The sequence below is a fragment of the Rhipicephalus microplus genome, chromosome 8 (assembly GCF_043290135.1).
Source record: "Rhipicephalus microplus isolate Deutch F79 chromosome 8, USDA_Rmic, whole genome shotgun sequence".
Taxonomy (NCBI): domain Eukaryota; kingdom Metazoa; phylum Arthropoda; class Arachnida; order Ixodida; family Ixodidae; genus Rhipicephalus; species Rhipicephalus microplus.
In genome coordinates, this window is record NC_134707.1 from 67,432,159 (window position 1) to 67,576,337 (window position 144,179).

At 45.7% G+C, this 144,179-nt stretch overlaps 2 protein-coding genes across 2 annotated transcripts; both read right to left on the reverse strand.

Moving 5' to 3' along the window:
- Positions 1-36,790: 36,790 nt before the first annotated feature.
- Positions 36,791-84,653, reverse strand: LOC119165463 (female-specific histamine-binding protein 1-like). Its single transcript, XM_075870569.1, has 5 exons — positions 84,486-84,653; positions 76,069-76,241; positions 39,893-39,972; positions 38,456-38,542; positions 36,791-37,106 (listed from the first exon to the last, which is right to left on the reverse strand). Exons 1-5 carry the CDS (start codon positions 84,597-84,599, stop codon positions 36,979-36,981), a joined length of 582 nt encoding a protein of 193 aa, XP_075726684.1. The 5' UTR covers positions 84,600-84,653; the 3' UTR covers positions 36,791-36,978.
- A 27,567-nt stretch (positions 84,654-112,220) lies between these two features.
- Positions 112,221-125,732, reverse strand: LOC119164540 (female-specific histamine-binding protein 1). Its single transcript, XM_037416754.2, has 5 exons — positions 125,574-125,732; positions 123,493-123,665; positions 115,224-115,303; positions 113,804-113,890; positions 112,221-112,449 (listed from the first exon to the last, which is right to left on the reverse strand). Exons 1-5 carry the CDS (start codon positions 125,685-125,687, stop codon positions 112,322-112,324), a joined length of 582 nt encoding a protein of 193 aa, XP_037272651.1. The 5' UTR covers positions 125,688-125,732; the 3' UTR covers positions 112,221-112,321.
- Positions 125,733-144,179: the final 18,447 nt, after the last annotated feature.

Here is a 144,179-nt window from a genome sequence, read left to right on the forward strand (position 1 = left end):
AAACGGGAATACATCAAGCACCACCACACACAAGCTTACTGGCCTACAGTACACTTATACGACACATCCTTGAGTACGCAAACACTGCCCGGTTCTCGTACACAAAAAAACTAGCCCAGCAAGCACAAAGGTGTTCAACAAAAAGCGCTTAGGGTCATCTTTAACAAATTTAACCGAACAGATTCACCTACGGAGTTGCTTAACAAGGCTGGACTACTAACCATAAAAAACTGGGCGATATTGGCACGCTTAAAGCTGATGTACCTTACTGGTATATGGTCACCTAAACATAGACAAGTCTCGCTACATAAAGCTATCCGCAGCTAGAACTACCCACCACAAATACTCTCCTACCCTTGCCCCTTCCAGATATCACACAGATGCCTTCGCATTCTCGTTCTTCCCGCTGGCGATCAGAGAATGGTATAACCTGTCCCCCTCCGTTACCAGTAGCATATCCTTAGCAACTTTCTCAAAACTGGTAGAAAGTGACATGATAGCCTCGCAAACATTATGTGGTGTTATGTGATCTTTCTTGTTATTTAAGTGAAGTGCCAATATGATTGTACTTTGACAAATATTCTTATATGTTTTCTTTTTTGTTGTTGTATTGGTAATTTTTTCATAATACTTTTTCCCTTTCTATTCACTCCACTTAACCACTGCCTTAGATTGTCCACCTGTTATAATTCCTCTGGGATTCACAGTATGTATAAATAAATAAATATTAGGCTTTGTCATGAATCTCCAAAAGGAGAGCGCCCCTTCCCATCTTTTTGACTTTAGAGCCTGTACCTACTGCTTCAGTGAGAGTTCAAAGAAACGGTGAAATAGTACGTACTGTCATCATTTTGTTCTGGCTATGAATAACATGGTTCTTCTGTAAGGTTGTTTTTGGTGTGTTGAGCATGAAAGTGTCTTTGTTGCACCACTTTTTCAGAGAGTGATCAGGAATGGGGGGAAAAGCATCTGCCATAAATTGAATATAAAGTTCGGCAGTGGTGCAAGCCGCCCACCACCAGGCCCAACCAGGGGACGTGGCAGGAGATGCTGGGCAAGTCCATTCGACGCCAGCTGTACAGCGCTGCTTTAACCTAATATGGAATAGCCAAAATTGAGTATCTACACCAGGCTAACCCTTGCCGCTAGAAACTTTTGAAGTAGATGGTAAAGAGAAGATGACAGGACAGATAAAAATGGCCAAGGGGGTGTGTTGCCTCTGCCAGGGGGCATTAAAGATCCAATCACCAGGCGTCGGCTGACCAACAGGATTCCCTCTCCCCGGACACGGCAAAGCCACGCACGGCTTGGCGTGGGAAGGAGTTGAACCCTCCGTTAGGTCGGGTCCGTGGTGTCGCTGCACACCGCAATAGTATGGTTCATTACAGCTTTATTCATTTCTCATGGCATGAGCGGGATGATAGACGAGAAGGCGGATTACACTGGTCAGTACGGCTAATACGATTCCAACAGACCAGTACCAGTAGGCCGTTACTGGCAGACCAGCACCTCTCTGCGGCTGCCAGTAGGCCGCCACCAGTACACTGTTACCAACAGAACAACACTAGCATGTATTATGTATTCCGTCAGACGAACAGACTGTTGGTATTTTAAATGAGGGTAGAACTTCAGTGCTTTCTTCTTCCTACTTCTATTATTCAGCCCGCCCAGAAACCTACGTTGCTGACAAATTAATTTCCTGGCACCCCTTAGCCAGCAGAGCAAAAGTGCTTGACACAACAAAACTCAAGCGAGAATGTATGTCTGACGAATAAATACGTCTTATTTGGATCATTTAAGTAAACATAATCAATAGATAGACATGAACCCTGTGTTTCAGTCGATATTGCCCACCATAATGGATGTATGAAGTTGTATTTCACCCAAATTCAGGTGCGGCAGCGTTGATTGCCTGTTAACCTGGCGCCTCTTTATCGAGCAAAACTAATGTACCTTTAATGCCACAACTATGGTTATTAAAAACAGATGAACCACTTGTCGTACAGCACGAGCAATTGCAGCAATGCAAAGCTGAGCATTTCGCACAAGTCTGATTTGTTTAAATGGAAACTTAAGTAACAAGAAAACCGCAAGGAAAGCATAATTCATGAAAATGTCCAACATATTGAATGCCGGCCCTGCTGTTTTTTTTAGAGTAAGAGGGTTAAAGATACGCGGCGCTTATACATTGCTGTTTGCCGTGCATGAGAAGATCGCCATGACCTGTCTCAGCTCTGGCAGTGGGGGGACGGCGATATCCTCATGGAGCAGTTTGATGTTTCTGATGTCTGCTAAATGCGCCAGGATTTGAGGTTGATTTACCGGCGGGGGTTGATTCTCCCTCACTAGAATCACCGGGTCGTGGGGCCGGAGGTGGTAGTAAAACTACTTGATGTGTTCGGATACCGCACTAGCTTCGAACTCAATTGACAGAAGTTGATCTTGTGATGCCGTAATTGTTCATGACAATATTTTTTACCCTAATATAAGAAGAGGGGCAGTCGGCGCACGGTATCCGGTTCACGGCTATAGTTTTTTTCAATGGTGCGGAATTTTCGGGAAGATTGAGGGTGCCGATGATAGCTGATTGCATATGGGTGAGGCAAAGCCCTGCATTTTTCGATATAGGGCCTATCGCTTCTCGGAGGCGGAGAAGAAAAAAAACTTCATTCATCCCAGGAGGAAAAGGTGCCTTGGTCGAGTGTCAGAGGAGCCTACCCAGCGTAGGTCTCCGCTGCCCTCTTGGCCCAATCTAAGATATGGTCCTGGACATCGGGTACCGAGATGAACATGGCAGTCTCCCACTGCTCCTTATTATAATGTGTAGAGAATTAGGTGGTGGGTTTCGAGTACACCCCCCCATATTATTACCACACTTATGTGGCGATCTTGGCCCGTAAGCACGGAGACAATGCTACTTGAAAATAAATAAACTTTATTTGAGCAAACTTGTGCCCATAAAAGAAATGCGGGAAAAAAACTGTCAGTGGCTTCGAAATGACCTGCCCGGTTCAGCCTCGGCGGAAGGAATTCCCGTGTTCTCTGCGCCGGTACGCATCAGATTATCACGTGGTCCCACTGCTTATCAAAGGCATGCCCAGCGTGCCAGCGACGGAAGCACGCGTTACCGTCGCCACACTGTAGTTAAGCTGAGGAGGGTGCTGCTCATCAAAGGCATGCCCAGCGCGCTAGTGACGGAACGAAGTGTTACAGACGCTACACAGTAGATAGGCTGAGGACGGTGCTGCGCGACGAAGTGGACACCAGCATAAATGCACGTGGCAGTGCTCCCCCACGAAAGAGCATCGTCCCGATGCTACAACGTAATTAATGCAAATGAAACTAGGGGCTTTCTTTACGATTGGTGTAGGAAAGAACATACACATCACAAAAGATTGTCCATGAGTCTGCTAGCACTGGAAAAACTTTTTTATGCGCACGACATGCACGACTTCAGGGCGTGCCCGGTGTCGTTTAGATTGCGTAACCCCATCAGGAACAACTTCATACGTGAGTAGCCCCAGATGTTGTGAGATCATGTAAGGTCCAAAGTAGCAACAAAGGAGCTCCTCGCTGAGACTGCGACGGCAAATCGGTGTCCATACCATTACACAATCACCAGGGGCGAAATTCCGCTCGCAGCATCGCAAGTTGTAGTGTCGAGCATCGGCGTGTTGCTGCTTTTTTATGAGTGTTCGGGCAAGCTGGCAGGCTTCATCTACACGTTGTAGAAATCCGACAACTTCTTCATCGATGTTCTCATCATTGACGTGTTTTAGCATGGCGTCCAGCGTAGTCGTAGCGTCTCGGCCATGAACAAGTTTGAAAGGCGTCACATGGGTTGTCTCCCGCTGCGTCGTATTAAACGCAAACGTAACGTAGGGTACAACTTCGTCCCACGTCTTGTGCTCGACGTCCACGTACATAGCGAGCATATTGGCAAGCGTCTTGTTGAAACGTTCCGTGAGGCCTTCTGTCTGGGGGTGGCAGGCTGTTGTAGGCGATGACAGGTGTGGCTGAAACACAATATCTGTTGTGTGAGCTCTGTCGTGAACGCCGTTTTTCTGTCGGTAATAAGGACCTTAGGTGCGCCATTACGGAGAACGATGTTCCTCACAAAGAATCTTGCGACCTCTAGTGCACTTCCTGACGGTAACGCTTTCGTTTTGACGTAGCGCGTCAGGTAGTGCGTAACCACCACTATCCATTTGTTCGCGTTGGATGACGTCGAAAACGGCCCAAGCAGGTCCATACCGATTTGCTGAAAGGGCTACATTGGGGGTTCAATTGGCTGCACGAGTCAAGACGGCCTAACAGTTGGGGTCTTGCGCCGTTGAAAGTCGCGGCTGGTTCTTACATAGCGAGCAACGTCGATGTTAAGACGTGGCCAGTAGTACTTTTCCCGGATTCTTGACTAAGTACGAGCGAATCCAAGATGCCCGGCGGTCGGCTCGTCATGAGACGCTGGCAAAATCTCTTGCCGCAGATTGTCTGGTATGGCTAAAAGATATGTCGACCTATTTGGTTCAAAGTTCTTCTTCCAGAGTACGCCATTGTGAAGGCACAGTGACGAGATGACACGCCTTTACATCGTGTGTGGTGAATCAATCTAGCCCTTCAAAAAATCAATGACGCTGCGTAGGTCGGGATCTGCGCGTTTTTTGGTCTGCGAAGTCACTAGCACTGATTAGCCCGAGAAAACTATCATAATCACTGTCGTTAGGTAGAGCTGGTTCAACGGGTGCTCTTGACAGGCAGTCTGCGTCTGAATATTTTTCCCGCCTTGTATACCACTGTTACGTCAAACTCCTGTAACCATAAGCTCCAACGAGCCAAGTAACCGGACGGGTTCTTCGGCTTAGCTAGCCAGCACAAGACATGGCGGTAGCTCACTACTTGGAATGGCCTGCCTTGGAAGTACGGTTGAAACTTTGAGACTGCCAAGATGACGGCCAGACACTCCTTTTTGGTTGTCGAGTAGTTGCATTCAGCCTTCGAAAGAGACCTGCTGGCAAAGGCGATGACCTGTTTCTGCCCGTCCTTTGTTTGGACAAATAAAGCTCCAAGCCCTAAGCCACTTGCGTCTGTGTGAACCTCGGTATCAGCCTCCTCATCGAAATGACCAAGTAGTGGCGGCGACTGTAGCCGTCGCTGAAGTTCCCGGAAGGAGTCTTCTTGTGGCTTCTGCCACTCATACTTCACGTTGGATTTCGTGAGGCGAGTAAGGGGCTCGGCAATTTGTGAGATGTTCCGGACGAAACGCCTGTAGTAGGCGCAAAGTCCCAGAAACCTCTGCCACCGCCTTCTTGTCAGCTGGTGGCAGAAAGTTTCCGATGGCGGCTGTTTTCTGGGGGTCAAGGCATACGCCATCACGATTAACTACATGGCCTAAAAACAGAAGTTCTTCGTAGGCGAAGCCGCACTTCTCTGGCTTTGACGTTAAACTCGACGATTTGATTGCTTTGAGTACTGCCTGTAGCTTTTTGAGGTGTTCTTCAAAGTTTGCTGCAAAAACAACGACGTTGTCGAGATAAACGAGGCAGGTTTGCCACTTCAGTCCTTCCAAAACTGTGTCCTTAACCCGTTGAAATGTGGTAGGTGCAGAACAAAGTCCTAATAAAATTACTTTAAATTTGAATAGGCCGTCCGGTATAATGAACGCGGTCTATTCCTGGTCTCTTTCATCGACTTGAATCTGCCATTATCCGCTCTTCAAGTCCATTGAAGAAACGTACTTGGCATTGCATAGTCGATCAAGAGCGTCATGGATTCTCGGTAGAGGGTACACATCTTTTCTCGTGATACTGTTGAGTCGGCGGTAACCAACGCAAAACCTCAGTGTACCATTTTTCTTCTTCACGAGTACAACGAGTGAAGACCACGAGCTATTCGATGGCTTAATGATGTTTTCGCAAAGCATTTCCTCGACTTGTGTTCTGATTGCGTCACGCTCTTGTGGTGAAGCGCTATATGGGCTCCGGTGGATGGGTCGGGCTGATTCGTCAGTGATTATACGGTGGTTCTCAATCGGTGTGTGTCCGATTTTCAATGTCTTTGAGAAGCATTCGGCATAATCTAGAAGAAGGCTGCGTAGATTTTTTCGCTTGTGCTCTGGAAGGGCAGGATTGACGTCAAAGGTCGGGTCATCTTTTATCAGCGATGATACGTCGGCGGATGATTGTGACAGCGTACATGCGCTTCCTACTTTGTCAATAGGTTCTACAATTGCGATCGTCGGGCCTTTATTCAAGTGCTTGTGCTCGGAACTGAAGTTCGTTACGAGAATGTCTGCTCGGCCTCGATGCAATTGCACGACGCCGCGTGCGACACATATTTGTCGATCGAGAAGCAACTGCGCAATCGTTTGGACGATCATGGCTCCGGCAGATTTTTCTTTCGTTTCAACGAAGGCGAAGACGCTTGTACGAGCTGGGATTGTGACTTCATCATCAAGGATTGCGAGGGGGGCACTTTGGTAGCCGGTGCGTTCCAGTGACAAGGATCGTTCACTACTAAGCGTAAAAGATCCTGTTTTGAGGTCGATCACTGCACCATTTTTGGTCAGGAAATCTATCCCAAGGATGACGCCACGGGAGCACTGTTGCAGAACGCCAAAGTTTACTGGGTACGTATTACCATGAAAAATCACTCGCGCGGTGCAACGTCCAGTTGGCGTTACGAGATGCCCTCCTTCCGTGCGAATCTGTGGTCCGTCCCAAGTAGTTCTGACTTTCCTCAGGTGTGCTGCAAACGGTCCGGTTATAACTGAGTAATCGGCGCCAGTGTCAACGAGCGCGGTTACATGACGTCCGTCGATCATGATCTGTAAGTCGGCACTTGGCGTATGGCTCCGAAGTCGAGTAGTAATCGACTGTGCGGTGTATTGCTTGAATTGGTCATGGCTGCGTGCAGGTTTCGAACTTGGGCGTTGTCGCGATGCTAAGTCGTAGTGACCAAGTGTCAGATCGCGGCGTCATGCCGTCTAGGTTTCGTGCCACGGCAACGGTTCGTTGAGTTGGAGGGTCTTGCTTGGTTCGCTGAGAAGTGGCGTCACCTCCGTACGTCGCTGTCGTTAGTTTCCCTGGAGAGGGCTTGCAGATCGGCCTCCTGTTCCGTAGAAACGGGCTGGTTGTGATGAATGGGTGCGGCGTGATCGCGGTGAAGGCGACCTGAGGGGAGACTGCGCTTGTCCTTCCATTTCCCTCAGATACGCCTCGATTTCACGCGGCCGCTGGCCTGGAAGGGTGTGGGAGGCATTTATGCTTAAACCCCGTTGGCCAATTTGGCGTAAGGGCATGTTCGGAGTACGTGATCATAATTGATGTTTTGTGGTGCAAGGGCCATTTCACGGCCAAAGAACGCCAGTTCATCTGACTAAAGATATAGACAATGATTGTGATAGGCGGCTGTATAAGGGCCATAAAATTCTTCGCGGTAGGGTGGGTAAAAACATACAAGTAATAAAATCATGACCATGACGTGAAAGGTGTATGTAGTGTGAATAGATGAAAGAAGTTGGTGAAAAAAACGATGGTGGACATGTAAGGCATTAGCACAAGTGCCTCTCTCGTTCATACCCTTGCGTCCAAGGGCCGTGAGGCAAATGCTTTGTTGAGTGTAGTCAACGCAGCGAAAAACCTCTCTGGAGAGGTCTTGCTACGGAATGCCCGGGTATATGATATGAAAACTACGAATTTCTTTTAAAAACGCTAACAATAATTTATGACTAAAAAGTGGTTTTCTACCGACGAACATTGCAGGATGTAAAGGTATATGTTGTCGGTAGGGTAATGGAAAGTGTTGTTTTCTTAAAGTTTCTAACTGTTTGCACTGAACTAAGATGTGAAAAACTGTTAGTGCTTCACCACATCTGTCACACAATGGTGGATCGCTACCCGACAAAAGATATGTGTGTATCGTGTATGTGTGTCCTATCCGGAGCCTCGTTAGTATTACCTCTGTAGGACGTGATTTCAATAATGGCGGCCAAAGGCTAAGGTGTGGCTTAATAATGTGTAGTTTGATTTGTGTGTTTCTATCCGACTTGCTCTGCCAGTAGTCCCTGAGCATTCGTTTGAGAGACGGCTTCAGATCAAGGGCCGGGATTGATATGGGTGTAGTGGCAGAGCTTTCGTGGACAGATGCACCAAGCTTATCCGCCATCACGTTGCCTTGGACTTCACAGTGCCCTGGCACCCAGCACACTAGAAATGTTGTTTGAGTGTGTAGAGTGTGCATAAAACGGAGAAAAGTGAGACGAGGACAAAGTTTTTTTTGTTTTTAAGGGTTTGCAGAGCCGTCACCACACTGAGGGAGTCCGTATAAATTACTTCTTTTTGTATTTGCAATTGTTTGATGTGTTTAGCCGCCACAAGCATTGCGTAAGCTTCCGCTGTGAAGATATCGCATAAGCTTCCGTTGTGCTTGGATGTAGAGGTCCATCATCCGAAAAGGGTGGGCCGACAGCAGCGTAGGACACAGAGAAGTTAGACTTTGAGGCATCTGTAAAGAACTCAGGTTGAGTGTACTTGTGTTGAAGTTCCAGGAAATTTGTTCGGATATGGGCAGTAGGCGCATGTTTTGTAACTTCTAGGAGAGACATATCGCAGTCTATAGTCTGCCACTGCCACAGTGATGGGTATGCTACAGGAGCCATTCAACTGTGTTCAAGTGACACTCCAGTTTTCTCACCTAGACCCCTCAGGCGAGGTGAGAAGGGCGGCCTCATCGAAGGCCTGTTTTGAAACAGAATGGAGCTCGACAAATCATTGATAGTAGAGTATGCGTGGTCCTTCTTGTCTGCTTTCACCTTAAGGAAATATACAAATGACATTAAGTTCTCTGTAGATGAAGCGACCACTCATTTGACTCAACGTAAAGGATTTCTACGGGGCTGGTGCGAAAAGCACCCGCAGGAAGGAGGATGCCCATATGGTGCACGGGGTCTAGCATCTTTAAAGCACTTTGAGTCGCAGACTGATAAACAACGGCCCCATATTCTAAGCGGGTGCGAATGAGGCTTCTCTACAGATTCATGAGACATTGCCTGTCACTGCCCTACGTAGTACGTGACGACACTTTTAAAACATTCATGTCATTTAAACATTTTGTTTTTAAATACTTGATGTGTGGTACGAAGGTCAACTTGCTGTCCAAGATTAAGCCTATAAATAAATGTTCCGCCTTAACAGACAGGCGTTGACCGTTCAGTTCACGTTCAGTTTCTGAGTGCATGCCTCTCTTTCGGGAGAAGAAGACACACGTGATTTTTTGTGGGTTCAGTCGGAATTAGTTTTTCTCTTCCCATTTGGAGACCTTGTCTAAACCTAACAGAGCCTGCCACTCACACATTGCCAGGTTGCATGACCTAAAGCCAAGCTGGACGTCATCGACATATGTACAATAGAGCATGTTGCGGGGGATGGTCAGGTGCAAGGAATTCATTTTGATCATAAAAAGTGCACAACTAAGTACACCACTTTGCGGTACTCCCGTTTCTTGGACAATTGTTTGGGAGAGAATACTGCCCACACGGACATGGAATGTCCGATTCGAGAATTAACTCTCGATTATGGAAAGCATTCTACCGCGCACACCCAAGTGAGACAGGTATCTTTATATGCCAAGACGCCATGTTGTGTCGTATTCCTTCTCAATATCGAGAAACACAGAAAGGAAATATTGTTTGTGGACGAAAGCGTCTTGGATCTCTCCCTCAGTGCGCATCAGATCGTCGGTGGTGGATCTACCCTCTCGAAATGCGCACTGAAATCGGTCGCACAGGTTGTGGGTTTCGAGGAAATGTAAAAGTCGGCGGTTTATCATCTTCTCAAAAAGTTTACAAAGGCAGCTTGTAAATGCAACGGGCTTACAACTGGAAACTGAGGAAGGGTCTTTGCCCTGTTTAAAAATACGGATAGTAATAGCCTTTTTCAAGAAGCAGGGTTGGTGCCAGAAAGCCAGATAGCATTGTATAGGGAGAGTAAATTTTTTCGCGTTTTGAGCGGCAGGTTTTTCAACATTTCATACGTGATACGGTCGTACCCTGGGACAGAATTACAGCAGGAGTTTATTGATGTTTGTAGCTCAGCTAAGTTGAAAGGTTGGGTGTATGCCTCGTAATTTGTACACTTGTATTCCAGTTTCTGCTTTTCTATTCTTGTTTTGTATCTTTGAAAAGCTTCAGTATAGTGTGACGAGCTAGACACCTGCTCGTAGTATGTACCGAGGAAGTTCGCCTGATCTTCCAGGCTGTCATCCTGTGTGTTTACGAGTGGGAGTGAGTGTACTTGCCTTCCTGCTACCTTACCAACCATGTTACAGACTTAGCCTCTTTTGTATATGAATTTATTCCTGATAAAACTTGTGCTAGCTTTCTCTTCTGGCCTACGGATGCGTTCTCCTGCCTTGAGGCTTTATTTTCTTAAAGCTGTCAAGATTTTTGGCTGTCGGTGAATTCCGAAGCAGCCTCTATTGTTCTGCTCCTTTCGCGCATTCCGACACTCAGTGTTCCACCTTGGGACGCGTCGCTTGCCCGGCATACCAGATGTTTGTGGTATGCACTTGGCTGCTGCATCAGTAAGAAAAGCAGCGAAGTACTGCACAGCTTAATTTATGTTTAGCCTTCATATATCGGTTCAACTTAGACGAGTAGTGCTGTGAAACTGTTCCCAGTCCGCCTCGTCTCTTTGCCATCTGAGAACATGTGGAGGACCTTTTTCTAGTGGCGTGCTTAGAATTGTCGGAAAGTGATCACTTTCAAAAGGATTGTTGATCACTTTCCATTGAAGTAGGAGTACAAGCGATGGGGATACAATGCTGAGATGTATGCATGAGCAGGTTTTGTTGGCGAGGCTAAAGTACGTTGGCTCTTTTCTATTCAACAGACACGCACCCGAAGAAAAGAGTAACTGTTTGATTAGACGACCTCGTGCGTCCAAAGGAGAGTCACCCCGTAGACAATTATGTGCATGAAATTCCCCAACGACCACTTAAGGTTCCGGTAGTTTATGTATCAGTGACTGGAATTCGTGTTTTTCGAGACGGTACTGTGGAGGTATGTAAAAAGAGCAGGTGGTGAAAAGTTGGTCAAAAGAACTGCTCGAACAGCCATTGCCTCAAGGGGTGTTTCTAGCAGTAGTTGTGAACACGCTACGCCTTGATCAACTATAATGGCCACACCACCAGATGACGCTACAGCGTCATTTCGGTCCTTCCTGAATAATACTTATTGACGTAGAAAATTGGTGTTTTCTGAATTTAAGTGTGTCTCTTGTACACACAGCACTTTTGGGGAATGTTTGTGTAAGAGTTCCTGGATATCGTCGTGGTTTCTAAGCTGCCCTCTGACGTTCCATTGAACTATTTGTGTATAAAATTTGATTGTAAATGAGTGCTGTGTGTACTAAAGAAGTATTGCGTCAAGTCAAGAAGCCTTGTTAAGCCATGTAATGATGGTTTTTGATTTTCTGGCGTGCTCCAGAGAGCCGCGCCTGTCCTTCGGTGCCAAAGACACCGTTGTACTTGCTGTTGTGTCCGTCACCTCGGACGAGGTGCTCGATGCCAGCTCGCGGTTCACGCGTGAAGGCACGGAGGTCCTAGGGCCATCTGTGGAGACAGAAGGCCCTGGGGCTTCAGGTCCAGTGGCTTGCCAACCTTTTGGTGGCGGAAGAGCCTGTGCGACTTCCGCTGAGGGGGTGAATTGCGCTGCCACTGGTCCACTTTGTGTGGTACGTGCGGGCGCCACGGATTTCGGTGGCACTGCCCCCTTTCATGCCACCTCCGCGAACGAAGGACCCAGCTTTAGTAGACGCTTTTACGCATCTCTAAGCGAGATGTTTTCATTTACTCTCAGTGTAAGTACTGCTTTTTCATGTTTTCATGTAGGGAGTGTGCCAGAGTAAGTGGGGTGTCCACCATCGCAGTTCGCGCAGTGGGTAGTGGCTCCTTCACATTTGTCTGTTGCGTGTTCGTGCGAAACACACTTTGCACAGGTTTGATGGCCGCGGCAGCTCTGAGAACCGTGGCCAAATTTCTGGCACCTAAAACGACGTCGAGGGTTGGGGATGTAGGGTCGGACCTCTAACTTCAAGTAGTCTGTTTCGATATATTACTGAAGTGTCCCTACTGAAAATTTCCGTATGTACGGCTCCGCACATAAGCCATTATTGGACTACGGATAGCCGTATGATACGGAAAGTTCCGGAGATAGGGAAAACCCAGGATGCGGAAAGGTCCACACATAAGGAAAGTTGCATAATGCGGAAAGGTCCGCAGATAAAGAAGGCCGCATGATGCGGAAAGCTTCGCAGATAAGGAAAGCTGTATTAATTATGCAGAAATGTAATGACCGTCCGAATATAGTGCAAAGAAAATAATGTGTAAATTAAATACACGCCCACATCTTGAGTACATGCAATACTGGGTACGAATCACAATATTTCTTAAATATGCATGATGAAGGATTGAATCATCGGCATCTTTCCAATTGTCGTGATGCGGAAGCAAAATTAGCTTTAAATAAAATACGTTACAAAGCTACTAAATTAACATGCTAGTGATCATAAATGGTGGTTACATTGCAACACATTAAAGCAGTGTTCTATGCAAGACTAAAAAAACTTATAAAGTTAATATTTGCAATAGAGAAGCATTAATATACACATCAGCCCTGCTACAATCAAAATATTTTTTATTTGTCTGTATGCTCCAGCTGTGAATACCGACATCGCAGTGTTGATGGTACGCAAATGAAGTGACTGCACCGTAATTTCACGAGCTCTACCTAGGCTACAGGATGGTGGCACAAAACACATTGTAACAGCAATTTTGGAATAAAATTTTAAACATAAATAATATTCATAGCACTATGAAAGTGTGGCGCTGTGTTTATCTCATGAACGCCTGGTGGAGATTGACAAAATGCTGCTTGAGGCTCTGGCACCACTGTAAATTTGGGAGGTCACTGCCATAGAACCCATGTGTCCTTCATAGGCACCTGAAAATGTAAATAATTGGCACAAATAATGTCAGAAACGCAAGTTAGCACCTTAGTTCACATGCACAAGAAATATAACACACAGAATGAAACTGAAAATGTAAGGCAGACAATCCTTCATGTTATGCATATGTGAATAATAGAAGAAAGAAATGTATAAATTAGTTCTGCCACATGAAAGAAAACAGCATGCTTATCACAGTGAAAATAACTAGGTTGTTGCCACGATTTTCAGTATTAGAGATAATCTATTGATATGTCCTTATAAAATTATGATTTAAATGCTTCCTGCACACTAAAATTTCAGGAACGGCCAGTGAAAGCTCTCAACGTACATTTAGTAGTGCATACATGTACAATTGCTGCCTTTAAACTGTACAGTTTGTGCACAAAATCGGCATCTTGAACAATTTTGAAGCGTAAAACTATGCAACTTTAAGGTTAAAATCACCATGAAAGCAAGCAGGATCAGGCAGGTGCCGTTAAAAATCTGTGCAAGCCAGACTACTATAACCGAACTGCACAGAAATAGGGGAGCAAGAGTAACAAAAATTCCGCTGCTGACCCGCATGTCACGGTATGAAATCCCGGCTGCAGCGGCTGCATTTCCGATGGAGGCAGAAATGCTGTAGGCACGGGTGCTCAGATTTGGGTGCACGTTAAAGAACCCTAAGTGGTCAAAATTTCTAGAGCCCTCCACTACGGGGTCTCTCATAATCATATAGTGGTTTTGGGACGTGAAACCTCACATATCAATCAAGAATAACAGAAATAAACTGCCAACAGACAAGTTGGGTGCATGTGCTATCTGTAAGTGCTTACACCTTACTACATAGAGCATGCTCATTCCATTTAAAATACCGATATTGAAAATAACTGCTCTATTAGGAATGTGAAAGGTGAGGTAGAATTGAACGACTTTATAAAAAGTGACCGTATTATGACATGACGTTTTCTTCTAACAAAACTGACTAAGACTCTGAAATATCATTATGCAAGAAAACATCTTCAAAAGAACAATCAAGTTTGAAGTCCTATATTTTTAATATGGCTACTATGACTATAACCAAGAAATCGACCTCAACATGGCTAATGTTAGTTTTTAAGGCCTATTATGTTCACTAGACAATGAACTATACTACAAAAAGCACAGCGTTCAGGCAAAGCACCACACAAAAAAAGAAAGCAGTCATTTTTGTTATTACCTACAATGCGTTTAAAATGGTATTTTTACCTCTACTTCCCGCTTTTTATCAAAGTAACTGGTGTGAAACAATTTAGCAGAAAATGCACTGTGCCTCCAAAACCTGTTGGCTGAATCTGAGTATATAAAAATGGTGAAGCTTGCACTAAATGAGGCTCCACAAGCCTTGGAACAGCGAGACTGCGTGACTCTTAGGACTACTTTGGTTACTTGCGTTTTGTTTCTGGGCCTAAGCATGAAGACAAGGGCCTAATTGAATTGGTGCTAACGAAAAAAATGCTTTCGAAATTGCCCGAGCGTCATAGGATGCTCAGAAATTTGTTGTTTTTTCCACTGGGCCAATCTACACCAAACATCCATACCATACTACCTGGCGACCATCACAGATATATAGTTTAAAAAATGGTGGTATTTTACTCTTTCGAAAACAGTTATTTGCTGAAATATTTTGAAGAAAAAAAAAGTAGTGGTCACGAGGCTACCTTCAGAATTTCGCAGAATGTCATGTGGGTGATGTTTGCGAGGAAAATTTGAAAGTACCGCTTTTTCTTGCCATATAAAGTTTGATCTACATATTAAGTAAAGGTGCTTCTTTAAAGTATTTGAAGCCGAGTAACTAATGTGCAATTTTTTCGCTACATAGGCTTTGAAGAACTCAGCCAAACTGTTTATTGTTTGCGTTTATTCTATGGCAATACTGCACTTTGTATGAATATTTGAGCCATAAGTACTCACTCCACAGAAGGTATACTTCACGAAAAAAAATAATGTTAGCTCCAGATTACAAATAACATCATATAATCGTTTTTTCCACATTGAGATGCGATTTTAACTAAGTGTATAATTGAAAACTACTTTTACGTGTAAGTTGAAAGCAAAAAAACAGTTCTTGTTATATGGCAAGTGTTATCATTAAAATTTTTGTTTCAATGAAGAAAATGATTTTTGAAGTCTCCTATTGAGGGCCATGGGGAAATTTGGAACGGCAGCTGTCGTATATCAATTGCGAAAACAGCCATCATTAGGAAACTTCAAAAATTATTTTCTTCTTTAAAACAAGAAGTGTAATCACATAACTTGCCATATAAAGAGAACTGATTTCTTGCTTCTGATGTGGCAAAAAAAATTGCACTAATGTTACTGAGCTTTATGCACTACACACAATCACTTTTACTTAATACCTAGACCAAGTTTGGTGTAGAAGAAGCAATATTTTTGAAACACTTTTCACTTTTTACAAACAACACCCAGACGACATCCTGGGAAGTCAAGAATGCACCAGGGTGGCCTAATATTTTGTTCTCTGCGATATATTTTAGATTTTTGTTGTTTTCAATACAGTAAACGAGTACAATCTTTTTTTTTGTTTCAAAGCACATTTAGGATGGTTGGAAATGGCTGGGATGTTTGATGTGGAATTGCCTCACTGCCAGTATTTATTCTTCAAAAGCTCAAGCTATCACCTCTCTGTTACTGCCTTACATAAAACGCCTGCATAGGAAAGAAAAAGAAAGGCAGGTCTGACTAAGTTCACAAGGCAAGATATTTTCATGTTGGATAAATTCATTACCATGAACAGCAGCAAAATAACATTCGTTTTGAGTAGTCCAAGACACAAGCTATATACCAGTATACTAAGAGCCAAGTGCAAACTTTTCATTTGATCATGTGTGGTGATAGAGAGAAAGCACTTATTACAAGACTGCTTTGCCTGTAATTGAACTGAATGAAGTACAATGCACTGTTCAATCCAACACCACATAGGCATGTTTGCTATAGCAATGCTATGTGTCATTGATTCATGCACTAAATGTGACAATGCAAATGTCAAAAAAGTGAAAAAAGAAAAGAAGGAAAAAGAGAAGAAAAGGGGGATGCAAAGTAGGAGCAGTGTAGCATACTACTTTTACTTTGCATCCTCCTTTTCTTTCTTCTTTTTTCTTTTCTTTCTTTTACCTTTTTTTTGCTTCCCTTATTCCCAACCTCCGACAGGAAAACGCTTTGTATCATCGCAATATAACTTGAAAGGAAGCGAGGGCTGAATTCTTTTTTGTTATAGATTTTTTTCAGACAAACATTTCCAACAGGCACACACACCTACACCAAAAGACGATGTCATTACTAACCACATTTAAACTAGCACGCCAAGAATGACAAGGTGACTCCTAGAAAATAGGTCCTCCTATCGCAACATCGGCCAGCCTGTCTGAGGCACTTTCACTGTTCACCCTGATTACCCCACTAGATGCTTACATCTGTGGACTCGCATCTTCATTTTGGATAACACTTAGACGAGCTTACATTGATGAATACGCATGAAAGCTTAGTGATGTATCATGCATCAGATTAAGCAACTGTGTTAATCAATTATTGATAGTTTGCTTCCAGGCTTTTTATACTACAATACGGTGCTTGAAGTAGCCTGAAACTGCGTAACATCTTCTATGCACATGAATCAGATTGACAACGTAATGCACAATATGCTTGAGAATATTCCGAGAAACATGATAACGACAAAATGCCTCCCACTCAAATTTTTCGCTGTACATGTTTAAAATGTTCATGTTCACCCAAACGAGGTGCTTATGATTACAAGCCGAAGAAACCTACAAGTAAGGCCTTGGGGCCTTATGTAAGTAGTGGTGTAGCATTTTTTCTGTGGAGGGCTTTACACCCATAAGTGAGGAATAAAACTTATGTACAATGAAGAATGTTAGCAGCTATCAGTCATAGGAAAAACTAATGCAGCTAATCTTCCCTGACACATCTGTACATTTACAGAGGTGACGAAGCTTCTGTCATTTGTGGCAGTTACTCCAACAGGACCAGTGCCAAAATTGGCACTACTTGGCTAGACAAATGTCCAAACATGCCTGCCCGACTCCCTCTAGCCATCCCGACTGAATATGGCACTATTTATTGACTGCTGGCTGGACAAAGCAAAAATCACTGAAGCACTCACAATACACAGCGTGATTTTCCTCTGGAGTGGTCCACTTCGTCTTCCGCGATGAAAGAGCAGCACAGTGTACTGATAAGGCACTCCTTGCAATGGTTTTCAATGCCACACAGTGACTTTGCTGTTCCTGTCGAAGAGAGCTTGGGGAGCTTAAAGGGTGCTTGCTCTTTTCTGGGGGCTGCGGCCGCTCCTCGTTTTCTGCTCAAGGTCAACCTGCACTAAGTTGTAGACGAGGCTTTAGGAGCTGTCTATAATGGTATACAAACTTTTGTAGAGCACACATTTTCTCGTGGCATACTGAGGAATTTCTTATAAAACTTAAGGCCTCGCATATGCAAACATTTACAATCGATCCAAAGATGCACTTGACTCTAGAGGGGCAAGTTTGTCATGTAGTGTATATAAAGAAAAGCCATTCAGCACAACCACAACTACAGTTGCACACGGAAACAACATTAGCTGGACGCTGTAGGCTGCTTTCATAGCATACCTTAAGCTGACACTGATTGTGCAACGATAAGAAAAATATGCAAAGATTGCCTGATCGATTTCAGGCAGTACTGAAGAGTAGGGCACGAATCTATCGTTCTACTCATGAGCAGTGCACAAAATTCAACATCAGTACCAACCCATTCAGCTAAAAGTTTTGATTGACATTTCTTCATTAAAGAGACTGACAAGTCGCCAGAATGTGTGATTGGAGGTAGAAATCAAAAAATGTGAATTTAACTGCAATATTTTTGCAACTTGAGTGGCATTTCCTTTTAAGATTGCGCTTAAAAAGCCTAAAAATCAGTATGTCATGCAGCCTGTTACTGCAAATTATTTGATGCTTTAACATGCAAAAAGATTAGTGGTCAAAGTTACAGCATATATCCATATTACCTGTGCCAACATTATTCTGGGCTGCCTACGCAGAGGAGTCCACCCTCAAAAAGCAGCACTGCCATCGTGGCAAACTGAGAAATATGTGCATTTCACACGCTAGTGAAATGCATGCTTTCGCTGCAAACTGCAATGCACAAGCATATAAAGCTGTTATGTTGACCTCCCACTGTTTGTAGCCTTTGTTGTGTGACACTTCATAGCAGTCAGAGATCCGGAAATTCTTAAAATGTTTCCAGCACTTTCTGTGTTACCATTAAATGTACTCATGAAAGCCATGTCAAACAAAAAGAAACAAGCCCCGAAAATTCTCTTCTTTCACTGCAAGATTATACGCTCAGACCAGTAAGCTTTCTATTGCAGAAAAAAACAGCTACTATAAAAATTGATATTCGGTCTAATTAACTGCTTCATGTTTTAAGCCATGTTATTATGTTAAACGGGTGTCCTGTTTTACACGATCTGGTCTGCATGAACTCTTGAACCGGGCACCATATAGTTTGAAAGACACACACAGATTTTGAGACAAACCTAGTTTTCCGTGGAGCATCCTTATGCACTATAACAACACATCTCAATCTAGTTAGTTGATCAGAACGAGGTGAAAACAGCTCACACTTGAAAAGGACGGGCAAAAGGAATGACGCCTGCACCCTGTGCTCCCTGTACATTCTCATTGAGGGTGCAGTTTTCATCCTATCCTTATGCAATTTCGCATTTATAACATTGCTCGCTGCGTATTCTTTGTGGCATTAAAGTGTGTGATAACGTCTTGTGTAGCCCATGTAATTTATAAAAATAGAATTCAAGATAGCTCGATTCAAAAATAGCAAAGTGCATCAAGCACCATGTCCTGTACGCAATCTCTAGGCAAGTGGCAGAATGATTTATTCTTCAAAACATATCTGACTTGTAATCTTTACAAGAGCTAACTCGTACACTGGCACATTCTGTTTGCCTCTTCAGATTATAAGGTACCTTTTTTAGCAAACACCAGAAAATCTGCAAGAAGACTAGAAGTGTTGTAATTGTGAAGAAAGAAAAGTAGAGGGAAAAAAGATAACCTGCCCTGAACAGGGACCGGGCCTGCGACCTTCGAATAACGTGTCCGATGCTCTATCAACTGAGCTACCATGGCGGCTATCCCCCTTTAACATTGTACGGTATATATGTGCATTTAATCATGGAAGAGTAAGTCAGCGCTGCCTGTTAACATTATGGCGAGTGTGGGACACTTTTTTTGCCTACTGGAAGCACGCAGTACGCGCTAATAATACATGAGCTAACAGCAGACCAATTATCCCACATATACAACCTAATGGCACCAAGCCTGCAATAACAAGTTCCTCACTACGAATGAAGGAAAAAAGGGCTCGTTTTTATTTGTTAGAAACGATATTATTGAGAACTGACAATGCTGCCAGAAAAAGTACTAGGAATATTAAAGGAAGTATTTGTAATGTAATTGACAAGAAAGTAACGTGGAAGAAAAGGTAACTAGTCCTGCGGAATAACCGAATCTGGGAACCTTTGAATAATGCATCTGATGCCCTACTACTAACTATGACAGTTATCTATTCGTCCACTTATGGGGTGTATATGTGCATTGAGCACAGGGGCTTTAGTCCGGCTGCCAGCTTGTAATAACATCACATGCTACGTGATGCCAATAGGAAAGAAAAAGTGTCATAATTTAGCCATGATGGCAACAAGTGGGGCTGACTGTCTCTCGGACGATCAGGTACACATATATACCTTGCCAAGCGGAAGGGGCAATAGCTGCTGTGGTACGTAACACAGTTGGTAGAGCACCATACGCTTTATTCGTAGGTGGCAGGTTGTCCCTCACCAGGGCAAGTTATCTTTTATTTCACTTTTCTTTCTTGACAATTACATTACGATTACTTCCAATATCCTTATACTTCTTTGGCAGCGTTATGCATCTGTTAGTTGTCAGAAAATCTGCTAGTCATAGGAGGTGGCAATGGTTTGCCCTCCCACCTAAATGCACGTACACGAACACACGCACAACTGATCAAAAAAGCAAGTTACACACCGCTAAGATTACTGAGATTCACTGTTTCAGATTCATAAGTAAAGGAAAGAACTATAAATTTAAGGGTTCGTTGTCTTTTCTGAACCCATTATAATGAGAACTAACAGACAATGATGCCAAACAAACTGTAGGGAATGTTATAAAAAATATCTTTATGAAAATTGTGAAAACAAAAGTGAACGGAAACGTAACTTGGCGACATGTTACTAATGGGTTCATGTTTTTTGACGATTGAATTGACATTACTTTTTATAACATCCCCATATATATTGCTGGCTAATGTTGTCCGGTAATTCTCGTTATTAGAGTAGTGAGTAGGCCGACAAAGGAAGGATAGTGCATTGATACTTCTCTTGAACACCAAATAGTTTGAGGACCTTAAAAGAGCGGAAGCTGCTTTGAGTAGACCAAAATATCTAGTTGGAGCAAAAAAGTACACACATTTTTACCAGGCTTTTTAACACATTTTGAGACATAAAATTGTATGCTGCCAGTAATGTTAAGTACCATTATTTTTGTCACACTATGCACTGTAGCCGGTGTAGTTACAGTGGTGATAGTGAAGCATTAATCAAGCACGCCACCAATTGCGTTCACATCTATGGTCGGGTATTTTAGAAATAAACCTGCTGTATAGTAAAAAAATGAGAGCATTTATGATTTTATCCAAATCAAGTTATACCGACTCGGTAAGCAAACCATTTGCATAAAATCAAAAGGCATAAAGTGATTCATGTATTATAACTATGTGAAGAATTTCAGCAACACAAGGCAAAGTGACAACAGTTCTATTAAAAATCCCTCTCAGAATAACATGCATGAAAAGCACCACACCAGAATATCCTATAGTGCATGTAATATTAGGACTACTACACTGTCTATTAACCTTTATAAAAAGGATATCTCCTTCACGTTCAAGGGGCAACCACTTAGCCTTTTCCTGAGCTTTTCCGTGAATATTTCTTGAATTTCAGATATCATGAGGATTGAATTATAGTGAACAGATTTTGCTTACACATTGAAACCTAGTTCTGTATGTAATTTCGATAAAGGGCGCCAAACCACCTCCAATTATTTTTTAACATTTAAAGCAAATGTGTGCAACGACTTCAGAATAGTGTTCTGATCAACAATGACAACTGCAGCAGCACAACTAGCTATGGGTGCCCAAAAAGTAGCTAGAAACAATACCTTTTCCTCTTTGAGCCTTTGGGAAGTGTTCGGTCCCTCAGTGCTCACCTTACAACAACATTTTTTTTTAAATACGTGTTTGTGTGTCCACTGCTCTTGCTCCTTGCACAGTGAGGAGGAGCACATGGCAAGAAGAGACAAGAAAGAAGCATAGCGAAAAAAAGTGAAATAAGTGAGGACCCTTTTTTATCATCCAATGTGATAACATTACTATTGCGACAACAGATAGAAAAATTAACACGGCTCTGCATCCATAGTAGAGTCATACACAGCTGCAACACCACGACTAAATTTCAACCTTCTGTTGGTTTAGGATCCCTTTATAGTTCGAAGCTAAAGATATCTGCATTTGTTCGACACATAATAAGATGCAGTGAAATGTAATATGATAATCTCATTTAAATGAACGTCATATGGCTTCCTTGTATATGTGGCCACAAGTAACTCTGGTTGCAAAGCAATATGGCACAGCCTAAACAGACATCACCGACCACTCCAATCTGAACTTGCCCTTGCTACTTTCCTATTATCATCACAGGAAAAAATGAACAATTGAATCTGATATAGATATGTGCAAGCTTATGCTAAGGACCCAGTATGAAGGGTGTTTTGTCATTATTGAGATCAGTTATTTGTTGAAGAACACTTGCTGCCAAACACAAATACATTGCTGTCGAAGCATCAAGGCTCAAATATAAAGCAAAAAGAAGTGTCTTTTTAAAAATTACAGGCAACAAGGTGCAAAATAAATATTTGATATACTTGGAATGTGAGGCATGCACAAGAGGTGCTGCCATATGATATTTTTCTCTTTGTTGAAACCTGCTTGCTTTACTCACCCCACACATCTGTAAAATGGCGTGAAAATACCAAGCAGCTGATGCAGCATGGTTGAACACATGGCCAGGGATTCCACCATTCATATTGGCTAAGCAGCCCTACAGCCTCCACAGTCATGCAACCATTTGTAAGACAAATATAGTTCTACCCAAAGTTCTTGGTTTACAGACACACATGCAAGACGCATAACCACTCTGTAGGAAGTTTGCATGATAATGTGCTTGGTAGCAAAACGAATGCCAATATCAAGTAAAAATCCCGGCCTGCCGCTTCTTTCTTTCCTTTTTTAAAAATTGATCAATCCATGGTTAATAAATGTTCCCCCAATGTGAAGTGTTACTGGCAGTCCGGTGAAGAATTGCAATGTATTTAAAACACAATCCAATTCATGGAAAGTAAGCATGCAGTAGCGTTTTGTCAGCTGTTCAAGAAAACCGCATGAAGTTTGGCTAAAACTCATGTTTTTTATAAACACTATTCAATTTGATATATAAAGTTGTGAGCATTATGTGAAAGAACACGAATTCATCTTTAATCAGTGATAACTTTTAGTGTACTGATATGAATGCAACTAACTGAATATTAAACGATAATTTTTGCTTGAGCATTTAGAGATATCAACACTATTGCACTTGCCAGCTGCATCTTGTCCAAAACAGCGGCAAGCTAGGCTAGTTTCTGTAGGTGAGCAGTAATGAACAGTGCAAAGTAACAACGAGAAACACCAGTAACAACAGTATGGGGCAAGCACAGACTGCCACCTGTATAATTTATTGCACAAAAGTTCGCCTGAACATCAGTCAGACAACTCGTGTAATTGAAGGTCCAGTTGGAAATGAACAAGTTATGAAATCAACAATGCCTGCTTTCTCTAACAAGACCCTTATTCACATAAAGTATGCAGCGATAGGCCCCTACTGAGGTACGTCACAGCATGATGTCACTGACACACGTAAAAGACGTGGCTGGAAAAACACTCCCGCTAGTGGCTCAGCCGGTACAGTCGGGCGATGTTTGGGGCAAGTTTTAATTTTTCAAAGCTTCCACTTCACGTTACAATGTCGACATTAGCTGTAGTACGTGTCAGCAAACATCTAGCTGTGCGTAAACTGTGTGGTGAACTATTGGCCACGCTCTCTATCTTGAAGAAGTGAACACACGTGGTCGACTGTGCGAGCAACAGCGGCATAGTCTTCAAAAATGTGCACTGTAATTGCGGAATGTAGTGTGCATTGAATTGTATTGAGAATATCGGTTCAACTGAGAATATTGTGTGTGGTGTGTGTGGTGTGTGCAGTGTGAATAGCAATGTATCAGTGTTTGCGAAGACGCTAGCACTTGTGGCAGCGACCGGTTGTTGAAAAAACTTGATTCGACATTTTAGTCAAGGTAAATATGCACTTGACGCGATTATCTGCGAGTGGGTACATCTCAGTGTTTGCATAGTGTGCATAAAAAGAATTGCATGTTCACCGGGCTGGAAGATACCATTTGCTGAAGCTGCATGTATGCATCGCCCCGACGAGTACGCAAGCCCAATAAAGGTATAACTTGTTTTATCGAAGGCCTCATATGTCTTCATGTAATAAGCAGAGATTCTTGTTTCACATATACTCAGTACCTTTACCGCTCTATATTCATGAAGTGACAATGCACACTACAAGTTTGTGTGTTAGGTTCTAAGGGAGCAATTCAAATATGCAAATAAGTTATAGGTATCAGATGCAGCGCTGTAACTGCACAAAAGATTACTTATAAATAGGCTACAGGTTTAGAATCGCATACATCTGAGTTGGCTATCAGGAATGTCCCCAACAACTTCCTTTCCAGCCAGTCCTTGCACCGAGAAAGGGAATGGCTGGCAGAGTGCTCGAAGTGACGTCACACGGTTTGCAAACATAGAGAGGTTTCTTACTTAGGCACAATTTTGCACAATACATTTTTTAGATTACAGGCTGTACTCGTCCCACATTGATCATACTGATGTCTTTTGTTCTGGCTTTGTGCTGTGAATTATTAGGCATTTAGTGATCATGATCTTTAAAAGCTAATTTCAGTGCTCTCTCATATTGCTGACAACTGTGTCGTTGCATAAATTGGGCAAAAAAGCAACACAGAAAGGCTGTCACAATAAATACACCAACATGGGTATTCTCCTGCAAACAAAAGTCGGCACTGGTCCTGTCATTACCCGCCTTCCTTCTCTGTTTGCCTGGTTTGTGCTGAAACAGCCAAACACCTGATTAGTTAGATGAGAAATATTAACGCATCAAAACTATAAGTGCTTGCATCAGCAACTACACAACAGCGGGATAACCGCACCCCTGCCACACAGCAGCAAAACATAATTTGAACACGCTGGCATTGTATTATTTTATAAAAAGCAACTCTGGCAGATTACAAAATCTCACATCGTGCATGCAAGTTTTCTTCAAAGTCAGGCGTACAATGTAGGTGCTGGCCGGTACATTATTAGTTACAAGCAAAGGCGTCTTGCAGGTACACACACAGATTGCACGAATACCTCTCTCTCTCTACACTAGGCACACACATATCTTTTAACAAGCATATGCCACTGTTTAGGGGCTTAATTATGGGGCACTGTCTAGGGGCGTTTTTATGTACTGCTATCTTTTCTAATGCGTTAGGTACTGAAACAAAATAAAAGCAATATTGCGTTCAAGTACGTATGTGGGACTGTGTTTTTTGCGCAACAGTTATTAGTATCTTTATTTTCATTATTACATTTTTATTTATTTCATAATATAACAAAATTAAGGGCTTAGGGGAACATTGGGTTTGCTTGATTGTGAAGGGACTCGAGAAGTGAGAAAACTCAAACGAAAAAATTTATTTGAGAAAAAACTGAGCACTTCACAGCCGGACGGAGCATTTCAAGGGTAGGCCCTAGGTAGTCGCGAGACTTGATATGACTCATCTCAAGCTGTGGCAGTTGAGGGAAGGCAATATCACCGAGAAGCAGTTCCAAAATATATTTTGGATGATGTTTTTTGATTCTTTCAAAATAAGGGCTGCACAATTGTGATCCAGCTAAACCAAAAATGGCGGCCACGAAGTCATGAGACAGAAAATGAATATAGTTGATTGTTTGAAAAATTGCCCTTAATAAAAGGAAGAGTTATGGAGTGCTACGTAGCTTAACTCGCAGTAGGAATTTTAGATATACATATAGATAGTTTAAAATGGACAATGTTGCAAACACAGATATTGGTTAAATTTTTTTGCAGCACAGTTGAAGCATCCATGTAGAACTGAAGCGTCAAGAGAAGCTCATGCGTCTTCACTTTATTGCACTTTACTTTGCTTGTATGCGTCCATACGGCCATGATATATTTTAAGCTTTTGTTTCACCTATAATCTTCTTATTCATTAAAGCTGGCCCATTATTGTGCCTTATGTAGCACTACAATTGAAGCGTAATATGCATGGTGGTCTGAAACATTGCTTTCGAAAATCTCAGAACGACGCAGCTTTATACACGACCATCCGAGCATCAATGATAAGCACCATTATGTGTCCGTGCATATCAGTTGTGCTCTCATACTTAATTATTTTTCTGACCACTCCCTTCACCTCTACCTATGCTGTAGGGCAGCAAATCATCAACCTGGTTGAGCTACCTGCCTTTCTTCTGTCTTCTTCCTCTCTTTTTTTCTGTTCGACTTCTTTTTCCCGTGTACTTCACAGAGACATTATTTATGTGCATGAAGATTCACTGCTTATCGTAAAATAAAGCAGAGAGGCAATTTTGCTTCATGCATCTGTATTTTAAATTTGCTCTCTTGATAACTTGCATGAAAGCTAATAACCATGTAGCTCGACATGTGTGTGGTCGCACCACCAGATACCAGGTGTTCATCTGTTAATTCGCGTTCTAGAAAACCTGACTCTAGACCCGAGACGTTCATTTTGCCGTTTAGTTTTTTCTTGTCACGCCGCGCACACCGTGTTGCTTGTGGTTATTTTATTGGCTGTGTGTATACTGGTTCAGTGGGCCGTCTTGGCTCTAGGTCACCATTTATTCTGTGATATAAAAATTCTTTGCGTATTTACTTAGCGAATTAGCATGTTTTAAGAGGAATAACTAAAGGAATAAACTTTGCAAGTGAGCGCTCGTCCTGTAGATGTTTTTTTTTGTTTACGTGCTCGTCATTTTAACACGGGACTAATTATTTCTGTATATATTCACTTTTTTATCACTCTACATTTTCCTTCTTCAAATTTTGTGGCAATTTATTTCTGAATTATCGACATTAGCACCACGTACAATCACAATGACATTACTTTTTCTGGACGCGGTGTAGCACCACCACGGATCGAATGGTGTTCTTATATCAGACTGCCATTTGAATCTAGTGACATGAACGTCTCTGGTCTTATTAGTCTGCTCGCACTCCTTATTTTTCCATATTTCCGTAAGAAAATTTCTGTATTCTCCGTAGAACTTCCTTAAGGAAGTTTCCGTATACGCCATAAAGCTTTCCAAATTTCCACATTTTTCTATATTTTCCGTAAGTAATTTCCCGTATATACCACATGACTTCTCTATCTTTCCATATCTCCCATAAGAAATTTGCCGTATGTTCCATATAATTTCCATATTCTTCCATTTGTTCCTTAAAAACTTTTTCCTATACGCCATACAACTTCCGTATGTTTCCATAAAAATCCGTATTTATTCCGTATAGCTCAAAAGGAAATCGTATGGTGTCCATATGTTTTCCGTGGGATTTCATACGGAATATTTCAGTAGGGGTGCTTGTGCAAAATTTAAGAATGGGGTGCTTTGTAGGGGTTTCTTTGTTATCACGCCTAATCTTAATTCTCTGTACGTGCGTTACATGCTGTTTGTTCCAGCGCTAGAGTAGCTCATTCTCTGTCAGGTTAATTAGGTCTTGATCAGACACTATGCCTCGGGAACTGTTCAGGGAGCGGTGTGGTGTGATAGGTACAGGTGATGTTCCAAAAGAGGTGAGTTTTGTCAGGTTTTTACACTGGGTCTTGATTTGGACTTCAAGAAGAAGGTCCCCGCTAGCCATACGTGTAGCGTGACATCCTAGGCCTAATGTATTGGTGAGGCATTTTGAAACGACAAACGGAGAAATGGTTCTTGCGTTCTTTTCTTGCGTTTCAAAGTGGATCACAAGGAAGCGCGGGAAATTTTCTTTCGGCTTTATGAATACATTTAGTGTTGCTTCGGTGCACCTCCTCTTACGAGGAGGGCGATAAGACAGTTTAGGAAATGAAAAAGAGGCCATAAAGTATATATAAGTTGGGCCGCCATGCTAGCCGCCCACCATCGAGCCCAAAGAGGGGACGCGGCAGCACAAGTATGAAGGCATGCCAGCGCCAGCTGTACACAGCCACTATAACCCTATAATATTTGACCAAGAAAGGGCACATACACAAGGTTAACCCTTGCCGCCTGGAAGATGGAAGTAAACAGAAGTGAGGAGATGACAGGAAAGATTGAAAGAGAGAAAAGACGAAGATCAGGAGGGATAGCGAAACAGGAAAAGGCGACTGCCGATTTGCCCTGGGTGGGTTAGCCCAGGGGTGCCGTCTACGTGAAGCTGGGGCCAAAGGGGTATGTTGCCTCTGCCAGGGGGCCGTAAAGGTCCACTCTGTTCGGAGTACGTGGGCGGGCTCGCCACAGTAGAAGCTGTTATGTCTGCGAGTCCACAGCGAACGTCCGTGCCTCTGAAAAAGGCAATCTGTGTCAAGGCCAGCCCGCCTGACGCGAACAACTCAATGGCGTAAACACGTGCGGCGCCTTTCTGGCGCGCACGTGCTGTGAGTCAGTGCAGCCAGCGAGCCCGTCAACAACCGGCGTCTTCCTGTCGGGGGGGGGGGTGACGCAAAGCGCGGCGACGTCACTCGTCCTTGGGTGCAGCCATCTGCAGCGCAGCCTCTCCAGATTCGATGAGAAAGAAGGAAGCGGCCCAGCGGCGACCCCATTGGAGGAGTCTGGCCTCACGACCAGCGGCGCTTCTGGTTGGACATTTGGGTTGGACCCGGGGCATATAAAAGAAGCCCTGTGGCACGTCGAGAGAGACCCATTTTAGAGCAGACCTATGTGTTAGCTTGGCTCTTCGAGTCTCTGTCGGCCCCGTGCCGAATTTGTAACGCCTCTGTATATATGCTGTACATAAACCTTGTTTAACTCACCGTCGTCTCATCCGCTCGTCTATCAGCTCTGCGCAGAAGCAGTCGCGAGCTGAAAAACCTACGCTACCAAACGGCTGGTGACCTTTCCGGCGGAGTTCGAAGCAGTGGCGCCTTCGGGACCGTATTGGCGTCGCCGTCTTTTGAAACAGTGGTTGCAGCGGTGAGATTCGTAGTGCCCTTCGTAACATCGTCGGAGGTGCGCTTCGCAACAGTGGTTGGCAGCTGCGGGATCGGCCGGCGTCAGCGACATCGATGCGGTGAGTGCCTGATGTTTTCCCCTCAGTTCACCAGACTACTCTAGCTCAGGTTGTAGTAGTTTAGAGAAGGGCTGTGTGAAGCATTGAAGTGAGCTTTGATCGTTTCAAGCAAAGTCGAAGTGCTTTGAAACCAAAGTTAATGCGGAGGGGGTAAACACGGGAGTGTGAAAAATTGCTTGCGCATCTTGCCAGTTGACTTATAGTGGGTACGGCAAGAAAATGTTCATTAGGGGCAAACAGCGAGAGGCTAGTGTGAACGATGGAGAACCTCAAAGTGAAGGAACTCATCGAAATTTGTGAGGAACTCGGCATTACTTTGGGCCGTGCGAAACGAAAGCAAGTGATCCTTGAGATCATGAGAGATGAAGGAGTTTCGGCTGAGGAAGTCGATGAGGCCTGGGTGGATATCAAAGCACGCCGCGAGGAGGCTGAAAGGCGAGAAGCTCGCGAACGTGGAGAAGCTGAAAGCCGAGGAGCTCGTGAAAATGCTGAAAGGCGAGAAGCTCGTGAAGAAGCTGAAAGGCGAGAAGCTCTTGAAGAAGCTAAAAGGCGAGAAGCTCGCGAAGAAGCTGAAAGACGAGAAGCTCGCGAACGGGAATAAGCTGAAAGGCGCGAGCGTCGCGAGCGCGAGGAGGCCGAGAGACAGGAGCGCCTCGACTTGAAACGAATAGAATTGGCAGTCCTACAGTGTTCGCAGGCACCTAGCGTAGCTTCTTCGACGATTCAGGTCAGTGGTTTTAGAATTCGTTACCAACTGCCCCCGTTCGTAGTAGGCGAAGACATGGCGAAGTATCTCGTAAAGTTTGAACACGTGTGTGAGTGAAACGCTTTGGAGCAGTCTCTTTGGGCGCAGAACCTGTTAGCTCTTCTCCCCGGCGAAGTGTCCGACGCGATAACTTGCTTGTCGAGGGAAGCGTTTGAGAGCTATGACGAGGTTAAGGAAGTGCTCTTGAGATGTTATAAGTTGTCACCCGAGGCTTTCAGGCAAAGGTTCCGGTATGCTAAAAAGGGAAAGAGTCACACATTGACTTCGCATTTCGTCTTAAAGCCGATTTAATTGAATGGCTCAAGGGCGAAGGTGTTTATGACGACCGCGATAAAGTGGTGGAATGCGTTGCATTGGAGCAATTCTACCGCTGCATCGAGGAGGATGTCCAACTTTTGCTGCAGGACAAACTTGGTCAAGTACAGCTAAACAAGGCAGCAGAGCTAGCTGAGGAGTATTATACTCGCCGAAAGTGGCATAGCAGGGCAGTGCGCGTTGAAAAGGATGAAAGCAAAGAGGGCTTTTCAAAGAAACCTGATCAACGGAAACCCGCTCCGCACCGTAATTTCAAGAAGGACCCGTCTCTTACGAAGGACATTGTGGAGGAAGGGCAAACAGATGCAGAGAAATCGAGTGAGGTTCCTAAGCAACGCACTGATACCACACGGGCGTTTGAATCACGGAAGCCACTAATCTGCTACAACTGCAAAAAGGAAGGGCACATCGCGTTAAACTGTAAGCAAAAGTTTGCTTTCGCAACAATTCGAGAATCGGAAAAGAAAATGTGGTTGTTAGAGCCGTATATCCAAGAAATTAGTTTGAATGGGAAAACGTGCCGAGCACTTCGTGACTCAGCGGCATCCATGGATGTTGTCCATCCTTCATTGGTGTCTCCGGATGAATTTACAGGAGAATGCGCGTGGATCAGGCAAGTCGCCGAGGAGCAGAGTGCTTGTTTACCAATCACCACGGTTACCATTGAAGGCCCGTCCGGTAAGCTTCGCACCGAAGCGGCTGTGTCTGCCGCGCTTCCCGATCGTTTTCCTTATCTTTTTTCTAACAACTCAGAGCAGCTTCTCAAAGAACAGGGTAAATCGTTCTTCCCCCACCTTAGCGTACATAGCCCTCACACGATCGCAAGCGCGGAAGCTTTCGCAGGTGCTTGATCTTTTTCAATGCGGTGAACTCTCAAGTGACCTTGTCGGCGGGTCGACGGAACCTCAGAGAAGAAATTTTCCGCGTGAGTCATGTGAGCAGTCACGCGAGCGGCCCGTCGCTGAAGCGACCGGCGCGGTTTCCGTAGCAAGGGGAGACGACATGGCGCCATTGAGGCACAGCGAGAGGGGTGCAACGCTCTCGCCTGTAGCGGAAAGTTGGAGTGAGCTGTCGAGGGTTGATCGAGAAACGCTCATTCGAGAGCAGCGTGAGGACCTCTCGATTAAAGCGCTAATGAAAAGCGTAAACTTGGGAAAAAAAAAGAATGTTTCTTCTTTTGAGAAAGCAGGGGTTTTGTATCGGAGCTACACAAATGCACAAGGTCGCAAGTATGAGCAGCTCTTGGTACCACGAAAGTATCGTCGCCAACTATTGGAACTGGCGCATGAAAACGCATGGGCAGGGCATCTCGGCAAAAAAAAAACCAAGGCTAGAGTTTCCCTTGAGTTTTATTGGCCGAAATGCTGGAAGGATATTGAAGACTGTGCGCTCATGCGACACTTGTCAGAGAGCGGGGAAATCCACGGACAAGTGGAAGGCACCCATGAAGCTTGTGCCAATTATCACAGAACCGTTTCGGCGCCTAGTAATTGATATAGTCGGGCCCTTGCCAGAGTCAAGGCAAGGTTGTCGGTACATCCTGACGGCTCTGTGTGTAGCCACAAAATTTCCGGAAGCGATACCCCTTAAGGAGCTCATTTCTCCTCATGTCATGGATGCACTGCTATCTATATTTGCACGCGTCGGATTTCCTTCTGAAATTCAATGCGACAATGGTAGTGTCTTCACCAGCTGCCTTACCTCTACCTTTATAGATAAATGTGGAATAAAAAGAGTGCACAGCTCGATCCATCACCCGCAATCTAATCCGGTAGAGCGTATGCATTCCGTTCTGAAACGGATACTGAGAGCTCTCTGCTACGAGCACAAATGCGACTGGGAAGCGTGTATTCCTCCCGCTATGTTCGCTTTGAGATCAGCTCCTCATGAGAGCACTGGTTTTAGCCCTGCAGAGCTTGTGTATGGCAGGAGTTTTAGAACACCATTGCGAATGCTACGCGAGTCCTGGGAGGGATTCGATGAGGACTCTAATGTAGTTGTGTATGTTTTAGACCTCCTTCAGAGGCTCGGAAAAACGAAAGATCTTGTGGAAAGCCACATGAAGGCTGCACAAGTATTGTCGAAGGAGTACTACGACAAATCGGCGAAGAAGCGCACATTTGAAGTTGGTAGTCAAGTAATGCTGCTGCGGCCGTCCAAAAAAAAACAAGCTTGATGTTCATTGGGAGGGGCCCGCCAAAGCAATATCGACGCTCTCTGATACCAAATATGAAGTGAAATTAGGAAGGCGGCTGAACAAAATTTACCACATTAACGTAATAAAACCATACGTTCAACGTCAAGTGAACGTAAATCTGCTGTTGAATGCTTCAGAGGAAGAGGGAGACGAAATTTTGAGTTCTATTGATGTAATCGAAAGGGGATCGGAGGTAATCTTGGAGCAGTTGAACCTAGAGCCTAGGTTAAGTGAACTCCAGAAGGAGGACCTGAGACGGATTGTTTCCGAGTTTCAAGACGTGTTTTCGGACCGTCCCGGAAACACGACGGTGATCGAGCACGATATCGAGCTAACTTGTGAGGAGCCAATCCGTAGCAAGCCGTATCGTTGTTCCCCCGTGCAAAAGCAGATCATGAAAGAGGAGATCGATAAAATGCTGGAGTTGGGAGTCATAGTACCGGGCGAGAGTGACTATACATCCCCTCTAATATTGGTTCAGGTGCCAGGAAAAGATCCGAGGCCATGCATCGATTACCGGCGTCTTAACGCAATAACTCGAGACCAAACTTACCCGATACCAAACCTAGAGGAGAGGGTGGAAACTGTGTCACAGTCCAGCTATATTTCCACGTTAGACCTCGTGCGAGGGTATTGGCAAGTCCCCCTTACAGAGCGTGCTGGCCGCTATGCCACATTTGTTTCTCCATTTGGAACGTATCGTCCACTTAAGCTGAGTTTTGGATTAAAAATGCACCCTTTTGTTTTTCAGGCTTAATGGACCGCGTTCTTAAAGGCCTCTCCGAGTTCGCTCTGCCGTATCTTGACGATGTCGCCATCTTCTCCAACAACAGGGAAGAACATTTCGAGCATTTACGCGTCGTACTGAACAGGTTGAGAGAGGCTGGCCTTACCATAAAACCTACTAAATGTTACCTAGGGTGTGGCGAGGTGTCTTACCTGGAGCACGTTGTGGGGCGTGGCCGGCGTAGACCTTCAGAAATTGAAGTAGCCGCTGTCGTGAACTATCCACGACCAACCACGAAATCTGAGATAAGGGCATTCTTGGGCCTAGGTGGGTACTATCAGCATTACGTGCAAAATTACTCTAGCATTGCCAGCCCTCTAACTGACGCCCTTCGAAAATCCAAGCCGGTTAAAGTAGTATGGGACTCAAAAAAGGAGAATGCGTTTTGCCAGCTAAAACAGGCCCTAAGCGAAAAGCCTGTTCTCATGGCACCCGATTTTTCTAAGGGATTTGTGATTCAATGCGACGCGAGTGATCGCGGCATGGGAGCTGTATTGTGCCAGGAAGACAGTGCTGGTAACGAAAGGCCTGTTTTATATTTAGGTCGAAAACTCAGCGGCAGGGAAGAGGCGTACAGTACCTCTGAAAAGGAATGCGCTTGCCTCGTATGGGCCGTTCAAATGCTAGCTTGTTACGTCTCCGGTTCGAGGTTTGTGGTTGAAACGGACCACTGTCCTCTAACCTGGTTAAATAACATGTCGCCTAAAAGTGGCCGGTTACTAAGGTGGAGCATGATACTCCAACAGCACAACTTTGACGTTCGCTACAAAAAAGGAAAGCTAAACGCTAATGCAGACACATTGAGTCGTGCGTTTTGTTAGTATCTTCTCCACCTTTCGGTTTCTCACTGGCGATTAGGGGCAAAGTTTTGACCTCATCACGACCTGAGCTGAGCATTGTAGTCCAGAGTGAGCTCAAGGAGCCAACTTTATGTTCTATTCTAATTCGTTACGTTGTTGTACATGTAAAAAAAATTGAGCTCTCATTTTGAGAGTCTTGTGTCTCACATGTGCCTCTTGATGTAGAGGGAATGAAATTCCGATAGACACGTAGCTAGGTATATGTTGTACTATACTTTGTCTGGTGTTCTGTAGGGTGACCGAGGGCACTTGCTTGTGTCGTGTGTTGTCTGTTGTCGAACCGTTCTTGACAAGTTGCAGAACCATCGACAAGTGCTGAAACCAAAGATCGTCAGAAGAGACGAGCGAAGCTGGTCAACAAGTTGTGGCGACAAGCCAGTGGAGCTGGGATCCGTCCTCAAGATTGGGATGTGTTCCCGGAACGCAGTCTGAGCTGCATTCTCCCCATGGCCCTGGAGGCGAACCTGGATGGACCTGGCGAACGAGCGCGCCTGTCATCTGAGCCCCGTGGAAGCAGCTCGTCTTTTCGGCGCATTGTCTGGCGGCGGGGGTGCTGTTATGCCTGCGAGTCCACAGCGAACGTCCGTGCCTCTGAAAAAGGCAATCTGTGTCATGGCCAGCCCGCCTGACGCGAACAACTCAACGGCGTAAACAGGCGCGGCGTCTTTCTGGCGCGAGAGTGCTGTGAGTCAGCTCAGCCAGCGAGCCCGTAAACAACCGGCGTCTTCCTGTCTGGGGGGGGGGTGACGCAAAGCGCGGCTACGTCACTCGTCCTTGGGTGCAGCCACCTGCAGCGCAGCCTCTCCAGATTCGATGAGAAAGAAGGACGCGGCCCAGCGGCGACCCCATTGGAGGAGTCTGGCCTCACGACCAGCGGCGCTTCTGGTTGGACATTTGGGTAGGACCCGGGGCATTTAAAAGAAGTCCTGCGGCGCGTCGAGAGAGACCCATTTTAGAGCAGACCTATGTGTTAGAGAGGAGAGCTCGGCTCTTCGAGTCTCTGTCGGCCCCAGTGCCGAATTTGTAACGCCTCTGTATATATGCTGTACATAAACGTTGTTTAACTCACCGTCGTCTCGTCCGCTCGTCTATCAGCTCTGCGCAGAAGCAGTCGCGAGCTGAAAAACCTACGCTACCAAACGGCTGGTGACCTTTCCGGCGGAGTTCGAAGCAGTGGCGCCTTCGGGACCGTGTTGGCGTCGCCGTCTTTCGAAACAGTGGTTGCAGCGGTGAGATTCGTAGCGCCCTTCGTAACGTCGTCGGAGGTGCGGTTTGCAACAAAGCATAACGGGCGTCGATTTGGCGTCCGCCAAAGGTCAGCCTTATTGGCAGTGGCGAATAAGGCTGACCTTTGGCATGTGGGAATGTAGATGCCTGTCGTCTTTTAAAAGTGTCCCAAGTCGTCAGGGAAGTCTCCTGGTTTTCATACCAAGTTTGGGTGGAGTCTTCGAGAAAGAAAAAGAGGTTGCGCAGCTTGTCTTCCTCCGACCACTTGTCACATGATGCGACGTAGGTGAATGATATCGTCGACCACACGGCGTCAAACATAGAGGCACGAGTTGGCAATACCACGGGTGGACGTTCAAGGAGCGATACTCCCAAGTTATTATTCTGGGTCTGGCTCTCTTGATAAACCATAGGTCGGCTTTGCAGCGGCGGTCTTGGTAACGGCGTGTAGGGCTGGGGCGGAGGTGACGGTGTGTAGGTATTCGTGCGCGTGACCAGAGGCATCTGGCTACGAATGGCATCGCATGTCATCACTGCGTGCTGCGGCACTGGTTGCAAGACCATCTGGGTCGGAAATGCTGTTCCGAGCGTCTGATGCAGCTCGTCGCGAAAGACGCTTGTCAGAGGTGCAACGTGTGGACTAACCGCAGAGAGCAACTTCTGAAGTTCTTCGCGGAATATGGTCCGTATGGTAGCACGAAGACTATGAGTGTCTAGTATATCGAAGTCCACGTTCCCGAAAAAACAGCACAAGCTGCGGCTGTATTGTCTGGCTCACAGGTCAAGTGTTTTTTCAACTGTTGCCGCCTCGATCTGTCACAAATTCTGCAACTGACTTCGGCGGGTTACGAATGAGGCCGACGAACAACTGTTCCTTCACGGCTCGCGTCAGGTACTGGAGTTTTTTTTCCTCAACCATACTCTCGTCAACTTGTGGGGAGATCTTCTGCATTTACTCGACGAACAGTTACAGGCTCATAAGGGTGCTGCTGACGGGTCTGGAATATGGCGTCAGCCTGTTCCTTTCGGCAAGCATGTGGGAATGTAGATGCCAGTCGTCTTTTAAAAATGTTCCAAGTCGTTAGGGAAGTCTCTTGGTTTTCATACCAAGTTAGGGCGGAGTCTTCGAGAGAGAAAAAGAGGTTGCGCAGATTGTCTTTCTCCGACCACTTGTTACATGATGCGACTCTCTCTAACCTGTCCAGCCATTCTTGCGAGTCCTGGCAAGCGGAGCCATGAAACTTCGGTGGTTTCTTTGGTTGTTCTAACGTAAAAGTAGCGGGAGCAGTGGCGTTTGCCATCGTTTAGGATGGGCTGCCACGTGTCGTTCGGGGTCTAAACAGTCCATATCCCGGAGGCAGTCCCAGGCGACTTCGACTGGTTCAGATTTCTCCCGAGTTCTCTGCCTTCACTGCTTCGGTGCGGTCGTCTTTGCGTAAGGGGCTAGCTTCACGGCTTGAAGGGGGTGTTCCAACCATAAGCACCTCCACTAAATGTCACACTTACGTGGCGGTCTTGGCCCGTAAGCACGGAGACGAGGTGACATGAAAAAAAAAACTTTATTTGAGTGAACTTGTGCCCATAAAAGAATTGCGTGAAAAAAAACTCTCGGTGGCCTCGAAACGGCCTGCTCGGTTCAGCGTCGGCGGAAGGAATACCCCTGCTCTCTTCGCCGGTACACATCAGATTATCACGTGGTCCCACTGCTTATTAAAGGCATGCCCAGCTCGCCAGCGGTGGGACGACGCGTTACCGACGCCACACTGTAGATAAGCTGCAGACGGTGCTGTGCGACGAAGTGGGCACCAACATAAATGCACGTGATAATATGGTCTAGGTTAGCTCTTTGTTAACAGAAAATGCACAAAGGGGAGAGTTATTCCGGTGACGTTGTGAATCGACACGTGGTTTCTTTCTTCAACCAGGACAAGCAAAACTTTTCCTGGTTGATGTTTTCTTGTTATTCCAAATTCAACGCACGATTCACATTTACAGCGTGTATTTAAGACATGTTGTGTCGGTATGGCTGCTGCTCAGACGTACAAACATCTCATGATTGAATATCAAACGCTGTTTTGCGCCTACAAAATGTTTTATTTCGGAGTACTGCTAGGTGGCGTCATTGACTAAAATGTACCAAACACAAGAAACGTAGGTGAATGATATCGTCGACCACACTGCGTCAAACATAGAGGCATGAGTTGGCAATACCACGGGTGGACGTTCAAGGAACGATACTCCCAAGTTATTATTCTGGTTCTGGAAAGCAATCTCTTGTGAATACGTCCCGTACCGAAAGACCAGCAGCGTACTCATTGAACTTTTCCAGGCAACTGGTTGGAACATTGTTAGAATCTTTGGCCCATAGTTCGTAACCTGAAATGATTGCAAGGTACAGATTAATGTCACGGTCTACGACAAACAGGTTTCTTAAGCCGAAAAACCAATGTCTTCATAACGGCGTACATTGATGCATGGTTATGAAACAATTGAAAAAAAATATGCTTCGCGGTTGCGTTTGTTGTAAAATACCAATTATGGAAAATTTTTAGATTACATAAATATGAACTCAAAATTATTTAGCGAGTCATCTTAAATATTGTCCGCAAGTGGTGAGGCACAACAATTATAGTTCAAAGTGTAAAAAGACCTGGTATGCTAAATGACGGTTCCAAGCTAACAAAACGCCTCACAATAACCATGTACGCACATGACGCAATTCGTCCAATGTGTTTTCGTTGCACTGTACAAATAATTCGATTGTTGTCCGTAGCTTTGGCTGTTAGCACTATATTCAAAGGCAATGTTTCCAGATGATGCTGCTTAGTATTACTGTGGCTCGGTTCATCACCCATCTTTGGCGTCACCCATATTTTCTTGAGTTTATTATGCCAGAGAGTTTGAGAAGCATGCACGATAAAGGTTTGGCGTTAAATATATAGCGAAAGGCGTGTTATGTATACGAACTCTAAGGTGTAACTGTTTAAGAAAAACAATATCAGTAACCACCTTCGTATGCACGTATAAAAGTTGCCACTTTTAACAATCAATAGCGGGTGGAATACATTCATTTTTGTCCACTTTATATGTTTTTCTCTAAGTTCGCAGGAAAAAAAATATTAGTAATTCGATGCCCCTGTGGTGATAACCGGACTGCAGATTGCAGTTTTTGTGGATTAAGCTAAGAGCTTTATTCAGCCAACGAAGCGTCTTCATATACATGGCTGGTGTTTTGTACAGCGATGTCTGAGATAGCGCCCAAAGTGAATGTGGAACAACATTAAAGAACAACATTTAGATCACACTTGCTCGCAGAGCTTATCTTACCTTTTCTAGTATATGCTAACAGTTTTAGGTGTTGAAACATTTGTGTCATTTTGATCAATGATACAAGTCTACGAATAAAGGTTAGACAAAGCTTCGCATGACAAAAAAAAGTTACATGAACTACTTTCAAGGGCACTTCTTTTAGATGCCTCTACAACACGTGCACGAAATTATAAATAAGAAAAACATTCATCTATACTTGTCGCAAAAAAGAAACTCGAGAACGGTGCTCTATGTTAAGGAAGAGAAGAAACAGATAACAGGCAGCTCATCCAGTTATCTAGTAACTCAATTTTTGAAACACTCTAAGTGAATACTTCAGGAAAAATGCACGATACTTTCGCGAGAACGCTGTGTTACAATTTCTGGTATGAATGGAAGTCACTGAAATTACGTACCTCCCTCAGTTCCGTCTGCACCAAGAGCGTAGACCACGTAGCAATCATTGTCAGAAAATGCGAGGACGTCTGTGAAAACTTGTCCATCTACAAGCGAACATAAAAAGTATGCTTAGTGCATAACTGAAAGAAGCGTGTGAAAGTGTTTGGAATAGATGCAAAAAACATTGTGAAAGTTTATTATCGAACTTATTTAATTATAAGATCACGGTGGCTGCAACCTTCAACCTTGGGGTATGCATCTAGTTTCGTTGCAGTTGAGCCACAAAACTAGGGTAATACTGCTTTATTTGACTATGGCTTTTTTTTGCGAAACCCTTGAAGTGCTGACAAACATCACTGTGAAACAATACAGTGATTGCGCAATGCTCTCATTGTTTGTTGCGGTGGTTAATTAGCACGAGTCAGAATATTGAGCAAGAAGCTAACCAATGGCGTATACAATTAGGTTTAAAGCTTCAAATTTGTGGAATTGTGACCCTCGCTGTTAATGTGTGAAAAATCTCATTGCTTGAAAACACACAGAAGCGATTTCTATACTCCGTAACAGAATGTGCAGGTCGTGTAATCTTGAGAGAACGTCAAACATAAAAAAGCGATTTAAAAAAGAAAAAAATATAATGCCATTCACCTTACCGCAGGGAGCTGGTTTAAAGCAGAATTTTTCTCTTGATTGTAGTATATACGCGTTCACAAGCGAATCACATGCTGGTTGCGCCAAGAATTTAGACACCGGAGAAAATGCGCTACACTGAGTGAGAGTCTACTTAACAAGATGAAAACTAATACAGACTGCTACGATGGTGAACAAGACGGATTTTAGATACCGTTTCTTTGTTGGGGAAATATTAATTTTTCACTTAATTCACTAGCAGCGCATTTCTGCTACCCCTAATGTTGCTCTTGAGGGCAAAAATAAGACAAATCTGAGTAATGTTGCAGGAATTAAGGAGAAAAATTTGTACCCTTATACCGTGATAAAACAGCACATAAATAAAATATTTTCACATAAACACTATAGCTTGCAATACTTGTACATGGGTGTATTTTATAGCTGTTTCTACTGCAAATACCAGCAGCAGTGCCTTCAGAACTATAGTGATTCCAACAACGCTGGTGATATCATTTCATGTTTGAGTGACGCACCTTAGTGAGTCTACCAAGCGCTTCATTAAACATTTATATCACTGGATAGACTTATTGGTCATATCCTCTTCACATATCAAGAGAACAGAACAAGTACACATTATTTCAGAGGAAGAAGCAGTGTCCTTACAGCTAGCGCTGGCTCAATATTTCCATTCGCTCAAAACGCACGCCTGAGATCTTCCAGCTTTATCCAGTCAACGATAAGTAGGTGTTTACCATTTCGGATTTACGCTTTGTGCATCCAAAAATACCGTGCACTGGTACAGGAGGCATAACAGCAAAACTTACCTTCCGTCACGTATGTGATGGCGTTTTCTTTATTATAGCCGTACATTTTAACAGCAGTGGCCTTTTCTTGAGAACCTTGGCTGAAAGGTTTGTAGAAAAAGGGTGCAGGTGTAATTACAGGCTCAGTTTCATGGAATAATAATTAGGAGACACAATATTATGAAGCAATTCTTTTACAAAAATATAGTTTTTTCAACCATAATAACAAAGACAACCAGGATATTATGGGAGGTTTGGCCCACGAAAACGAGGAATAAAATTAGCTCTGCGTTGTCCCAGAAACGTATATAGTGCCAGTATGGCCATCTTTTTTATAGTGCTGAACGCGCTGTGCATATAACGGAATAGTATGTTTGCCAGATATTTAACTGAGTAGTTTCCTTGTTTTTCTAAATATCACGGTCACGAGGTATCCCGATCTCTGAATACTATCATTATACAACACTGGTGCCGTTTTGCATAGGGCGGCTGTTCAATCACCATAATCCTAGAATAATACGCATAGTCCTCTCGTGGAAACAGATCAAGACAAGTTCTTGAGGAAGCAATATATGCATTCTAAAAATTTAGAAAAAGTTTAAAAATGCACCAACTAGTCATGTTGACTTTTGAAAGTGGTATCCAGATAATCCAATTTCGGTGGTATGACTGTAGATGGAGGGGTCTCTTTCATGTTAAAATTGTTTGCATTACTCAGTTGGACGCTTTCACTTTACGATATCACAGCTTTTGCTCGAATCTGAACTGAGAACGCCCGAGACGCAACATTCTCAACAAGGCTACTTTGTTCGAGGTTTCTACCATGGGGTCAGAAGTTTTCGTTCAGAACAAATACCCCATAGGTTTATGTGACGCACGCTCATTGAAGTGTAGAAATGCGAAATGCGAAACTGTGAGTTAGCGCCTAAGTTCTTTGTGCTGTAGCTTTCCACAAACGAACGCGATTCTGAGGGTAGTATCCTATTCCGCTGAGTAAATAACTTCTTATAGCATTCATTAGGCGCAAGAATTTCTAATTCAAGCCCCACAGAACAACAAGATATATATATATATATATATATATATATATATATATATATATATATATATATATATATATATATATATATATTGTAATGAATTAATGAATCTGAGTAACGGACGCTCTGCTGGCAACGAAGAAGACGATGATGATCGGTGGCTGCAGTAGTAGCTCGCGCACGCCGCTCGCCATTAGCCAGACCTGTCTGATAAAGGACATTTTGCCAAGCTACGTCTGAACCTTTCTCGACGTACAACACCTCTATTTTAAGTGCTGGAGGAGCCGGGGTTCCCATCAACCTGGAACTTCCCAATCGGACGCTACCCTCACCGTTCACCATGACTGCTCCTGGCCCTTCTCAAGCTGCCTCACCAACGACAGTCTACTGTACTGGCGCGCCTCGGCAACGCGACCCACCAATCTTTCGCGGCAACGATGAACAAGACGTCGAGGACTGGCTCGTCGAGTACGAAATCGTAAGCGCTTCCAACAAGTGGAACGCCTGCGACCAGCTCACAAACGTGCGCTTTTACCTCGCTGATGTGGCCAGCCTCTGGTTCAAGAACCACCAAGGCGAAATTACCAACTGGTCCGCCTTCAAGACCACCATCTCCGCGGTCTTCGGCCGTCCGGCCGTGCGCCGGCTTCGCGCGGAACGGCGTCTCCGTAGTCGAGTCCAGCGCAGGGACGAGACCTTTACGAGTTACATTGAAGATGTCTTGTCCCTTTGCAAGCGCGTCGATGAATCTCTAACCGAACGCGACAAAATCAAGCACATCATCAAAGGAGTTGACGACGACACCTTCCAGATGCTCGTCGCTAGGAATCCACAGACCGTCACCGATGTTGTCCACCTCTGTCAGGAGTACGACGAGTTGCGTAAGCAGCGTGTCTCGACGCGCAGGGCCGCAGAAGATACGGCTGAAGTTTCCGCCCTCGTACACGACGTCGCTGCTGATCACACCGTCTTACAGCCCCACCTGTCTCTGGCGCATACCGGGGCACCGGGTCATCCTACCCTACGACGCTGCCTACATACACGGCACCCCATCCCGTTTCGCCCCCTGCACCTTCTGTCGTTAACCCAAGGCGCACCTTGGATAATCGACCCATCTGTTTCGCATGCGGTTTCGTGGGACATATAGCACGCTACTGTCGCCGTCGCAACTTCCAGCCTCCAGACCATGGGAATTCCGCAAATTACCAGGCTGCCCAGAATCCCCAGCGACCATCTTCTCCTATCACCGACTCATTGTCCCCACGACGCCCCGCCGATTCTCGCCGGTCATTACCACCCCGTCGCCGATCTGTCTCCCCAATGCTTCGGCGGACGAGCCCCGCTCGAGAGGAAAACTGACAGCCGCAGTTCCGGAGGCAAGAACTGCGTCGTCGTCGAACTTTCTAAGACCTCCTCTTTGTCCGTCCAACGAAATTGATGTGCTAGTAGAAGGTGTTGCTGTACGTGCACTTGTCGAAACAGGCGCCGTCGTTTCTGTAATTAGTGAAAAACTGTGTCGCGATTTGAGAAAAGTTACAACGCCGCTTACGAATCTTGCTCTGCGTACAGCCACCTCCCATTTCATCGCGCCGACAGCTCAGTGCACAGCACGCGTTCTTATTCAAGATGTTTGGTACGCCGTCAACTTTGTTGTTCTCCCACGTTCATCTTACGACGTGATACTAGGATGGGATTTCCTTTCTACCCATCAGGCCCTCGTCGACTGCGCTCGTGCTGAACTCACGTTGACGAATCCGTGCCTTGATATCGACCACCACAGTCCCTCGAAAGTGTTTGCCGCAGCTGACGTCCGCATCGCGCCGTTGTCCGCCGTCCTAGTGCCTGTGTTTTCCCCTGCTGCCACTAACTCGACGCTCCTGTTCCAACCAACTATAGCTAGTGTGCAACACCGAACCATCGTCCTCCCGTTTGCCGTCATCAACTTTTCCAATGGTTCGGCGGTACTTTATGCGTGCAACGTTTCTGCTTGCCCGTACATCCTGCTACGCGGTGAGTGTCTGGGAAGCCTCGAGACCTTAAAGTGTATTTTCGAAGACCCGATCTATCCAGACAAGCCATTTCTACCGACTTGTGCCATCACACCCGCAACTGACGCTAATGAACCTATGGATGTATTCCGCAAGTCCATCGATTGTAACCTCACGCCTCGGCAGCAGAAACAGCTGATCAAGCTCCTACAGCGTTTTCGAGCCTCGTTTGACCACAATCAGCCTTCCTTAGGTCGAGCCTCATCTGTTGTACACCGTATAGATACCGGTCAAGAGACGCCATTACGGCAGCGTCCATATCGTGTGTCAACTACCGAACGCCGTGCCATCAATGAACAGGTTGACGACATGCTGACACGTGGCATAATCGAACCGTCAAGCAGTCCCTGGGCCTCTCCAGTTGTGTTGGTGAAGAAGAAGGACGGATCCATCAGGTTTTGCGTGGACTACCGGCGTCTCAACCGAATCACGCGCAAGGATGTCTATACGCTGCCACGCATTGACGATGCCTTGGACTGCCTACAGGGAGCCGAATTTTTCTCTTCTTTAGATCTCCGCTCTGGATACTGGCAGGTACCCATGGCAGAGGCCGATCGTGAAAAAACTGCTTTCATCACGCCCGACGGGCTTTACGAATTCACAGTGATGCCCTTCGGCCTCTGCAACGCGCCAGCTACTTTCGAGCGGATGATGGACTCTATCCTTCGAGGCCTCAAATGGAACGTTTGCCTTTGTTATTTAGATGATATTGTCGTCTTTTCAACTGATTTTGCAACCCATTTAACCCGCCTCGAGAAAGTCCTCGCGTGTATTTCTGCCGCGGGGCTGCAACTGAATCTGAAGAAGTGCAATTTCGCCGCTCGAAAGCTTACGATCCTTGGCCACGTGGTTTCAAAAGACGGCATTCTTCCTGACCCTGCCAAACTTACAGCCGTTTCAGCGTTTCACAAACCGACCACCATGAAAGAGCTCCGAAGCTTCATAGGCCTTTGCTCTTACTTCCGGCGCTTCGTCCGCAATTTCGCGACGATCATCGCTTCTTTGACCAAGCTCCTCGCCGGCTCCAGAGACCTTTCAGCCTGGTCTGCCACCTGTGACGACTCTTTCAATGAACTGCGCCGCCTCCTCACGTTGCCGCCTATTCTGCGACACTACGACCCATCGGCACCCACAGAGATCCACACCGACGCTAGTGGTGTCGGGCTAGGCGCTATTCTTGCACAGAAGAAAGACGGCTTCCAAGAGTACGTGGTTGCCTACGCAAGCCGAACTCTTAGCAAAGCCGAAAGCGACTATTCTGTCACTGAAAAGGAATGCCTCGCCATTATTTGGGCGATAGAAAAATTTCGACCTTACTTGTACGGGCGCCCTTTTGACGTCGTGACTGACCACCACGCCCTCTGCTGGTTGTCGTCATTGAAGGATGCAAGCGGTCACCTCGCCCGATGGGCATTACGCCTCCAAGAATATAATATTCGCGTGGTCTATCGCTCCGGCCGGAAACATTCGGACGCAGACGCCCTATCTCGTTCGCCTCTACCCCCTGACCCGGACTGCTGCGAAAGTATAACCTGTGATGCCACTGCCGTCACCATTGCCGACATGCCATCTGAGCAACGCAAGGACCCTTGGGTTGCTTCGATTCTAGACATCCTGGCTGGGCGGACGGCTTCCCCCCCTTCTCGCACGTTGCGTCGGCAAGTGGAGCACTTCGCCACTCGCGACGACGTGCTGTACCGACGCAACTACGCACCCGGTGGACGTCAGTGGCTACTCGTGATTCCACGTCATCTGCGATCCGAAATTTGTTCCACGTTTCATGACGACCCCCAATGTGGCCACGCAGGTTTCCTGAAGACTTATTCTCGCATACGTCTCCGATATTACTGGCGTGGCATGTACCGTTTTATACGACAATACGTTCGGGCCTGCTCGACGTGCCAGAGACAAAAAACTCCTCCTTGTCACGCCAGCGGTACCTTGCTACCCTTACCATGCCCATCCCGACCATTCGACCGCGTCGGCATTGATATCTATGGTCCCCTTCCCAACACTGCTGATGGTAACCGCTGGATCATAGTTGCCGTCGACCATCTCACGCGGTATGCCGAAACTTCATCCCTTCCCTCGTCTACAGCAAAAGACGTTGCGACTTTCGTTCTTCACAACATCGTATTACGTCATGGAGCACCTCGGGAGTTACTGAGCGATCGTGGTCGCGTATTCTCGTCAGACGTCATCACAGCATTGCTGCGTGAGTGCCACGTCGTTCACCGCACTACAAGCGCCTATCATCCCCAGACCAATGGAATGACAGAGCGCTTCAACCGCACCCTTGGTGACATGCTGTCTATGTATATCTCGTCAGACCACTCCAATTGGGACCGAGTGCTCCCGTTTATCACGTTCGCTTATAATACCGCCGTTCAAAGCATTACTGGGTTTTCTCCTTTTTTCCTCCTTTACGGGCGCGAACCTTCTTGCACTATGGACACCATTCTTTCGTACAAACCTGACTCCTCAGAGTCCACGACTTTGTCCCAAGCCGCTACATACGCTGAAGAATGCCGCCAACTGGCAAGATCATTCACAACCCAAGACCAAGGACGCCAAAAGCACCACCATGACGCATCAAATAACATTACTTCCTACGATCCAGGTTCACTCGTCTGGCTGCATGTCCCATCTGCTACACCTGGCCTTTCTACCAATTTGGTCCCCAAGTATCACGGCCCATATCGTGTGCTACAAAAACATCACCGGTGAAATACTTCATCGAGCCACTGAAACCATCTTCTGACCAAAGTCGTCGTGGCCAGGAAATTGTCCACGTCTCGAGACTTAAGCCCTGCTACGACCCTCCCGTGTTTACTTGTCCATAGGTCGCCAGGATGGCTCCTTATTTCGCGGGGAGTAATTGTAATGAATTAATGAATCTGAGTAACTGACGCTCTGCTGGCAACGAAGAAGACGATGATGATCGGTGGCTGCAGTAGTAGCTCGCGCACGCCGCTCGCCATTAGCACAGGGATGTATGCTCCACTGTGTTTGATTACATCAACGCAACTAAAAGATTACCATGCTAGACCTTTTCAGATCTTTATTTTATAATTCGTATATATGTCTTTAAAAAACAAAAGATGGTTTACCGCTTGCTCAGCACACATTTTTGTTTTTTGGTAGTATTATTTTGAGCTACTTTTTCAGATTGGCTTCATTTTCAGTTTAGTTTCATTTAAGTATCCTGCCGCCCGGTTCTTGGCCCATCCCCCTTTGTGGGTAAGCGCCACCATCAAAGGTCATCAGCATCAGCATCAGCCAGACCTGCCTGATAAAGGACATTTTGCCAAGCTACGTCTGAACCTTTCTCGACGTACAACACCTCTATTTTAATATATATATATATATATATGCCTCAAGATACGCAGAACAGCTCAAGCTTACACTCCGACACTTAAATTTAGAATCATAAGGAGATGATTTTCCACTGCACACCTTTATATTCGTCCAATTGCAATTCACAATAACTGACAGGAGATTTATCTTGTATTCGACTAAATACTAAGTATTACCCTCGGCGCCTTTAAATATTTCCCTCAGGCTATGTTTTTGCCTGCTAACCCCTTTGTGAAGAGATTTGGAAACGCTGCTGTACCGATTCCAACTGGCTCTTGCGAATACACGAGGATACTTTTACAGAATTGGATGAACAAAAATATCTTACCAGTAGTCCGTTGGACACATACTAGTGTATGTGTGCTGTCGTTGTGTCATTACTGCGGCACTAAAGCCAGTTACAATAATTCACTATTCACCTAGACAGCTGACTCTATTCTGGGAAGAAGCTTTTTACTGCTTGAGAAAGTGTAGACCAAGCCTAATGCATCATAAAATACCTTTGTATCTTCACACATTTGTAAAACCACTTTCAAACTGACAGCACCTTCTTTCATTGTACATTTCTTTTTTACTATAACAGTACTCTATAGAGCAACCAATGTAGGGAGTATAAAGCTCGCTCTCACAAAGTGTTCTCGGGAGTATGACACTAACTGCAAAATGTTTAGAGAATAAATACTACAGCAATACTACTTGAATACTATGTGGTATTTTGTGCTTAAATTTAGGAGGTATTGCTAAAACGTTTCGAAAAGAAGGACCATATCCTCAATGACAACGTACAAGACACAAAGCACGTACTATCGGTTGAATAAAAAATGTCAACACCGGTTTGGGTGACTTTCCACATAATAAGGGCCGCCAGCGCCAGTCGGCGATCCCGAAGGCTCGAATCTAACTTCAATATCCCTAGGGTTCTTTCTAGGATTATCTGTGCTTTCAGTCTCGGTCATCGAACAAGAATCTCGGTCTGATTGGCTCTTGGCATGACTGGCAAGTGGTAAGCGATGCTGCGTATATATGCGTGTTCCCAGTTACCAAATTAAACATTTTGGCAGTTATTTTCTGTGTTTGACCCACCTTTCTCTTTACGAAGTGTATTGGGCTTGATGATGATGTGTGGTGCTTTATGGCGCAAGGACCAATTGATGGCCAAAGAGCGCCATTTCAGTGACTAGAGATGTGGACAATGGTATGGTGCGTGGCTGTATAGGGGCCTTAAAATTCCTAGCACTAATGCGGGTAAAAGCGTAAGTAATAAAATTGTGACAGTGGCGTGATATTGCTACATACATATGGCATTTGGGAGACGATGCGTGTGTATGCATGATGAAGAGGACGAAGAGTGGTCTCTGCTCGGTGTCTGGTCTACCGGTCACGCCACTCCTGCTGCTGGTTTGAAATATATTTCATCCACAGCCTCGTCGATACGGCTTCTGTCTTTCGTAACATATTTGGTGGAGGTGGAACGTTCTCCGTCTTCACCACGAAGCTTCGCAGTGGCCGCACCATCCATCCTCCAGCCGTGGCTTCTAATGATGACAGCTTGTCACCGCCATCAGATGGAGCGCCAGCTACTCCGTACCTTGCGATGTCGCACCCCCGTGATCCCGGTATGTTCTCCGCCCAACCTGGCCTTGACGTCAACTACTGGCTCCGCATGTACGAGCGCGTTAGCCTGTCTCACCGATGGGATCCTACCATGATGCTCGCCAACGTAATCTTTTACGTAGATGGCGCCCCGCGTGTATGGTTCGCCACTCATGAGGCCGAGCTCACCAGCTGGGACACCTTCAAGGAGCGACTACGTGATGTCATTGGGGACCCGTCCGGTCGACTAACAACCGTACGACAAGAACTCGCTACACGAGTACAGTCATCAACCGAGTAGTATGTCTCGTTCATACAGGACGTGCTCGCGTTGTGCCGCAAAGTGGAAAGAGCAAATGACCGAGAGCGACAACGTGAGCCATATACTCAAGGGCATCGCGGACGACGCTTTCAATTTGCTCGTCTAGAACAACGTCACGACCGTCATCATCATAATTAAGGAATGCAGCCGCTTTTAAATGGCTAAAAACCACCGAGTTCGACCTCAATTTTCGCGGCTCCCTAAGACGGCTGTCACGTCAACCTGTACCGATGTCGGTGCCGCACCACTCTTGCACGAGAATGTCACATGCATCGTTCGGCGAGAGCTATAGGCGGCCCGTCCGGCGCCATTTCATGCACTTCCACTCGACCAAGGCACCGTGGAAACACCTCCAGCGGTGTCTGTTATTCAGGCAGTCGTGCGGCAAGAAATTGCAAACCTTGGTTTTGCGTCGCCTGCTTTGTCTCATGACCGAACTACAGACCGCTGCCAATAAATGCATTCCGCCACGACCCATACTCTCTGTCCAGATCATTCAATCCGACGAATTGAAGAACAGCAGACGACAAGCCAATCTGCTTCCACTGTCAGCAAATTGGCTATGTCTCCCACTACTGCCGCAGCACTTTGGACGCCCCCCATTGGAGCCAATTTTCTCCTTCTCCTCAGTCATAAGCGGACCCCCGTCGGTATTTGCCCAGCCGGGAGTATCCTGCTTTCGATGCACCTCACAGCCGCTCTACTGCTCGTTCACCGTAACCGCAACGCCGCTGTTCTCCGTCACCCCAACTCCACCGCTATCCATTGCCGACTAACTATTGATCTTCCCAGATGGAAAACTAGATTATGCAGCTCCTAGAGGTATTGCTGCATCAACTTCGACTGACCCAAATCCTCCGTTGACGCTACCTACTAATAAGAACTTGCTGGAAGTGCTTGTGGACGGTCTTTCTTTAACGGCTTTCATTGACACTTGAACTCAGGTGTCTATAATGAGTGCTCATCTCTGTCGCCGCCTCAAAAAAGTACTCACGCCTTCCACAACACAAGCAGTCTGTGTCGCCGATGGTGGAACTGTGGCCGTCATTGGAATGTGTACCGCTCGTATTAGCTTTGCCGGCCGCCATGTTTCTGTTTTATTTACCGTGCTCGACAATTGCTCTCATAGCCTCATCTTCGGGATTGAATTCTTATTGACGCATTGTGCTCTGATTGACTTTTCTATCGGCACTCTCTGTTTAGAACTTCCTCTTCTAGATTCTCGCCCCGAGCTGCTGAAAAGCCTCTGTACCACAGACTTCAGTCGAATACCGCCAAAAGCCCTCAAACTTATTGAACTGGCAACAAGTTCACCCGTTGTTGACAGTGATTTTGTCGTCACACCTATTCCAGATGTTCTGCTGGTGAGCGACATCACTGTGCCACACTCCGTCGTAACCATGGCCTCTAACCCAACATGTCTGCCCATTGTCAATTTTCGTTTCACGCAGCAAGTACAACCACACGGAATACAACCGCACGGACGTCCACCCTTAATAGACAGCCATTTCACCGCTTTTGCGGCTGAAGCATGCTCTGATCTTCTATATCGCCCGCAGGATGCTACATCCCTCGATGCGGCCTTACGCCCTGTGATCGACCAGAAACTCAAGCCTGAGAAATCCGACGCCCTATTCTGCCTTCTGGCTTCCTACCACGAGATATTTGACATCGACAGCAGTCCACTCTGTCAGACTTCCCTCTTGAAGCACCGCATTAATACTGTTGATTCTCCTCCCATTAACCGCCGACAATACCGGGTGTCTGCCACAGAGCGTAACGTAATTGAAGAAGTCAACAAGATGCTAGCCAAAGGAATTATTGAACCCTCCTCGAGCCCTTGGGCATTTCCTGTTGTGCTCGTTAGAAAAAAAGTTGACACGTGGCGCTTCTGCGTCGATTACCGCCATCCTAATCAAATCACGAAAAAGGACGTTTATCCTTTGCCCCGAATTGATGATGCCCTCGATTGTGTTCATGGCGCGCGATACTTTTCTTAAATCGACTTACGTTCTGGCTATTGGCAGATTGCGGTGGACGAGAAAGACCTAAAAAAGACGGCGTTTGTAACTCCCGACGGCCTATACAAATTCAAGGTGAGGCCGTTTGAGCTATGCAACGCCTTAGCCACGTTTGAGCGTATGATGGACTCGCTATTACAACGGTTCAAGTTGTCAACATGCCTGTGCTACCTGGATGATGTCCTTGTATAATCACCTACATTTCAGACACACTTCCATCATTTGTCAGTGGTACTCGACATCTTCCGCACTGCTGGTCTTCAACTAAACTCGTCGAAATGTCACTTCGGCCGCTAGCAGATTACGGTGTTGGGCCGCCTTGTCGACGCATAGGTGTGCAGCCTGACCCGGAGAAAATTCGTGCCATAATGAGCTTTCCTGTACTCCAGTTTTTCAAGGACGTCCAAAGCTTTGTGGACTTTGTTTCTACTTTAGAAGGCTTCTGAGAGATTTTGCAACGATCGCTCGACAACTCACCGACTTTCTGAATAAAGACGTGACTTTTACGTGGGGTTCCACCCAAGCTGCCGCTTTTTCTCACCACATCACCCTTCTCACGAATCCACCTATGTTGGCCCACTTTGACCCGTCCGCTCCAACAGAAGTCCGAACCGATGCGATTGATCACGGGATTGGAGCCGTCTTAGCCCAACGCCAGCGGGGACACGACCGAGTTATCGCCTACGCTATGCACCTACTCACAGCTGCCTAGCGCAACTATTCAATAACAGAGCGAGATTGCCTTCCTCTTGCTTGGGCAGTCACGAAGTTCCGCCCATATTTATATGGCGCGAATTTCTCTGTAATAACGGACCACCATGCACTATGTTGGCTTTCGTCACTGAAGCATCCTACTGGTCGGCTCAGGCACTGGGCTCCGCGACTGGAAGAGTATACCTACATGGTGACGCACAAGTCCGGACCCCTACATAAGGACGCAGACTGCCTGTCCGGCTATCCGGTTGCTGAGTCGAGCACTATACCTGACACCGACGCCGAGCCTCGCGTCTTTTCCGTTTCGCAAATAATATGCATCGATGACGAGCAGCGCCATTATGCGTCCTTGCGGCCTATGTTTGAACGCCTCGAATCACCATCTTCCAATCAGTCCCATCGCTCATTTATGCTCCACGATGGTGTATTACACCGCCAAAATTTTGAGCCGGATGGACCGGCCCTGATGCTTGTCATTCCGCAACACCTTCGCTCGGAAGTTCTACATAAACTTCATGACCTCCCGACTGCTGGTCACCTTGGTGTGTCGCGCACTTACGACCGAAAACGCCGACACTTCTTTTGGCCAGGGCTTGCGTGGTCAGTCTGAAGATACGGCGCAACTTGTGAGAAATGCCAGCGCCACAAAGCACCATCGACACGTCCCGCCGGATGCCTTCAACGACTTGACATTCCCTCGGAACTATTCTTTCGCGTTGGCTTAGACCTACTTGGCCCTGTTCCCTGTCTTCCTCGGGTAACAAATGGATAGCTGTGGCCACCGACTACGCCATGCGCTATGCCATCACACGAGCTCTTCCCACAAGCTGCGCCACAGATGTCGCCTACTTCCTCCTCAAGGACGTCATTTTGCAACACGGAACACCATGACAGCTGCTTACAGACTGTGGCCGCACTTTTTGTCGACGGTCATAGCCGACATCTTGAAGTCCTGTCAAACGAGAAACAAGCTGGCTACGTCGTACCACCCGCAAACTAATGAACTCACGGAACGTCTAAATTGAACTCTTATAGACATGCTCGCTAAGTATGTTTCTACCAACCACACCGACTGGGATCTCGATTTGCCGTGCGTTACATTTGCCTACAATTCTCGCCATGACACTGCCGCTTACTCTCAATTTTTTCTGTTGTTCGGCCGAGAACCTACATTATCCCTAGATAAAGTCATTCCGTCTACCGTGACAACGACCAGCGAATATGCCCTTGACGCTATCACTCGGGCTGCTCACGCACGCGAATTCGCCCGCACTCGCTTTCTGGCTTCTCAAGAAAACCACAGGTGTTTGTGGGATCAACAGCACCGTGAATTGCACTTCTTACCCGGTTCATTATTGCTGCTGTGGTCTCCGACCCGTCAAGTCGGCTTGTCGAAAAAACTTCTTTCCCGCTACACAGGTACATATCGAGTCATTCGTCAAGGTACTCCTGCGACATACGAAATATCCCCTGCTGCCTCATCGTCTTCAGCTGTCCCACAGAACACTGATATCGTACATTGTGGCACGCTTGAAGCCTTCCCACTCTTCTGCTGACGTTGACATCTAGATGCGCCGAGACGGCGCTTCTGCCGCCGGGAATTATGCTACATGCATATGACAATTTGTGGAACGATGCGCGTGTGTGCCTGATGAAGAAGACGAAAAGTGGTCTCCGCTCTGTGTCTGGTCTATCGGTCACGCCACTGCTGCTGCTGGTGAGAAATATATATCATCCACAGCCTCGTCGATATGGCTTCTCTCTTCCGTATAAATATGTATAGTAAAAATTGGTGACAAAGTGTTTTGATAATAAAAGCATGTGTAAAAACATTTGTAGCAAGCACAAGTGGTTCACCAGTGCCCTTATGTCGAAGGGCCGCGAGGCAAGTGCTTTTCAATGTAGCCATCGCAGCAACAACCTCTCTTGAGGGGTCGGGCTACGCAATGCCTTGGTATGTTACATTGTTGAAGCGTTCTTCTCATAAAAATCTAGCAACGATTCATGATTTAAAAGTGGTTCCCTAACGACGAACTTTGCAGGGTGTAATGTTATATGTTGTCGTTAGGGTAATGGAAAGTGTTGTCTTGTTAGGGGATCAAATTGTTCACACTGAAATAAAATGTCAAGAAATGTTATTGTCTCACCACATCCGTCACACAATGATGGAGCACTACCGGAAAAAAGTATATAGGTGTCGTGTATGTGTGAATTATGCTGAGCCTCGTTATGTTTACCTCTGAAATATGTGATTTCGATACTGGTGGCCAATAACCAAGGTGTTGCTTAGTAACGTGTAGCTTGCTTTTTGCGTGTCTATCCCATTTGCTATGCCAGTAGTTCCCGAGCTTTCGTTCGAGATACGGCTTAAGATCAAGGGCTGAGATTGATATGGGTGTAGTGGCACTGCTTTCCTGGATGGATGCAGCAAGCTGATTCGCCATCACGTTGCCTTGGATCTCACGGTGCCCTGGCACCAAGGACATTACAACATGTTGTTTGATTGTGTAGTGTGCATAAAATGGAGTAAAGTGAGATGAGGACAGGTTTTTTTGTTTTTAGGAGTGTGCAGAGCCGTTACCGCGCTGAGGAAGCCCGTATAAATTACTGCTTTTTTGTAGTTGTAGTTGTTTGATGTGTTTAGCAGCCACAAGTATCGGGTAGGCTTCCAATGTGAAGATACTTGTCTCTGGATGGGGAGGGCCAGTATCCGAAAAAAATGGGCTGACAGCAGCACAGGACACAGAGGAGTTAGACTTAGAGGCATCTGTAAAAAAACTCAGGACGTGTGCATTTGTGAAGTATCCGAAAGTATGTTCGGATATGGGTAGTAGGCGGGTGTTTTGTAATTTCTAGGAAAGACACATCGCATTTTATAGTCTGTTACTGCCACGGTGATGGGTATGCTACAGGAGTCAATAAACTGCGCTCCAGTGACACACCAGTTTCCTTCAAGGAAACTGAGTAGGGCTGCCTCATCGAAGGCCTATTTTGAAACAGAATAGAGCTCGACAAACCATTAACAGAGGAGTAATAAGGGTGCTTCTTGTCTGCTTTCACCTTAAGGAAATATACAAAGGACATGTAAGTTCTCTGCAGGTGAAACAACCACTCATTTGACTCAACGTAAAGGCTTTCTACGGGGCTGGTGTGAAAAGCACCCGTAGAAGGTGGATGCTCTAATCGTGCATGGGGCCCCGCATCTACTGAGCACTCTGAGTCGCAGACTGATGCACAACAGCCCCATAATCTAAGCGGGTGCGAATGAGGCTTCTATACAAACTCATGAGACACTGCCTGTCACTAACCCTTGTAGTAGGTGACAACACTTTTAGAGCATTCATGGCTTTTCAACATTTTGTTTTTGAATACTTGATGTTCGGTATGAAGGTTAGCTTGTGGCCTAAGATTAGGCCAAGAGTTATTGCTCTGCTATAACAAACAGACTTTGAATATTTATTTGAAAATCAGGTTCTCAGTGCATGCCTCTCTTTCGGGAGAACAAGAAAAATGTGCTTTTCGTGAGTTCAGACGAAATCCATTTTTCTCTGCCCATTTTGAGACCTTGTTGAAACCTAGCTGAGCCTGCTGCCTAAACATTGCCAGGTTGAATGACTTAAGCCAAGCTGGACGTCAGCCACCTATGTACAATGGAACATACTGCGAGGAATCGAGAAATGTAAGGAATTCATTTTGATAATAAAAAGTGTACAATTAGGTACACCACCTTGCGGTCCTCCCGTTTTTCTGACAAAAGTTCGGGAGAGAACAGTGCCCACACGGACACGGATTGTCCGATTGGACAAGTAACTCTCAATTATGGAAAGCATTCTACCGCGCACACGCAGGTGAGACAAGCCTCTCAATATGTCAAAACACCATGTTGTGTCGTAAGCCTTCTCAATATCGATGAACACCGGGAGGAAGTATTGTTTGTGGACGAAAGCGTCTCGGATCTCTGTCTCGATACGCACGACATGGCCCGTGGTGGATCTGCCTTCTCGAAAGCCACACTGTAATCGGTCGAGCAGATTGAGTGTTTGAAGGAAATGTAACTGTCGGCGGTTTATCACCTTTTCAAAAAGTTTGCAAAGGCAGCTTGTAAGGGCAACGGTCCTATAATTGAAAACTGAGGAAGGGTCTTTGCCCCGTTTCAAAACAGGGATCACAATTGCGTCTTTCCAGGAAGTAGGTATGCTGCCAGAAAGCCATATAGTATTGTATACGGATAGTAAAGTCTTTCACCTTTTACAGCGGCATGTTTTTCAACATTTCATACATGACACGTTCGTAGCCTTGGGCAGAATTACTGCAGGAGTTTAGTGATGTTTACAGCTCTGCTACGTTGAAAGGTTGTCTGTATGCCTCGTATTTTGTACACTTGTGCTCTAGTTTCTGCTTTTTTATTCTTGTTTTATATCTTTGGAAAGCTTCAGTATAGTGTGACGAGCTTTACACCTGCTCGTAGTCTGCACCGAGGAAGTTCGCCTGATCTTCCAGGCTGTCACCCTGAGTGTTTACAAGTGGAAGCGGGTGTACTTGTCTACCTGCTCCCCTACCAACCATGTTCCAGAATTTAGTTTTTTGTGTATACGAATTGATCCCTGATAAATACTTGTGTCAGCTTTCTCTTCTGGCCTGCTGACGCGTTCTCCTGCCTTGTGACTTTATTTTCCGAAAGCTGTCAAGATTTTCGGCTGTCAGTGAATTCCCAAGCAACCACCACGCCTTATTCTGTTCCTTTCGAGCACTACGACACTCACTGTTTCACCATGGGTCGCGTCGCTTGCCGGGCAGACCAGATATTTGCGGGATGCATTTGGGTGCGGCGTCAATATGGAAAGCTGTCAAGTACTGCACAGCTTCATCTATGCTTCACCCACATATGTCACTCCAACTTAAATTAGTAATGTTATGGAACTGTTGCCAGTCAGCTTTGTATATAGGTTATTTGGGAACTCGCAGAGGACATTCGTATGATGTTTGTGTACACAAAACGACGGGAAAATGGTCACTTCTCTAGGTATTATATAGAACTTTCTATTGGAGTAATGGTACAAGTGAAGGAGATGCGATGCTGAGGTCCATGGAAGAGTAAGTTCTGTTGGCAAAGTTATAACAAGTTGCTTCTTTCCTATTGAAATGACAGGAACCGGAGAAGAAAAGGATCTGTTCAATGAGACGACCTCATGCGTCGCAGCGAGAATAACCACTTAGACTACTGTGAGCATTCAGGTCACCAAGGACCAAATAAGGTTCAGGTAGTTGATCTATTAAGGAGTGGAATTCTCGTTTTTCAAGACGGTGGTGTGGGGGTACGTACAAAGAGCAGATGGTGACGAGATTGTTGCAAAGAACTGTTCGAACAGCTACTGCCTCTAGAGTTATTTGTAGTGGTAAATGTGTGCATGCTACTTTTTGATTAACAATAATTGCTACACCACCGGATGACACCGCAACATCATCTCTGTCCTTTCGGAAGAGAACATACCGACGCAACAAATTGGTGTTTTTAGATTTTAAATGTGTTTCTTGTACACACACCAGTTTCGGCAAATGTTTGCAAAAGAGCTTTTGGACATCATCGAAGATTTGGCACATTTATTTTACCAGGAGAAGCAGCTGAGAGAATTACCGTAAAGCTGTTGAAAGTCCAGTGATGCGTCCTTAGCGGAGAGCGCTTATCCTAACGAGAATAGTTAACTCGGCTAGTTTGTGGAAATTGATGTTAAGGCGTTGATGATTGAACCTCATATTGGGCATTATGTGACGTTGAGACAAACAGCTTCACCATATGCTAAAGTCCGAAGCGATCGCATGCAACTACAGAGGAAAATAACTATACGCTCTATGACACTGATAACGTTCAATGATTTTCAAGAAACAATTTTAGTTAAATCAACATTTTCGGTAAAATCGTCGTTTGGCTTAGAAAGACTGTGTGAAAAAAGTGTGAGCTTTGTAATATACCTACTTAGGGTTTGTGCAGTGAAACCAAAATGATATATATATATATATATATATATATATATATATATATATATATATATATATATATATATATATATATATATATATATATATATATATATATATATATATATTGTCGCGACAAAAACACCTGCAGCCCGGAGTCCACCCGAACCAGAGCAACGAAAACATTCTCTTCTTCTTCGTAGCCCGAAACGGGTATGAGCCACAGCGGCTCGTTCATCAATGGTGGCAACCCTCTCTCCCAAGGAGCATCGTCTTGATGCTGTACATGAAGGCAAAAAAAAGAAAATGAGAGGAAAATTACCATGCAAGCAAAATGAATGGCGTAAGGCGGAATAACATAGTTGGTTGTGGAGCCAAGAGTTAAATGAGAAATAAGAAAAATAGGAAAAAATGTAAGGGAGAGACGAATAAAGTCAGTCACTCACTGGCGATTTACAGCGCGAAAGGTATGATATCAGCCGTGAAACGTGAACGACTTCAGTTCGTGGGGTGAAACGGAAACGTCTCGAAGTGCCTTTTGGGAGAACCTCGTATGTGACGTCGCTGAGCCGTCGTACGACCTTGTAAGGGCCGAAGTAGCGGCGAAGAAGCTTTTCTGAACGGCCACGTTGTCGGATAGGGGTCCACACCCAGGCTTCATTACCGGAATTGAAAATAACTTCACGGGGACGATGATTGTAGCGGCGTGCGTCTGCGGTTTGGTGATGTTGAATACGGTGACGAGCAAGTTGACGGGCCTCTTCTGCACACTGCGCGAATTTGGCGGCGTCGGTGCGGTATATTCCTAAGTTGTCGGGCAGGAGCATGGCGGCGAGCATCGTCGTGACCTCGCGACCGTGGACTAAGCAAAAAGGTGTGAAACTGGTACTTTCTTGAACAGCAGTATTATACGCAAAAGTTACTAAGGGCAGTATGGCGTCCCAGTTCTTGTGATTGATGTCCACATACATTGACAGCATGTCTGCAATTGTCTTATTGAGTCGTTCAGTCAGCCTGTTTGCTTGCGGGTGGTAAGCCGTTGTTTTACGATGTTCCGTGCCACTTAATCGCAAGACTTCCTGCAGCATCTCTGCGGTGAAAGCTGTCCCACGATCAGTTATGACGACAGCTGTAGCACCGTGACGTAAGATGATGCTGTTCACGAAAAATTGGACGACATCTGCTGCGGTTGCTTTTGAAAGCGCCTTCGTTTCACAGTAGCGTGTTAAGTGGTCGGTAGCGACCACAATCCACCGGTTTCCAGACGAAGACGTGGGGAATGACCCCCGCAAGTCCACGCCAATCTGATGAAAGGGCGCGTTTGGTGGGCCTATTGCTTGCAGTAGTCCCACTGGTCGTAAAGGTGGAACCTTACGTCGCTGACAGTCGGGACATGTGCAAACGTAATGCTTCAAAGTCTTTGCGAGACGTGGCCAGTAGTAGGAGCGTTGAATCCGTTGCAGCGTGCGCGTATAGCCGAGGCGTCCGGACGATGGCTCATCGTGACACGCACGTAAAATGTCACCACGAAGCGTAGTTGGCGCAACAAGCAGATACATAGCTTGTGTAGGATGAAAGTTCTTTTTGTAAAGCACTCCATCGCGGAAACAAAAGGAGGATAGCGAGCGTGCAAAGCTTCAAGGAGGGTGGGAATTGCGTCCTTCCAGGTAGTCGATGAGCGGAATGAGCTCCGAGTCGTGACGCTGTTGCTCAGCCAAGCGGGTTGCTGATACGGCAGAAAGAAAAGTGTTGTCGTCTTCAAGGTCAGTGTTGGCATTTTGACCAGTGCACTTGAGAGACAGTACGTGTCGGTGTGTTTCCGCACAGATTTGTGGACGATGGTGACATTGAAATCTTGTAGCCGAAGGCTCCATCGTGCTAGACGACCTGAGGGATCTTTGAGATTTGCGAGCCAGCAAAGGGAATGGTGGTCGCTAACTACCCTGAATGGGCGGCTATACAAGTACGGGCGGAACTTTGTTATGGCCCAGACAACAGCGAGGCATTCCTTCTCGGTTGCAGAATAGTTTTTCTCCGCTGGGGATAACGTTCTGCTCGCATATGAAATATGGTGTTTTTGGCGCAAGGGCCATTCGGTGGCCAAAGAGCGCCAGTTCATGGGACAAGGAATGTGGACAATGATTCTGATTAGCGGCTGTATAAAGGCCATAAAATTCCTCGCGGTAAGGCGGGTAAAAACATACAAGTAATAAAATCATGACCATGCCGTGAAAGGTGTGTGTGGTGTGAATAGATGACAAAAGTTGGTGATAATAAAAACGATGGTGGATATGTATGGCATTAGCACAAGTGCCTAACTCGTTCATACCCTTGCGTCTAAGGGCCGTGAGGCAAGTGCTTTCTTGTGTAGTCACCGCAACGAAACCCTCTCTGGAGAGGTCGTGCTACGGAATAACCGGGTATATGATGTGAAAACTATGAATTTCTTTTAAAAACGCTAACAATGATTTATGACTAAAAAGCGGTTCCCTACCGACGAACATTGCAGGGTGTAAAGGTATATGTTGTCAGTAGGGTAATGGAAAGTGTTGTTTTCTTACAGTTTCTAACTGTTTGCACTCGATTAAAATGTGAAGAACCATTAGTGCTTCACCACATCTGTCACACAATGGTGGATCGCCACCGGACAAAAGATGTGTGTGTGTCGTGTATGTGTGTCCTATCCTGAGTCTCGTTAGTATTACCTCTGTATGACGCGATTTCGATACAGGCAGCCAATGACCAAGGTGTGGCTTAAGAACGTGTAGTTTGTTTTGTGTGTGTGTATCTCGCTTGCTCTGCCAGTATTGTCACGTTAAAGAGACAGGAGACGTTTTTAAGGCGTCCTCACAAAAGTCCGAAGAGCGGTCGGCTCAGCGCAGCCAAAAACAGAACAATGGCACGAGGGGGGACTGCCACTTCGTCTGCCTCTTTTGCGCTGGCAGCTCAAGCGCGCGGCACTGCCCCTCCTCCCTGAAGAGCATCGCCTCGATGCTAAACGAAGCGTGTATCGTAAAAAAAAAAAACATTGTCACAGTGTGTGGTACGGTTTTAACCGCACCACGTGCACAATCTCGGGTCGTAGCTGTCGGCGTCGGGGTGGTTGGCTTCCGTCCGGAAGGACTTCGTAATTGACGTCGCTCACTTGTCGTAGCACTTTGTACGGGCCAAAATACCGACTGAGAAGCTTCTCAGAGAGACCTTTGCAGCGCACAGGGGTCCAAACCAACACCTGGTCACCTGGTTTATAATCGACTTGTCTGTGGCAGCGGTTGTAGCGCTGTGCATCGACGCCTTGTTGTTTCTTGATGTTTACGCGGGCTAGTTGACGTGCTTCCTCGGCTCGTTGCACGAAACACTCAGCATCTTCGTCGAGATTCTCGATGTTGTCAATGTCGCATGGGAGCATTGCGTCCAACATCGTCTGAACGTCCCGACCGTATAGAAGACGAAACGGAGTGAATCGTGTGGTCTCTTGCGTAGCGGTATTATACGCGAATGTTACGTAAGGCAGTATTTCATCCCACGTCTTGTGCTGTACGTCTATGTACATAGACAGCATATCAGTCATCGTTTTGTTAAGCCGCTCGGTCAGTCCATTTGTCTGAGGGTGATACGCTGTTGTCTTGCGATGCGTGGAGTAACTTAACTGAAAAACTTGTTCAAGGAGCCTTGCTGTAAACGCTGTTCCTCGGTCTGTGATGACACAGGATGGAGCACCGTGGCGTAATACAATTCTCTCGATGAAAAACTGAGCAACTTCACAAGCCGTGCTTTTAGGAAGCGCCTTAGTTTCAGCATAGCGGGTTAGATAATCTGTAGCGACGATTATCCACTTGTTGCCGGAAGATGACAAGGGAAACGGACCCAGGAGGTCCATGCCGACTTGATCGAAGGGTGTTCTGGGTGGCTCGATAGGGTGAAGTAATCCCGCAGGCTTAACAGATGGGGATTTTCGGCGCTGGCATTCGCGGCAGGCTTGAACGTACTGTTTAACGCAAGCGGCAAGTTTCGGCCAGTAGTAAGACTTTCGTACCCTAGCGATGGTTCGGGTGATGCCCAGATGGCCCGATGGAGGCTCGTTGTGGCAGGCAAATAGAATTTCCTCACGCAGCTCTGCGGGGACGACCAACAGGTAAGTTTTGTTGCTGGCGGCTGCGTTCTTCTTGTACAACACGCCCTGTCGTAAGCAGAAGGATGACAATCCGCGAGTTATATGCTGGGGCAGTGATACGTTGCGGCCCTCTAGATGTTCAATGATAGGTCGCAATTGAGCATCTGCTCGCTGCCGTAAAGCCAAGTCTGTTACGCTTACGGAGCCAAGGAAAGGGCAGTCCTCTTCGAAGCTCTGAGCGGCAGGCTCAACTGGCGCGCGTGACAACGTGTCCGCATCTTCGTGTGCACGACCGGACTTGTACACGATAGTGACGTCGTACTCCTGCAGACGTAGGCTCCACCTTGCCAGTCGTCCGGAGGGGTCTCTGAGGTTCGCAAGCCAGCACAGCGAGTGATGATCCGTCACTACTCTGAATGGACGGCCGTAAAGGTAAGGTCGAAACTTAGCAATTGCCCACACGACAGCAAGGCACTCCTTCTCCGTGGTACTGTAGTTTGACTCCGGGCGTGTTAGGGTTCGGCTTGCGTAGGCGATGACCTTTTCAATTCCCTCCTGCCGTTGGACGAGTACCGCGCCCAGACCGACGTTACTGGCGTCGGTATGAATTTCTGTTTCGGCTTCCTCGTCGAAATGTCCAAGAACAGGTGGTGATGCCAGGCGAAGCCGAAGCTCTGTGAATGCTGATTCTTGTTCAGCACTCCAAACGAACGGCGTATCGTCTCTAGTGAGTCTAGTTAATGGTTCGGCAATTTTCGAAAAATTGCCTATAAAGCGCCGGTAGTACGCGCATAGACCAAGAAACCGCCGCACACTTTTCTTATCGGCAGGAGTCGGGAAGGCTGCGACAGCGGCGGTTTTCTCAGGGTCAGGACGGACGCCTTCTGCACTTACGACATGTCCAAGGAACTTTAGTTCTTCGTAACCGAAATGGCATTTTTGCGGCTTTAACGTAAGGTTAGCCGTCCGAATCGCCTCAAGTACTTGTCGTAGTCGCTTCAGATGTTCGGAGAAGCTGGTTGAAAACACGACCACATCATCCAAGTACACAAGGCAGCTTTGCCATTTTAAGTCAGTCAACACAGTGTCCATCATGCGTTGGAAGGTAGCTGGCGCAGAGCAGAGTCCGAACGGTAGCACCCGAAATTCGTAGAGGCCATCCGGCGTGACAAAGGCGGTTTTTTCGCGGTCGCGCTCATCAACCTCAATTTGCCAGTAGCCACTCTTTAAATCCAGGGAAGAAAAATACTTCGCTCGTCGTAGTCGGTCAAGCGAGTCATCAATACGCGGCAGCGGATAAACATCTTTTTTTGTGACGTTGTTGAGCTTTCTGTAATCTACACAGAAGCGAAGCGTACCGTCCTTCTTCTTAACCAGAACGACCGGTGAGGACCAGGGACTGTTCGAAGGCTGGATAACGCCGTCGTCGATCATTTCTTTCACTTGCTGCTTGATAGCTGCGCGTTCTGTCGGCGAGACGCGGTATGGCTGTTGGTGAATAGGTCTTGCGTCGTCGTAAGTGATTATCCTGTGCTGTGTAATTGGCGTCTGACTCACTTTAGACGACTGAGCAAAGCACGCCCTGAATTCAAACAATAGCTCTCGCAAGGCCCTCTGGTTCTCTTCTGGCAGTGCACTGTTCATGTCAACATCTATTACGGTTTGTCCATTGCGGCTACTGTCTTCACAGGCAAAACACTCAATGACGTCCTCCAAGGCTTCAGCGTAGGCGACCGCAGTGCCCCGGAAAAGGTGACGATGCTCATTGGTGAAATTTGTAATCATGACCTCGGCTGTACCGTTCCGAATGTCAATGATGCCTCGTGCCACAGAAATTCCAAGCGCCAGCAGCAGGGAGACGTTGCACTCTGCCACTGTTTCACCGTCACTGGTTCCTTCGGAAGTCACCTGAATTAGGATACTTGCACGAGGTGGTATTGTGACACTGTCGTCGGAAACACGGAGGGCGGTTGTACGGCGGTTGGAGTCCCTTGACGTAGCGTTGACTGTCGAAAAGGAAATGCAGCGTCGCCGTAGGTCGATTACGGCGCCATATTCCCGAAGAAAATCGAGGCCGAGAATTAATTCGCGGGAGCAGTCACGTAGCACGATGGAGCTGACCAAAAACGTGCAGCCTCGTATTTGTAGCCTGGACGTGCACAAACCAACCGGCGTTACAACATGTCCGCCAGCTGTACGTACATGCGATCCTGTCCAAGGCATTATCACTTTCTTCAAGGTACGTGCCAATTGTCCGCTAATAATCGAGTAGTCAGCACCAGTGTCTATTAAGGCAGTTAAATTGCGACCGTCGAGCAGCACAGGTATGTCCATTGAAAAGTCGCTCAGCTGGGATACAGGCGCCGGCGTAGTCGAATTTCCGTTGGTCCGATGTCGCGTCGATTGGAGGGCGAGGTCTTCATCACGTCGAGAATCAGCGGCCTCGCCTCGAAAGGTCGCTGGCGTTAGTTTTCCAGGCGAGGGCTCGGAGACCGTCCTTGCGGCCTTCGATTTCCGTTGCCTGAATAAGATGACGACCGCGGTGACGGTGAGCGCGACTGACGCCTGAGTGAGACGTTCTGCCGAGCGATAAAATCTTCAATTTCTGGTGGTCTCTGTCCAAACCGGGGGCGGGGTGAATTGGCAGGAAAACCCTGCAGCCCAAGTCGGCGGTACTGGCAGTCTCGGTAGAGGTGACCCGCTTCACCGCAGTGGTAGCAAAGCGGTCGTCGGTCGGGCATGCGCCATATGTCGGATTTACGCATGACGGGTCGAGTGTCTGCAAAATAAGGGACCACCTGTGCGGACTGCAGTGTGGCGTACGGGGTTGCGGCTGGTAGTGGGACTGGTGCAGGTGCGTTGTGTTCGAACGTGTCGGTATAAGTGGTGCGCTGGAAACCACTCACTGGGGATGGTGTCGTGGACGACGGAACGGTGCGTCTCAATACGTCTGCGTAGGTCACCCCTAGAGGTTCACTTGAAGTTGCGAACGCCTGAAGTGGTGCAGCAACCTGCGTTGGTGTCTCGCGGCGAGGTGTGCCGAGCGCATGCTGAACTTCATCACGTATGATGGTGGCGATGCAATTCGTGGAAGGCTGCTGCTGCGCCTGGTTCAGCTGTTGCAGCTGTTGTAGCTCGTCGCGAACAACCGAACGTATCAGCTCGCGAAGCGCTCCCACGTCGGTCGGGAACGAGCCTAGCCCGGTGGTATAGGTAGCATTCACTTGCCGATCGTACTGGTTCCGCTGCTGCAGCGCCTTTTCCATGGCGACGGCTTCAGTGAGGAACTCCGCGACCGTTCTAGGCGGACTACGAATGAGTCCAGCGAAGAGCTGCTCTTTCACACCTCGCATCAAGTGTCGCAGCTTCTTGTCTTCCGGCATGGTTGGATCGGCGCGAGTGAACAGATGAACCATATCCTCCACGTATGTAGCCACACCTTCATTAGGCATCTGCATGCGGGACTGGAGGGCCCTTTCAGCGCGCTCTCGACGATCGAGACTCGAGTACGTTTCGCGGAGCCTGTGACAGAACTCATGCCACGACGTTAGGAGGCCCTTGCGGTTCTGGAACCATGTGCGAGCACCATCCAGAAGACTAAAGTACACATTCTTGAGCTTCGCTACTTCGTCCCACCCGTTGAAATCCGCTACGTACTCGTACTCAGCCAGCCAATCTTCCACATCTTCATAGAGGCCACCACGAAAGGGACTCGGAACACGTGGTTTTTGTAGCGTGTAATGAGTGGGTGCAGCTGCGGGTGCAGCGGTTGGAGCAGCGGCGGCTCCAGCGGTAGGGGAAGCGGTGACAGCAACAGTATTCTCCATACCAGTCGACGTACTTGTACTGTGAGGCACAAACTCGGGGGACAGTCCTCGAATCCTCCGACTGAAACGGTGTACCGGCGTAAGCTCTGGGTTTTGGGTCACGTTCCGGCTGCTAGAAGGAGTCTGTTGCATAGGGGAGGTTACCCCGCACCTCCACCATTAAAATGTCACGTTAAAGAGACAGGAGACGTTTTTAAGGCGTCCTCACAAAAGTCCGAAGAGCGGTCGGCTCAGCGCAGCCAAAAACAGAACAATGGCACGAGGGGGGACTGCCACTTCGTCTGCCTCTTTTGCGCTGGCAGCTCAAGCGCGCGGCAGTATTTTCTAAGGTTTCGTTTGAGAGACGGCTAAAGATCAAGGGCCGGGATTGATATGGCTGTAGGGGCAGTGCTTTTGGGGACGGATGCAGCGAGCTGATCTGCCCTCACGTTGCCTTGAATCTCAGGTTGCCCTGGCACCCAGCACACTACAACATGTTGTTTGAGTGTGTAGAGTGTGCATAAAATGGAGTAAAGTGAGACAAGAACTGGGTTTTTGTGTTTTTTTTAAGAGTGTGCAGAGCCGTTACTACACTGAGGGAGTCTGTATAAATTACTGCTTTTTGTATATGAAATTGTTTGATGTGTTTAGCTGCCACAAGAATCGCGTAAGCTTCCGCTGTGAAGATACTTGTGCCTGGATGTAGAGGGCTAGCATCCGAAAAGGAAGGGCACAAGCAGCGTAGGACACAGAGGAGTTGAACTTAGAGGCATCTGTAAAAAACTCAGGACATGTGTATTTGTGTTGAAGTTCCAGGAAGTATGTTCGGATATGGGCAATAGGTGCATGTTTTGTAACTTCTAGGAAAGCCACATCGCAGTCTATAATCTGCCACTGCCATGGTGACGGGTATGCTACAGGAGCCATTAAACTGTGCTCAAGTGACACTCCAGTTTCTGCAGCTAGACCCTTCTGGCGTACTGAAAATTGCTGCCTCATCAAAGGCCTGTTTTGGAACAGAATGGAGCTCGACAGATCATTATTAGTAGAGTATGAGGGGTGCTTTTTGTCTGCTTTCACCTTCAGGAAATATACAAAGGACATGTAAGCTCTCTGCAGATGAAGCGACCACTCATTTGACTCAACATAAAGGCTTTCTACATGGCTGGTGCGAAAAGCACCCGTAGAAAGGCGGATGCCCAATTGGTGCACGGGGTCCAGCATCTTCAAAGCACTTTGAGTCGCAGACTGATAAACAACGGCCCCATAATCTAAGCGGGTGCGAATGAGGCTTCTATACAGGTTGATGAGACATTGCCGGTCACTTCCCCACGTAGTACGTGACAACACGTTTATAACATTCATGGCTTTTAAACATTTTGTTTTTAAATACTTGATGCGCGGTACGAAGTTCAACTTGTTGTCCAAGATTAAGCCTATGAATTTATGCTCCGCATTGACAGACAGACGTTGACCGTTCAGTTCAATGTCAGGTTCCGAATGCATGCCTCTCTTTCGAGCGAACAAGACACAGGTGATTTTTTGCGGGTTAAGTCGAAATCCGTTTTCATCTGCCCATTCGGAGACCTTGTTTAAACCCAGCTGAACCTGCCGCTCACACATATCCAAGTTGCATGACTTGAAGCCAAGCTGAACGTCATCGACATATGTACAATAAAACATGTTGCGGGGGACGGACAAGTGCAAGGAATTCATTTTGATAATAAAAAGTGTGCAACTAAGTACACCACCTTGTGGCACGCCTGTTTCCAGGACAAATGTTCGGGAGAGAACACTGCCCACACGGACACGAAATGTTCGGTTTGACAGGTAACTTTCAATTATGTGAAACATTCTTCCGCGCACACCAAGGTGGGACAGGTCTCTTAATATGCCAAAACGCCATGTTGTGTCGTAGGCCTTCTCGATATCGAGAAACACAGAGAGGAAGTATTGTTTGTGAGCGAAAGTGTCTCGGATCTGTGTCTCGATACGCACCAGATGGTCGGTGGTGGATCTACCCTCTCGAAACCCACAATGGTATGGGTGGAGCAATTTGTTTGTTTCTAAGTAGTGGAGTAAGCGGCAGTTAATCATGTTTTCAAATAGCTTTCAGAGGCAGCTTGTTAACGCTATAGGTCTGTAACTTGATACAATAGAGGGATCTTTTCCCTGCTTCAAAATTAGAATTATAACAGCCTCCTTCCAGGAGGAGGGGATCACACCCGAAATCCATATGCGATTATAAAGAGAGAGGAGGGTTTCTTTAGTTTCGGAGGGTAGTTCCTTCAGCATCGCGTACATTACGTTGTGAGAACCTGGGGTAGATGTATTACAGCAGTTGAGTGCTGTTCGCAGTTCTGCTAAGCGGAATGGTGCATTATATGCCTCATTTCTTGGGGATTTTCTTTCTAACTTTTGTTTTTCTATTCGTGCCTTGTAATTCTGGAAGGATTCGGAGTAGTGTGAGGAGCTCGATATGTGTTCGAAATGTGTGCCAAGAAAGTTGGCTTGATCCTGCAAGCTTTCCCCGAGGCTATTTACTAGTGGAAGAGAATACGTTTGTTGGCCCTTAATTTTCTTTACCTTATTCCACACTTTGCTCTCATCTGTGTACGAGTTGATATTCGATATAAACTTTGTCCAGCTCTCTCGTCTAGCTTGTTGATGCGTTCTCCGTGCCTGCGATTTGACCCGCTTGAAATTTTCTAGATTTTCTGCTGTAGGGGAATCACGAATCAGCGCCCATGCTTTGTTCTGAGTGATCCGTGCTTTCCTGCATGCGTCGTTCCACCATGGGACTCGCCGTTTAGAAGACATGCCACTCGTTTTGGCAATACATTTAGATGCGGCATCAAGTATAAAAGCTGTAAAATACGTGACAGCGTCCTCTATGGTCAGGGCAGACAGCTCAGTCCATGTCATGTGTGTAAGAGTTCTATACCCTTCCCAATCAGCTGAGTCAATCTTCCATCGAGAAACCTGCGGGGGTAGTTGATCCTTGTTCGACGCACTCAGGATGATTGGGAAGTGATCACTCCCATAAGAGTTTTTAAGAACATTCCACTTAAAAACAGGTAAAAGGAACGGTGATGAAATGCTAAGATCTATGGAGGAGTATGTGTTGTTTGCAAGGCTAAAATACGTAGGCTCCTTTATATTTAAAAGACATAAACTAGAATAGAAAAGGAGCTGCTCAATGAGATGTCCTCGCGCATCACAGAGAGCATCGCCCCACAGGATATTGTGTACATTAAAATCACCTAGAACCAGAAACGGCTCTGGGAGTTCATCTATTAATAATTCCAGATCACATCTGTGTAGCTGTTGATGCAGTGGTATGTACACAGAACATATGGTAATGAGTTTGTTAAAAAGTACAGCTCAAATGGCCACTGCCTCAAGGGCCGTTTGGAGCTTCAAATGCTGGCATGCTATACTACGATCGACTATAATGGCTACACCACCAGATAGTACGACAGGATCCTCCCGGTCTTTTCGGAAAATAATATATTGTCGTAGGAAGTCCTTGTGCTTAGGGGTTAAGTACGTTTCTTGCACACAACCACTTTCGCGTTAAACTTACACAGAAGTTCTTGGACGTCATCTAAATTTCTAAGTATTCCCCTTACGTTCCACTGTATGATTTTGTCCACAGTGGAAAAAAAGGAAAAAAGTGCTGTGCGCAAAAAAGACGGGGATTAAATCATTTTACAGGGCCTTTGTCAGGCCTGTAATCGGCGTTCTGTCCTTTGCGGGGTGGTCGAGCGAAGCTCGCCGCTCCTTCGGCGGTTCCTGCGCCGTTTGGCTTGAACTGGTGTCCATAGCCTCTTGCGAGGCACTGGACACCCGCTCTAAAGAGCGATCTGTGCGTCGCTTAGACTTCGCCTCGATCGACGAAGTCTTTGTCCCCACCGAGCTGGGGGTTGATGGAGCCCCCTTGGCCTCGTGATTGCCCTGGCTGCTGCCAGAGATTGTAGAGGTCACTGGTGTGGACAGGCTGAATGTTGGCAGGGCAGCGCTGGCTACTCCCGCCGCAGGGGCTTGTGGCATCGGCCTCGGCACGCTAGGCGTGGTCCGGGCAACTGCCAAGGGCCTTTGTGGGGCCGCCCCTCGTTGCACCACTTCGGCAAAAGGTGTTTTTAGTGCTAATGATAAGTAGACTCGTTGTCTTGCTTCCTTGAATGTGATATTTTCCTTAACTTTTATACTTATTATTTCTTTTTCTCTTTTCCAGGCTGGGCACGCTCTGGAGTATGCCGGGTGACTACCTGCGCAGTTTGCACAGAGGAACTCGTCATGACTACATTCATCAGCACTGTGGCCAGTTATGCCACACTTAGCACACATCAGCTGTCCTCTGCAGCTCTGTAATGCATGACCAAATCGCTGGCATTTGAAACAACGCCTCGGGTTTGGAATGAAGTGTCGGAAATGGAGTTTTACATAGCCAGTTTTGAGAGTCTCAGGTAAAGTGGTTGAGTTGAAGGTGAGTATTAAGTGCTTTGTTGCTATTTCGTTGTTGTTACGTCTGATTTTGATGCGCTGGACATGGATTACACCTTGGTCCTTCCATCCATTAAGAAGCTCTGCTTCACTCAGTGTCATCAAATCTTCGTCCGATACCACGCCCTTCACTGTATTCATGGTACAGTGTGCGCTCACAGAGACAGGGATGTTACCAAAGGCTACGAGGTGCGAGAGTTAATTGTACTGTTCCTTGTCTTTTAATTCGAGAAGCAGATCTCCACTTGCCATCTTTGTGGCCTTATAACCGGTTCCAATGGTCTCTCAAGCACTTGGCCACAAGGAAGGGTGAGATTGCTCTAGCTTTTGTAGATGATTGTTCGCAGTAGAGGACATGGTATATTGGGAAAGTTTCTCTGTTTTTGGGCCAAAGTAGGAAAGTTGCGTCGGTGCGTACCCTTTTCGAAGCACGATCAGTTAAAGAGGGGGCCTGGGATCCCATGAGAAAATGTGTATTTTTTGGTAACGGCGCCTACCTCCCACCACGGAGTCCAACGAGGGGACGTGACAGAGCATGTGGGCATGTCTGCGCAACGCCAGCAGTACGCAGTTACTATAACCCAATATGGTTTACCCTAGTTTGGATAGCCACACAAGGTTAACCCTTGCCGCCAGGAAAAATTGAAAGTAAAACGAAGTGAGGAGAAGACAGGAAAGATGTAAAGTGAGAACAAAAATTGAAGATATAGAAAGAGAGAGATAGGAAAAGGCGACTGCCGATTTCTCCTGGGTGGGTCAGACCAGAGGTGCCGTCTACGTGAAGCCGGGGCAAAAGGGGTGTGTTGCCTCTGCCGGGGGGCCTTGACGGTCCAATCACCCAGCGTCGGCTCAACCCCCAGAATCCCCTTTTTCCCGGACACGGCAAAGCCACGCACAGCTAGGCGTGGGAGGGAGTAGAAACTCCCCCGTTAGCTCGGGTCCGTGATTTCACTACACACCAAACGCCTGCTTTCACAGGCGCCCCTGCGGGGGTTCTGCTCGCATAAGCGATCATGCGCTCTACGCCATTATTCCACTGAACTAATACCGCTCCTAGTCCAACGTTGCTGGCGTCAGTGTGTAATTCCGTGTCAGCGCTTTCGTCAAAGTGACCCAGTACAGGCGGAGCCTGGAGGAGGTTTCGAAGGGTGTCGAACGCATGACACTGATCGGGACCCCAAACAAACGAAACACCGTTTTTGTAAGCTTGTTGAGGGGTTCAGCAATCTTCGAAAAGTTTTTGACAAAGCGCCTGTAATACGCACAGAGCCCCAGAAATCGGCGTAGGTCGCGCTTATTTTTGGCCACGGGAAGGCGGCAATAGCACGGGTTTTCTCCGGATATGGGCGGATGCCGGCATGGCTCACTACGTGACCAAGGAACTTCAGTTATTCATATCCAAAATGACTTTTCTCGGGTTTGAGAGAAAGCCCCGCTGTTCTGATTGCCTGAAGTACTGCATGAAGGCGTTGGACGTGTTGTTCAAACGTGTCTGCAAAGACCACGACGTCATCAAGGTAAACAAGACATGATTGCCATTGGAGCCCTGTGAGAACAGTATCCATCATTTTTTAGAAAGTAGCTGGCGCTGAGCATAGACCGAAAAGCAACACTTTAAACTCGTACAGGCCGTCGAGAGTAATAAACGCCGTCTTTTTGCGGTCGCGCTCATCCACTGCGATTTGCCAGTAGCCGCTTAGTAAATCCATGGAAGAAAATTATTTAGCGTTTCGTATACGGTCCAACGAGTCATCTATCATGGGTAGAGGATAAACGTCCTTTTTGGTGACCTTGTTCGGTTTGCGGTAATCAACGCAAAAACGCAACGTACCGTCCTTCTTCTTTACTAGCACAACTGGCAAAGCCCAGGGACTGGTTGATGGCTGGATGACGTTGTCCTGAAGCATCTGCTGGACTTCGTCACGTATAGCGTCTTGCTCTTTTTGCGACACCTTATAGGCGTGTTGTTGGATGGGTCTTTTGGTGGGTTCCGTGATGATACGGTGCAGAGCAAGTGGTGTCTGTTTAACCTTTGACGTAGTGGCAAAGCAGTCTTGAAACTCAGAGACGCCCCGTCGCAAGTGAAACTATTAGCTTATAACACTTTAGTACGTCCAAAGCTTGAATACGCTTGTATTGTATGGGATCCGCATACTAAGTCTAACATATATTCCCTCGAAAAGATTCAAAGACGAGCAGTGCGTTTTATTTACTCAAAGTATGGTCGTGGTACATCAGTTACTGAACTAATGCGAGATAACGAATTCCAGACGCTACAATCGCGGCGCCAGCTTCTCCGTCTAAAGTTCTTGGACTCACTAATTAACAATAAACTTGGGCTAGACCCATCACATTACGTTACCCCAGTTTCGACCAGGCAAACTCGTCATTCTCAAGTCCGATCTTTAATTCCGAATTTTGCGCGGACAGATTTATTTAAGTTTTCTTTTTTTTCCGAGAACTGTAACAGAATGGAACAACTTGCCTTCTGATTTCCTCCAAACCTTCGATCTTAATGAACCCAATGTTTAATTCTGTGAATCTTGACCCCCCCCCATTATCGCTTGATTTTTGTTTTATGTTTCTCTTCTACTCGCTCTTCTCCTACACAGATGTATTTTAGTCAAGCTGTGTTACTCGTGTACTGATCGCGTGCTTTCTTTGTTTTGATGTTTCTCTTCTACTCGCTCTCCTCTTACACAGATGTATTTTAGTGAAGCTGTGTTACTCATGTACTGATATTGTGTTTGTGTTTGTGCCCCTCCTGCTTGGGCCTTTTTGGCCTGCAGTATTTCACAAATAAAAAAATAAAAATGAGCCGAGTAAACGCAAAAGGCCTTCTCGTTGAGACGAAGGTAGTCTTTAGTTTACGTCGAGAGTGCTCGCGAGCGCCTCGTCAGGGTGGCAATTCGATGAAAATAAAGCTAACGTGGGCGAAACATCGGCATCAGCAAGTTCTTCCCAATATGCAATGGCAGCGTGTCTCGTTAGGTGGCGATATTCATCGCTGAAGTTCTTCACCAGTAGGTGAACATGCCTATTGCTAGGCTGAATGATTCCTCGGGCAACACAGATTTGTCGTGAAATAAGGAGAGACAAATTGGCCTCTGCAATTACCGCGTCAGACATGTCCTGTTCCAATTCTACTTCGACAAAGAGGCTGCTTCGAGGTGGGAGAGTCAGAGAATCGTCGGTAACACGAAGTGCTCTTTTCCGGAATTGTGTACTGTCTGTTGCAGAGCAAAAAGGATCCTCGAATGACACAAGTAATTCACGGAGGTCGATGACGGTGCCGTATTCACGAAGGAAGTCCATTCCTAGAATGACTGGCCGAGAGCACACGCGCAATACGAGGAAGGAGCCTGCAAATGTCGACGTACGTATACGAATGCGTGCCGTGCACATACCGGTAGGCATCACCAGATGGCCCCCTGCCGTGCGCAACTGGGGTCCTTGCCATGGTGTGGTAACCTTCCTCAGTTCAGATGCCAGTGCGGCGCTCATTACGGAATAGTCGGCGCTGGTGTCGACGAGGGCATTGACAGCATGATTGTCGACGAAGACGGCGATTTCGGCAGAAACGAACTTTCTGCTGTCAGAGAACACTGCAAAACCGGAATGGTCCTCGTCTGGTCGTTGCATCGAATGAGGGTCTTTTACAGTTCACCGGGCCGCGACATCACCCCCAGCAGTCGCCGTTCCTAGTTTCCCCTGTGGGGACTTGGTGACCGGCTCCTGAAATGAGCGGAAGACGATGAGCGCAAACTGGGTGACGTAGACCGGCGAGGCGACGGTGATCTCGACTGGTGGTATTGAACAGTCGAAGGTGTTCGCTGGCCCGTGAGATAGGCTTCAATTTCGCGGAGGCGCTCACCGTAGCGCGGGCATAGAGCATCAGGACGAAAGCCGCGGAGACCTAGTTGCCGGTATTGACAGTTCCTGTATACGTGACCCGCTTCGCCGCAGTGATAGCAGAGCGGACGGTTATCCGAGGTGCGCCACGTGCTTGCCTTGCTACCACTTTGTCTTGAGGTAGACTGCAGATAGGTGGGTGTGCTCGGAAACCTTGAGCAGGGAGGCGGGCTCGAAGCAGTGGTGTGGAATGACTGCATAGCCTGGTACCTGGGCCGCATAGCAGGATCTGTAGCCGGTGGCGCAGGGGATCACAATGCCGCTGCGTATGTCAGGACTGGCGCCTCGGGAATTGGTGGTGTGATTGGGGTCAGGGGTGTGACGGCCTGCCGGACTTCTTGTCTGATTACATCTGCGAGGGCAGACACAGGTTGATGGGATCCCACCGCCTGAAGCTGTCGGAGTTCGTCCCGAACAATACTTCGAATGAAGTCTGCGATGGCCTGTCTCTCGCTGTCAAAGCCGATAGAGCATGCGGTGGCCGGGATCTGGCGTTCGTATTGTGATGACCGCTGCTGCAGCGTACGTTCCATAGTGGTCGCCTCACTGATGAACTGTGCGACTCTCGTTGGTGTATTGCGCACGAGCCCAGAGAAAAGCTGTTCTTTTACTCCGCGCATCAAATGCCTCACCTTCTTTTCCTAGGGCATGGCAGGGTCCGCGCGCTTGAAGAGCCAAAGCATGTCCTCGACAAACATGGATACTCGTTCGTTCGGCCGCTGGTTTCTGCAGGATATGGCTTGTTCAGCCCTCTCCTTCCTCTCGGTGTTCAATAAGACGTCACGGAGCTGACGGCTAAACTCTTGCCAGGTCGCAAAGGAGCCCTCGTGGTTCTCGTACCACGTCTTCGCAGAATCCTCCAAGTAAAAGTAAACTCGGCGCAGCTTGCGAACATCGTTCCATTCGTTGATACAGGCAACCCGATCAAGTGGTCGAGCCAGTCATCAACATCCTCGAAGATATCTCCATGGAACGGCTTTGGTGTCTGTGGCACATGAAAAACATGGGCGAGAAGAGAACCATGGGTATCGCTGGTTCGGACCGCCTGGCTTGTCATCGGAGTTGCCATCTTTCTGGGTGTCGATGTCAAGCGAGCAAATTCAGGGGGTAACCCACGCAGGCGGTGGCTGCTTCTTGCTCTGGGAGATGTAGCTGTCTCCACGATGGCCGGCACAGCCGAAGTACACGTACCCAGCGTCTCCACCAGTAATGTCGCGAGCAAAAACAAGACCTGCCGCCAGGGGTTCACCCGAACCAGAGCAACGAAAACGTTCTCTTCTTCTTCGTAGCCCAAAACGGGTATAAGCCACAGCGGCTCGTTCATCAATGGTGGCAATATTATTACTGAGTAGCGGCAGAGGTAATGTCTGTTACTTTTTTCGGGAACTCTAATGGTAACGCGTTACATTTTTCAGTTGGTAGCGTGGGGCAGTAACACGATCCTCATTTCATAGTGTGATGAGTAATATATTTATTCACTTTTTTTAGTAAAGAAAACAACACTGCATGTAACTGCGTTTTCATAGAGATCATAGCGTGCTGCTCGTCTTAGTGAGTCTGTTACCTACGTCAATCGAAAAATATATTATCCTAGAGGAGGCTCCCAGGAGCGCTATGAATGTCTTCCTGTCACAGCGGTAGGAACCAGTGGGTGCTTTTGCATCGTAGGCTTCCTAGAAGCCTTTATTTGATTCATCAATTCAGTGCTATAGATCTATTTGTAAATTAGTGTCTCGATGGCGTGGTGTTTCTATTTGTCACGTAAACGGGGACACATTCACATTAGGTGCTGCAATTCACCAATCGACCACACTCAGGACCGTCGGGAGAAATGTGTGTATACAAGTCTACGTAGGCAAAGGAATGGACCGACTACGTTTGCGTTAGGCGAAGGGTGTTTTCAAGATTTTCAGAAGAATCTTTGAGTAAATTTTGTATTGATCTCTTGTCCAAGTGGCAAAAAAAATATCATAGACGCTTGCCAACGTGTAATCGTTACCGACGCCTAAATATATGCTTCCGTGCAATGGCGCGTGGCCTTGTAAGCTGAATTTATTGAAATTTTGAAGACTTTGACGGCTGCATTACTTCTATATGCCCAGCGCCGCCATGGGGGTGAAATAGACAAAGTACTTATTTGCTGACTCGCAGGCCGCGCTTTCAAACCTTGCTCCGTCGGCTGCATTTTCGATGGAGGCGAAGATGCTGTAGGCCAATGTGCTCAGATTTGGGTGCTTGTAAAAGACCCACGTGGTTGAAATTTCCGGAGATTTCCGCCATAGCGTCTCTCATATACATCAGAAGGGTTCGGAACTTTAATCTTCAGATACCTTCAATAATACCACACATGTTTCTTAATTTTCCTTTCGTTTTTTTCAGCTTTCCCCCACAAATCCTTACGAATGCTCAGCCTATACTGCGCTCAATTCTCCGAGAAGGTTAGCGATACTTGTATAATGATCTGTTAAGGTTACGCGTAAGTTCGAACACTCGAGATCATTTTAGCACTTACGCGAAGACCAGTGGTACGGCTGGAGCTTTCACTAGCACACGTAAAAACAGTGGCACGATTCAAGGCTTGCTAGTTTTTCGATGGCTAACACTCTGTTCGCCACTAATAATGCCATTGTGTGGCTGTCTTCTAACTTCCCATTTACTGGCCACAAGTATAGCCAAATAAGCAGTTTCATCGGAACATTCATGCTGCTAGATTCGTCCACGTCACGACCCCGTGGCAATACTGTGTTGACTTTTTCGATTATCAAATACGAAATAAAGTTGTACTTACTACATTGCATCAGCATCATTAACAAACAGAAACCATGCATCAACGCTCTTTTCATCCTCATTGAAGCTGGCAAATGCAGCATACAGACATCTGAAGTTATTTCCCCACACTGGGTCATTCTTATAAGTCGCTTTTACCATGTCATAAATATTTGCAACACTATTGTTGAGATGCTGAAATGAAAAATACGTAATTAATCTGGAGCTTGGACATTAAAGTTCTCAATTCTAGCACGATATTTGATAGTTAGTTCTGCAGCCTCATCAAGGTTTCTTTTGCAGGGTCTGCCTACATCTCCTCGATAGAGATCGCAAGATGAGAAAATAGAATGCGAATTGACATTGAAATTCTATAGGCAAAATACATAACTGACTCATTCAGTAGGAACTGTTGTCACCGCCCTCTACGGTGGCGGCAAAGGAGTCGAGCGTGAAATTGGCATACAATAATAGTCCTCAGATGGCCTCCTTGTGTAATTACATGCTGTGGTTTCACATGAGTATGTGATCACGTGTATTCTATTTCAAAAGTATCTCTTCTCGGAAGTAGTGTAAAGTATCGTTGGGTGCCAGAAACTAGTGCAATGACGGAAGAGACAGAGAAGATGACATAAGAAAACAGGTTCCTTTAGACAAATGCAAGGGAATGACTTTTTCAAGTTTTCGTGTATAACGATGTTACAAATGTCTTGTGTGTTGAATACTTGCAAGAAAGAAGCAATTATATATTTTTGTATGCCTTTTTTCAGCGAAGTTTCATTATTTAGAGATTTTTTTGAGGTCACATGCATGTACGATCAAAAACTGGGACGCCTCTTCCATGCAGCCGTGATAGACAACCCGTCGTTTAGGCCATCTCAGCCTCGGAACTTCACGCTGGAGCAAAAGTCAGTAGCATCTCCCACTTCAGACAGCCTTCACTTGAAGATTTAGTCATTTTTTTTCGATAATCTGCATAATCTGCAGTACTCATGCTCGACAGAGTCACATCATGGCACAAAGGTAATCAATTCACCAAAGGGAAATTTTATCCTGCACCTGGTATGAATCATTTCATGAAGAAAGTTAAATGGGTCATGTAAAACGTTAGAGACGTGGTTATAGCATTGTCAAGCGTAATTTACGGGAAGATCAAGTCAACCGTTGACAAATATTTTATTTCTTATGTTAGTGCCATTTGAGGGATCTGGTCTGCATTTTATGATGAAGCAAGTTTTCTGAAGTGTGTACTTGATAAAAAACCATACACAACATTCCGAGCATGATTTGCAGGATTCTCTAGTCAACTGCGTACGAGTATATCAATTAGGCTGTTATTTAGTTTTGAGTGATGATGCTTACTTTCTGTATATTCCGATCACATCTTATTTATTTCTATATGTACCTTTACAATTTTCAAATCATGACGGCCCTAGCAAATTTCTAAATGGTGCAAATGGAAGCGATTATGAAGATTATGAGTGGTTTAAAATTACGCAAGGGCCAGTTGATGGCCAAAAAGCGCCATTTCAGTAGACTAGCGATATGAACAACGATATAATGATACCTTGCTGTAAAGGGGCCTTAGAGTTCCTCGCGATAACGCGGCTAAAAACTTGGAAGTAGTAAAATTATGACAGTGGCGTGAGATATGTGCAGTGAAAAAGTATGGCCAAATGTCATGATAATAAAACCATAATGAAGATGCAGTCACCGCAGCCAGCTCGAAATATGGGGTGAAAGATATGTACATCTTTAAAAAAAATGTGCCGCCATATCCACGAAGTGAATGATGATGAGTGGGCGAAGCTCCGGAGGTAAACCTGGTAAACCATGAATCCTCTGTACATTTTGCCCACTCAATTTTATTACATCGCTCCCCCTAGCGTACGTCACCGCACTAAATCGAACGATTGCTTTCAACCAATGACACGCGCCATATGTGACATCATTCCTATTTTATAAGATCTCGCGTCTTTCATCAACTACAAGCACCGCTTTCTAGTTTATAACATCTTGCATCTTTTCATCATCAGCTACAAGTACCACCATCTAGTAAACACTACAGGAACTAAACGAGAGGTGGCTACATACAGGAGACGGTACCGCCATCTAGTGAACACTGCAAGAACTAAACTAGAGGTGGCTACATACAGGGGACGGTACCGCCATCTAGTGAACACTGCAAGAACTAAACTAGAGGTGGCTACATACAGGGGACGCACAGCCCACGCCCTAAGGAGCTTCGCCCCTAAAACGTGAAAAGTGATTGCAGTTTAAAAAAGGCGATTCCTATCGATGGGCATGTCATGGTGTAGTGGGAGCTGCTATGGGTAGAGCAGTAAAAAGTGCATTTTTCTTGGAGCCTCTAGCTCATCGCACTGGACGAGAATGCGGAGAACCGTAACTGGTTCTCCACATATCTCACAATATGGTGGATTTCCGGTAGATAGAAGATATGAAAGTGTAGTGTGTGTATGTCCTGTTCTGAGCCTTGTCAGTGTTACTTTTGTGTGTCGTGATATGATAGAGGCAGCCAACTACCAAGTTTCCGCTTATTAGCACAGAGTTTATTCCTGTGTGTCCATCCCACATGCTCTGCGAATACCCCCTGAGCTTTCGTTTTAGAAAAAAAAACAAGTGCAGGGATTGATATTGATGCATTGGAAGTAGTGTCAATGTTGGAATAAGCCAGCTTGTCGGCCAAGATGTTTCCTTGTACTCTCGGTGCCCTGGCACCCAGCAGACAACGGCATGCTGTTTTGATGTGTACAGTGTGCACGGAAGCGAGTAAAGTGACACCAGCAAGGGGTTCTTGTATGTTTAAAAGGTTTTCAGGGCTTGAACCACACTTAGGGAATCTTTGTACATAACGCCCATTGTAATTTTGTCTGTTGATGTATTTTATTACTGCCAGCATTGCGTAAGCTTCTGGTAAAAAATGCTTGCATCATGATGAAGAACGCTGGCCGCGGACAGGATTGGCCTACCGGTGCATATGACACAGAAGTCTTGGACATTGAGGCATCAGGGCATGTGTATTTATGTTGTAGTTCTAGGCAGTACTTATGTATTGTGCAAGTGGTGCATGCTCTATGACTTCAACAAAAGAGACGTCACAGTTTATAAGCTGACACAGCTATGGTGGAAGATATGCTGCAGGAGCCATCAAACTGTGTTTGTGAAGAGGCACATCTGTTTCTTCGGCCAGGCCCCTTACATGGAGCGAATAGGGCTGCCTCAACGAAGGACGGTTCTCGAATAAGGCAGAACAAAACAAATCAATAATTGCGAAATGAGAGGGGTGTTTCTTGTCTACCTTCACCTCCAGAATTAAAAAAAGACAGGTAACATCTTTGTAGGTTAGCGACCATTGATTCGAATCCACCTACAGGCTCTCCACAGGGCTAGTTCAAAAAGCACCCCAAGTGAGGTGAATGCCTGGATGGTGTACAGGTTCAAAAATCTTCAAGGCTTATGGTGTTGCCGACTGGTACATTGTAGCACCTTAATCAAGGCGTGCACGTACGAGACTTTATATAAGTAATCAGACATTTCTTGCCACTAATCCACGTGGTGCGTGACAACACTTCCAAAATATTCATTTTTAAGCACCTGTCTTTTAAATACTGTAAAGGTGGGATGAAGGTTAGTTTTGTTTCTAATATCAGGCCACGAAAATTGTTGTCGGTCTTCACTGACAGGTTGATCATGCAGGGAAACGTCAGGCCCCTATTTAGGCAGAACAAGGCGGAAGTGCTCTTTTGCGTGTTGAGTATAAAAGCATTCTCCTCTGCCCATTGAAGTACCTTGTTCAAACCTAGTTGAACTTGACGTTGGCACAATGATATGTTGCACAATTCGAAACAAATCTGTACATTATCGACATGTATGCAGTAAAAATATTACGTGGGAGAAACAGGTGTAACTAAGAAAAGTGTGCAGCTGACTACACCTACTTGTTTCACTCCTGTTTCGTGGACATATATTCGAGATAAGACAGTGCAAACTCGGACACGGAATGTACGGTTGGACAGGTAGCTTTCTATGATTGTCAGCATTCTACCCCGAACACCTAAAGGTGACATGCCTCGCAATGCGCCGAAACCCCCCGTAGTGTCATATGCCTTTCCATATCGAGGAACACAGAAAAAATTTGTATATGAACAAAAGCATCACGAATTTGTGCCTCAATACGGACAAGGTGGTCAGTGGTAGACCGAGCCTCTCGAAACACACCCTGGTATGGGTCAAGTAGGCCAACAATTTTAAGGCAGTGCATCAGGCGCCTGTTAATCATTTTCTTAAAGACCTTGCAAAGACAGCTGGTTAACGCTATTGGCCGGTAGCTGGAAACTGAGGCCGGGTCTTTGCCTTGTATCAGAATTGTGATAACGATAGCTTCCTTCCAGGCTGAGGGTAGCTCGCCGGAAGACCATATCGCATTATACAGGGAGAGGAGGGCTTTCTGTGTGTCAGTGGGCAGGTTTTTTAACACTTCATATGCCAAAGCGTCAAGGTCTGTGGTAGATTTACTGCAGCAGGTACGTGAGGCTTGTAATTTAGCCATACAGAAAGGTTCATTGTATGCCTCATGTGTTCTGGGCTTGCGCTCTAATCTCAGTTTTTTCTATTTTGATTTTGTGTCGTTGGAACGCTTCACTATAGTGCGATGAGCTGGAGACCTGTTTGAAGCGCCCTCTGAGAGTGTTAGCCTGGTCCTCCAAACTCTTTCCTTTTGTGTTTACTAGAGGAAGTGAATGTGCTTTTCATCCTGCCACTTTACCAACCATGTTCCAGACTCTCGACTCATCTGTGTTAGGGAATGCCTGATGAAAATTTGTGCCAATTTTCCCTTCTCGCCTGTCTTCGTCTCCTTCTTTTTTGCGACTTGATGTTCTTCAACATTATAAGATTATTGGCTGTCGGCGAGTTTCTAAGGAACTTCCATGGTTTTTTTTTCGCGCATCACAGCTCTCATTATTCCATCATGGGAATCGTCGTTTGCCTCATGGTCCACATGTTTGGGGAATACATTTCGTTGCTGATTCAATCAAGAAAGCTCTAAAGTAGCACACAGCACCCTGTATGCTCAACGCCGCCATGTAAGTCCAAGTAATAGAGTCATATTTTGAAACTTTTCCCAATAGGCTTTGTCAGTGAGCCATTTGGGAACCTGTGCAGGACATGTATTTGTTATTGATGGGCCAATAACGACAGAAAAATGGTCGTTACCTTATGGATTATGAATCACTTCTCATTAAATAGAGGCAGGAGTGAGGGGGTTGTTATGCTGAGTTCTATTATTGAGTACGTATTCTTAGTGATGTTGTTATACGTTGTCTCGTTTTGATTCAAGAAGCACGCACCGGAAGAAAAAAGGAACTGTTGAATTAGGCGACCTCGCGCATTGCAGCAAGAGTTACCCCAGAGGCTACCATGTGCAATAAAGTCCGCTAGAACTAGGTATGGTTCTGGAAGCTTGTCTATGAGGAACTGGAATTCGTGCTTTTCAAGACAGTGTTGTGGACGTTTGTAGAGAGAGCAGATGGTGACGACCTTAATCAAAACAACTGCTCGAACAGCCGCCAGCTCAAGAGATGTTTGTAATGATAGGTGTGTGCATGCAATACTTGAATGACTATAATGACAACACCACTGGATGGCACAATGGCATCATTCCGGTGATTCCGAAAAATGACGTATTGACGTAAAAAGTTGGTTTGTTTAGACTTCAGGAGTGTCTCTTTAGGCACAGCGCGTTAGGTGTATGTTTGTATAAAAGTTCTTGGATATCGTCGAGATTTCTCAGCAGTCCTCTGACGTTCCATTGTAGTATTTGTGTTATTTTATTGTTGCAAGGTGCTGTGTGTAAAAAAAGGCTGCGTTATGTAAAGGATCTTTTGGGGCCCTGTGATTTGGGGTTTCTCTTTTTTGGCACGCTTCATGGTTTTGCGCCTATCCGTCGGCGTCTGAGGCGCCAGAGGAATGGGACTTGTATCGATCACGTCTTGTTAGGTAGTGGATGGTGCTTGCTCGGCAGGCACGTTCACATAACTTTTGCACCTAACTGTGCTTGCAGTGGTCCGAGGTCCAGCAGACACGCAGGTCTGCCGACCATGTTTGTCAGATGGCGGAGCAGTACAGGCTGCTCCAGCCGTGGGCGCTGGTGGCACAGCTGCGGCCACAATCTGTGTGACGTTGGCAGGGGCAGAAACATGTGGCGCGGCGCCCCGGCACGTCACATCTGCAAAGGAGGCATACGAGGGTTTGTGCAGCAAAAATCGTTTACGTGCTTCTTTGAATGACAAATTGAATTCGACCTTTAGTTCTACTTTTTGTTTTTCTTTTTTCCATGTGGGGCATGATCGCGAGTACGTAGCGTGATCTCCTTCACAGTACGAAAATGAGTTGTTTCTGAGGTGCAGTTGTCGCATATGTGTTGCATGAATGCACACTTTGCGCAAGTGGCGTGCCCTCTGCAACTCTGCGATCCATACCCGAAACGTTTACACTTGAAACATCGACGAGGATAGGGAATGTAAGGTCTTAGACGGCGCTTAGAATAGCCGGTTTCAATTGATGCTGGTTGGTCACTGGTTCCGAAGGTAACTAATAAAAGTTTTTAGGGGTCTGTTTGTTATCACACTTGATTACTATTCTTTGTTTCTTTACAATATTTTAATCTTCCCATCTTTCTAACAGTTCGCTTTCACTAAGAATGATAAGATCATCATCAGAAAATACCCCACGGACTGCGTTCATAGACCTGCGTAGGCCATGGAAGCAGAAGTGTCCCCAAATGTTGCAAATCTGGATAGTTTGTAGTATTGAGGTTTGTCACGAACCTGCAGCAGGAGATCGCCACTTCCCATCTTTGCAATTTATAACCTGGACCTATTGCTTCGGTGAGAGAGAGTTTTAGAGATGAGAAAAAGTGAAACTGCACGTACTGTGTTCTTTTCATTCTATGAATAACGTGGTACTTTGGGAAGTCAGATTTCGGTGTATTGAGCATCAAAGTATCTTCATTGGGCCACCTTTTTGGGGAGTGATCAGGAAAGGAAAATAAATAAACTTTAAAGTTTATTGATTTGCCATAAATAAACTTCAAAGTTCTGCAGTGGTACCAGACGCCCACCACCAAGCCCAACTATAGGACGGGGCAAGACGCGTTGAAAAGCTGGCGTCGACAGGCATGTCCTGTCGACGCCAGCTGTACAGCGCTGCTATAACCTAATATAGAATAGGCAATACTGGGTATCCACACAAGGTTAACTCTTGCCGACAAGAAATTTGGAAGCAAACATAACCGAGTAGAAGAGAGGACAGAGAGAAAGTAAGAGACAAAGACAAAGATGTAGGGAGAGTGAGATTCAGAAAAGGCGAGAGCGAATTTCCTCTTGGTGGGTCCGCCCAGGGGTGTCGTCTACGAGAATCCGGGGCCAAAGGGATGTGTTTCTTCTGCTAGGAGCCTCAAAGGTCCAATCACCTGGCGTCGGCTCAACCCCCAGGATTCCTTTTTACCCGGACACGGCAAAGCCACGCATGGCTAGGCATGGGAGAGAGTAGAAACTCCGCCGTTCAAACGGAAACGAGGAAGACGCAGCACACGCGTGAAAACAATCTGTTCCCCGAAGCACAAGACAACTTCACTGTCTAGGCCTCCACTCATGATTCGTCTGCTGTCTAGAACATGTATTTCTTGAAATGGACGTGCAAAAACTATTCAGATGCATTTGTTAGGAAAAACAATTAAGGCAGCAGACGCCTTGCCGTAAGACGACACTTCAGGCGAAGGCGTACTGACGCTAATGGTGAGCGTGCTTTACTACAGAAGCGTAGATTACAGTGTAACATCCATGCGGCCAATCAGATGTGTTGTTAAGTCATGTTTATATTTTTGTGTTAGTGTAAAACTTATGAAAACTAAAATAAAAGCAAAATGTATGTACATAAAAGTAAAGATCGTTATAGATATTACCAGATACTCTATTCCGGCTTTACATAGGACGCTATGGTGAATTAAAGAAAAAACAACAACCGTATTATTATGCCATTTGTGCATTAAATATATTTCTCTGCATTAGGGACTCATGCAAACACCTTAGACTAAATATTCAACTCAAATCATAAAGTACATGTCACTGAAAGAACAAGCATTGGCCAATAAGAAAGTTTAATCCTAAATGAAATTGTCGGAAATAGAGCGGCCTTGCCTACGACTTAACCAACTCAAGTACTAAGTCTACTGATAATCATTTGATAGATTTATGACAGCACGAAATAACTGGTGTGTGGACTTTTGATGCTGTCATGAGTTTTAATGTGAACGTTACAAGGAAAACTACATTCACTGGGTTTACGCTCACTTGAAAAAATATTCTTGTCATATGTTTCTTTATGCAAAACTGTCGCAAGAAGTGCGAATAATTTTACCTTCAATGCTTTTTGATTTGCTCCATTTGCCGCTTCATCCGCCCAAACTGGCTTATCGCCCTTAACGTGACTTAGAGCTGAAACGAAGGCAAGAGAGAGTACAAGAAGCTTCATGTTGACTTCCTTCGAGGTAAAGTCGGTGGATTGAGTGCATGTAGACTTGAAGTTTCCGTATTAATACACGGCACTATATAGGATTAACAATGAGGAAACTTGAGGACATCACTGCGTCAATCGATTGGCGACAAGGCACTATTTCTAGCCTTGTTCGATGGTTGAATGTTTCCGATAATATTACGTACGGCATAAGAAGCATGCTGTAGTTATTATTCATAATCTTTTTCACAAGTTCCCACCCTGACATTTCATGGTTTTCAAGCTCTTCCTTATGAATATAGTTCTTTAAGTACACGTCAAGCGATACGTGTCTACGCGGCAGATATACGACTCAACATCAGAACTGAACCTGTGTGTGTATTAGACTTTTATCAAGAGGTCCTTTATTTTCAACAGCTTCTAAATGTCATCTGAACCATGAAGACATGCGGCAGGACAAATTCAGTGAAAATAATGCTGTAAATAAGGCAAACTTTCCCCTGAAGTAAAATAGAGTATCCTATTTTCATAAATTCGTGCTTTCAAATTTATAAGGGTGATTGCGCACACATTGCAAAAAAGGGGTTATGATTTTGCTCTAACAACATTGCGTCGAGAAACATTTTTGCTTGTGGCAAGACGCAAATAGTCTATATTAACACCATCTCGATACACACCTTGCAGAAGCTAATCAGCTGAAAAAATGCGCATATCTTTGAAATTATTCTTGAGAATTGGGCGAACCACTGGGAAGCACTCATGAGATGTGTGAAGGGGCAACGAGTGTGCAATACATCATCAGTCTACTCATTAGCCTTACTACAACAACTGCAGGACAAGTGCCTCTTCCATGTCCCGCTGGTCATATCAATCCTCAGCATGCAACACATTGTACCCGCACACGCTATAACATCTGACCACTTAAGTTTCTGTTCACTTATGTTCCTGTCTCTTTCTCACCTTCTCTGGGAATCCAGTTCATTATTGACCAGTGGTTTTCCGGCCTATGTGCTACGTGCCTGGGCCATGTGATTTTCTTTTAGATTCCAACTATGATATCTTCAACCCCAGTTCCCTCACCCACTCTGCTTTCTTCTTGTCTCTTAAGGTTACACATATCATGTTCCTGTCCATCGCTCACTGTGTCGCCCTGAATGTGAGCTGAACCCTCCTTGTACACCTGCAGATTTTTGCTTTGTAGTCAAGTATCGGCAAGATGCAGCTGTTATACACTGGTAATCTACCAGTCATGGTTGGAGAATGCTTGACAAATGTGCTCCACCCCATTTCAATTCTTCTAGCTACTTCTATCTCGCTGTTCGACTGCAAGGTTACTACGTGTTCTTTGTAGGCGTACTCTTCAAGTGCACTGCTACCTATCTCAAAGCGCTATTCTTTTCCGAGGATAATATATATTACTTTCGCTTTTTTCGAAGTAAATTTAGAACCTGCCTTTCTGCTTATTTCAGTGATCATGAATTGTTATTCATCCCCGGAATTACTCCGCAATGCAATGTCATCGGCGAAGTGCAGGTTACTAAGGTACTCTTCATTACCTCGAGCCCCGCCGCGGTGGTCTAGTGGCTAAGGCACTCGGCTGCTGACCCGCAGGGCGCGGGTTCGAATCCCGGCAGCAGCGGCTGCATTTCCGATGGAGGCGGAAATGTTGTAGGCCCGTGTGCTCAGATTTAGGTGCACGTTAAAGAACCCCAGGTGGTCTAAATTTCCGGAGCCCTCCACTACGGCGTCTCTCATAATCATATAGTGGTTTTGGGACGTTAAACCCCATATATCAATCAAATCAATTCATTACCTCGATTCCCTAACACTTGCCTTTGTAATGTCTCTGAGAACCTCCTTTAAACATGCGGTAAATAGCATCGGGTAAGCCGTGTCTTCTCGTTTTACAATCTTCTTTACCTGTCGTCTGTCGCTTTTGATATGAAGCTCTATGGCGGCAACTGATTGTCTGTAGATTTTTTTTTCAAGATGTTTTATATGTTTCATCGACACCCTGATTCCTCAGTGTCTGCATGACAGCTGATATCTATAATGAATAAAATGCTTTCTCGTAATCTATGAATCATACGTATAGTGATGGGGTGTATTCCCAGCATTCCTGCAGTACAGTATACACGATGTGTTCTTGCCACTTCGCGCAACCTGAAGTTTGGCGTGGCGGGTAGCTTGTTCCGAGTTGCAGTTTTACCTCGGCTTCCTGAGATCTCGCCTCAGGACTTGCTTTTTGTATACGTATGCATTGACTACCGTATGCCACGCTCTGGCTCCGGAGTAGCAGGTCGTTGTTGGCGTTGCCGCTTCGCGATGCAGCGGTGAAAGATCTTTCAAGATCGCTTGCATTCATGACAGAAAAATTGCTTGGTCTTAAAATTCTTATTCGTGACTGTCATCGTCATTTCCGGTAGTGGGCACCTTGCATGAGCTTTGCTGAATAACGGAAAAGACACAGCACACCAGCCTAGAGCGTAATGTGCTCTATACATGAAAATTTTCAACCCTAAATATCACGTGGCTGCCATACTTGTACCTTGGCCATTCTCACTTACTTCAGCTGAAGCTTCCTCAAAGGTGATCTTCTGTTTATTTATTCTGTATTCTTAATTCATAAGACACTCCGCAGTGCCTGAAGGCATTTCAGCAGAGGGCTTGCATCAATATGTGAATTAAATATTTGTGCGCACACAAATACAACGTTGTTCATACATGAATAACTAAAATACACCTTGCTTCGCGCCTATAATATTATTCTGTTCCTAAATAAATACACCATCATTCAGGTTACAGTACAAGATTACAGCACTGAATAAAATTAGTCTTCATTCCCAATATGAACTTGCTTTTCTGTTAGCGTATTTTAATGTTTATTTGTTCGGAAAAAATGAATTGGCATACACGTTTCTTTTAGCTGAGTATTCCAATATTTTACAACTAGGATGAAAGCGTTTCGAAATAGAATGAAGTTTGCGTAAGTAGAACATTCTGATAATTGTAGTTTAATATAATAAACCGTATAAAAAATTTTCATCTCCATTTGTTAATGCGGTTCTAGCTTAGATTTCATTGCAGTGCAGCTCTTCCTCCTTCCGTACCGTCCCTAGGCGAACCCGGCTACACGATTTTGTACTTGTTCAAGAGCAGCAATGAAGGGTACCTCAGTGGGGTCCCACGTGACACAACCGTATTGCAAGGGACTTATGAAAGTGTGTAAGCCATACGTTTTAAATTGGCATGCCAACAACGCAAGTTCCTTTGAAAGAGATTTATACCTTACCAGCTTTGGATATGAGAGTGTCCACCCGTGACTTCTCTGAACATTTAAAATATATTAGCACACCTAGGTATTTGTATGTATCATCTTTTTTATCTGTAAATGGTTCAGGCGGTACCATGACGGAAATAGTTTATTCCTTTTTGTAAAAGAAATATATAGACACCTTGTTCTGTTCAAACATTTTTTTTCGTTTTCATACACCAGCTAAGAATGAGTGATGACTATTGCTGAAGTTCTCATGCATCACTGTGATTAGAAATTCTTAGTACACGACACATTCGTCAGCAAATAACGGTATAGAAATTTAAATTCTTGCAGAGGTAGCACTATAAAAAATAAAAAATATTAGCAGACCCGGAACGGAGCCCTCAGATACCCCTAAAATAAAATATGCGTATTCGAAGCATTTCCCCTTCATGACTACGGTTTGTCCTCTTTGAGAAATTTACCATTGCAATCAATTGAAAATAGTCCTATGAATGTTTAGGCCGGCAAGTTAGAACAATAATGTGAGCTTTACATGGTGTGAAAATCTTTAAAAATATTGAAGAACGCACCCTCAACCTATCCTACACTGTCTACGCCTGATATCGCATCGTGATAAAACTCTACTAATTGCGTTGTGCAAGACAGTCCTTTTTGATCATTTTTCTACTTGTCAATGAGTACAGTATGATTGGTAAAACAAATATTAATTGTTCTTGTGAAATGCGTTCAAGTATTTTGCTAGTAATTGAGGTAAGCGATATTGGTCTATGGTTACCACTGTCCTTTTTTGAATCATATTATTTATTGGCACCACGTGCGCAATCTTCAGGTCATGTGTTAAGGTATCTCTCACTGAATATCTTTAAAAATTGCACACATGTACATAAAACTTTGCCCCTCACAACGCGGAGAAATTTCGTCTGGATCACTAGATTTACGTAAATGACGTCCTTGAAGAGCTTTTAAGTTATATTACCACTAAGCTCGGCTGGAAGCATAGGCAAACTGATGATGGGGATCTGTAGGTTTTAGTGATACAGGGGCCATGTCTTGGCCAAAGAGCGCCACGTACAAGATGGAAGAGTGGCAATGGTTTGCAAAGTAACAATGACATGTGAAGTATATCATCTAAAATTATGCTGCATAGCTGTATAAGGGCCCACATTTGCTTGCCTTAAGGCGGATAAAGCATAATATAATAAAACCATGTGAGTGAGGAGAAATATTTACCTAAAGTTTAATGGCAATACTTATAATTAAATAATAAGAAAACATTCTGACTGACAAGTTATTTAGCACATTTGCCTCATCAGTGTTCCTAAACACAAGAGCCGCGAGGCAGGGTGCTGTCTATGCGGCCACCGCAACAGAAAGCTCCTGACGGAAGTCGTGCTACGAGTCAACTCGATATATGGTGGTGAAGCCATGTACGTCTTTTAAAAATGGAAACAATTATTTTTCTTTAACAGTGCATTCCTTCTGATAAACATACAAGGGTGCAGTGGAAATTTCTGTCGATAGGGCAGTAAAAAATGTTTTGTCGAGATACCATCCAACTCGCTGCACTGGAAAAGGATTTGGAGAACTGTAAGTGGTTCACCACATTTGTCACAGCGTGGTTGTTCACCACCAGATAGAAGATATGAATGTGTGCTATGTATGTGTTCTATTTCTAGCCCGGTAAGCGTTAATTACCCGTAGCATGATTTAGATACTGGTGGCCAATTTTCAAGTTTGGGTATGATAATACGTAGTTTATTTTCAGCCTGCCTATTCCATAGGCAGTTCCAATATGCTCTGAGGCTTTGTTTTAGGAAGAGCTTATTGTCAATTGAAGGGACAGTCAAAGATTGTTTGGTGGCTTCGTTGTCGTGCGCGGATACAGCTAGCTGGTCCGCGGCCACGTTGCAGTAATCTTGCGGTGCTCTGGCACCCAGCACACCACAACATGCCGTTTGAGTGCGTAGATCGTGCATAAAAGCGAGTAAAGTGGTACAAGTACAAGATGTTTATGTTTTTCATTGTTTTAAAAGCTGTTACAACACTCAAAGAGTCCGTGTATATAACCGCGCGTTCTAGTTTTATTCCTTATTATGTTTGGCAGCCACTGATAGCGCATGAGCTTCTGCATTCAAAATGTTTATTTTTGGGTGCAGAATACTATAAGCTGGAAAGGATGGCCCTAGAGCTGCATAGGACACAGAAGTGAGACACTTGAAGGCATCTGTAAAAAATTCAGGGCAAGCGTATTTGTGTATAAGTTCCATGAAGTATGTGTGTATACGTGCAATAGATGCATGCTTCGTCACTTCCGCGAATGATACATCACATTCTATCACCTGCCACTGCCACGTTGGTAGGTGTGCGGCAGGAGCCATGAGACACTGTTCAAAAAGCGGCACACCTTATATCTTGGCTAGACCCCTCACGCGAAGTGACTAAGGCTGCCTCATCAGAACCGGTTTCCAAAAAGTGCAGAACTAGACAAATCAATAATTATGAAATGCGTATGGTGTTCGTTATCGCCTTTCACTTTAAGATAATACATAAAAGATATTTAGGACCTTTGCAGGGAGAGTGACCATTCTATCGACTCGGCGCAAAGGCTCTCTACAGGGCTCGTTCGATAGGCACCTGTAGAAAGTCGGATGCCCAGATTACGTACAGGATCCAGAATCTTCATTGTGCTTGGCGAGGCTGAATGATATACTATTGCCCCATACTCAAGACGTGAACGTACCAGGCTTTTGTACATATTCATGGGGCACTTTCTGTCGCTGCCCCAGGATGTGTGTGACAGCAACTTCAGGATATTCCTTGTTTTCATGCAATTATATTAAGGTGTTGATGTGTGATATGAATGTTAGTTTTGCATCCAAGATTATACATAGGAACTCGTGTTCTGTGCTTATGGGCAGATGTTCGCCTTTCATGACAATCTGAGGATCAGGGCGTAAGCCTCTTTTCCGCGTGAACAGGAAACATGTGCTTTTTCGTGGGTTGACTTCGAACCCATATTTATTAGCCCATTTAGACACTTTGTTTATAGCAATCTTAACCTGTCGCTCACAGATGCTGAGGGAACACGATTGAAAAGCTATCTGGATGTCATCAACATATGTGCAGTATAATTTGTTATGGGGAATGTACTGACGGAGAGAGTTCATTTTTATAATAAAGAGCATGCATCTCAGTACCCCGCCCTGTGGTACTGCAGTTTCCTGTACAAATGTTCGGGACAAGACATTGCCCACTCGAACTCGGAATATGCAATCAGACAGGTAACTTTCGATGATATTGAACATATAAAAACGTATACTCATATGCGAGTGGTCTCTCCATATCCCAAACCTCCACGCCATATCATAGGCCTTTTCCATGTCGAATAATACAGATAACAAAACTGGTTATGGACAAAGGCTTCACGTATGTGTGTGCTGATCGGTACGACATGATCGGTGGTGGAAGGGCCTTCTCTAAACCCTCACTGGCATGGGTCTAGCAGTTTGTTTCATTCTAAGTGGAGAAGGCGGCAATTCATCATTTTTTCGAAAACTATACAGATGCAACTGTTTAATGCTATAGACCTGTACTTTGATGCAGGCGACGGATTCTTGCCTGCTTCAAAATTGAAATTATCACAGCTTCCTTCCAAGAAGAGGGGATCACACCAGAAAACCAGAGAAGATTGCAAAGGCAAAGGAGAGTTTTATGTGTTTTGGAGGGTAGTTGCTTCAGCATCTTATACATTAAGGTGTCAGGACTTGACAAGATGTGTTGCAACAGTTCAGTGCCCTCTGCAATTCTGCTAAGCAGAATGACTCATAATAATACTCGATTTCTTTAGATTACCTTTTTAGGTTTTATTGTTCCAACTGTGCTTTGTATTCTTGGAATGCATCAGAGTAGTGTGAGGAGCTCGATATCTTTTCCATATGTGCACCAAGAAAGTTGGATTCGTCTTCCAAGCTTTGTTCGATGGTATTTACTAAGTAAGAGGAAATGTTCGTTGGTCTTTTATTTTTTGGACTTCGTTCCACACTTTTCTTTCATCTGTGTACGAGTTGATGCTCGTAATGAACTTTGTACAGCTCTCTCGTCTGGCTTGTCTGCGTGTTCTCCTTGCCTGCGATTTCACCTGCTTAAAATTTTCCTGGTTTTGTACAGTTGGAAAATCACAGAGCAATGACCACGCATTGTTCCTAATCATCCGAGCTTTCCTACAGGCATCACTCCACCATGGGAATCGCCGTTTAGAACTCATTCCGCTCGTTTGAATAATGCACTAAGATTCAGCATCAATAATAAAAACTGTGAAATACGCGACAGTGTCATCTACGGTCACAGCAGACAACTAGGTCCATGTCATGTGTGTCAGTTTGGTACTGTTCTCTTTCAGCTGAGTCGTGCTTCCACCTCGGAACTTGCGAAGATACTTGACCTTTGCTTGGCACGCTCAGGATGATCGGGAAGTGGTCACTCCCATAAAGTTTTTTAAGAACATTCCATTTAAAATTGACTTAATGTGATGGTGGTGAAATGCTAAGATCCATCGAGGTGTTTGAATTGTTTATGAGGCTAAAATACGTGGGCTCTTTGTATTTAGGAGACATCACCTAGAGAAATAAAGAATCTGATCAATGAGACGTCCTCGAGCTTCACAGCGAAAATCACCCCACAGGGTATTGTGTGCATTAAAGTCACCTAAAATCAAAGAGGGTTCTGGAAATTCATCTAAATGGTTCCAATCCGCGTCTCTTATGCTGATGGTGAGGTGGTATATACATAGAGCATAACGTGATGAGTTTGTTAAAAAGTACAGCTCGAATGGCTACTGCCTCAAGGGCTGTTCGGTGTTTCGTCTGCTGGCATGCCACACTTGTATCAGCTATAATGGCTACTTAACCGGATGATACGGTAGCATATTCACGATCCTTCCAGAAAGTAATGTATTGGTGGAGAAAGTTGCTGTATTTAGGAGTTAGGTTGTTCTTTGCACACTCAGATCTTTCGGGTTGGATGTACTGAGAAGTTCTTGAACATCATCTAGAATTCTGAGTAGCCTTCTAACATTCCACTGAATAATTTTATTCATTGTGAATGAAAAAAAGTGCTGTCCGTATACAAGATTGAGATTAGTTCATTTTACAGGGCCTTTCTGAGGCCCTGTAATTGGTGTTTTGTTTCTTTTTTGAAGTGGTCGACAAGAGGTCGCCGCTCCTTTGGCGCTACTGGCACCGTTTGGCTAGAAGTGGTGTCCATAGCCTCCTGTGAGGCACTGAACACCCACTCCAAAAAGCGATATGTGTGTCGCTTAGACTTCGCCTCAGTCTACGAAGTCTTTGCCCCCACAGAACAGGAAGTTTTTGGGGTCTCCTTAGTTTCCTCATGGCTCTGGCTGCTGCCAGGGCTTGTGCAGGACACCGGTGTGGACTGGTTGGCTGTGGGTGGGGCAGCTCTGGCTGCTCCCACGAGAGGGGTAGGTGGATATGGCCTAGGCACGATAGGCGTGGTCCGGGCAGCCGCCAAAGGCCATTGTAGTGCCGCTCCTCGTTGCACCACTTCAGCGAAGGTAGTTCTTTGTGAGAAAGGAAGTACGTTATTTTTTCGTTATATTTTATGGTGATAATACATTTTTCTCTTTTCCAGGATGGACACACTCAGAAGTAGACGGCATGGTTGCTTTTGCAGTTTGCATGGTGAACCTCTTCATATTCGCACTCATCAGTACCTTGACCAGTTAAGCCGCATTTATCACAAAGAAGCTGACCGCGGCAGGTCAGAGATCCATGTTCGAATCACTGGCATTTAAAGCAACCTCTCGGGTTAGGACGTACTGACGCACTCGAAGTTTTACGTAGCCGGTTTCGAGTGTCTGGGGTAAAATGTTTGAGTTTGAAGTAAATATTAGGTGCTGTGTTGCGGTTTCAGTGTTGTTGTGTCTGTTTTTTATGCACTGCACATGTGTTATGCCTTGGTCCATCCATCCGTCAAAGAGTCCTTCTTCGATTAGTGCCATACGACTTTGATCGGATACTATGCCCTTAACGGTGTTCAGAGTACGATGTGCGGTAACTGATACAGGAGTATTCGCAAACGCTACGAAGTGTGAAAATTTGTTGTACAGTTCTTTGTCTTTTAATTTGACGATAATGTCCCCACTTGCCATCTTTTTGGCATTATAGCCGGTCCCAACGGTGTCTTTTAAGGAATTGGCCACGAGAAAAGGTGATATTGCTCTGGCTTTAGTTGATCTTTCTTTGCAATGAAGAACATGGGATCTTGGGAACGTTTCAAGGTTATGGGGGAAAACAAAGAGGATGCATCGGTGCATTACATTTTCAGGGCACGTACGGCAACAGGAGTGTCTTGAGGTCCCATGAAAAATGGCTTCTTCGGCAGCGGTGCCTACCACTCACTACGAGCCCAACAAATGAACCCGGCAGATCACGTGAACAAGACTGCCCTACGCCAGCAGTATGCCATGGCTATTACCGAATATGGTTTACTCTAGAGAGGATAGCCACACAAGGTCAACCCTAGGCACCAGAAAACAAGAAAGTAAATAGAAAAGAGAAGAAGGCAGGGCAGAATTAAAGATGAGAAAAGTTGTAGAGATATGAAGGGAGAGACAGGAAAAGGCGACTACAGATTTCCCCTGGCTGGGTCAGCCCGGGGGTGCCGTGTACGTGAAGCCGGAGACAAAGGGGTGTGTTGCCTCCGCCAGGGGGGGGGGGGGGGGCTTAGAGGTCCAATCGCCCGGCGTCGGCTCAATCCCCTGGATCCCCTTTTCCCAGCACATGGCAAAGCCACGCAGGGCTATGCGTGGGAGAAAGTCAAAATTCCCTCGGTTATTTCGGGTTCGTGGTGATTTTATGCACCAAACGCCTGCTCTCGCAGGCGCGCCTGAGGGTCATAGGCAAAACGCTCCTAATAGCTGGATGCTAGTTACAGCTGTGTTTACATAAAAATACCTAGTGAAAAAAGCTGCCTAGGCATGCAGCTTTGTCTCTATCATCAGTAAATAAGCAACCATATTATATTAGGTCTTCAGATGACAAAAATACTGACGACAAGCAAAACGTCACCCACGGTACGTTGCCTCTAGCACTTGTACACAACCTACAAAAGATGTGACCACCTGAGTGAGTGGTCTATGACCAGCAGTTCTAGCCGATGTGCCTGCGGTATTTACTCCGTCTTTTCTTTACACCATCGAAATAATTTTTATCCGATGAAAGTGCGTGCGCTTTTTACGCTTTTTATATGAACGAATGTCTCGTTCATATGGTGGACCTTCCCCGTTGTTAGCATTTGAAACTTCCACTCTAAATAACGATGCAGCATAAGCGATATTGTTCCCTGCTTCTAAAAAACGCAGCCTTTCTTCGCTTCCTTTTATACACGAGTGAAACGGTGTTTTATAGGGCATGCAAAAAAACACAGCATCGTGAACGCATGTGCTGTGGTTGTGCGTTCCAAACAGCATTTCTAAAGGAAGCAACAAGATGCATTCGAAAGCAGTGGGCGTATCACACTGCGCACCATCCACACTACGTATATCTAAACAAGGCGGCCATGTTGATTATGTAAGCTGAAGAATGGGTATTGGTAGCGACTTTTTTGTTGTTTTAAACTTGCGCTTAGCACTTAGCTGCGCAAAAAACCAGTTACCATTCAGGTCAAATTCCACATTGTCGGCGACGGCAAAATATCAGCTCACAGAACACCTATCATTCTGGGGTGTTAGAAGACATGGCTTTATTACAATACTGTTTACGTGAGTGGCACGTCATTATTGATGAAACAAAAACTTGTACCTCTGACATCCTGTGTATGGTGAATTTATCACCTTAGTTAAATAATATTATTGGCAGTTTTTCCTAATAAATTTAAACGATAGTGAATTGAAATTTTCCCTTGTGGTGTGCTCGTATGCGTGTTTTCTTTCTTTACAGAAGTAGCCAGCTAGAGGTAACTTAGTTTGAGCACTCAGTAGGCCAGCGTTGAACATGTGTTTCTTAAAAAAGCGATGAATGGAAAAAATTACCTCGACATTTATTACCAAAAACACGGTCATTCAAGAATAGCTCTGGGCAGAGTTCTTTGTTTGGAGTGACTCAGCTTTTAGTTGAGAGTCCATGAAATGAAATTTTTATATACCCTGTGACACAACTGGCTGCTCAACTTCACATCGTTTCACACTCATCAACCCATAAATAACGAAAATAAATCACCTAGAGCTAAAGTGGTATCTGTAGTCATCTATGCAGTGACAGATGATATACTCCTTCAAGAACGATCTCATCTTATTCAGAAACCTACTAACTAACAAGAGAGGCATAACACTTCTACAGAAAGTTGAAGCATTTTTCCTTGGAGAGAATATACGACATAAAAATGGATCAGCGACACACTCTCTGAACATGTCTACCCATACGCTGGAATAGTTGATTTAAATGTAATAATATACCAAAAAAGAGAGCATCACAATCCCACTGACATGCGTCATTGCTTAATACTGTGGCTAAGAGTCCCCCAAGCATCGTTTATGTGCATGGCATGTGCCGAGAGATGTATTACTTTAGTACATAACTCACGTTAAAAAGAATGTCATTCGAAATACTATCGTAAATTGTATTGCAGTAAAACCTAAGGGAAGTACTCGTCGGCATATTCTGCTAGAGGTTTGTTTGATGTGATATGCTGATTTACAACATGTGCACACATAGCTCTAACCCAAAATATTCTATGTTTTATTGACCGATGTTTGTATTAGTATTTTTAAATTCTACGCCATATTAAACCTTTATTGCTTCCAAATCGAAGGGAAGTAAGGCAAGCAGGAACACAGTGGCTGTGCTTTCAAGTGAGTTAAAAAGCCACACGGATAATAAATATCGGCATGCTTCTACTGATTGACAAATACACCCAATTAGCTTTGTGCAAATCGCATGCTGTAAACCTCCATACCAACTTGAACAAATTTCCAGCAGAATACGCGAGACAACTTTATGCGTCAAGTTAGGCTCGAATATAATTTTTATCACTTTGATGCGACAGCTAAGACCAAAAGCCACCAAACAGAGTTGACTTCACGAAGTACTCTTCCAATAATGCTGCCGACGCAAAAAGCAGGTGCAACAGATCACCTTTGATGAACTTCAGTGGGGGTAGGTGGGCATGACGAATATGCAAGTATGGTTTTTCCGTTGGCTATTTTGATATATTCATTTCTTACGTTTGCTATTTTTCGTTTGGAGCCCCTTAGTGTTTAAGCTGATTCGCTGCGCATTGTTCGTCAGACGGCGCAGCTCATGCAAAGTGCCCACTATACGCCAAAGCAATGACGATCACCAATGAGTGCTTTACAGACCACACACTCTTTTTGTAATGATGGAAAACGATCTTTAAAAGATCTCACTCCTGTAAGGTGAAGCGGACACCAACAACAAAACGCTGCTCGAAAGACAGAGCGCGACAAACGGCTATCAATGTACGGGTAGCCAGCAAACAAGCCGGGAGGCGAGAGCTCAAGAAGCAGTTGTTAAACAGCAACGCGGAACACGCTGTCCCTCACCCTAGGTTCCGCGAAGCGTCACCTAGGGTGAGGGACAGCGTGTTCACGTCACGCGAAGCGGCATTAGCACATTGTATACACTTTGCTGGAGAAATGCTGAGAATACACCCAACCACTAAGCATTTCATTCATAGATTGATAGATAAGTGGAATTCAACGTCCTAAACTACCACATAAATAAGAGAGACGCCTTAGCGGAGGGCTCTAAAAAATTCGCCCATCTGGGGTTCTCTATCGTTCACCCAAATCTGAGCACACGGGCCTACAACATTTCCGCCTCCATCGGAATCGCAGCCGCTGTTCTGCAGCCAGGATTCAATCCCGCGACCGGCGGGTCAGCAGCCGAGAACATTAGCCACTAGACCACCACAGCGGGACTTCATTCATAGATTACAAGAAGGCATTTTATTCCTTGGAGATATCAGTAGTCATGCAAGCACCGAGGAATCAGGGTGTGAATCGAACATATTTAGACATCTTCGAAGAAATCTATAATCAGCTGTCACCATAGTGCTCCCTTAAGAAATCGACAAACTTTCCCACAAACAGCAATGTAAGATTGATGATGTACAGGGTCAAGCGTTTTAGGGGCAGTAGGTGTCGCAGACTGATATGCTATTGCCCTGTTGTCTAGGCGAGTACTTATGAGACTTTTATACAAATTCATTAGACAGCTCTTGTCACTTCCACACATAGTGCGTGAACCACTTTATGGACATTCATGGTTTTATGCACTTGCTTTTTAGATACTTGTGTGGTATGAAGGTTAGCTTGACGTCCAAGATTAGGCCCAAGACTTTGTGTTCAGTATTAACAGAAATAGGTTGCCCATGCAGATGAATATCGGGATCCGAATGAATGCCTCTTTTTCTGCAGAACAAGACGCACGTGCTTTTTTTGCATTCAGTCGGAACCCGTATTATTCTGCCCAATGGGATACTTAGTTCAAACCAAGCTGAACCTGCTGCTCACACATGATCAGAATACCATACTTGAAACCACCTTGACGTCTTCGACATATGTACAATAAAACATGTTTTGAGGGGTGCACCATCACAAAGAATTCATTTTGATAATAAAAAGTGTGCAGATATGTACACCTTGCAGCCCGCCTGTTTCTTGGACAAATGTTTGGGAAAGAACGCTGCCTGATCGAACACGGAACGTTTGGTTTGACAAGTAACTTATTAATAAAGTATCCATTCTGCCGCGCACGCCAAGATGGGTCAGGCCTATTGATATTCTAAAGTCATTAGTTGTATCATATCTCTTTTCCATGTTGAGGAACACAAATATGAAGTATTGCTTGTAAATGAAAGCATTTCTGATCTATGCCTCGATACGAACAATGGGGCTGTTGATGGACTTACCCTCTCCAAACCCGCACTGAAACTGGTCGAGGAAACTGTTTGTTTCTAGGAAATGTACAAGTCGGCAGTTTATCATTTTTTCGAAAACTTTGCACAAGCAGCTCGTAAATGCAATAGGCCTATAACTCGAAACTGCAAAAAAGTCTTTGCCCTTTTTCACTGTAGGAATAATAGTAGCCTCTTTTCAGGAAGCAGGAATTGCTCCGGAAAAGCAGCTAGCATTGAACAGACAAAGTAATGGATTTGCGTTTTAATTGGAAGGCTTTTCTGCATTTCGGACACCACTCGATGGGAACCTGGGGCGGAAAAGCTGCAGGAGTTTAGTTATGTCTGGAGCTCAGCCGCTCCGAAAGCCAGGTTGTATGCTTCGTGTTTTGTACAATTGTGTTCTAGCATCTACTTTTCAATACATATTTTGTATCTTTGGAAGGCTTCACTATAGTGTGACGAGCTGGACACGTGTTCGAAGTGTGTGCCGAGGTAGTCTGCTTGATCTTCCAAGCTGTCACTTTGTGCGTTTAGGAGAAGAAGTGAGTGTTCTTGTATTTCTGCTATTTTCCTAACTTCTAACCATGTTCCAGAATTTAGCCTCCTGTGTATACAAATTGATCCCTGGAATAAACTTGTGCCAACGTTTACTTCTGGCCCGTTAGCGCATTCTGCTGCCTCTAGACTTTATGTTTTAAACTTTGTAAGATTATTCGCTGTCGGAGAGTCTCGAAGCAGCTTCCATGCTTTGCTTTACATTCTACGTAGGTTCGGACACTCACTGTTCTAACAAGGGATGTGTCACCTGGTGCACCGTCCAGTTTGTGGGATAGACCTTGTTGCAGCATAAATAAGAAGTGCTGCCAAGAAGCCTACAGCTTCATTACTTTTTAATTCACATATGTCGGGCCAACTTAAGTGAGTAGTTTATCTTAAGTTTTCCCAGTCCGCTTTGTCTGTCTGCCATCCAGAAATATGTTGAGGACCTTTGTCTATTGGTGAACTTAGAATGATCGAAATGTGGTCACTTCTAAAAAAAGATATTAAATCACTTTTCATTGAAGCAGGGGTACATGCGATGTACACAATGCTGGTGTCTTTGCGTGAGTAAGTTTTGTTGGCGAGTCTAAAGTATGTTGGTTTATCCTATTCAACAGACACGCACCCAAAAAAAAAGAGGAGCTGTTCAAGTAGGCGACCTCATGCATCGCAGCGAGAGTCGCCCTATAGACCATTATGTACATTCAAGTCCCCAAAGGCAACATAAGGTTCCGGTATTTCATCAATCAGTGAATGGAATTCGTGTTTTGCGAGAACGTACTGTGGAGGTATGTAAAGAGAGCAGAGGGTGACAAGTTTGTTTAAAACAACTGTTCGAACAGGCACTGCCTCAAGGGATGTTTGTAGTGGTAGATGTGTACATGCTACGCCCTGATCAACTATAATGACCACACCACCAGATGACTCTTCATTGTCATTGCTGTTCTTTTTCAATATTATATATTGACTTAGAAAATTGGTGTTTCTTAAATTTAAGTGCATCTCTTGTAAAACCAACACTTTTGGGGAATGTTTGCTAAAGGGATTCTAGTTATTGTCGAGGTTTCTAAGCAGTCCACTGACGTTCCATTGTATTGTTTGTGCATTCAATTTGAGTGTAAGTAAGTGTAGCGTGTACTAAAGAAGTATTGCGTTAATTCTGGAGCCATTGTCAGGCCCCGTGAAGAGCCGCGCCTGTCCTTCGGCACCGAAGACACCGTTGGACTTGCTGTTGTGCTCAATGCCTCAGACGAGGTGCTGGATGCCCGTTCGTGGTTCACGCGTCTGGGCATTGAAGTTGTAGGGCTATCTGTTGAGACAAAGGGCTCTAAGCCTTGAGGTCCGGAGGCCTGGAAGGCTTTTCTGGGGTGTTAGAATCTGTGCTACTTTTTTCTGAGGGGGTGAATGGTGCTGTCGCCCGTCCACTTTGTGTGGTACGCGTGGGTGCTGCGGATTTCGGTGGCACTGCCCCCTTTCATGCCACCTCCGCGAACGAAGGACCCTGCAAATGTAGACACTTGCGTGCCTCTCTAAATGATAAGTTTTCATTTATTTTGAGTGTAAGTATTTTTTTCGTATTTTTATGTAGGAAATGTGCGAGAGTAAACGGGGTGTCTACTGTTGCAGTATGCGCAGTGAGAGTTTTTTCTTCAGAGTTGTCTGTAGTGTGTTCGTCCGAACTACACTTTCCACAGGCTTGATGGCCGTGGTAGCTCTGAAAGCCATGGCCAAAGCGCTGGCGCTTAAAATAACGTCGGGGGTTGGTAATGTAGGGAAGGGCCTTTAACTTCGAGTAACCTGTTTCGATGTATTCTGAAAGTGTGCTTGTGGTCACTCTAAGGCAAAATTACCGAAAAAAGGAGTAACGGAGCCCAATCGGCGCGCGCGATGAACGGAAAGACCGTTGAGGAGCAACCACAGACAAAGCGTGTGGCGCGAAACCACTTAGTCTCCACTAGGAATGAACTGCCCGGGCATTGCAGGCAGCGCGAAAAGTGTTGCCAAGATGACCAGCCCTTATTCTCCACAGAACACATGTCCTTCTCCTCCTCTGATGACGCAGTCTTTCCCCGTATTTTGCCGGTGGCGGTTGCGTAGCGTCGCACTCGGAGTGCTCGAACACGCCCTGGATTCGACGATCTAAGAACTACGACGTCGTGCTTGTGTGTATGCCTGGATGAGCGTGGGCTGCTGCTTTAGCGTTTCGCTGCACCCATGAAGTCTGGAGCAAGCCTCGACAGGTCACCACGCCACGCTGTATATCTCTGGCTTTAAGATAGTTACAACCACCACACGACAGCAACAGTCGGGAAGGCCAATATGGCGGCCGAGAAGAACAGGCCTATCGGATATATACTTCATTCCGACTCAGAGCAGAAAACAGCGCTAGGTTCTAAGGCAAGTCGGTTATCATTCTTTATTTTACTCTACTTGTCGCGTGTGCGATACGGATCGCGCTTGCCGGCAACGTGCTTGGTCGTGTTGTATATCGCACACACGAAATGCATCGCGAAGGTCAGCTTCGGCTCTTCAGTACGCCTGTGCTTTGCGGCCGCCTCAAAAATGGCCGCCATTGCCGTCGGCCTCCGGTACGCTCGCTCATCGTGTGCTCGCCTGTCTTCACCGCCACGATGAGCTCCGTGCTGACGATATTGGGCTGAGACCACGTCGCTGTGTTGGGAGCCATCGAAGGCACGTTGCGGGTTCTCGTAAAGAGCTTGGTTGTAGTATGTCACGCCCTGTAAGTGCATCAGCATGGGCTGGCGGGGCTTTCGCTAGCATTGGAATTCACTAAAAATTGTCCACCATTACAGTTTGCTTCCCCGTCAGTCGGTCGCAAGCAGCTCGGCGCATTCCGTTGGCCGCGGCGGCGGACTCGCGTTTGCGCGCTGCACTTGCTCGAGTTTGTGAAAAAGGGCCGCATTACCAATGATTTCTTAGGCGCTAGCTCCAAACCAGCTCGGCGCTGTTTGTGGTGGCGCCCAAGCGTACGCTCGCGTTTCGAAGTTTGCCGGCGGAAGACACTCCGCGTGCAGCGCCGTGTTTGGTCGCTTTCTCGAGCTGAACGATGTCGCTCGCTTAGAACTCGCTGATTTGTTGGTGGCACAGGGGTTCGCGCTGTTGTGGCTGTGGCCGCCGCTCCTAAGCAGGTACGCTACGGGTATCGAAATGAATCTTTGAAGATGTGTGGAATCACGGTGAAATTGTTAGCTGTCATATCTCACGTATGTTTTATTTCACTTTGCACGTATTTCTCATATGCATTCATATTCATCCTATGCCAGGTGTGACTCACTATTTTACGTACTTATTGTGCAGCCGTGAGCACACACAGTGCTGAAGACTGTGCGCTGGCGTCTGCGATGGCCGTCATCCATCTTTTTCGTCCGAGCAGCTTCATTCAGAAGGACTGTGCGAGATGTGAAGGTAAAGTTATTTGTGTGTCATACTTTAACGCTTGTTTTTATAATAACGTGCACGTACTTGTCATATGCGTGCATCTTCATCTTCTGTGATGTGTGCCTAACTATTTTTACTATATTATTGTGCGTGTAGCCGTGGAAACACAACAGGCTAAAGGCTGCGTGCGCTGGCGTCTGCAATGCCTGTCATCTATCACTTCAGTCGGAGGAGCTCCCCAAGGAGTGAACAAGATTTACCACGAGACTGGACTTGTGCACTTCACCATGAATTCACCTAAAGGAATGGGGAAACTTCGTGTGTATGTAGAAAAATAAAAGATTTCGATGTCTCACTTTTGTCTTTCGTTGTTGCCAGACTGTGAAAGCGGTTACACATAGGTGGCTAACTACTTTTTCGCGTGTTCTTTTCTGTGGACTTTGTTGCTGACTGCGCAGGGAAACAGAAACCTGGCAGAAAACAAACAAAAAACAATGTTTGAACTCGGGACAAAAGGTTCATCTGATCGGAGTATTAGTGGATCAACCGTTCGTCCGACAAGGTGCAACTGTGAGGACCAACGGTTGCCCGGAAGGTGTAAATGTTGGGATTAACAGTTGCTCTATACGGTGCAAATGTGAGGAGTAAACGTCAGTCCCTTGGGGTGAACTGTGGGACTAACGGTTGCTTATTAGGGTGTAAATGTGAGGACTAATTATTACTTCCTTGAGGGGCCTAACTCTTAGACCCGGTGCCATTATACCTTAAAGGGATTAATGGTTGTGGCAGCCCCATTAGTGCCCAAAAGGACAAACCACACACCTTTTTAATACCCTTTTGCCGTAGAATGGGGGAATATAAGAACGAGGTGCTTTTCGGCGTTTTTTGTTGTCATGGCCGACCCCAGTTCTCTGAACAGGCGATCAGTACTGTTCGTTCCAGCCCTGAAGGAGCTCCCTTTCTGTCAGGGTTATTAGGTCTTGATCACGCACAAGCCGCGGGAAATGTTCAGAGAATGATGTGAAGTGACAGATACAGGTGTGGTTCTGAAAGAGGTGAGTTTTTTAGAGAGTTTCGTACTAGGCCTTGCTTTGTACGTCAAGAAGAAGGTCCCTACTAGCCATGTGTGTAGCCTGATAACCTGTACCAATGGTATTGGTGAGTCATTTTGATACAACAAACGAAGAGCTGGTTCTCGCGTTATTTTGTGTTTCACAGTAAACACATGTGTGGGAAGATTCGTTTGGGTTTTAAGAAGCCATTCAGCATCCCTTCGGTGCGCCCCCTTCTAGAAGGAGTGCGATCAAACAGTTTGGTGAATAGAAGAGGCCAGTGATACATATAAATTGTGCAGCCAAGCCAGCCGCCCACCATGGAGCTCAAGATGTGGATGCAGCCCAATTATAAAAAGTCATGCCAGTGCCTGCAGTACAAAGATAGGATAACCCAATAATATGTGACCAAGAGAACGCACTTACACAAGGTTATTCTTTGCCGCCTGGAAGATGAAGAAAACAGAGAAAAGGAGATGACAGGAAAGATTGCAAGAGAGAAAAGTTGAAGATGTAGGAAGAGAGAGAGGAAAAGGGGACTGCTGGTTTCCTTTTGGTGGGTCAGCCCAGGGGTGCCATTTACGTGAAGACGGGGCCAAAGGGGTGTGTTCCCTCTGCCGGGAGACCTTAAAGATTCAATCACCAAACGTCGGCTCAACCCCCAGCTTCCCCTTTTTCCCCGGACACGGCAAAGCCACGCACGGCTAGGCGTGGGACATGTCGAAAGCCATCGTTAGCTCGCGTGCATGGTGTCGCTACACACCGAATGCCTGCTTGCAGAGACGTCTCTGCAAGGAAGTTGTAGTTGTCGATACAGATGCAATTAGGTACACTGGTATGCCTGCTATATTCTGTCTTATCATCTTTGCGCGAGAACACTACTTAATACTCAATAGTTCACGCGCATATATATCAAACAAGTCATTATGAAACCATTTGCGAGAGTGAGAAACGGCATAAAAATACGCACTAACAGCTGCAATATTTGGCTGCTTCTACAGTCCATTTATTTGTTTCGGAGCTAAGGTATGAATTCTTCCGCAATTTTTCTGTTTTTGCCAAAATGAGCTTTTCGGTGCCCGGCAGCCGGTCATTACTTTAGAATAAAGACGCAGTTGTTATTTGGAAAGGAATAATGCGTCTATGTTAACTGACTGACTTGTGATCATGAAGTTGAGCAGCAAGTCGGTTGGATGAATAGTGATTTTAATTGCAGCTAAACGGGTCTGGTATGGTGTAGCAATCAGGAGTGAGCAACGTTAGGAATCAAAAGGTAGAGAGTTGGGATATTCTTGGTAGTTGTGTTCGTGTTTTTTGTTTCATTTATTGCATCAGTGCGCTATACATTACTTCTTTTAGTAATAAATTAATATATGGCAACAACGAACCTAGTTTTAACACTGTAAACGTGTTCTGCGCTGTGTATTCAGCACCTCCCACTGATATGCCGCTCCAACATCCGAGTATCCAGTGCGATATTGCGCCCATAATCTGGAATGGCACCTGATGCTTGTAACTAATGGCGCTGGGTTATGCAATAGAAATACGATAGAAAACAAAGAAAGGCATTATTGATTCGCTTTGTATTTTGTAGCCTTATTTTATGTGTAAAGGTGTGAGACACCTGCCGAAGAAGCTGCCACCAATTCAAGCCCATCGAAAGCATGTGTGCCAAAATCTTCGATACATGCAAAGAAAAGCACATCAATCAATGGTGCCTTTCTTGCGCAAGATCTTGTGGTTCTTCTTCTTTTACGTTTTACGTAACGTTTTCATGTCTAGTTTTTGGTGTATTAGCTTCTGTAGCAACCCCCTCATAACAGCACCTACATTAGTGCAATAGTAAGGGTTCATCGCAGCTTTATTGATTTCTCACGGCCCGAGTGGGATGGTGGACCAGAAGGTGGATTACACTAGTCAATACACCCAATGCAATGCCAACAGACCAGCAGCAGTCGAGCACTACCGGCAAACCAGCAGCTGTCGGCTACTGCCAGCAGACCAGTACCAGAATCCCGCCACCAGCAGGCAGGCACCAGTAGACCAATAACAACAGAACAAAACTAGCATCTATTATGAATTCCCTCAGACCAAGAGACTGTAGGTATTTTTAATAAGGGTAGAACTTCGGTGCTTTCTTCTTCCTATTTATATTGTTGCGGGTTCGCGGCTATGCAGCTATGCGGGCGGTGCGAAGAAGAAGACGACGACGTTTTTGGGCTGTTCGATATACACAACGGCTGCCATCTTGACTGCTGGAGTACTTTTCTACTCTAAAGTAGTAAATACATTCGCAACATTTTGGTGGAGGCGCTGGGTACGACGCAAGACGGAACTTCGAAGCGGACGTGTTCTCGACTGCCCGACCATGGCAACAGAAACCAATTCTGCCGCTCCTGTTTCAGCCGCGACTCCGGCGCAGCCTGTACAGCCGGTCGTATTGACGCAACCGCGCGACCCTGGCAACTTCTGCGGCACCGACCATGTTGACGTTGACGACTGGATTCCGAAGTTCGAGCGGTTTGCAGCAGTGTACCGGTGGGACCCTACGATGATGCTCGCCAACGTTGGCTTCTATCTCTGCGGAACAGCTGGCGCGTGGTTCGAGGCTCATGAAGCGGACATAACCAGCTGGGATACTTGCAAACAGAAGCTTCGTGACCTGTTTGGTAAGGCCGTCGGACGCCAGCGGGCCGCTTCTAAAGAACTCTCTGGTCGGGCACAAACTACGACCGAATCATATGTCACCTACATCCTTGACGTTCTCGCCCTTTGCCATCGTGCCGACCCCAACATGTCCGAGGAAGACAAAGTAAGCCATTTACTTAAAGGCATTGCAGATGATGCTTTTAACATACTGGTTTCCAAAGACTGTTCCACCATTGATGACATCATCAAAGAGTGCCGCCGATTCGAAGAGCTGAAGAGTCGCCGGGTCGCCAAGAATTTCTTGCGACTTCCGAACACGGCCGCTACGTCATCTTGCGAGGACCTTCAGCCGCCATGCAGTCAACCACATAACAACGAAAGTGTGGTTCGCATCGTTCGTAGAGAAATCGAGGCCGCGTCTCCGTCTTTTCTGACCCGCCCATCTGATGATCGACCAACGATCTCGTTGATCCAACAGGTCGTGAGAGAGGAGCTGGCAAACGTTGGGCTGCAGCCTGTGTGTTCGTTGACGGAACCTCGGGTCAGTACCATAGCGCCTTCTCCTGCACCAGAAAGATTCCGCCGCTATCGTGATCCTGCTCAGTGGAGGACACAGGACGACAAGCCTATATGTTTTCATTGTCATGGTGTAGGACACATCTCCCGCTACTGTCGTTTCCGCACGTATCCACCTCGGTCGTTTCCTGGCTATCGACGTGACGACAACCACCGGCCCCTGCAGTACAGCGCTCGTGACGATGGACCGTACAATGGCACTCCTGCGACACCAGTCCGCCGGTCCAGCCGTTCGCCGTCCCCGCATGACCGTCGCTCCAGGTCACCTCAGCACCGCCGCTATTCGTCGCCCCACCCTAGTGGACGCCCTTCTTCGGAAAACTGAGCAATGCAGCTCCCGGAGGTGACGCTGCATTGGACTCCCGACCTGAAAACCCTCTGCTGACCTTGACTACGGACAAGAACCTGCTTGATGTAGAAGTGGATGACCTTCCTGTTACTGCCCTTATTGACACCGGCGCACATATTTCAATTCTGAGCTCTGACCTCCGTGCACGATTAAACAAGGTCCTTACGCCGCCAGAGTCCCTATTTGTACGTGTCGCTAGTGGAGCGACCCCGGCTGTGCTCGGAATGTGCACCGCGCGTGTGAGATTCGCCGACCGCCAGACGTCCGTTCTATTCCATGTTCTCGCTCACTGTCCACATGACGTCATCCTTGGACTCGATTTTTTGTCCGACCACTCCGCTGTAATTGACTGCTCAGCCGGCGTCGTGCAACTTGACTTGCCTGCGGCCACCGAAGAGTCGAAGATGGTACAGAACAAGCTTTCGTGCGCTGAGTTTGTTCGCCTCCCACCCCAAGCCCTAACTTGTGTCACAGTTGAACCATATCCCAGTGTTCCGGATGGGGATTACGTGGTCTTTCCCTCTCCCGGTGTTTTATTGGCCCGCAACGTTTCCTCTCCGTACACCATATTAACTGTCACAGCGAACAAGACGTGCCTTCCTCTTCTGAACTTCGGACTCAGCCCTCAAATCCTACCACAAGGCATTGTTCTCGCCACTCTTTCACCGTCACACGAGTGCCAGATCTCATCAGTGTCACGTGAACTGGCCACAGTCGCCTCGCCGAACCCGCATAGCACCGACGCAGCCAAATCTACACGGCTCAACAATGTAACTAAGATGATTGCCTCAGACCTCTTGCCGTCTCAGGTCAAAGACCTCACTGATCTTCTCACGAGCTATTCGGACATATTTGACTTTGACGGTAGGCCCATAAGTCAAACATCGCAAGTCAAACATCGCATTAATACCGGTGATGCAGCTCCAATTCACAGGCGTCCCTATCGAGTGTCACCATCAGAACGCCAAGTTATCCAACAGGAGGTGAATAAGATGCTCACAAAAGGCATCATAGAGCCCTCATCGAGTCCGTGGGCGTCCCCTGTAGTCTTAGTTAAAAAGAAGGACAATACCTGGCGTTTCTGCGTGGACTATCGGCATTTAAACAAGGTCACCAAAAGGGATGTCTACCCGCTTCCTCGTATTGATGATGCCCTGGACTGCCTTCATGGCGCAACCTATTTTTCTTCGATAGACTTACGCTCCGGTTACTGGCAGATCGCCGTGGACGACCTCGACCGGGAGAAGACCGCCTTTGTAACGCCTGACGGTCTCTACCAATTCAAGGTAATGCCGTTTGGCTTGTGCAATGCGCCGGCAACGTTCGAGCGGATGATGGACACGCTTTTGCGCAGCTTTAAATGGTCTATCTGCCTGTGTTATCTGGACGACGTGATTGTGTTTGCCCCAACCTTTAAGTCTCACCTCGAGCGCCTTTCCTCAATTCTTTCAGTATTTCGAGAGGCTGGGCTCCAACTTAATTCCTCGAAATGCCATTTTGGGCATCGCCAAGTTACTATTCTAGGGCATCTCGTTGACTCCTCCGGCATCCGCCCCGATCCCGACAAAGTCCGAGCTGTCCTGGATTTTCCTGTACCGACTTGTGCCAAGGACGTTCGAAGTTTTGTGGGCCTATGCTCATATTTCCGACGATTTGTCAGAAACTTCGCAGAGGTCGCACGCCCCCTCACTGATCTTTTGAAGAAAGATGTACCATTTGAGTGGGGTCCTGATCAAGGCACGGCCTTTTCCCAGCTCATAACACTTCTGACCACGCCACCGATTCTCGCCCACTTCGACCCGTCTGCTCCAACCGAGGTCCGCACTGATGCTAGTGGCTACGGTATTGGCGCGGTTTTAGCCCAGCGTCAATCCGGTCACGATCGAGTTCTTGCGTATGCCAGCCGGCTCCTTTCTCCTGCCGAACGCAATTACTCTATTACGGAACGCGAGTGCCTGGCGCTTGTATGGGCAGTTGGTAAATTCCGCCCCTATTTATATGGCCGGCCTTTCACAGTTACCACTGACCATCACGCTCTATGCTGGCTTTCAGCCCTCAAAGATCCAACGGGGCGCCTTGCTCGTTGGGCTCTGCGCCTCCAGGAATTCACATACACAGTGGTTTACAAGTCTGGCCGTTTACACCAAGACGCCGACTGCCTCTCTCGGTACCCCGTTGACGCTCCAGATCTAGTAACCGACGACGCGTCCATCTGTATTTCCTCGCTCTCTGCTTTCGGCAACATGGGATGTGAGCAACGGCGTGACGCGTCCCTACGCGAGCTAATCGACCGCCTGAACACAGGCTGTACAGACAGTTCGCTTCGCATGTTCGTTGTCATAGACGGCATTTTATACCGCCGCAACATGCACCATGTGGGAAACGAACTACTACTCGTAATACCCACTCATTTGCACTCGACCGTACTTCAGCAACTACATGATGTACCAACGGCTGGCCACCTTGGTGTTGCCAGAACGTACGACCGTGTACGCCGACGCTTTTTCTGGCCCGGCCTCTACCGTTCTGTACAACGTTATGTTAGGTCTTGTGAGTCGTGCCAACGCCGCAAAAGGCCAGCGGTACACCCCGCCGGGCTCCTTCAACCGATCGACGTACCTGCCGAGCCTTTCTATCGTGTCGGCCTCGACCTGCTGGGCCCTTTCCCTCTTTCTACCGACGGTAACAGGTGGGTCGCCGTCGCCATAGATTACTCGACCCGTTTCGCAATTACGAGACCTCTTCCAAGCAGCTGCGCTACAGATGTCGCCGACTTTTTGATTCAAGACGTCATCTTACATCATGGTGCTCCTCGTCAACTGGTCACCGATCGCGGTCGCTACTTTTTATCTAAGGTGATTGACGATCTACTTCGTTCTTGTGCAACCAAGCACAAGCTTACGACGGCCTACCATCCTCAAACAAACGGCCTCACAGAACGTCTGAATCGCACACTCACTGACATGCTCGCCATGTACGTGTCGACGGATCATCGTGACTGGGACATTGCGCTACCCTTTGTCACTTTGGCTTACAATAGCTCACGCCACGACACTGCTGGATATTCTCCCTTTTACCTTTTGTATGGAAGAGACCCGACATTGCCGTTCGACACGCTTGTACCCAACCCTACCGACCTGTCCACAGCATATGCTCGCCGCGCTATTAGCACCGCGGAGAAAGCCCGTCAGATTGCCCACCAGCGCCTTTCGGACTCGCAGCTCCGTCAGAAACGTAGCTATGACAGCCACCATCGGGACGTCCACTTTAGTCCACGTGACCTCGTTCTTCTGTGGACTCCGTCGCGACATGTTGGTCTGGCTGAAAAGCTTCTACCCAAGTATTCCGGACCTTATCGTGTGCTACGGCAGGTAACTGATGTTACCTATGAAATAGCACCTCTAAACCCTTCGATACCTTCCACATCTTCCGACATCGTCCACGTCGCTCGCCTCAAGCCGTACATCTCGTCCAACACCTGCTAACAAGCGCCGGGTCGGCGCTTTTCGCCGCCGGAGGTCGATGTTGCGGGTTCGCGGCTATGCAGCTATGCGGGCGGTGCGAAGAAGAAGACGACGACGTTTTTGGGCTGTTCGATATACACAACGGCTGCCATCTTGACTGCTGGAGTACTTTTCTACTCTAAAGTAGTAAATACATTCGCAACAATATTAACCAACTCGCCCAGAAAGCTACGTTGCTGACAAACATATTTCATAGCACCCCTCAGCCAGCAAAGAAAAGGCGCTCGACAGACTGAAATTCAAGCGCGAATGTATGTCTGGCAATGAAATACTTCTTGTTTGTATCAGTTCAGAAAGTATATTCAGTGAATATACATGAACTTTGTGTTCCAGTCAATACTGCTCACCATAATACATGTAGGAAGTTGTATTTCGCCCAAATTTAGACGCGGCAGCGTTCATTGCCTATTCACCTGGCGTTTTTCTAATCAGCAATAAACAGTTTACATTTAGTGCCCCAACTACGGTTAACAAAAACAGATAGACCACTAGTCAAACAGCACGACCAAATGCAGCAATTCAAATCTGAACATTTCGCACAAGCCTGACTAGTTTGAATACAAACTGAAAGAACAAGAAAGCCAAAAGAAAAGTACAATTCATGAAAAATTCCAATATCTTGAATGCTGGGCCTGCTGCTTTCTCGAGAGTGAGAGCGCCAGAAATCCGCGGCGCCTATACATTGTTCTTTCCTGAGCATGAGAGGATTGCCGTCGAAGCTCTGGCAGTAGAAGGAAGGCATTGTCTTCGTGGAGAAGTTCAAAGCTCCCCGATGTCTGCTGATTACGCCAAGAATCTACGCGGATTCGAAAGTGAGGGTTTCTTTTGTTTACCAGAATTACCGGGTTGTGGGGTTGGAGATGGTAGTAAAACCACTAGCAGTGTTCTGATACTGGACTCACATCACTGTTCAATTGACAGAAGTTGTTCTCGTGATGCCGTATCCTTTAACGAAAATTCTTTGTTACTCTAATGTAAGGAGAGGGACAGTCGGTGAACGGTATCCGGCTCACGACTAAAGTTTCTTCTACAGTTGCGCGATTTTAGGGCTGTATATGGGGGTGCCGATAATAGCTGATTGCATGTGGTTGAGGCAAAGCCCCGCATTTCCCGGTATAGGGCTTATTGCTTCACAGATTCCGGCGATGTATTGAATCGACACGTGGTTTCGTTGGGGCCAACTTCAAGAAAAATATGTTCTGGTTGAAGTTTTCCTATTATTTCAAATTCAACACACGATTCACATTGGCAGCGTGTATTCAAGGCATGTTGTGTGGGTATGGCCGCTGCTAAGACGTACAAACATGTGATAATTGAAAATTGAACGCTGTATACCGCCTACAAAATATTTTATTTAACGCACTGCGTCAAACATAGTGACATGAGTTGGCAACACGGCAGTTTGACGTTCAATGCACGATACTTCCAGGTCATTATTCTGCGTCTGGAAAGCAATCTTTTGTGAATACGTCCCGTACCGGTAGACCGGCAGCGTACTCATTGAACTTCTCCAGACAACTGGTTGGAACATTCTCAGAATCTTTTGCCCATAGTTCGTAACCTGGAATAGAATGTAAGGTATATATTATGTGTCACAGAATACAAAAAACATAGTTCTTAAGTTCAAAACTAATGTATTCAAAACGACGTGCAGCCATGCGTGGTTATGAAACAGTTGAAAAAAAAGTATTCTTCGGGGTTGCGTTTATTGTACTAGACGAACTATTCATACTTTTCTAACATACACAGAAATAAATACTCAAACATATATAGCGATTCATTTTAGAATATTATCCGTAATTTGTAAAGCAGAACAATAATTGTTTCAAAGTGTACAAAGACCTGATATGCTAAATGACGCTTCCAATCTTACAAAACACGCCTTACAATAACCATGTACGCACATGACGCAATGTGTCCATTGTGTTCTGGCTGCATTGCACAGTTGATTTGATTGTTGTCCGTAGAGTTGGCTGTTAGCACTATATTCAAACGCCATGTTTCCAACTGATGCCCCTTAATCATACTGAGGCTCGGTTTATCACCCATTTTCGGCGTCACCCATATTTTGATGATTTTAAGGTGCCACCGAGTTTGAGAAGCAGGCACGATAAACGTTTGCGTTAAATGTATAGCGATAGGCGTCTATATGAACATTCCTGTGTTCGTGTTGGAAGAAAAAATTATCAGTAACAACATTTATATGCACGCATAAATGTTGCCAATTTTCGCAATCAATTGCGGGTGGAATGCATTATTTTCGGTCAACTAAATATGTTTTTCTCTAAGTTCGCAGAAAAAAAAAAGTATTAGTAATTCGATGCCCCTGTGGTGATAACCGGACTGTATACTGCAGTTTCTGTGGCTTAGGCTAAGTGCTTTATTCAGCCAACGAAGCTTCTTCATATATCTGGCTGGTGTTTTTTACAGCGATGTCTGAAATAGCGCCCCAAAGAGATTGTAGAACAACATGGAAGAACAACATTCCGATCACACTTGCTCGCAGAGCTTATCTTACATTTTTTAGCATAGGCTAGAAGTTTTAGCTCTAGAAACATTTGTGTCATTGTTTTAAACGATACGAGTCCTTAAATAAAGCGTAAAGAAAGCTTCGCATGACAAAAAGTGTTACATAAACTATTTTTAAGTGTACTTTTTTATATGCCGTCTACAACACGCGCACAAACCTATAAAAAAGAATATTATTCATTTATACTTGTTGCAAGTAAGAAACTCAAGAAAAGTGGTCTATGTTAAGCAAAGAGAAAAATGGATAACAGGCAGCTCATCAAGTTATCACGTGACTCAGTTTTGGAACCACTCAAAATGAATTCTTCAGGAAAAATTTGCGATACCTTTGTAAGAGCGCTGTGTTACAATTTCTGGTAGGGATGAAAGTGACTGAAATTACGTACCTCCCTCAGTTCCGTCAGCGCCAAGAGCGTAGACCACGTAGCAATTATCGTCAGAAAATGCCAGGATGTCTGTGAGATTTCGTCCATCTACAAGCCAACATGAAAATAATGCAAAGTGCATAACTCTAATAAGCATGTGAAAGTGTTTAGGAATAGATTAAATAAAACATTGTGAAAGTTTATTATCGCACCTATTCATTTTATGGGAGTCCGTTAGCTCCCACCTTCAACCTTGGCAAAATGCATCTGGTTTATTTGCAGGTGAGCCACAGAAGTTGGGGATGACTACTTTTTTTCACTATGTCTTTGTTTAGAGAAACCTTTGAAGTGCTGACCAACATCACTAAAACATCACGGTGAGTGTGCGACACTTTTATATTTACCTGCTGTGGTTAAGTAGCACGAGATAGAATTATAAGCGGAAAACTAAAGCATAAAGTTTAAAGCATGAAATTTGTGTAAATGTGACTCTCGCTAATATTGCGGGAAAAATCTCATTGCTTAAAACACACCGAGGCATTTTATATACTTGGTGACATACATGGATGTTTCTGTAGTCATTGTGATTGCCAAAGATACGAAAGCCACTTTGAGAGAGAGAAAAAGTTAGACCGCCACTCAGCTTACTCCAGAGAGCTGATTTAAAGCCGAACAATACTCTTGATTGTATTACGCATGGACAAACAAATCACACGCTAGCCGCGTCAAGAAGTGAAATACTGGAGAAAATGCGCTACGCTATTGAGAGTCAACACAAAAATTTGAAACCCAATACAGACTGATACAATGATGAACAAGACAGATTTTAGATGGCCTTTCTTTGTTGGCGAAGTATTTATTTTTGACTTAGTGCACTAGCAAGGAATTTCTGTTACCTTTGATGGTATTTTTAGGGCGAAAATCTGACAAATTTTAGTAATGTTGCAGCAAATAAAAGAGAAAGTATTTGTGCTGTTCTGCTGTAATAAAACGGCACATAAACAAAACATATTGGCATAAAAATGATAGCATGTAGTACTTGTACATGCATGTATTTTATTGCCATTTCTACTGCGAATATCAGCAGCAGTGCCATCAGAACTATACTTCTTCTAAGAACGCTTGTGATATTTTATGGTTCAGTGAAACACTTCAGTGAGTTTACCAAGCCCTTCATTAATTATTTAGTTCACTCGATAAAGTTCACTGGTCACCTTCTCTTCACATATCAAGAGAACAAGGCAAGTACACATTATTGCAAAGGAAATAGCAGTGTACTTGCAGGTGGCACTGGCTAATAATTCCACCCACACAAAACGCACGCCTCAGATCTTCCAGCTTTATCTAGTCAATGGTCAGTAAGTTTTTAACATTTTGACTTTACGCTTGTGCATCCGACAATAGCATGCACTGTTACAAAAGGCATAACAGCAAATCTTACCTTCCGTCACGTATGTGATGGCGTTTTCTTTATTGTAGTCATACATTTTAACAGCAGTTGCCTTTTCTTGAGAACTTTGGCTGAAAGATTTGTAAAAAAAGGGTGCAGGTGTATTTGCAGGCTCAGTTTCATGCAATATTAATTTACAGACACAATATCATAGAATGTTTTTACAAAGATATAGTTTACTCAACCATATCAATAAAGCCAACCAGTTTATTGTGGATTGTTTTGCTCGAGAAAACGAACATAAAATTAGCTCTGCATTGTCATAGAAACGTTTACATTGACAATATGACCCGCTTTTGTACAGTTTTGAAGCGCTGTGTATATAACACTAAAGTAGGGTAGCGAGATATTTAAAAGAGTAGTTTCATCTTTTTTCTAAAACTACGGCCACGCGATATCCTAATCTCCGTATGCTGTCATCAGTTAACTGTTGTGCCGTTTTACGTAAACAGAAATTGAACCTGGTCGTAGGTTCGATTCCTGCTAACGGCAGATTATTTTTTCACCCACTTTTCTTTGTTCCTATTTACTATACATTGGTTCTATTAACTTCCCCTATACATTCCTTGGCAATATTCTTTGTTAGATCTGAATATATATATAGATATATATATGTACACAAACACACACACACATATATATATATATATATATATATATATATATATATATATATATATATATATATATATATATATATATATATATATATATATATATTGTGACGACGAAGACCGAAACTGGCACCCTGGCACAGACGCGCATGCTAGGCGAGCGAAGAAGAAGAGGCAGAATAGAACAGCTTGCGTGACGAATGGGTGTTGTGTCTGTCTCGCTTATTACAATGGCGCAGTAGACGAAGCAGAAGTCTTACGTCCCAGCTTCGTCATACAGCACAGCCGCATTAAGCGCCGCTTGAGGATGGCGTCAAGGCCTGCTCGGGGGCTGCAGTACACGTTACCGGTACCATTTCACAAGGACGCCATCCACGCGTCCTTGGCTATGGATTCTGCCGTCAGCGCAAGCCGACAAATGAACCCTCTGCGGGAAGCCACCGGTACGTGTCTTCGTGGTTCGTCGGCAGTGCGGGCTTTTCCATCGAGGAACGCCGTTCACGCTTCCTTCGCTATAGGGTCCCACCCGCCGCTTCAGCTACCCTTCAAACCAGCAGTGGATGGTGTCCAGGCCTCCCCTGGAGTTGTAGAAATGACCTTATTGACACCCTGCCACCGTTTCGCGAAAGGGATCCAAACCGGCTCCTGTCCTTTGGGAATGCCGCTCACGCTTCCCATGGCCTACATTCCCGTTGCCGCACTCTTTCAACATACGAGCTGCCAGGGAACGCCGTCCAGGCTTCTCTGCTCGTCAACCTCACTGGCGTGAGTGCTGCGAACCACTACTCAATCGATGACCGCTATCACCAACGCTTCGGTCTGCACACAGGACAAGCCTCAAACCTGCGGGGTACCATCGCGCTACTCCGCGTCAAGACTAACGAACTGACAGCGTCAATCTCCGAGTGAGCTTCTACAATGTTGCCAGAATTGCGTGCCACTAACGCCGTGTTGGATGTAGCTGCCTCGCACGACCTTGAGGCAAACTCATTGCAGCAACGCAGGCAACTTTGGCGCACCCTCCTGCAGCTCTCAGACCAGCTCAATGGCGTTGCCTCAGTGATATCCGTTGCCTCGATGGCGTTGCGTCAGTGATACCCCACCATCGCCGTCTGCCTACGAACTGCCGGAATTCGACGGGGTCTGGAACGACGCCGACAGCTGGGTGGCAACTGTCAACGCGCTAGCAATGCACGCGGCCTGGACAGAGAATCAGAAATGGTATGTGGCCATAGACCGTCTTCGGGAAGGTGCAGCGGCGTGGCACCGGTATGAAGGTTGGAAGCAGCAGTCATGGGCGTAGTGGAGCGCCAAGCTCATAGCTGCTTTTGGTCCGATCCCCTGTGCCACCTGCTCATGTAGCTCGACCTTCTCTCAGGACGGAACTCGGGAAAAGCCCGACCTAGAGGATGCGATTCGAGCCCCTATCATCCTGTCATCTCTCGGTGACCAAGATGTAGGGAACAATCACGATCGTGTAAGTCTGCCTTGCACAGGCATTTCTGCTGTAGTATTTGGAGCTTCTGAGGAGCACCAGCCCGACGGTGCAGCTGTGTGCGGCGGGTCCCTGATGACAAGCTTTGCGCAACACTCCGCAAGAGGCCCCAACGCAAGTCGTCCGGTCAACTTAGAGTCACCGGCCCCCATCCTGCTGGACATTCTGCCACCTGATCAGACAGGTCTTTCCGCTGAGTCCAATAACATCCCATCTGACCAGACGGAAGAGGATATGCGTGCGGCGCATGCGCTGCCTGAATAGGTGGAGTGTCCGATTTCCGGGGCGGCTTCCGTCGAGGATCCCTCGCCAGTACGCAGCGTGGCTTCAGGAATCGCTGACTTTACAGCGTCCGGGAGCCCCTTAGCGACAACGCTGCGCGAGTCACGGACTACGCAAGTCACGGCGCGGGAGCCACGCCACGGGTCAGCACGAGAACTTCACCCCAGGTTCGTGCAGATGTCTGGTCGCACCGAAAAACATCTCTCGATCCGCAGAAAATTGCGCAGACGGCTACATAAGATGCTATTCGTTTCGTTGCCGGATCCACCATTTCCTGCCCTGTTTTCTAAATGTGGTGAAAAAAAGGAAAGCGTTCTGTGATCAACCTGCGACCATATTGATCCAGTCGGGGCCGCCCGCCAGAACCATCTCCAAAAAACCACAGCACCGCAGTAAACTTCTACTACGAGAATGCCTGCTCAGTCCACCAAACGAAAACTGGAGTCGAACTACTTTCTCTGAAAACTCGCAGCGTGGCCGAGGCTGTAGACTGCCACGCGACAGTCAAAGTCGTCCCGCGGAGTCATCATCAACAAAGGGACCAACCAGGACCCAGTCCCTACTACGACATGGCGAACGACCCGGGCGACATAGCCAGTGTCGGCCGCCGGAGCCAATTTCAACAAACTTCCAGCATGGTCGGGGCCGACCACGGCGATGCAGCCAACCCCAGCCACCTGAAGCAATTTCAACTGCTGCAGCTAGCCTCACCCACATGAACAATGTCGTGTGGCCTATCGACAATGCTTGCAGTCATGGCCGAGTGTGACGACGAAGACCGAAACTGGCACTCTGGCACAGACGCGCCTGCTAGGCGAGCGAGGAAGAGGAGGCAGAATAGAACAGCTTGCCCGACGAACGGGTGTTGTGTCTGTGTCGCTTATTACAATATATATATATATATATATATATATATATATATATATATATATATATATATATATATATATATATATATATATATATATATATATATATATATATATATCTTGTTTCTTCGTCCGATTTTATTTCACAATAATTGACAGAAGCGTTAATATTGTATTCGGTTATCTGCTAAGCATTACCATTAGGCACGTTTAAATAATTTGCTCAAGCTTTGCTTTTAGCCTGCTAACTCCTTTGTGAAGAGATTTGGAAACGCTGCTGCACAGATTCCAACTGGCTCTTGCAAATACACAGCGATACTTTTCTTGAACCGGTTGAAGAAAAAACCCTACCAGTACTCCGTATGAGACATACAACTGCATGTGTGCTCTCCCTTTGTCATTATCGCGGCACTAAAGCCAGTTACAATAATTCACCATTCACCTTGACAGCCGACCCTATTCTGAGAAGAAGCTTTTTACTGCTTGAGAATATATAGACCAAGCCTAACGGCGCATAAAGTACCTTTGTATATTCACACATTTGTAAAACCGCTTTCAAACCGACAGCACCTTATTTCATTGTATCATCATTTTTAACTATAACAGAACACTTTAGAGCAATCAATGTAGTGATTATAAAGCTCGCTCTCACAAACTTTTCTCGGGAGATTGATACTAATTGCAAATTGTTTGGAGTATAAATACTGCAGAAATACTACTTCGGTACTATGTGGTAGTTCTTTTTGCTTAAATTTAGATGGTATTGCTGAAATTTTCTAAAAGAAGGATGATATCCTCAATGACAACGTGCGAAACTCATAGCACGTACTATCCGATAAATAAAAAATGTCAACACCGGGATGAAGGACGTTTCACAAAGAAAGGGCCGCTATATTTATTGTAAAGTGCGGGATGGAGCTATTTGCTAATTTATTAACATTTCACTTCGAAAAAATTGAGCCAATGAACAAATGACACGAGGACGAACGCCTCTTCTCTTGCGTTCATTGTCTAAATTTTTGCGCGTAAAAGTTTAATACTCATTCATTGGGGCCAGGTGTGTCATATAGCCAGCCAGCAGGAAAATCTAGCGCTACGTTGATGCCGGAAGCGAACAAAGATTGGCCTAGTGCAAGGCGAATTCATATTTCAGTTCAACTTGCAACCTCTACAATATCGAGCGTCTTGAGGCTACGCAGATCCACAGCCACGGTTGCCTCTGCTCGCATTTGATATTATAGGGTCAGTATCCGTGGCCTACTAACTCTTTTTGCGAGGAAGGGGGCTAGCCTAGCTCAAGCGTCAGCTGGGACGCACACACACACACACACACAGACATACACACAAATGTATATATATATATATATATATATATATATATATATATATATATATATTGAGATTTAATCGTTTGATTGATATGTGGGGTTCAACGTCCCAAAACCACCTTATGATTATGAGAGACGCCGTAGTGGAGGTCTCGGTAAATTTCGACCACCTGGGGTTCTTTAACGTGCACCCAAATCTGAGCACACGGGCCTACAACGTTTCCGCCTCCATCGGAAATGCAGCCGCCGCAGCCGGCATTCGAACCCGCGACTTGCGGGTCAGCAGCCGAGTACTATAACCACTAGACCACCGCGGCGGGGCTTATAATGAGATCTAACAGACAATAAAGCTAAGGAATGTATCGGGGAAGTTATTAGAACCAATGTAATGTAAATACAAATTAGAAAAAATTGAGTGGAAATGTTAACAAAATTTTACTGTGTTGTAACACTGCGTCGCAACATTTCCACTTTACCGTAGTAACATAACTGAGTGATTACTGCTTGGCTGAAAACTTCGCCTTACTTGTTGGTTTCATCTGCGTGCAGCCGAAAGTGACCACTTTAGAAAGTGAGGGGGCTCAGCCCCCCCCCCACCATATTTCCTCTGTGGAAGGGCTCGCGCCCCCTTGTGCCCCCGGCTGATACGCCTATTGTTAGTATAAACTTCTGCACTCGAAGTGCTCTGCCATTCTTTATTCTCGAACATTGCTGCTACCTGTTCCGCAATACACGTCGTGGTGGTAACGCTTCACAAGGGTATGCCATTACCGGGAACGCGTTTCATTTTTGGTAACTTCGTAACGTACTCATAACAATTTCAGAACTGTAACAGCTAACGTACTGACATCAACATTTTTCGGCAACGTTAGGTGCCACGTTACTCGTTAGTTTTTCATTTCGAAGGTGCGACATTCCCAGAATTGGCCTCGACGAATTCTTTGTTTCAGCGTCGGACCACTGTCACCTAGCTGGCATTGACAAGTAAAGTGCGGACGGAGTTTAGTTTCAGAAATTTGGAGGGGGAAGGGGAGAGAAGTATCTTTAGCAGGCACCGATTTCTTGCGCGGACATGAGACGGTATAGTGCACTGCGACTCAGGGGAGACAGGAAATAGTCTTGGTCATTTCTAACAAACATCCGCTTTCTTCATGCACACAGGTTGAGAAAGATCGGCTCGATCGTTGGTCTCCAGGTGTTTTTTTTGGCCTCACCCATGTGAGCCTCGAGGAGCAGTCCGGTCACAAGAGGCGAAGTTTGATGCCAGGTAAGGCATCGTAATTCGTTTCTGTAAGGTGCGCGGGGGCTTTCTGGCCGACGGCTTTCTGGCGGTTCATTCTGATAGCTGCGGCCGCCACCCCGTGCTCGAAAGCACGGCAATTTTGTACCGGCACAGAGTCGAAAGACAGCTTTTGTAGCCGCACCCAACAATCCACAGAGGAATCGATCCTTCTCTCCGCGACAAAGGTCTCTGAGACCTTTTTCTGCTGCGGAGGCGTAGAGAGCTGACGAAGCGCTTTTGCACCCCAATATGTCTCGTCACACGAAAGTTGCAGGTGTTATGCCCAACCTTCTTGCCGACTACATGAATAAGCATGTAATGTGGTGGCATTCTGAACTGAGCCCGTGCCGTAATGGCAGACATTGTTCTCGTTAACATTTCTAGTTAAAAAGCTCCCGAGCGAGCGAGGCTAAGCTTGAACACTTTCACATAGACGCTTCTAATTTTTTCGGTAAGTTAACCGGTTAACATGAACGAGAAATGTGTATGCAGAAGTATATTTCTAGGTGAATAGGCAGTTAAAACGATTAATTACTTCTACAAATTTTGCGCATTTATTTTCCCAGAAGAAGCAGCTGAAATAATTGCCTTAATTTTGTTGAAAGTTCAGGATTCGTCCTTAGCGCAGAGCGTTTAATTTTACGAGAGCAGTTAACTCGGCTAGTTTGTTGGAAATAATGTTAAGGGGTTGATAATTGAATCTCATAATGTACATTATGTGACGTAGATACAAACAGCTTTATCATGTGCCAGAGTCCAAAGCCATCGCATGCAACTGTAGAGGCAACCAACTATGAGGTCTATGGCACTGATAAGGTTCAAGGCATTTGGACACAAAATGTTATTTACGTCAACATTTTTGTTGAAATCGTCGTTCGGCTTAGAAGTATTGTGTGAAAAATAGGCGTGAGCATTGTAATCTACTTACTGACAGTTCCTGCAGCAAAAGAAAATGATTGATATTATTGCTGAGTAACAGCAGAGGTAACGTTCGTTACTTTTTTTTCGGTAACTGTAACGGTAACGTGTTACATTTTTTGTTGGTAACGTAGGCCGATTACGCGTTCCTTTTTGTTGGTGTAACGAGTAACGTATTTATTTACTTTTTTGGCATCGTAAACAACACTGTATGCGACTGCCCTTTCACAGAGCTCATAGCGTGCCGCTCTCTTTAGTGAGTCAGTTACGTTAGTAAATCGAAAATATGTAATCCTAGAGGAGGCTCTCAGGAGCCCTATGATTGTCTTACTGCAGCATGGGTGGGAACCAGTGGTTAGTTTAGCATCGTAGGTCTCCTAAAACCCCTTATTATTTATCAATGGCGTGCTTTAGATCTATAGGTAAAATATTGCCTCGACGACTTGGTGTTTCTTTTTGTCACGTAAACGGGGACACAGCCACAATAGGTGCTGCAATTCACCAATCTACCGCACTCTGGGCAGTCGGGAGAAATCTGTATATACAAGACTACGTAGGCAAAGAATCGAACCGACCACTTTTGCGTTAGGCGAAGGGTGTTTTCAAGATTTTCAGTAAAATCTTTGAGTAAATTTTGAATTGATCTTTTGTCCAAATGGCAAAAAAAGTGATATCATAGACGCTGCCCAACATGTCTTCGTTGTCGACGCCTAAAACTATCCTCCCGTGCAAAGGCGCATGGCCCTGTCAGCTGAATTTATTGAAGTTTTTGAAGACATCGATGGCTGTGTTACTTTTATATTGCCATCGCCGCCACAGTAGTCTAGTGTCCAAAGTACTTTTCTGCTGACCCGCAGGTCGCGCGTTTAAACCTAGCTGGGTCAGCCGCATTTTCTAAGGAGGTGAGGATGCTGTAGTCCCATCTACTCAGATTTTGGTGGTTCTAAAAAAAACCCACGTGGTCAAAATTATTAGAGTTCTCTGTTACGGCATCTCATATACATACGGAGGCTAATCTCCACATAAATTATATATTATCACGCACGTTTCTCATTTTAACCTTAGTTTATTTTCAGCTTTCAACCGCAAAGCCTTACGAATGCTGAGCCTATATTGCGCTCAATTCTTGGGAAGGTACGTGATTATTGTATATTGATCTGTTAAGATTGCGCATAAGCGCGAACAATCGAGATATTTTTAGCACTTACGCGAATGCCAGTGATACAGCTGGACTTTTCACCAGCATCGTAAAAACAGCGGCGCACTTCGCCGCTTGTCAGTTTATTGATGGCTAACGCTTTGTTCACCGCTACTAGTGTCAGTGTGTGACTGCATGGCCGAATAAACAGAAGTATGGCCAAATAAGCAGGTTAATCAGATTATCGAGACTGCTAGATTTGTCCACGTCACGACCCCGTGACAATATTTTGTTGACTTTAAGAATGTCCAATAAGAAAGAAAGTTATACTTACTAAATATCATCAACATCATTAATGAACATAAACCAAGCTTCAACGCTCTTCTCGTCCTCATCGAAGCTGTCAAATGCAGCAAACAGACACCTGAAGTTATTTCCCCACACTGGGTCATTGTTATAGGTCGCTTTTACCATGTCGTAAGCATCCGCAACACAGTTTTTGAGATGCTGAAATGAAATATACGTAATTATTTTGGAGCTTGAACTGAACTATTCTAACTTCTAGCACGTTACTTGATAGCTAGTTATGCAGCCTTATTAGGGTTTCATTTCGCTGGGTCTGCCTACATCCCCTCAATTGGTGTCACAAGTGCGCAAATATAATGCGAATTTACATGAATATTCAAATGGCGAAATACATAATTGGCTCATTCAGTGCGAGCTGTGGCCACCGCCCTCTGCGGTGACAGCTAAAAAGACGAGCGTGAAATTGGCATGCAACAATGGTCCTCAGATGACCTCCCTGTGTTAATAAATGCTGTGGTTTCACATGATTTTATGATCACGTATAGTATATTTCAAAAATCTCCGTTCTCGGAAGTAGTATAAAGTATTTTTGGACGTCAGAAGTTAGTGCAACGACGGAAAAGACAGAGAAGAGTGATGACATAATCGAACAGTTTCTGTAAGAGAAATTCAAAAGTACGACGTTATGAAGTTTTCCTGCACAACGATGTTACAAATATCAAGAGTGTCAAATACCAGCAGAAAAAACGCAAACTTTTATTTTTGTGCGCCTTGTTTCAGCGAATTCTCAATATTTAGAGAATTTTTTGAGGTGACACGCATTTTCGAGAAAAAACTGTGACGCCTCCTGTATGCAGCGCTGATAGACAACACGTCGTTTAGGCCATCTCAGCCTCTCAAATCTACGCTGGAGCTAACATCATTAGCGTATACCATTTCAGGTACTCTTTAATTGTGAGAGATTAAGCCCTTTCTCGCGATAAATAAACTACAGTACTCATGTTTGCTAGTGCCACTTCATGGCACAAAGGTGAAAAATTCAGTATAGGGGAAATATATCTCCGGCTTTATATGAATCATCTCCTGAAGGAAGTTATATGAGGCATTTAAAACGTTAGAGACGTGCTGGCTGCATTGTCAAGCGTGATTTGCAAGAACATCTAGTCAGCCGTTGACAAATATTTCATTTCTTATGTTAGTGTCATTTGAGCAGTCTGGTTTTCATTATATTGAAGCAAAGTAAATTACTGTTACAGTAAATTTCTAATTGGTGCAAACGGAAGGAGGAAAACGCAGCACTCGTGTGAAAAACTTCTGTTCCCGGAAGCACAAGACGACGTCACTGCCTACGCCTCAAGTCATAATTCGTCTGCGTTCTAGACCATGGATTTCCAGAAACGGACTGGCAAGCACTGCTCAGATGCAATTGTTCAGCAAAACAACTTTTGCAGCAGACGCCTTGGCGTAAGACGAGACTTCAGGCGAAGGCGCACTGACGCTAATGGTCCGCGAACATTTCTACAGAAGCGTAAATTACAGTGTAACATCCATGCGGCCAATGAGATGTGTTGTTAAGGCATCATTATATTTTTGTGTCAGTGTATAACACTGTAAAACTAAAAAAAATTACTGTAATCATATAGAAATAGAAATCATTATGAGTATTACAGGATACATTATTCTGGCCTTTCACCGGATGGTATTGTTGTGCTAAATAAAAAACTGAACAAGCTTACTATTACGCCATCAGTGCATAAAATACATTTCTCTGCTTTTAGTACACATGTACACAGTTTACACTAAATATTCAACTCAAATCACACAGTGGAAGTCGCCAACGAAAAACGTTTGATCCTTGTGGAAGTTGTCGGAAATAGACGGGCCTTGCCTGCGCCTTACTCAGCTCAATTTTAACTCTACTGATGATTGTTTGAAAACTTTCTGACAGCACAGAATAAACGGTGTGTGGATTTTTGGTGCTGTCATGAGTTATAATATGTCGTTACAATGAAAATAACATTCACTGGCCTTTACGCTCACACAAAACAAAATTATTTTTCTCATATGTTTCTCGTGCAGAAATATCGCAACCATTGCGAATCATTTTACCTTCAATGCATCTTGGTGTGCTCCATTTGCCGCTTCATCTGCCCAAACTGGCTTATTGCCCTTAACTTGGCTTAGAGCTAAAACAAATGCAAAAGAGAGTAAAAGAAGCTTCATGTTGACTTCCTTCGATGTTCAGTCGGTGGATTAAGTGCTTGGGTACTTGAAGCCTCCGTATTTATACAAGGCGCTATACAGGATTAACAATGCGGAAACATGAGAACGTCACCGCGTCAATCGATTACCGACAAGGCACTATTTCTAGCCATGCACGATGGTTGAATGTTTTGTATAATATCACATATGGTATGAGAAGCATGCTGTAGTTATTATTCATTATTCTTTTTAGCAAGCTCCACCCTGACACTTCATGGTTTTCAACCTTTTCCTTATGGAAATAGTTCTTGAAGGACACGTCATGCGATACGTGTCTACGCAGCAGGCATAAGACAACATCAGAACTGAGCCTGTTTGTGTATTAGATTTTTATGAAGCGGTCCTTTATTTTCCTCAAATTCTAAATGTTATTAGCAGCATGCAGGCCATATTCAGTGAAAACAATGTCGTAAATAATTAGCTTACCACTGAAGTGATATAGAGCATGCTGTTTTCATAAATTTGTGCTTTCAAATTTATAAGGGACATCGCACGCACATCGCCAAAAAGGGTTTCTCGAATGAAGGAGCTTAACATTTAGGTCCGACAACATGGCTTCAAGAAAAAAGGTTGCATAGGGCAAAACGCAAATGGTCTGTATAACCACCATCTAGATACACACCTTGCCGAAGCTAATCAGCTGGAAAAAATTGCACACATCTATGAAGTTGTTCTTGAGAATTTGGCAAACCATTGGGCAGCACCAATGACGAGTGCGAAGAGGGCAACGAGTGGGCAATACGTCATCAGTCTACTAATCAGCCTCAGTACACCCACTGCAGGACAAGTGCCTCGCCCATGTCCCGCCAGTCAACTTGGTCCTCAGCATGCAACACATTATACCCGCACACGCCATAATACCTTCTGTTCACCTAAGTTTCTGGCTCCCTTTCTCCTTCTCTGGGAATCCAGTTTATTAATGACCAGTGGTTCTCCGGACTATGTGCTACGTGCCTGGACCATGTGTATTTCTTTTAGATTTCAGCTATAATATCCTCACGCCTGGTTCCCTCACCCACTCTGCTTGCTTTTTGTCTCTTAAGATTACAGGTATCAAGTTCCTGTTCGTCACTCACTGTGACGCCCTCAATGTGAGTAGAACCCACCTTGTAAACCTGCAGGTTTTTGCTCTATTGTCAAGCATCGGCAAGATTCAGCTGTTATACACATACCTCAAGACGAATACTGGCAATCTGCTAGTCATGGTTATAGAATGCTTGAGGAATAAGCTACACCCCATTCTTATTCTTCTAGCTACTTTTACCTTGTTGTTCGGCTGCAAGGTTACTATTTTCCTTTGTAGGTGTACTCTTCAAGGGCACTGCTACCTATTTCGAAGCGCTATTCTCTTTCGAGTATTTTATATAAAACTTTCGCTTTCTTTGAAGTAATTTGAGATCCTGACTTTATGCTCTCCTTGTTTCAATCAGTTATCATAAATTGTTATTCTTCCTCTTAGTTACTCAGCAATGCAATGTCATCGGCAAACCGCAGGTTACTAAGATACTCTCTAGGATCTCGATTCCCTCAATTTTGCCTTTGTATAGTCTCCGAAAACTTCCTTTTAACGCGCGGTAAATAGCATTGGAGAGAAAGTGTCTTTTCGTCTTACATCCTTCTTTACCTGTAGCCTGTCGCTTTCAATATGGAGCACTATGGTGGCAACTGATTGTGTGTAGATTTCTTTCAAGATGCTTTTATATCTTTCATCGACACCCTGACTCCTCAGTGTTTGCGTTACAGCTGATAGCTCTACTGAATAAAATGCTTTCTAGTAGTCTACGAGTGATATGTATAGTGGAGGGGTGTATTCTCGGCATTTTTCCAGTACAGTATACACAATGTGCTCTTGCCGGTATACGCAGCCTGAGGTATGGCGCGCGGCAGCTTGTTTCTCATTGCTGTTTTACCCCTGCTTCTTGAGCTCTCGCCTCAGGGCTTGCTGGCTTTATACGTACACATTGATGCAGATATATGGTGTTTTTTGGCGCAAGGGCCATTTGATGGCCAAAGAGGGCCAGTTCATGGGATATGGAATGTGGACCATGATTGTGATTAGAGGCTGTATAAGGGCCATAAAATTCCTCGCAATAAGGCGGGTAAAAACATACAAGTAATAAAATCATGACCATGCCGTGAAAGGTGTGTGTGGTGTGAATAGATGACAAAAGTCGGTGATAATAAAAACGATGGTGGACATGTATGGCATTAGCACAAGTGCCTCACACGTTCGTACCCTTGCGTCCAAGGGCCGTGAGGCAAGTGCTTTGTTGTGTAGCCACCGCAGCGAAAATCTCTCTGCAGAGGTCGTGCTACGGAATGCCCGGGTATATGATATGAAAATTATGAATTTCTTTTAAAAACGCTAAGAATGATTTATAACCAAAAAGCGGTTCCCAACCAACGAACATTGCAGGGTGTAAAGGTATATGTTTTCGGTAGGGTAACGGAAAATGCTGTTTTTTTAGAGATTCTAAGTGTTTGCACTGAATTAACATGTGAAGGACTGTTAATGCTTCACCACAACTGTCACACAATGGCGGATCGCCACCGGACAAAAGATATGTGTGTGTCGTGTATGTGTGTCCTATCCTGAGTCTCGTTAGTATCACCTCTGTATGACGCGATTTTGATACTGGCAGCCAATGACCAAGCTGTGACTTAATAATGTGTAGTTTGTTTTGTGTGTGTGTATCCCACTTGCCCTGCCAGTATACTCTGAGGTTTCGTTTCAGAGACGGCTTAAGATCAAGGGCCGGGATTGATATGGGTGTAGGGGTAGTGCTTTTGTGGACGGATGCAGCGAGCTGATCCGCCCTCACGTTGCCTTGAATCTCTCGGTGCCCTGGCACCCAGCACACTACAACATGTTGATTGAGTGTGTAGAGTGTGCATAAATTGAAGTAAAGTGAGACGAGGACCGAGGTTTTTTGTTTTTTAAGACTGTGCAGAGCCGTTACCACACTGAGAGAGTCTGTATAAATTACTGCTTTTTGTATTTGTAATTTTTTGATGTCTTTAGCTGCCACAAGTATCGCGTAAGCTTCCGCTGTGAAGATACTTGTGCCTGGATATAGAGGGCCAGAATCCGAAAAGGATGGGCCGACAGTAGCGTAGGACACAGAGGAGTTGGACTTGGAGGCATCTGTAAAGAACTCAGGACGTGTGTATTTGTGTTGAAGTTCCAGGAAGTATGTTCGGATATGGGCAATACGCGCATGTTTTGTAACTTCTAGAAAAGACACATCACAGTCTATAGTCTGCCATTGCCACGGTTGCGGATATGATACAGGAGCCATTAAACTGTCTTCATGTGAGACTCCAGTTTCCTCAACTAGACTTTTCAGGCGAGCTGAGAAGGGCTGCCTCATTGAAGGCCTCTTTTGAAACAGAATGGAGCTCGACAAATCTATAATAGTAGAGTATGAGGGGTGCTTCTTATCTGCTTTCACCTTAAGGAAATAAACAAAGGACATGTAGGTTCTCTGCAGATGAAGCGACCACTCATTTGACTCAACATAAAGGCTTTCTACGGGGCTGGTGCAGAAAGCACCCGTAGAAAGGCGGATGCCCAAATGGTGCACGGGGTCCAGCATCTTCAAAGCACTTTGAGTTGCAGACTGATCAACAGCCCCATAATCTAAGCGGGTGCGAATGAGGCTTCGATACAGATTCATGAGGCATTGCCTATTGCTACCCCAAGTAGTACGTGACAACAATTTTATAACATTCTTGGCTTTTAAACATTTTGTTTTTAAATATTTGATGTGCGATTCGAAGGTCAACTTCTTGTCCAAGATTAAGCCTGAGAATTTATGCTCGGCTTTGACAGACAGACATTGCCCTATTCAAACGAATGTCAGGTTCGGAGTGCATGCCTCTCATTTGAGAGAACAAGACACACGTGCTTTTTTGTGGGTTAGGTCGAAATCCGTTTTCTTCTGCTCATTTAGAGACCTTGTTTAAACCCAGCTGAACCTGCCGCTCACACATTGCCAAGTTGCATAACTTGAAGTCAAGCTGAACGTCGTCGACATATGTACAATAGCACATATTTTGGGGGATAGACAAGTGCAAGGAATTCATTTTGATAATAAAAAGTGTGCAACTAAGTACACCACCTTGTGGCACGCCTGTTTCCTGGACAAATGTTTGTGAGAGAACACTGCCCACATGGACACGGAATGTCCGGTTTGACAGGTAACTTTCGATTATGTGAAACATTCTTTCGCGCACACCAAGGTGGGACAGGTCTTTTAGAATTCCAAAACGCCATGTTGTATCATAAGCCTTTTCGATATCGAGGAACACAGAGAGAAAATATTGTTTATGGAAGAAGGCGTCTCTGATCTGTGCCTCGATACGGACAAGGTGGTCTTTGGTGGATCTACTTTCTCGAAACCCGCACTGAAATGGGTCGAGCAAATTGTTTGTTTCAAGGATATGTACAAGTCGGCTGTTTATCATTTTTTCGAAGACTTTGCACAAGCAGCTTGTCAGTGCAATGGGCCTATAACTTAAAGCTAAAGAAGGGTTCTTGCCCTCTTTCAAAATGGGAACAATAATAGCCTCTTTCCAGGAAGTAGGGATAGTGCCAGGAAACCAGATAGCATTGTACAAACAAAGTAAGGTTTTTCGTGTTTCGATTGGTAGGTTTTTTAACATTTCGTACACCACACGGTCAGAATCTGGGGCAGAAGTACTGCAAGAGTTTAGAGACGTTCGCAGCTCAGCTAGACTGAAAGCTTGGTTATATGCCTCGTATCTAGTGGATTTGTGTTCGAGTTTCTGCTTTTCTATTCTTGTTCTGTATTTTTGGAAAGTGTCAGTATAGTGAGACGAGCTGGATACCCGTTCAAAGTGTGCACCGAGGAAGTTTGCCTGATCTTCCAAGGTATCAGCCTGAGTGTTTACGAGTGGAAGTATGTGTACTTGTTTTCCTGCTATCCTACTGACCATGTTTTCCAGACTTTGGCCTCTTGTGTATATGAATTTATCCCTGATAAAAACCTATGCCAACTTACTCTTCTGGCCTGTCGACGCGTTCTCCTGCCTCGAGATTTTATTTTCTTAAAGCTCTCAAGGTTTTCCGCTGTCAGCGAGTTCCGCAGCAACCTCAATGCCCTGTTCTGTTCCATTCGCGCATTCTGACACTCAGCGTTCCACCAAGGGATGTGTCGTTTGCCGGGCAGTGCGAATGTTTGTGGAATGCACTTGGCTGCTGCGTCAGTAAGAAAGGCCATGAAGAACTGCACAGCTTCATCTATGCCTAATCCGCATATGTCAGTCCAATTTAAGTGAGTAAGCTTTTGAAATTGTTTCCAGTCGGCTTTGTTTATCAGCCATTTGGGAACATGTGGAGGACATTCATATAATTTTGGTGTACTCAAAACTAAAGGAAAATGGTCACTTCCGTATGGATTATTTATGACTTTCCACTGAAGTAATGGTACAAGTGAAGGAGATGCGATACTGAGGTCTATGGAAGAGTAAGTTTTCTTGGCAAGGTTATAGTATGTTGCCTCTTTCCTATTCAACAGACAAGCACCTGATGAAATGAGAAATTGTTCAATGAGATGACCTCGTGCATCACAGCAAGAGTCACCCCACAGGCCATTATGTGCGTTCAGGTCCCCAAGGACCAGATAATGTTCAGGTAGTACGTCTATTAAAGACTTGAATTGCAGTTTTTCAAGACGGTGGTGCGCAGGTATGTACAAAGAGCAGATAGTGACAAGTTTGTTTAGAATAACTACTCGTACAGCCACCGCCTCGAGGGAAGTTTAAGGGGTAATTGGGTGCATGCTATACCTTGACTAACTATAACCGCTACACCACCGAATGGTGGCACGGCATCATCTCTATCCGTTCGGAAGATTACATAGTTACGTAAAAAGTTTGTGTTTGTTCGTTTTAAGTGTGTCTCTTGTACACACAGCACTCTTGGATTGTATTCATGGAGGAGTTCTTGTAAGTCATCGAGGTTTCGAAGAAGGCCTCGGATGTTCCTCTGTAATATTTCTGTCTGCATATTTAAACAAGAGAAATGCTGCTGTGTGTACAAAGAGTATCCTGTGTTGGAGTGAGCTCGTTAATTCAGGTGGCAGGAAGGTCGTCCGGCCCCGTTATTGTTTTTTTGTTTTTCTTGGCGCGATCCAGGAGGCGCGCCTCTCTTTCGGTAACAAGGGTACCGTTGTATCCATTGCCTCCTCAGAGGCACTGGATGCCCGCACATGCGAGCTGGTGGTTCGGATTTTAGGCCTCGCCTGGTGAGGTGAGGCCTTGAGACCAGAGGACCCTGGAGTCTCCGGCCTCAATTTGCTTGGAGGCGGAGTAGACTGAACTACTGCCGCCTTAGTGGCAGGCGCCACAGCCGATGGCTCGCTCTGCGCTGGCCGAAGGAGTGGCGAGGGCTGGTGCGGAGTTGCCCCCTGACGCGCCGCATCAGCATATGTTGTGCCGTAAAATAGCGACACTCTTCGTCTTGCTTCTTTGAATGTGATATTTTCTTTGACTTTAAGAGTGATTATTTCTTTTTCTTTTTTCCAAAATGAGCAAGACCGTGAGTATGCGGCATGATTTCCGCCACAGTACACAGAGTGTGATGGCTCTTCGCAATTGTCAGAATTTTGACCTGACACTCCACATTTTGCACAAGTTTAGTGACCACGACAGTTTTGTGAGCCGTGTCCATACTTCTGGCATTTAAAACATCGACGTAGGTTAGGTATGTATGGTCTGATCGACGTCTTCGTGTACTCTGAACACTTTCTGGCAGATTACTGGAAGCGAATGTGAGTATTAGGTGTTTCGTTGGTGTTACCTTGTTGTCTCTTCTAATGATGATCCTTTGTACATTGGTCACCTTCTGACTCTTCCACCCCTCCAGACGTTCCTCTTCAGTCAAGCCGAGCAAATCAGCATCAGATACTACTCCACTGGTTGTGTTCAATGATCTTTGTGGCGTTACAGTGATGGGAGTGTCACCAAAAGTTGAAATGTTCTGTAGCTTTTCAAACTGTTCTTTTTCTCGAACTTCAAGGATGAGGTCTCCGCTGCTCATTTTGGTAACTTTGTACCCGGCTCCAAGAGTTTCTGTGAGACATCTAGCTACTACAAAGTGGGATACAGTTCTGGCTTGCTTGCTGGTTATCTCACTATGTATAACATGAAAATGGGGGAAGTTGTCACTTGATCGGTTAAAAAAGCCTAAGTCTTCGGTGCGTACGCGCTTTAAGGCGGTACGTTCACTTAATAAGGGAAATGCTCTATGCATGCCAATTTACTTTTCTTCAGAAGCGTTGGCGGCCACCCACCACGGAGCCCAACGAGGGGACGCTACAAGTTTGCGGGTGCTAAAACCTGCAGGCGCCAGCCGTACAACGCTACTATAACCTATTGCGCCTAGACCAAGGTAGGCTATTTGCACAGGGTTAACCCTAGCCGCCAGGAAGTTTGGAAGTAAACGGAAGAGAGTAGAAGACAGGACAGATAAATAGTAAGAGATAAAGACGGAGATGTAGGGAGAGAGAGATAGGAAAAGGCGACTGCCGATTTCTCCTGGGTGGGTCAGCCCAGGGGTACCGTCTACGTGAAGCCGGGGCCAAAGGGGTGTGTTGCCTCTGCTGGGGAGCCTTAAAGGTCCAATCACCCAGCGTCGGCTCAACCCCCAGGATCCCCTTTTCCCCGGACACAGCAAAGCCACGCACGGCTAGGCGTGGGAGGGAGTAGAAACTCCCCCGTTAGCTTGGGTCCATGGTGTCGCTTCACACCAAACGCCTACTTGCGCAGGTGCCCCTGCGCGCTATACGTACACATTGACTACCGCTTCCACGCTCTGCCTTCGGAGTAGCAGGTTGTTGGCATTGCCGCTTTCAGGCGTGAGAGCTCTTTTACGATCGCTTTCATTCATGACAAAAAGTGGCAGTGGCTTAGCTCAGCTATGCCAGGATATACGTAGCGTTAGCAAAGGTTCAGCTGATTATTCTCAGCTTTCTAGATATCATGCTTACAGCTGTTCCAATGACACACACACGGTATACGTATTATGTGGCACATGTATATTAATTTTGCCTGGTAACTACTTCAGGATACGATGAGTTAAGCTTCTCCGCTCTACTGTCCGTTCAGCAGCATTTGCACGTTCCTTCATGGCTATACCACAGTGGCAAACGCCAGTTAGAGGCGCTATCAAGCGGCTCCAGGGTAGTGTCAGATGGCGACTGCACAGGGAAAGCGCGCGCGTCGGCGTCCATATTTCTACCAAGGCTCTCACGGCACTCCTCTGGAAAGCGCACACCGGCTGCGGCGAGTCGCACGCGGCCACGGCTGAGTGCGAGGGAGGTGCCGGCTCCGGTGCGTGTCACCACTGTTCGTCTGCGCAGCGCATCGAAATGCGCGCACACCGGCGGCGAGCCACGTGCGGCGGCAGCGGAGTATCATTGCGCATGCGCAGACCAGTGCCACGCGAAATTGGCTCAGCGAAGCCAGTGTAGCTAACGCTACAAAAAGTGCTTTGTCTGTTTTCAGACCAAGCCATTCTTCAGCGTCATCGCCATTTCCTATAGTGGGCATCTTGCATGAGCTTCGCCAGATAACGGAGATAGCACCGCGCACCAGCTTAGAGTGTAACCTACTCTATACATAAAAATTGCGAAGCCTAAATCTCACGTGGCCACCATACTTGTAACTTTGCCATTCTCACCTACTTCCACTGAAGCTTGCTCAAAAGTGACCCCGCAGGGGCGTCTGCGAAAGCAGGTGTTTGTTGTGTAGCGACACCACGGATACGAGCTAACAGGAAGGGGGGGGGGGTGGCGGTTTGGACTCCCTCCCACGCACAGCCGTGCATGGCTTTGATTTGATTGATTTGTTGGGTTTAACGTCCCAAAACCACCATATGATTATGAGAGACGCCGTAGTAGAGGGCTCCGGAAATTTCGACCACCTGAGGATCTTTAACGTGCACCCAAATCTGAGTACACGGGCCTACAACATTTCCGCCTCCAACGGAAATGCAGCCGCCGCAGCCGGGATTTGAACCCGCGACCTGCGGGTCAGCAGCCGAGTGCCTTAGCCACTAGACCACCGCGGCGGGGCGTGCATGGCTTTGCCGTGTCCGGGGAAAAGGGGGGGTTGAGCTGACGCTGGGGGACTGGGCCTGTAGAGTCCCCCGGCAGAGGCATCGCACCCCTTTGGCTCCGGCTTATCGTAGACGGCCCCCTTAGGCTGACCCACCCAGGGGAAATCGGCAGTCACCTTTTCCTTTCTCTCTCCCCCTAATATTCGTCTGTATATCTCAGTTTTTGTTGGTGCTGTCATCTCTCTCCCGTTTACTTCCGAATATTATGGCGGCGAGGTTCAACCTGGTGTCTTGTTCGAGAACCGTCCTTTGTTGAGCAGCCCTATTCCCTCCGTGTAAGGGGCCTGGCCGAAGAAACAGCTGTGCCTCTTCTCGAACACAGTTTGATGGCACCTTCTGCATATCTGCCACCATGGCAGTGGCGGCTTATAGACTGTGATGTCTTTTTTGCTGAAGTAACAAAGCAGACAACACGTGCACACATACGTACACACTTCCTAGAACTACAGCATAAATACACATGCCCTGAGTTGTTTACCGATGCCTGAAAGTCCAACACTTCTGCTTTATATGCAGTGGTGGGTCGATCTTTTTTCCGAAGCCAACGTTCTTCACCCTGATGCAAGCATTTGCACAGGAGAAGCTTATGCAATACTGGTGGTCGTAAAACACCTGAAACAGATAAAATTACAAAAGGCGGTAAATACACAGATTTCCTAAGTGTGAAAAAAGCCCTGAAAACTCCTAAAAACACAAGTACCCCGCGCTGCTGTCACTTTACTCACTTCTGTGCCCACTGTACACATCAAAACAGCATGTAGTAGTGTACTGGGTGCCAGGACGCCGCGAGATAGAAAGGAACGAATTAGCGGACAACTTGGCTGCATCTGTTCAAAACAACGCTGCTACCACTACATCCATAGATGTCCCTGCGCTCGACCTGAAACCGTTTCTAAAACGAAAGCTCAGAGAGTATTAGCAGAGCACGTGAGATACACACACAGACAATAAACTCCATGCTATTAAGCCGCAACTAAGCGATTGTCCGCCACTATCAAAGTCATCACACATAGAAGTAACACTAACAAGGCTTAGAGCAGAAAATACACACTCCACACATTCATATCTTCTATCTACCGGCGATGCACCATATTGTGAGAGATGTGGAGAACCCCTTACGGTTCTCCACATTCTCGTCTAGTGGAATGAGCTAGATGCTCTAAGAAAAAAGCACTTTTTACTGCCCTACCGACATCAGCTCGCACTACACCCTGGGATACTCATCGGTAGGGATCCGCCTTTTCAAATGCAATCACTTTTCACGTTTTTGAAAGATGTTCATAGCTTTCACCACGTATTTTGAGGTGATTCGTAGCACGACCTCTGTCCCGCGCTCGTGTCTGCGGTGACTACATCTCCATCATGGTTTTATTATCATGACATTTTGCCATCTACTTTCACTACACACATCTCACGCCACTGTCATGATTTGATTACTTCCATGTTTTAACCTGCGTTAGTGCGGGGAATTTAAAAACCCCATTACAGCAACGCATCATATCATTGTTCATATCTCTAGTCTATTGAAAGGACACTCTTTGGCCGTCAACTGGCTCTTGCGCCATTAAAAACCACCCGTCATCGTCATCATCCTTAAAGGTGATGTTCTGTCTATTTCCTATTTATTCTTTATTCATCAGACACCGCACTGCGCCCGAAGGCATTAGAGCACGGGACTTACATGTAAGCAAATTATATATTTGTGCGCACACAAATACAACTTTAGTAGTACATGAATAACTGAAATACAGCTTTGTTCGCACACAATACTATTCTGTTACCAAATAAGTACACCATCGTTCAGGTTACAGTTTAGGTTAATGCACTGAATAAAGTATATCTTCATTCCCAATATGAACTTGCTTTTCAGTTAGCGTATATTAAAGTTTATTTTTTCGCAAAAATTGAATTCGCTTACATCTTCCTTTATATTGGTAGACGAAGGAAGTGCTTAGCAACGCAAACGACAGGAAGGGATAGAAGAGACAAAACCAGGGCGCTGAACTAAAAACCAAACTTTACTGAAATGCAACTGCAATATATAGGAAAACAGAATTTGCATAACTACGCAACATCAACAAATTCGGACATGCATGTGCCGAACGTCCTACCTTATCAAGAGCCAGTCATATCAAGGTACCTTATATAACAAAATTAACAGCCGTGAAAAAAATCGAAGGTACGCTAACACAGGAAGCACCAAATTGTTGAATGTGGAAGGCTTCGCTAGTCTCGCGCTCGCGCTGATTTTTATATCGCCCCATAATCACACACTTGTCAAAAATTGGCTGGCAGCCACACTTTTTACAATGAGCTGCCAAGTGGCTGGGAACGGAGCCTTTAGAGAGTAAGCGTGCTCCCTCAGGCGATCAAAAATGCATTGGCCGGTTCGGCCAATGTAACAGAGCCCACATGTAAACAATATCTTGTATACAATCAATAAAACACATTCAACATAGCGCGTAGCGTGTTTCTTAGCGCACGCTTCTTTCATACGTCCTTCACTATTAACTCTGCGGCATAGATCAGCGAGCTTTTTGCGTGCGCAGAACAGAACTCATACACCTAGGAGAACTTCTTTTCCAGCGAACTTCTTCAGCCTATGGGAAACCTCATGTACGTAAGGAATAACAGCCGTGCTGGAATGTGGATTGTTGAGTAGGCTGTTGCTTCGTCCCGTATCAAACACTCTTATTGACGTAAGGAGAATGTCGGCGATGGAAGCAAGCAGGGGATTAGGAAAACCTGCTTGTTGAAGGAGATGAACTTGGTTTGAAAAACTACATTCTACCTGCTGCTGACAAGAGCGAGTTAGAGCTTCCTTTAGGCAAGAAAAAGCGATGCCACGCTTGACTAGCCTAGAATGGGCGGACGTAAAAGGAAGAAGGCTTTTCTTCGAGCGTGGCTCGTACAACCAACAGACATGGTTCACCAAAAAAAGCATTTCTAAGTCTAGAAATCGTAGCTTGTCATCAGAATAGGCTTCTGTAACGTTCCTTTAAGCTGTGTATTTCAGGATTTTACAACCATGACCAAAACGTTTTGCAAAAGAATAAGGTTTGTGTAGGTAAAACATGATGATGAGTGGTATTTAAAGGTGCAAGGGCCAATTGATGGCCAAAGAGCGCAATCTCAATAGACTAGTGATATGAAGAGTGATATGATGCGTGGCTGTAAAGAGGCATTTAAAATTCCATGCCCTAACGTGGGCAAAAACATGGAAGTAATAAAATCATGAGAGTGGCATGAGATATGTGCAGTAAAAGTCGATAGCAAAATGTCAGGATAATAAAAGCACGGTGGAAATGTAGGCACCGCAGCCACGACCATGGTACAGATGTTGTGCTACGGATCACCTCAAAATATGGGGTAAGAGCTATGAACACCTTTTAAAAACTTGAAAAGTGATTGCATTTGAAAAAGCGGATCCCTACCGACGAGCATCCCAGGGTGTAGTGGGAGCTGCTGTCGGTAGGGCAGTAAAAAGAGCTTTTTTCCTAGAGCATCTAGCTCATTCCAATGGACGAGAATGTGGAGAACCGCAGGTGGTTCTCCCCATTTCTCACAAATCAGTGGACCACCGGTAGACAGAGGATATGAATGTGTAGAGTGTGTATATCCCGTTCTAATCTTTGTTAGTGTTACTTCTGTGTGTCGTGATTTTGATAGTGGCGGCCAGTTACCTAGTTTTGGCTTATTAGCATGGAGTTTACTGCCTGTTTGTCTATCTCACTTGCTCTGCCAATACTCTCTGAGATCTAATTTTAAAAAAGGTTTCAAGTCAAAAGCGGGGGTTGGTATTGATGCATTGGAAGTAGTGTCGTCGGCGGAAGCAGTCAACTTGTCGGCCGAACCGTTCCCTTGTGTTTCACTGTGCCCTGGCACCCAGCAGACAAGGACATGCTATTTTGATGTGTACAGTGTGCACAGAAGTGAGTAAAGTAACACTAGCACGGGGTTCTTGCGTCTTCATTGGATTTCGGGACTTTAACCCCATTTAAGGAATCTTTGTATACTACCGTTTTTTAAGTTTATCTGTTTGATATGTTTTACGACCGCCAATATTGCGTAAGATTCTCCTGTGAAAATGCTTGCACCAGGATGAAGAACGCCGGTCTTGGAAAAGGATTGGCGCACCACTGCATATAACTCAGAAGTGTTGTATTTTGAGGCGTCAGTAAAAAAGTCAGAGTATGTGTATTTTTGTTTTAGTTCTAAGAACTATGTATGTATGTGCGCAAGTGGTCTGTGCTATGTGACTTCAACAAAACAGATAGCTCAGTCTATAAGCTGCCACTGCCACGGTGGCATATACGCGTCAGGAGTCATCAAACTGTGTTTGAGAAGAGGCACACCTGTTTTTTTTCTGCCAGGCCCCTTATACGAACTGAGTAGTGCTGCCTCAACGAAGGACGGCTCTCGAACAAGCCTGAACTAGGCAAATCATTATTTGTGAATGAGAGGGGTTTTTCTTGTCTGCCTTCACCTTCGGAAAGTACAAAAAGGACAGGTAACATCTCTGTAAATGTAGCGACGATTCATTCAAATCTACGCACAAGCTCGTCAAATGGTTAGCTCGGAAAGCACCCTTAGAGAAGCGAAAGCCTTGACGGTGGACAGGGTCGAGAATCTTCAAGGATGATGGTGTTACCGACTGATATATTATAGCACCTTAATCGAGGCGTGTGCGTACGAGGCTTTCATATAAATTAACAGACACTTCTTGTCACTGCCCTACGTAGTGCGTAACAATACCTTCAAAATATTCATTGCTTTTAGGCACCTGTCTTTTATATACTAGAAGTCTGGGATGAAGGTTAGTTTTGTGTCGAATATTAGTCCATGAAACTTGTGCTCCACCTTCAGTGACAGAGGCTTAACCATGCAGGTTACTTCGAGGTCAGGGTGGAGGGCCCTTTTTCCGTAGAACAAACGCAAGTGTTCTTTTGCCCGTTGAGTATAAAACTATTCCCATCCGCCCACTGAGATAGCTTCTTCAACCCTAGTTGAACTTGACGTTGGCACGTTAAGATGTTGCACGATTTGAAACCAATCTGTACATCATCGACATCTATACAGTAAAAAGTATTACGTGAGAGAGACAGGTGCAAAGAATTCATTTTAACTAAGAAACGTGTGCATCTCTCCTAAACTTTTAGTGGCACTCCTGTTTCTTGGACAAAGATTTGAAATGAGACATTGCCAAGTCGGACATGGAATGTATGGTTGGACAAGTAGCTTTTGATGATTGTCAGCATTCTACCCCGAACACCTAAATGTGACAAGTCTTACAACAGGCCAAAGCGCCATGTAGTGTCAAATGCTTTTTTCATACGGAGGAACACAGACAAAAATTGTTTATGAACAAAAGCGCCACGAAATTTTGCCTATAATTTCAAGGCCAATAATTTCAAGGCAGTACATCAGGTGCCCGTTAATAATTTTCTCAAAGAACTTGCAAAGACAGCTGGTTAACGCTATTGGCCTGAAGCTGGAAACGAAGGCCGGGTCCCTGTCTTTCTTTCAGAATTGGGATAACGATAGCTTCCTTCCAGTTTGAGGGTAGCTCGCCGGAGTACCATATCGCATTAAACAGGGAGGAGAGCTTTATAGGTTTCAGTGGTCAGGTGTTTTAACATTTCATATGCCACATGGTCCAGGCCCGGGGTAGATTTATTGCAGTGGGTAAGTGAGGCTTGTAGTACAGCCAAACAGAAAGTTTCATATTATGCCTGTTGTGATGTGGGTTTGTGCTCTAATCTCTTTTTTTCTATATTTCTTTTGTATCGTCGGAACGCTTCACTATAGTGTGACGAGCTGCAAACCTGTTTGAAGTGCGCTCTGAGAGTGTTCTACACTTTCACATTCTAGTTTATTCTAGTTTTTAGTTTATTTTAGTAAACTCTAGTTTAATATAGTATATATTGTATAAAGAAATTTTCATCTTCCCCGCAGGAGCGCCTGCACAAGTAGACGTTTGGTGTGAAGCGACACCACGGACCCGAGCTACCGGGGGGGTTTCTACTCCCTCCCACGCCTAGCCGTGCGTGACTTTGTGGCGTCTGGGGAAAAGGGGACCCTGGTGGCTGAGCTGACGCTGGGTAATTGGACTTTTAAGGCCCCCCAGCAGGGGCAACACACCCCTTTGGCCCCGGCTTCACGTAGACGGCACCCCTGGGCTGACCCACCCAGGGGAAATCAGCAGTCGTCTTTTCCTGTCTTTCTCTCCCGCCTGATCTTCGTCTTTTCTTTCTTCCAATCTATCCTGTCATCTCCTCACTTCTGTTTACTTCCATCTTCCAGGCGGCAAGGGTTAACCTTGTGTATGTGCCCTTTCTCGATCACATAATTTTGGGTTATAGGCGCTTTGTACAGCTGGCGCTGGCATGCCTTGTGCTGCCGCGTCTCAATGTTGGGCTCGATGGTGGGTGGCTGGCTTGGCTGCCGAATTTATATGCACTTTATGCCCTCTTTCTCAATTCGTAAACTGTCTGATCACCCTCCTCCTAAGAGGGGGCGCACCGAAGCAACAATAATGTATTCATAAAACCAAAAGAACTTTTCCCGCGCTTCAATTTGATCCACTGTGAAACGCAAGAAAAGAACACAAGAACCACTTCTCTATTTGTTGTTTCCAAATGCCTCACCAATACCCTTAGTACAGGATATCCAGCTACACGTATGGCCAGCGAGGACCTTGTTCTCGAAGTCCAAACAAAGACCCAGTATGAAAAGCTGACGAAACTCACCTCTTTTGGAACAACACCTGCATCTATCACACTACACCACTCCCTGAACAGTTCCCGAGGCGTAGTGTCTGATCAAAACCTAATTAACCTGACAGAGATTGAGCTCCTCGAGGGCTGGAAAGATAAGCATGTAACGCATGTGCAGATAATTAGGATTAGGCGTGATAAGAAAGAAACCCCAACCAAGCACTTCGATCTTAGATTTAGCATAAGCACACTTCCAGAATATATTAAAAAGGCTACTTGATGTTAAAGGTCCGACTTTACATCCCCAACCCTCGACGTTGTTTTAACTGCCAGCGATTCGGCCACGGTTCTCAGAGCTGCCGCAGCGGTCAAACCTGTGCAAAGTGTAGTTCACAGGAACACGCTGCAGACAAATGTGAAGAAGCCACTACCGGCTGCGCGAACTGCGATGGTGGACACCACGCTTACTCTCGCACACGCCCTACATGGAAAAACGGGAAAGAAGTACTCACCCTGAAAGTAAATGAAAACATCTCGTTTAGGGAGGCGCGCAAGCGTCTACTAATGCAAAATCCTTCATTTGTGGAGGGGGCACGAAAGGGGGCAGTGCCACCAATATCCGCGGCGCCCGTACGTACCACACAAAGTGGACGAGCGGCAGCGCCATTCACCCCATCAGCGGAAGTAGCACAGGCTCTTCCGCCACCAAAAGGCTTGCAGACCTCCGGACCTGAAGCCCCAGGGCCTTTTGTCTCGAAGATAGCCCTATGACCTCCGTGCCTGCACGCGTGAACCGTGAGCGGGCATCCAGCACCTCGTCCGAGGGAAAAGACACAACAGCGAGTCCAACGGTGTCTTCGGTGCCGAAGGACAGGCGTGACGCATTAGAGCGCGCCAGAAAATAAAAACACCATCATTACAGGGCCTGAAAACGCTTCTTAACTTGACGCAATACTTCTTTAGTACACACCGCACTCATTTACACTCATAATGATTACAAAAATAATACAATTCAACGTCAGAGCATTGCTTAGAAACCTCGACAATATCCAGGAACTCTTACACGAGCGCACCCCAAAAGTGCTGTGTGTACAAGAGACACACTTAAATTCCAGAAATACGGATTTTCTACGTCGTTATGTAATGTTCAGAAAGGACCGCAATGACGCTGTAGCGTCATCTGGCGGTGTGGCCATTATAGTTGATCAGGGCGTAGCATGCGCACATCTACCGCTACAAACATCCCTTGAGGCTGTGGCTGTTCGAGCAGTTCTTTTGAACAAAATTGTCACCATCTGCTTTCTTTACATACCTCCACAGTACCGTCTGGAAAAATACGAATTTCAGTCACTAATACATGAACTACCGAAACCTTATGTGGTCCTTGGGGACTTGAATGCACATAATGGTCTAAGGGGCGACTCTCGCTGCGCTGCACGTCGTCGCCTAATCAAACAGTTTCTCTTTTCTTCGGGTGCGTGTCTGTTGAATAGGAAAGAGCCAACAGACTTTAACCTTGCCAACAAAACCTACTCATGCATAGATATCAGCATTGTGTCCCCATCGCTTGTACCTCTACTTCAATGGAAAGGGATCAACAATCATTTCGCAAGTGATCACTTTCCGATTATTCTAAATGCACAATTAGAAAAAAATCCTCCACATGTTCCCAGATGGCGGACAGACAAAGCGGACTGGGAACAGTTTCACAACACCACTCGTTTATGTTGGACTAACATATGCAGGTTAAACATAGATGGAGCTGTGCAGTACTTCACAGCTTTGCTTACTGATGCAGCAGCCAAGTGCATACCGAGAACATCTGGTATGCCGGGCAAGCGATGCGTTCAATGGTAGAAGACTGAGTGTCAGAATGCCCGAAAGAAGCAAAACAGGGCATGGAGGTTGCTTCGGAATTCACCGACAGCCGAAAATATTGACAGCTTTAGGAAAATAAAGTCTCAAGGCAGGAGAGTGCGTCGGCAGGCCAGAAGAGAAAGCTGGCACAAGTTTCTATCAGAGATAAGTTCATTTACCCAAGAGGCTAAAGTCTGGAACATGGTTGATAGGGTAGCAGGCAGACAAGTACACACACTCCCACTCGTAAACACACAGGGTGACAGCCTGGAAGATCAGGCGAACTTCCTCGGTGCACACTACGAGCAGGTGTCTAGCTCGTCACTCTACACTAAAGCTTTCCAAAGATAGAAAGCAAGGATAGGAAAGCAAAAACGAGAATACAAGTGCACAAATTACGAGGCATATATCCAACCTTTCAACTTAGCTGAGCTACAAACATCAGTAAACTTCTGCAGTATTTCTGCCCCAGGCTACGACTAGGTCACGTATGAAATGTTGAAAAACCTGCCGCTAAAGCTCGAAAGCGTTTATCTCCCTATACAATCCTATCTGACTTTCTGGCACAATCCCTGCTTCTTGGAAAGAGGCTAATATTATCCCCATTACGAAACAGGGCAAGGACCCTTCCTCAGTTTCGAGTTATAGGCCTACTGCGCTTACAAGCTGCCTTTGTAAACTTTTGGAAAAGATGATAAACCGCCGACTTTTACATTTTTTTGAAACACACAATCTGGT

Bases quoted from the DNA above. Each gene is read 5' to 3' on its own strand.
- LOC119165463 (XM_075870569.1), bottom strand. From the start codon at position 84,599: ATGAAGCTTCTTGTACTCTCTCTTGCCTTCGTTTCAGCTCTAAGTCAC. The intron at 38,543-39,892 runs GTAAGTTTTGCT...GTTCGCTTGTAG, and splicing joins CATCACATACGTGACGGAAG to ATGGACAAGTTTTCACAGAC. The intron at 37,107-38,455 runs GTACGTAATTTC...CAATCATTTCAG, and splicing joins TGCAGACGGAACTGAGGGAG to GTTACGAACTATGGGCCAAA.
- LOC119164540 (XM_037416754.2), bottom strand. From the start codon at position 125,687: ATGAAGCTTCTTTTACTCTCTTTTGCATTTGTTTTAGCTCTAAGCCAA. The intron at 123,666-125,573 runs GTAAAATGATTC...ATTTCATTTCAG, and splicing joins CACACCAAGATGCATTGAAG to CATCTCAAAAACTGTGTTGC. The intron at 115,304-123,492 runs GTAAGTATAACT...CAAATCTTTCAG, and splicing joins AATGATGTTGATGATATTTA to CCAAAGTTCTCAAGAAAAGG.